This window comes from Alosa pseudoharengus, unplaced genomic scaffold, assembly GCF_046254945.1.
Source record: "Alosa pseudoharengus isolate Yale_2024_CS ecotype anadromous, Long Island Sound unplaced genomic scaffold, YU_APseudo_1.1 YU_APseudo_1.1_scf_16, whole genome shotgun sequence".
NCBI classification, from domain to species: Eukaryota; Metazoa; Chordata; class Actinopteri; order Clupeiformes; family Clupeidae; genus Alosa; species Alosa pseudoharengus.
The window spans coordinates 26,100,387-26,202,757 of record NW_027468630.1 but is presented as its reverse complement, the minus strand read 5'-3'; the positions used below and the strand labels follow the sequence as shown (position 1 = coordinate 26,202,757).

Sequence of the window (102,371 nt, the reverse complement as noted above, 5' to 3'; positions counted from 1 at the left end):
AGTACATTATATCAGGTTTAGCATAGCCCCACACATTGTAAAACCCACAAATTATCAAAATGGGGGGTAATTCCCCATTCAGTGCTTCACATAGGGAGATTAATTCAGTTGGGGGGGATACATTTTACAAACTGAAATTGCATTTTCCATATAGGCCTACAGGCGTCAATGAGAGAACAACACTTACACTTGATTTTGGTTTTGATTTTCTAATTGGAGTAAGTCTTTGTGACAACACGTCATGATATATTTGATAATGATTGATCGTTGTTTTGGTATGAAGCATCTTTTATGTAATGAATGTGCACTCTAGAAAGTGAAAGTAGCCTAACATAGGCCTACTATGCGCTCTGTGTCTGTACAGTAGATCTCTGCGCACCTGCAAAGTGGTTCTCTGCGTGTGTGTGTGTTTCTCTGCAAGTCAGAAGTTGGTCCGTCCGGTCCCGCATTCATGCCGCTCCATTAATAGATTAACGTTACCAGACAGCGCTTTAAAATGTGTGCAGAATCCTGTGCTGAAATGTAGGCCCTGTAATCAGTAGGCCTAGGCCTAGGCTGTATTTTATTTTGCTGTTGGCCTAGTTACCGTAGCTATATCTTGCTGATTGGTTGACTGCAGTGCCAATAATTATGACCGGCGCTAGCAAAGCTAGCGAAGCGGTCATATAAGGATTGCTATATATATTCCAGTATTTCTTTCGAAATTGAAATGAAGTTGTATGGACTGGACTATGTTTTTTTTTTTTTTTTTTTTTAAACGGCGACGAAATTGTGAATTTCCAGAGCGTGTTACTCCACACTCGGCAATCGACTCCTACGGACTTTCCCCTGAAGATCGAACTTTCTCAAAACACATCCGAATGACATGATTTGGATGTCAACTCAACATATGTACTCCCAATCATCCGTAAATTGATCTAAAGTGCAATTTACTCCGGATAATTCCTTTAAGGCCTATGTGGAACTTCTTGAGGTTTGTTTTGATGTTGTCTTTGTACCTTTTCTTTTGGCCACCTGGGCCACACTTTCCTTGAACAAGCTGTGAGTAGAGGACTTGTTTGGGGAGGCGAGAGTCAGGCATTCGAATCACGTGGCCAGTCCATCTGAGCTGGTGTTGGGCGATGATGGCAGTGATGGTGGAGATGCCAGCCTCCTCCAGGACGCTGGTGTTGGTCCGTCGATCCTCCCAGGTTATCCTGAGGATTCTCCGGAGGTACCTCTGATGGAAGGCCTCAAGTGCTCCCAGGTGCCTGCTGTATGTGGTCCAGGCTTCTGACCCATACAGGAGAGTGGGGAGCAGTACTGCTTTGTAGACTAAGATTTTGGTCTATGACTGGAGGTCCCGGTTCTCAAAGACCCTTTTCTTTAGTCTACAGTATGCCCCGCTGGTACAGCTAAGACGATGGTGTACCTCTTTGTCAATGGTGGCTTTAGATGATAGGAGGCTGCCAAGGTATGGGAAGTGGTCCACATTTTCCAATCTGGTGTTGTCAATGGAGATGTTTGGGGGAGTGCTGGTGTTTGGTGGTGGCTAATGGAGGATTTGAGTCGTTTTGATGGTGATGGCCAGACCAAGCTGTTTGTACGCTTTCGCGAAAGCAATCAAGGTGTACTGTAGGTCCTCTTCTGAGAGGGCTACAATAGCATTATAGTCTGCATACTGCAGCTCTGTGATGGGTACGGTGGTGGTTCGACCTTTAGCCCACACACACACACACACACACACACACAAACTCCACCCCCCCCCCCCCACACACACACACACATATACACCATACCCCCTCCCCACCTCAGACACACACATTCATAAACACATGCATGAACATGCAAACACACACATTGATGAGCGAGCACACATGCACAAAGAAGCAAACACAACACACACACACACACGAGTCGCGATCATATTTTGTACCGCTATGCGGTACATCTAGTTATTAGAAAGTGCTACCCATAACATTTGACACAAAGTTGTGCTGGTTCTTTTGCAGCTGAACGGGTGTTTAGGGAATGCTGGTGGGTTTGGCTGTAGCTTTGGGTTGCTGTGTAGCTGCTCAGACATCTTGTCTAGTCTGGCTGATATGTAAGAGTAAGTGTCATATTTCTTTATTTATCAAGAATGTTAATTATTTGGATTAGTTTAACTTCCTGAGTTTTTATATTGTGTTTGCTTGACAGTGAGAAACAAGCAGCATATCAGAAATGGCATCTCTAACACTGGAACAAGTGACCAAGTAAAAAAATAACTTTCCCCCCTATATTCTGACGTGATTCTATTGTATGACTTAAATTATATTATATGTACCAATACACAGTACATTTTTGTATGTTATATAAGTACTGTTTTTCTAATATACACATCCCTGTTTGCTCCCATAGGCTGAGGCTGCTGAGGGCCTGAACTATGCAGCGTTGAGCTTCTCTAAGAAGGATCCCAGGGGCAGGAGAGCTAAGAGAGAGCTGCCGCCAGACACTGTTTATTCTGCTGTCAATCTCTGACCTCTCAGTCCTGCTCACCGTGTCATACTCTAGCAAACAGCATTCTAATCAGTCTACTATGCTCAGTTAATTTTGGTCAAACATTAATCTGTTATAAATAGGTTTGGGCTTCTGTGTGCAAATTATTTAATGTATTTTATTTTATTCAAAACACTGTACTGGACCTCTGTTCTATTTTGTTTGCTAATTCAGAAAAAAATCCCCCAAACATGTGCTTAAATGATGCCTTTAGCTGCTAGAAGTTTTAGGCTACCTCCGCCCAAAGGTTATCTTTTGGTGCCGTTTCTGTCTCTGTATGTTCGTTAGCATAGTTATCTTACTAACGAATCGTATATATATAGATAAGATAACTCGAAAAGTACTGTAGCCTACGGATTTGGATGACATTTTCGCACAACATGGGTATTATAATTGCAAATGTTAAAACCGTCCCGCCGTAAGGATGCCGCGATATCAGCTGTGTGTGTTCACCATGGAAACAGTAACTTCACTGCGCATCTAGTTATTAGAAAGTGCTACCCATAACATTTGACACAAAGTTGTGCTGGTTCTTTTGCAGCTGAACGAGTAAATGCTGGTGGGTTTGGCTGTAGCTTTGGGTTGCTGTGTAGCTGCTCAGACATCTTGTCTAGTCTGGCTGATATGTAAGAGTAAGTGTCATATTTCTTTATTTATCAAGAATGTTAATTATTTGGATTAGTTTAACTTCCTGAGTTTTTATATTGTGTTTGCTTGACAGTGAGAAACAAGCAGCATATCAGAAATGGCATCTCTAACACTGGAACAAGTGACCAAGTAAAAAAATAACTTTCCCCCCTATATTCTGACGTGATTCTATTGTATGACTTAAATTATATTATATGTACCAATACACAGTACATTTTTGTATGTTTTGTTTGTATGATTTTTTTCTGAATTAGCAAACAAAATAGAACAGAGGTCCAGTACAGTGTTTTTCTAATATACACATCCCTGTTTGCTCCCATAGGCTGAGGCTGCTGAGGGCCTGAACTATTCAGCGTTGAGCTTCTCTAAGAAGGATCCCAGGGGCAGGAGAGCTAAGAGAGAGCTGCCGCCAGACACTGTTTATTCTGCTGTCAATCTCTGACCTCTCAGTCCTGCTCACCGCATCATACTCTAGCAAACAGCATTCTAATCAGTCTACTATGCTCAGTTAATTTTGGTCAAACATTAATCTGTTATAAATAGGTTTGGGCTTCTGTGTGCAAATTATTTAATGTATTTTATTTTATTCAAAACACTGTACTGGACCTCTGTTCTATTTTGTTTGCTAATTCAGAAAAAAATCCCCCAAACATGTGCTTAAATGATTCTGATTCTGATTATACTTTTACAATCCGCTATGTGATCAACAAGCGATTCAATGAGGAGCTAATAAATGTTTTATGACCCTTTCACAAAACTGTTTTGCTTTCTTAACTCAAATTCATTTTGCAATTGCACATTCAATGTGCAACCAGGTCTTGCATTTTGAGAAAATAATGTTACAATTCACAATATGCAAAGGTGCAATATAATCCACAAATAAATGGATACATTACCAATACAATACAATGAAGATTTAATAAAATTGCATTTAATTTGGTCTCTGAACAACAGAATTCAATTGAGAGTGCAATCTTTCAGTCCTCTCATCAAGGCCTGTCTTCAGTAAGATGTCTGCACCCTGGTGGCGAATATCTGCATTTCTACCTCGTTTTTTACCATGACCACTTGAATTTCAGGTTTGATTATACAGCCATATCTCAATATAAAACGCATCCGAAACACAGTCATTGGTCAGTGCTTCATTTCCCCTTAAATCAAAGCACTTTGTACAGTATGTACGTTAATAAACCTTTAAATGGACATTTTTTATTTCAAGAGAAACACAACAATGTATGACTGGCCTCATAACTTCATATCTCACTTTGCAGCTCCGTAGTGAAGATTTTTCAAAACCAATGCTAAAAATTATGTCATGACCATGAGACTTTCAGTCGCACAGAAGTGAAGTTACCATATTTTCTGAATAGGAAATCCGGAAGCAGTCTAAGGGAGAATCCACGGGTAAGATAGAGGAAAGCATTAAGAAAAACAAACAATTAAGTGATGTGTTGTTGTTGGGTTAGCACATTTGATGCCCAACAGGAAATGGGTTCAAATTGGCTTCACTTGTCTATTGAAATGTTTGTAGTGGGTATTTTACTAAGAGTATAGTGTTGGTCACTGTAGATCATTTGAGCGGGTTGTCCTACTGAAGACATTGTCAGAGGTTCACAAACTTAAAACTGCTGTTTCAATTTCAATTTCAATTCTGATCTCTGCAGTCCACCTACAATGCTTTGGTGGCCCACACTTTGGGAAATACTGTACTATTTTAACCTGAGTAAAAAATGCATTGCAACAGGAAGTTACAGTGTGGTCTTCCTTCCTTTTTGAGGTGTGTGTGCGTGTGTGTATGTGTCTGTGTATTTGTCTGTGTCCGTGTCCTCTGCCTGTATTTAAACACTGGTCACACACCATGTCCTTCACTGTGAAACATTCATCTCAATTTGCAAAGTGTCTCATGTCAAAATGTTGATTCTCAGTGTTTTTGTGTCTATTTGGACTGTCATTGGTAAGTAGAGAAAGTAACTCAGTAACTGCAGTAATGACACATATTCTTATCAATGCTGTGTATTGTAGCAACATCATTTAAGCAAGAACTATTCTTTTTTGCCGTTCCAGCACAAACTACAGGTGTTTCTCAGCCTATACTAGAGGCCATGATTGGGACTAATGTGACTTTGAAATGTTTTCTCTCAGAAGACGGCAAAGACGAGACTATCATTTGGTTCAAGCAAAATATTGGACAACAACCACAGTCAATTGGAATGATTCAGAAAATTCTGCATCCCGTCCTATTCAATGAATTCAGTAATGAGCGTTTCAACATAACAAAATATTCTGGATCATTCTACCTATCTATAGCAAATATTCTGTCATCTGATGAAGGTTCCTATTTCTGTGGTATAGTAAAGTTGTATGGAGGCGCACAGTTTGGAAAAGCATCTTATTTGATTGTAAAAGGTAAGAGCAGTTTTCATATGTTCACATGTTTAAAAAGTGGAATATTAAACACATTGCCATAACATTTTCATACAAATTAAATCCCAATCCTTAAGTGAAGATATATTTATCTATTATACTATTAGATATATAAATCAATTAAAAGTAATCCAATTCCCAGAATCAGATTCAGTTATTTCAGGTGATTTAGAGACAGATATTCCTACATTAAATATATGATACACTCTACACAAGTATAAGGTTTTTTTTTTTTTAATTTGGGTACCCCTACTAATGGAATATTGACCTGAGATTAAAATCACATTAAAAGCTTCCAAAATACAAACGATAATTGATGTTTGTGTGTGTGAATCTGTGAAATTATTTTAAGAAAAAGATCAGCCGAGGTTCACCATTGCAAAAGTGATCCAGGCCGCACTACCAGACCCAGTTCACCCGGGAGATTCAGAGACACTGGAGTGTGTGGTGCTGGCTGAGAGCAGAACTGAAGATCTCAGAGTGTTCTGGTTCAGACCCGCTTCAGGAGGTTCCCATCCAGGGGTCATTTACACCAACAAGAGCTGGACTGGGCCGTGTGAGGGTCGCTGTGTCTACAGTCTCCCAAAGAAGGACGTCAACATCTCTGATGCTGGAACCTACTACTGCGGCATAGCCACAAGTGGACAAATACTGTTTGGCAATGGGACAGCAATTGTTATTTGTAAGTTATTGCTCATTTTACCATACTAATTAATGGTGAGGTTAGCATATATTAGTGCAGCATTTAAGATCATCTTAACATATCAGCATAACATATCTGAAACAAATGTTCATCACAATTAAAGAACATGTTTGTCACTTCAGTACATCAAATACAATTGTTTCTAATATTGTATTTGACATAGTTGCTGTTGTTCATTTACAGCTGAACCAGTAGATACTGTGCTGGTTGGTTTGGTTGTGGCTCTGGGTTGCTGTGTCGCATTGATGCTTCTTCTGGTTTGGTTGAATTGCCAGAGGAGAGTTACATGTGACAGCTGTAAGAGTAAGTATCATGTTCCCTCATGTTGTAATATTGCTGTAATACTGATTAGCTGTGTTTGATGAGACTGTGTCTTCCTGGTTGACAGTGAGAGACTTGCAGCACGTTAGAGATGGCAACTCTGATACCAGACAAGGAAGTGCCCAGGTAAGGGATAATTTATTTTTGTCCATATCAAAGAATTATATTTTGTGCACTGGTTGAATGTTTTATATAGCAGACAATGTTCCATTAATATTTTTGCATGATAAATAAAATGTTTAAATTGTTCTCATAATGGGGAAATGAGTAGCATTAGTAATGACGGGCCCCATTTATTCCTACTATACTTATGTACAACACTAATTTTGAAGGATAACTCTGGCGGTTTTTAACATAGATCTCTGTTGCTTGAGGTCACTGAGTACTGTCGGTAAAAAAGTGAAAACAATCGGTGCTAACCTGTTAGTGGCTAAATCAAAAATGTCTTTACAAGTGTTGTGCTTATGTTTAACTCAGTAATTGTGAAGAAACAGTATAAATCTAGTGTATGTACAGGCAGTCAGATATTAACTAGATGTACCGCAGAGCGGTACAAAATATGACCGCCGCCCAGTCCAGCACATTTTTTCCACAAAAAGAAATCACGCTGAAAGGCCTATATGATTCTAACTGTCTCACTAAATTGCATTATCCACACTCAATTCTCACTGGTATCTGCTAGACAACAAGTACCAAAACATGATTAGTTCATAGATTTCACATGTAAAATTCATTTTATACAACCCCACCTCCATCTTGCCTGTTCATAATTATGAGAAATTCTTGATTGTTTGTGTTATGTTTATGTTATGTGTGTGGGTGTGTGTGTGTGTGTGTGTGAGTGTGTGTGTGTGTGTGTGTGTGTGTGTGTGTGTGTGTGTGCGTGCTTGTGTGTGTGCCTGCGTATGTGCCTGTGCATGGAAGCGTACATATGTCTACTGTGTGAGTATGTGTCATACGCAGTGCCGGCCCAAGCCTTTTGGGGGCCCTAAGCAGAATTTGATTTGGGGGCCCCCTCCCACAACGCAGTCACCTGTGCTTGGTGATAATTGACAACTTCACACTATAATGTCATATTATAAATTAATACAGTGAGGTTATGTATTAATACAGCGACTGATTATGAACTACTGTCCCCCTGGACACAGATGCATAAGGACCCTCTCCCCCTACCCTCTTTGTGCAAATGTGGGTACAAACGTGTGTGTGTGTGTGTGTGTGTGTGTGTGGGGGGGGGGGGGGGGGGGGGGTTAGATGTGATTTCCTGTATTCTGGTGCATTTTTGGGATGGTCAGCTGGAGAAGGGCAGTACCTAAATTTGTTCAGATTCATAGCCTTTTGCTTTTTGACTTATTGGTAGTGAATTCACACAACTACTTGGGGTTCAGGGTCCCTTGACCTCTTGGGCTCGGTAGGCTCATTCAGTAATCCATCCTTGCTCACATGCCAAAAATGTTTTGGGGCTCCAATCTAGACTTCTGGCCCCATGTGCTTGGTAAACCAATGTATTAATATAGTTATTTACACCAACCCTGTCACCTTTTAATCTTAGAGGGTACTAAAATCACAGATTTATTTGAAACATTCATATTCAAAGTGAAGCACTAAGGGTGGTTTACTGAAGTTGAATTGACAAATAACAAAATACAACAGCATTTGTATTTGTTGTAAACAAGTACATCAGTTTAATGACTTGTTTTTCAACAGATTTGTTGAACAAATCCGCAAATGTGCATTAAATGAGCAATTTTCAACTACAAAATAAAAACAAAATAGACAAACATTAATAATCAAAAATAAAATGTCCCAAAAATTAGATAATTATTCCTACTTCGTTCCTGGTTTTTAGGCATCTGCAACTCTGCAGTGGACAAATCTGCAATGATTAAATAAATACATAAATAAATAAAACGATGTTAAATGTGTCGTGTCATATTAACAGGCTATGTAACCATTTGCCATCAAGAAAACCTCACCTTCTGGTAGGTAGAGTTAGGTAGAGGTAGAGATGTGCTCCAAAGGACTTCAACAGTGTCTCTGAAAAAAAAAAATATTGCATAAGTGCATAGTTGATCGAGCAGAATGAGTTTATTTTGCTATCATTACTTACACTCAAATAACAAGCAATTCCACATGTAACAATTCATATTCTATTGGCAAATGAGGCATACTCAAAAGAGTATACTTAATTGAAGTATGGTGAACGCTTAACATGGTGATCTACTGCAGCCTAAATATTAGGGTAGCACCGCTACATCACTTGCCACTATCTTAATCAAATGTAAATTTATTTTCATCACAGAAGTCTCCCCACCCAACATGGTATATTTTCTCAAACACTACCATCTCTCTCCAAAGATCTTAGAGCAGAGCGGACGTACTGTTCCATCTTTGCCTATGAAGCTGGAACGTTACCGATGCCCAGAGTCGCGCTAGTCAGTGGGTTGGGTTGGGACTGGGAGCCTGGGCTTAGTCTGTTGTTGCTATCAGACTTACCACTATGTCACATATTATAGAGCAGTAATAAACTATCAACACTTTCAGGTGCGAAATCAGAAACAATCCCTCTGTGGTAAATTTGCCTTCAGCTACGTTTTCATGTAGCTACTGTAGTGCTAATGTCCACTTCAGTCAGCTAGCTAACTTTAATTTACGACATAATAAGCCCACCTAGAGCTAGGGTACATGCTTGATTGAACATCCAAAACAATCCCAATATCCTTGACATCTGAAATACATCTAGATAAATATACCTGTATATTAATGGGAGACATTTCTCTGTTGATGGCGGAGATTTAGCTCTGGTGATGGCTTATATTAGATCATGACAGCTAGCTAGCTACCTCAAGCACAAAACATACTGTAGCGACCAGAGGGGGGAGACATTATTCTAGTTGAGCTAGTTAGCACAAAGGCTCATGGGACTGTTTATGGTTAAGATAAAAGTCATGTTTTAGTGTTGTTATGTGCATGTTCACTTGCCTTCTGTGGTCTCCAGTGTGTGTGTGACTATTAATAGTGTCAAGTTCATGTTAACTTTTACTAATACTTTAACCACCGCGACTGAGTATCTTAGTGTGTTTGGCTATGTCTGCCCAGTATTGTAATATTGAGTGTTCATGTCTGATTCTAAATAAATACAGTACACCTTGTGGTCGTGCGGTGTAAGGGACGCAAGGGTTGTAAATTAACATAATCTGACTCACTTGCATCTTTCCGCGAGCGCTCGCCACATTAGTGTCAGAAGTGGGATTTTAATTAAAGAAAAAGGAAAGATGGATAAACAGATTAAAGAGCTAGAGAAAGCCATTGAGCAAAACGTTCAACTCCTGGATAACCTGGAGAGGCAATGGTCAGGGCATGCTAAAAAAGAACGCTTTCCAACCCACCCTGATGGTTCCAGTGCACCACGGCCATACCGCCCCCTAGAGGTTGGGAATGCTACTGCGGGAGAATCACTGCTGCCTGCTGCCCCTGGCCGCCCCCTAGTGGCGAGGAGGACCACCGCTGATGACACCCTGCTGTCTGCGACAGGCGCGGAACATCAACAGTCGTTCGCTGCCGCTGCCGCCAATGAACCACCACCACTGGTAACCACACCCAGACCACAACACCCTGCAGCCATGCCTAGGACACCAGCCAAGCTTCCTAAGTACAATGGGCTGACGCAGCTAGAGCCATATATCTCTCAAGTGCAGCTAGCAGCATGGCACGGCGGCTGGAGCAATGAAGAAGCTGCCACTCACCTGGCCCTTGCATTGGAAGGAAAAGCGTTGCAGGTGCTCCTCGACATTGCCCCAGCAGAGCAACGAGACCTACAGGCTTTGACCATGGCGCTACAGAGGCAGTTCGGGCAGAGACTCCTCACCGACCAGAGCAGGGAGCAGCTAGCTAGCCGTCACCGCCAAGATGGAGAGAGCCTAGGTACCTTCGCCGCAGATGTGCAGCTGCATGCCCAACGTGGCTACCCACAATTCCATGCTGCTGCCCAAGAGGAGCTGGCCCTCTATGCCTTCCTGCGGGGGCTCGCACCAGAGAGGTTGCGCCAGCATGTTCGCCTCGCCATACCCCAGTCTCTCAGTGAGGCCCTTCGTGAAGCGGAACGGGCTGAAGTGGTGCTCTTGACACGGTCTACTCCTCAAAAGGGTTCCACACCACAACCACACGTCAGGATGGCAGACATCAAGATGACTGAATATGATGAGGAAGAGGCTGAGGTTGAAGAGGTTTACCAAGTCCAGCCTTCACCACAACGGTCTCAGCGGTGGCCTCCACCCTCCAGGCGTCGTCTACCTCGCCAACCAGACCGCTGTTACCGATGCGAGGAGCCTGGCCATGTTGCTCGAAATTGCCCAGCCCCTGCACCAAAGACCAGGGCCACCCACCATGCGGGAAACGACAGTGGAGTGGCTCAGTGAGGGGACCACCACTCCAGTCGCCAACCCCTCTCCGAGGCCAGTATGCACTGGTCGGCTGCTTCGGTCACACCAGGGGACTGTACCTGATTTGCCAAATCGATGGCCAACTCTGCCGAGCCCTGGTAGATACGGGGTCTACCATTTCCTTGGTGCGGCCTGGAATCCTCCCAAGCACTATCGGCCCCCTCCCAAAGGCGTGGTCCCCAACTAACACCCAGCTGATGACAGTGACAGGAGAGAGAGCAGACATGAGAGGGAAGAAGGGACTGAGAATCCAGGCTGGAAGCCTGGTGCTGGTGCACGAGTTCTGGCTCGCCAACATCCGAGACCCGTGCATCATTGGACTGGACTTGCTGAACCGTTGGAAGGCACTTGTTGATGTGTCCGGGGCAACGATTACCCTTGGCACTGAGACCCTGGCACTCCAGTCTGGCCAGCGGAAGAAAAAGCAGCCCAATAGCCTACGCACCAGCCACCAAGCAATGGCTGCTCTGCAAGAGCCAGGCCACTGTGCATCACCACCTGCCAGCACACCCACCATCACCCCTGAACAGCCACAGCCCTCCCCAGCCCCTATGACGGAGCCTGCTGTTCCCTCCACTGAGACGACCGAGGCCATACACGACTTGTGGCAACGCAGCAGAGATGGCCTTAACCCACAGCAATGCCGCAAGCTGAAACAACTCCTTGAGGACTACATGGACATCTTTGCCGCAAGAGATGAAGACTGCAGGCATACGGGTTTGGTCCAGCATGCTATCGACACCGGCTCCGCCAAGCCCATCCGTCTACGCCCTCATCGGCTGAGTCTTGCCAAACGGCAGGCGGCGGAGGACAAGATCCGCGAAATGTTAGCTGCGGGAGTAATCGAGCCCTCCGACAGCCCATGGGCAGCCCCAGTTGTCTTGGTGAGAAAGAAAGACAGCAGCTGGCGTTTCTGCGTGGACTATCGACTCCTTAATGCCACCACAAGGAAGGACTCCTACCCACTCCCACGCATTGACGATGCCCTTGACTACCTCCTGGGGTCCAGCTGGTTCAGCTCCTTAGACTTGCGCAGTGGCTACTGGCAGGTGGAGCTGGCCCCAGATGCAAGACCAAAGACTGCCTTCACCATCGGGCAGGGTCTGTGGCAGTTCCGCGTCATGCCATTTCGGGCTTTGCAACGCACCCGCTACGTTTGAGCGGCTGATGGAGAGGGTGCTGGCAGATGTACCCCGGAGCCGCTGTGTCGTGTACCTGGACGACTTGTTAGTGCATGCCAACGACTTTGACAGGGCCCTGTCAAATCTACGGGAGGTTTTCACCGCCATCCGGCAGGCCGGGCTGCGGCTGAACCCTGCAAAGTGCCGCCTGCTGACAAGGGAGACAGAGTTCCTGGGCCACATCGTCAGTGGCCGCGGTGTAGCCACCAACCCAGATAAGGTAGCTGCCGTCCGCGACTGGCCCACCCCAGCTAACATCAGCGAGCTGCGAAGCTTCCTGGGCCTGGCGTCGTACTACCGCCGCTTCATCAGAAACTTTGCAACTATCGCCAGCCCACTCCACCGCCTGACCGACAAGGGCCGACCATTCGCCTGGGACACTGCCTGTGCTGCAGCCTTTGCTCAACTTAAGAAGACCCTCACGGAGGCCCCAGTCTTGGCCTACCCTGATCCTCAACAGCCCTTCATCGTGGACACTGATGCCAGCAATGTGGGGATCGGAGCTGTCCTCTCACAGCAGGAAGAAGATGGGGAGCGTGCAGTAGCCTACTTCAGTCGTGCCCTGAGTCGGGCAGAAAAGAACTACTGTGTCACCCGACGCGAGCTGTTGGCAGTGGTCGTGGCACTACGACACTTCCGGCCATATCTGCATGGCAGCCACTTCCTCATCCGCACAGACCACGCCTCACTCACATGGCTGCTAAACTTCAAGCACCCTGAAGGTCAGGTGGCCCGCTGGTTGGAGGCCCTCCAGGGCTACAACTTTGAGATCCAGCATCGGGCAGGGCGACATCACGGCAACGCTGATGCACTCTCCAGGCGCCCCTGTGCAGCATTGGAGTGTTGGTACTGTCAGCGGCAGGAAGAACGGGGTCAGCTGACAACAGTGGTGGCAACTGCCGACCTCTCTGCCAATGAAGAGGGGCTGCTCCCATTTACTACTCAGCAGCTGAGGCAGCAGCAGGAGACAGACACCACCCTGGCGCTGCTGCGAGGCTGGCTGGAGGTGGGGCAACGCCCTGCATGGACAGAGGTGTCTGCACTGGGGACTGAGGTGAAGGCCTACTACTCCCAGTGGGGCAACTTCGAGCTCCACAACGGTTTGGCCTACCGGAGATGGCAGGCCCCTGGAAAAGGAAATGACCTCCTGCAGCTTCTAGTGCTCCCAGGTTCTCCAGACCGTCCACGGCTCAGTAGGAGCGGGGCACTATGGGAACGCCAAGACCCTTAACCGCCTCAGGGGGAGGTTCTACTGGCCTGGCTGCCGACGAGATGTAGACATACATGTGCACTGCTGTGACCTCTGCACCGCCCAAAAAGGACCAACACGGCACTCTCATGCCCCTCTGCAGCAGTACTTAGTGGGAGCTCCGATGGAGCGAGTGGGAGTGGATATCCTTGGGCCCTTCCCGGTCACTGATTCTGGCAACCGGTATGTCCTTGTGGCCATGGACTACTTCACGAAGTGGCCCGAGGCATATGCGGTGCCAGATCAGAGCGCCCCCACGTCAGCAGAGAGGTTGGTGGAGGAGATGTTTGCCCGTTTCGGGGTCCCTGCCGAGCTCCACAGTGACCAGGGGCGGAATTTTGAGTCCCAGGTCTTCGGTGAGGTCTGTCGACGGCTTGGGGTGAACAAGACGAGGACGACGCCGCTTCATCCTCAGAGCGATGGGCTGGTGGAGCGTTTCAACCGCACCCTGGCCACTCAACTCGCCATCCTCACCAGTCAACACCAGCGTGACTGGGACCGCCACCTGCCCTTAGTCCTTAGTGCACGCCTGCTGCCCTTATGTTTGGGCGAGAGCTCCGGACACCAGTTGACTTGGTGTTTGGCGCCCCGCCTGAACCCGAGATTGCTGGGGGAAAAGAAATGGACTACTTTCGTAGACTGAGGGATCGTCTTCAGGTGGTCCATGACTACTCCCGCCAGGCCCAGGCCAACGCTGGGGTACGACAGAAGAGGGCTTACGACACGCGATGTCAGGGGCAACCCTTTGTACGAGGGGACAAGGTATGGATCGATCTATTGTCCTGTCCGTAAGAAGGGGGTTTCTCCCAAGCTCCGCAGCCGCTGGCAAGGGCCCGGGGAGGTGTTGGATCGACTGTCTGAAGTGGTGTACCGGGTGCGGATGCCCGGCCAGGGGCGCAAGGTGGTGCTGCACCGGGACAGACTCTCACCTTACCGGCCCCTTGCCCCATCTTTAGTTGGAGAGGGGGACAGCAGTATCTCTCCGCAGGCTGATCAGAATGGCTCTCCTCCTATTGCACCTCCTGTGAGCCCCAGACGGCCTGCTCGACAGCGGAGACAGCCTGGACATTTGAGGGACTTTGTATTGAGTGATGGGGTCGCCGAGGACGGCTGACCCCTCAGGTGGGAGCTATGTAGCGACCAGAGGGGGGAGACATTATTCTAGTTGAGCTAGTTAGCACAAAGGCTCATGGGACTGTTTATGGTTAAGATAAAAGTCATGTTTTAGTGTTGTTATGTGCATGTTCACTTGCCTTCTGTGGTCTCCAGTGTGTGTGTGACTATTAATAGTGTCAAGTTCATGTTAACTTTTACTAATACTTTAACCACCGCGACTGAGTATCTTAGTGTGTTTGGCTATGTCTGCCCAGTATTGTAATATTGAGTGTTCATGTCTGATTCTAAATAAATACAGTACACCTTGTGGTCGTGCGGTGTAAGGGACGCAAGGGTTGTAAATTAACATAATCTGACTCACTTGCATCTTTCCGCGAGCGCTCGCCACAATACTGTAAATAATCATGCAAAACATACCTGTATCTTGCTCGTTTTTCTCCTCCTCTGTCATTTTCTTCGTTCTGTTTTCGGCACCAGAGGGATACGTCCTTTTTTGTGACTTGTCTGAACATTACCGTCTCTTCCGATTGTTGAACTTGATGCAGTGTCTGCATGAATTGTATATGCACCCAAGGTGTCTACTTTATGCGCGTGACTCAAAGGCTGGCAGACACAGTAGCAGTAGGCAGGCATATTAATCATGAAATCATAATTTTCTTGATTTGAATGATAATTGTTTCATTTATTCATTCATTGATGTCACTTGTTTACGTTATTTATTATGTAAAAAAAAAAAAAGAAACTCGATTGGGGGCCCCCTGGTGGCCAGGAGGCCCCAAGCAGCCGCTTAGTTCGCTTATGCCTCGGGCCGGCCCTGGTCATACGTATGATTACTGTGAATGTGTGTGTGTGTGTGTGTATCTGTTTGTGCACATGTGTGCACATGAACTGGGTTAACATGACCCCTGGAGGCAAATATACGGAAAAAATGGTCATCCTAGGTCCTACAGTTCTCAAGATATTCACAGAGAACTGTGTCTGGCCTACCCTCCTTTCGGGGGGTCCAGTCCAGCGGGGGGGCTACAGATCAAAACGAAAAATGACAGTTCCATGCTATCCATGTGGGGGTACATGCCCACCAAGTTTTGTGTACCCCGTCTTTCAGTGTCCCGGGAATCCTTGTTGGTGTACGTCACTAAATGTACACATAAATTGTTTTATTGTAAGGCCCCCCATGAACGAAAGTACACAAAACTTGGCATGCATTCGGAGGGTGTCATAATGATCCTACACTTTCAATTTCGTGCAGTTTTGACCATGTCAGCCAGAGATATTGTGATGAAAACACCTAATTTTTTGCTTTTTAATTTTTAACTAGGTGGCGCTATACATGAAATAAGTGGTAATGGGATGGGTTGACATGGCCCCTTGAGATCAACATACAAAAAAAAGGTGGACCTCCTAGGCCCTACGGTTCTCGAGATATTCACAGAAAACTGTCTCCGGCCACCTACAGGCCAGTTGGTGTATAGTAACATAAATTAATTTATTGTGTGGCCCCCCATGAACGGAATTCAGTCTTGCATTCAGAGGGTGTCATAATGATCCTACACTTCCAATTTCATGCAGTTTTGACTATGTTAGGTCACAGATACCTGCGATTACAACACCTCATTTTTACTTTTTTGTGTTTAACTAGGTGGCGCTATACATGAAATGAGTGGTTATGGAATGGGTTGACATGGCCCCTTGAGATCAACATACAAAAAAAAAATGGTCCTCCTAAACCTTACGGTTCTCGAGATATTCACAGAAAACTGTGTCTGCCCTACCCTCCTTTCGGGGGGTGCAGTCCAGCGGGGGGGCTACAGATCAAAACGAAAAACGATGGTTCCATGCTATCCATATGGGGTTACATGCCCACCAAGTTTCGTCTACCCCGGTCTTTCAGTGTCCCGGGAATCATTGACGGAAATTTGGACATGCGAAAAAGAAAAAAAAAAAAATCTGACTAAACCTATATGACCGCCGCTTCGCTGCGCGGCGGTCATAATAATAATGACTATATAACAACATTAGGAAATACAGAAATAATACAAATGTCCAGAGTTCTCCTAAGGATAAAGACATTTGTAAAATGACTTTTTTTCTTAATTTCTTCCTTTCATGTTTGATTGTCTAACACACACATGCCTATTCGCTCCCATAGGCTGAGGCTGCTGAGGGCCTGAACTATGCAGCGTTGAGCTTCTCTAAGAAGGAGCCCAGGGGCAGGAGAGCTAAGAGAGAACTGCCACCAGACGCTGTTTATTCTGCTGTCAATCTCTGACCTCTCTGTGTCACTTATTAACCTATTGTTACATTCAGGTCTTGTATTTTATTTGTGTGTATTCTATTCCTCCTGTTCCAAAACATGTGAATACTTTGCTTTACTTTTTACTTTTACTCCAATTATTTTTATTCGAGTGCTTGGAATGGGAATGTGGAGATTGATTTATTGTATTCTTCTGCATTCTACTTATTTTTCTTTGATCCAAACCAAAGAGAAGTTACACATATCACTGATCCATATCAATGATTAATAAAGTTTTTCATGTCACTACTATAGCCTTTTTAAAGGAATCGTATGTAAGAAATGTATTTCAATTCATCATAAAATGGCCCTGATATGTCACTAGACATTAAGAAATCATGTTCACTTCAAATACTTATATCACTGACAACAGTAGTCCGGCCAGGATATTGTCTTTTAAAAAGTGAAGTTGCAGCCCTCAACTGATGTTGATGTTGTGTTTTGGCCTGATGCGCCACCCTCTACCTATCTACTAATCACAAAGTCAGTCGTGTTTCGGCATCCGGGTTGGCAACCTCGAGTCAGGGGGGAGGGGGAGGGGATACACCGCTCTACAGTATTTTGAAAGTGATTGCAGTACCAGTTTTGGCCACAATCTTACATATTGTTCCTTTAAGACTTAAGCGAGACAGTTACCTTGACCTCTGTGTGGCTTCCATCAATCAGCCTGTGTGGTTTAGGTGGTTTCACACAGGGAAGCTTTTTTTCCGGATGTGAGTATGATTGTTAGCGTCTGTATCACATCATTCTTTTTGACCAACCCATAGACACCAAAGAAGAGTCAGAAAGGAATGTCTACAATTTTATTGAAGCCAACATTGACTGGGGGAGCAGGGGAGTCAGGGTTTAAAGTCCAGAGTTTAAAACTTGAAGCAAGTGAGACAAACAAAAAATGAACTGCAAGTAAAATGCAACAAAGTGAAAAGACTTTCGGGATTTCTGGATGCCAAGTCACTGCTCATACCAATTCAGCTCTGCAATGGGCTGGATATGTCAATGGGGTAATCTGGTTGCCACCGGTCCCGGTTTTACCGGGATTGTCCTTCTTTTCAATGACCTGTCCCGGGAAATGTATCCACTTTCCCAGGACACTGAATGTCCTGGTTTTCGGAAGGCTACGTGAATACATATGTTCAATTTACTATTTTCTCTCCACTTGAAATAGCCTATGTGTTGTGCACAGAGCGGTCGGTGTCTCGTGTGTAGAATGCTCTATCATTGACTGTAGGGACGTGACGTAGCCTATCTAGCGCGGCAATTAGAGAAGCAGTGAAGATTGAATAGTATAGGGCAGTGGTTCTTAACTGATCTGGCTTTGGGACCCACAATATCCCATGTTCATTTAGTCGCGACCCATATATTTTTTTTTAGCATTCAAGCCAACATATATGGTGATCTGCATGACACGCAAAGTGCCTGTAGACCTACTTGTTTGGAAAATGCTGATGTTTGGCATTACATGTGTGACGTCTTCAACTCCTAATGTCACCTTTCTTAAATTTCCCCTTGGGATCAATAAAGTATATCTATACAGCGTCGGCATCAGGGGCGGGTCTTAGGGTTCCAGGCCCGCCCAAACAGGCCAGTGTTCCCCCCCAACTGAGTTCTCTCCCTCACATAAAAAAGTCTAAATATGTGCCTGTAAATTATGTCTTTGATTGAAATTAAATCCATATTGAACACTGATGTTGAACACTTAGCCTACTCACAATTAAATTTGACACGGACTGACACGTTTGTCAACTATGCTACTATTGATTGTGCGCAAACTGCGCGATGAAGAGGGATTCTGAACACTCGGACACCGTTGCAGTGAGTGCCACCGATGCATTCTGAAACGCCAGAGCATAAATCTTGACCTGTAGGGTTTTTAGACACTGCTGCATAAGAAATTCAGTAAAAAGGTCTCAAGATAGATCTGGGAAGATAATGGAAAATACAAGGTTTTTCGTGTTTCTGACCGCAGGAGCACCCAAGCTGAATGCATGATCTGTTAATCTAAATGGCAGAAACTGTAAATGAAGGGCCAAACTGACACGTCGCATTTCCTATATTTTACAATATTTTCCTAACCTGACTCTCGCCAGATGAATTTTGTTCCGCCTAGCTCCACTCATCCATCTGGGATCAATCCATTGGAGTGTTGCTTCAGAAGGCTGGGCCTAATCAAAAAATGCTTGCATATGATTGAATAAGCCACTTGTCCGTCATCTATTGACGTGCTACTTCAACCACTCACATCGAAGCCAACCCGTGACGCTGATAACAGTCTCACAGTCACTTCTACGCTATGTCACATCTATGAAACTCCCGCCCTGCGTCCTGATTGGCTCTACCATAAAATCTGGTGCAGAAATCACTCTCAATGGAAGAGGTCCCAGATGGATATGAGTGAAGCTAGGCGGAGCTAAGCGGAGCAAAATTCATCGAGTCAGGTTAATATTTTCCAGTGCTAATGATAAACTCGAGCAACGGAGACGTAGTGCTTTGGATCATGTAGGCTACTTCAAGGGGAGATGGAATCGCCCTTCAATGAGCGCAACAATGCACAGGTCTTAACCTGCTTTATCCAGAGGGAGACATTTTTGGACGCAGTGACAAAAAGCCTATCATGGACCCGTCTGGGAAATGCAACAGTTTTGGAGTCACATTCGTAGCCTGTCGCTGCAAAACATCTCCATCTCCAGTACACCCCCCCCCCCCCCCCCCGCACGCAAAGCGTACAGGAACCATAGCATAGCCATACAGTTTAAGTTCACCCACACTTTATATAAATAGAAAATGTTGACAGTGCAAATACTGCTGTTGCATATATATATACTGTGCATTAGTTTTGAACATTTAGAACATTTGCAAAAACACCACCGTATCATAAAATCCAATATAAATTTAAAAAAGTGCACAATAACTAAATCCAACATATTTAAACACACACACACACACACACACACATACATACACACATACATACACACTCTCACATTAACATTTTTGACCATTTCACTGTTAGCATATTGGAAAAGGTCATTAACAGCTCAGCTCAGTGAGAGAAATTCACTCTACCTTCATCAGTGTAGGCATCCTTAGGACGAGCCTGAGGGGCTGAGAAATTTAAGCAAAAGCACCTTGAGGGAGAAAGAAAAGATATGTTAGCATTTCCATATTTTGATATTTAGAAGGGATGCAGCTGCTTTCACAACTACCAATGCTTACTGTAAAAACATCCCAAACTAATGTTATACATTGACCTAGGCCTACTTGTAGCTTAACATAGCATTTAAGCATTCTGCTGTTTGAGAATTAGACAGATGCACCTGGGGGGGTATTCCAAGTACGTGGTTTGGTGACAAACCTGGGTATATTAACTCAGAGTAAGTGGTAAACCCCCTACAACACGAGTCCATTGTTTTGTAAGGAGAATGAAGCCATACAGCTCTTCTATTAGGAGGTTTATCACTTACTCTGAGTTAACTTACCCAGGTTTGTTACTAAACCACATACTTGGAATACCCCCCTGGTGCTTTAAAGACAGTAAACAGCTGACGTGCATGCTATAGCAAAGTTATGTCATTAAATACCATAAACGGTAACGCTTTAGAATAGCATGTGCTTATTAGGTATTAACAGTGCATAATAAGCCGTTAACAATTCATTACTAACAGTTAGTTAACTGTTGTTATCCTTTAATAACATTAACTAACTGTTAACATGCAGCTTGTAAGTGTTAACAAGCAGCCTTTTAAGTTACTTACAAGCATATTTGTTAACTTTTTTTTTTTTTTTTTTCGCATGCCCAAATTTCCGTCAATGATTCCCGGGACACTGAAAGACCGGGGTACACGAAACTTTGTGGGCATGTAACCCCATATGTATACACAGTTTTCTGTGAATATCTCGAGAACCGTAGGGTTTAGGAGGACCATTTTTTTTTGTATGTTGATCTCAAGGGGCCATGTCAACCCATTCCATAACAACTCATTTCATGTATAGTGCCACCTAGTTAAACACAAAAAAGTAAAAATGAGGTGTTGTAATCGCAGGTATCTGTGACCTAACATAGTCAAAACTGCACGAAATTGGAAGTGTAGGATCATTATGACACCCTCTGTATGCACGCCAAGTTTCGTGGAATTCCGTTCATGGGGGGCCACACAATAAATTAATTTATGTTACTATACACCAACTGGCCTGTAGGTGGCCGGAGACAGTTTTCTGTGAATATCTCGAGAACCGTAGGGCCTAGGAGGTCCACCTTTTTTATGTATGTTGGTCTTAAGGGGGCATATCAACCCATCCCATTACCACTTATTTCATGTATAGCGCCACCTAGTTAAAAATTAAAAAGCAAAAAATTAGGTGTTTTCATCACAATATCTCTGGCTGACAAGGTCAAAACTGCACGAAATTAAAAGTGTAGGATCATTATGACACCCTCCGAATGCATGCCAAGTTTTGTGTACTTTCGTTCATGGGGGGCCTTACAATAAAATAATTTATGTGTACATTTAGTGACGTACACCAACAAGGATTCCCGGGACACTGAAAGACAGCATGGAACCGTCGTTTTTCGTTTTGATCTGTAACCCCCCCCGCTGGACTGGACCCCCCGAAAGGAGGGTAGGGCAGACACAGTTCTCTGTGAATATCTTGAGAACTGTGCACAAACAGATACACACACACACACACATACATTCACAGTAATCATGCGTATGACACATACTCACACAGTAGACATATGTACGCTTGCATGCACAGGCACATACGCAGGCACACACACAAGCACGCACACACACACACACTCACACACACACACACCCACACACATAACATAAACATAACACAAACAATCAAGAATTTCCCAGAATTATGAACAGGCAAGATGGAGGTGGGGTTGTATAAAATGAATTTTACATGTGAAATCTATGAACTAATCATGTTTTGGTACTTGTTGTCTAGCAGATACCAGTGAGAATTGAGTGTGGATAATGCAATTTAGTGAGACAGTTAGAATCATATAGGCTTTTCAGTGTGATTTCTTTTTGTGGAAAAAATGTGCTGGACTGGGCGGCGGTCATATTTTGTACCGCTCTGCGGTACATCTAGTTTAGACAACTTACAGTCGGTAAAGCAGAAATATTTCAAGATGGAGGGTTAATAAATAGGATAAAATCCTTCTTTATTTAGTTAAGGTCAAACTTTTGGCTCAAGGGTATGAGGTATGAGTGTGGACTGACCAAAACACCATAAATACAAGACTAAGCAAAGCACCATAAATACAGCAACTGACTGGCAGCTACTGCACAACATCCACCTTACCAACAAAGGAACAAAGGAGACCCAAGACAGTGGGGGCTTTATTTATAGACATAATATACATAGACGCTGCATCGACCGCTACTCCCTACTAGCGCTGACGAGACGTGGGGCCGCCATCTTGGATCGGTCATCCACTCCACTCAGTGTAATCTGTTTGGCTGGTGCAATGAGCTGTCAGCGCATTAAATTAATCATAGGGGAGAGTGGGGTGATTGGTGCCAGTGGGGAAGTTGTGCCACCCCCTATTTCTAGGAAACCATAGAAGAAATTGGTCATGTGACCACACATTTTTGAAGACTCAGCCATTTCAATCATCCTGCAGAGAAGAGAGCCTCATTGCATGAGAGGTAAGCACATTTAAGTTAAAAGAACTGTTTTTTGCCTTTCAAAGTAAAATGTCTATGATCATGTTTTTTTGATTGTTGTGTCAAAACAGTTATAGACAATTTTGAAACATTTCACACATGTTTTAGTGCTTTGGTAAGCTACATTATGAGTCTATACAGCTAGCATGATGTTAGCTCAAATCTGATGGATCATGCATTTTTTCCAAAATGGTGGGGTCGGGGTGATTTGTGCCAAAGGGCCTGGATTAAGTTGTGCCAGTGGCCCCACTTATAAATAATGTTTTAAACATATTATTTTATTCTAATTGTGCATTTTATTCTTACATTTTATCACTAAAACTATGTGACATTCTTAATTTTAGACCAAAAATAGAAATATACCATCATGCCACAGAGTTATAAGAGGAAGACAGGCAGGGCATACTGTACGGAGAAGGATCTGGCAGAACATATAAAGGCACTAGGAGTAATGTTTCAGTCCCATGAAATGCTGTGAACTTCACACACACACACACACACACTGACCAGGAAGCCTGGGAAGGAGAGGGGGAACATCATCTCTAGGTAGTAGCAGTGACAGAGACACCTACACAACCACATCCAACCACCTAAATCTGCTGTAAACTTCTCTGATCAACAAAACTTTAATCTCATTTCAGGTATGACTTCCCTCCACACAAGATCTACAACATGGATGAAACTGGTGTGACAATGGAAAATGACCTTTGGTGTGCTCGTGTGGCGCAATAGGCTTGTAGAAAATTGGCCTTTGATGTTGTAAAATAACTTTAAATAAACCTTAAATTAGTAATTTTGTATTGAATTTGTCTAGCTTTTATAAAGCATTACAGTGTCTGAGATCAAAATATACTGTTTTACTTCAATAATTGATGGCACAATTTACCCCAATGAATTCTCTTCAAAGTCACAACTTACCCCGCACCGGGGGCAAGTTGTGCCACAAGACCACTTTTTTCAGAAAGTTATATCTCTTAAATACTATATTTCAGATTGAAAGTGATTGTTCCCAGAGATGCTCCACATCCTGAAATATATGTTCATATTGTAGTTGGAAGCATTGCTATCATGGCCTCCCTTTAAAGTCACTTTAAGTAAAAACTGGCACAACTCACCCCTCTCCCCTACCTCACTGAATACCGAACAGATTTTCATGCGTTTTTTTTTTTTTTGCTGCAAAGGTCATACATGTAGCTGTGATACAGGCCACATGGTTCGGCGTATTTTAATATTCACAGTGGGTTTAACAGTAGTAGAATATTCTGATATATGATAAAGTGACCTGACGTCCGATATCAAAACTGGGAACATAATCCATGTTTGACAGCATAGACAAAACTAGTTTGATACAAGTTTAATGAGTTAAATATAGTTCACAGTTGACAGAAAAGTTCCATCAACAGCATTATTCACAGTTCACAGAAAGGTTCCACAAACATTTAAGTGAGATCAGTGCCATTCAGACATCTGAGGGGTATTCCAAGTAGGCCTATGTGGTTTAGTGACAAACTTGGGTAAATTGACTTAGAATAAGTTGTAAACCTCCCAGTAGAAAAGCTGTATGATACAGGAAACATGGTTGTGTGTAATATTCATAGTGGGCTTAACAGTAATAGAATATTCTGATATATGATATATTATAAAGTGATGACATCCAATATAAAAACTGGGAACATAACTAATCCACGTTTGACAGCATAGACAAAAACTGGTTTGATACAAGTTTTAATGAGTTAAATTTACAGAAAAATCCATTAACATTTTCAGTTCCGTGCCATCAAAAATAAAGTGATGAACAGACATTGGTGTGGCATAAGTAAAGGAAATGGAGTAACTGGGTTCAATATCAACAGCATTTGTTAGACAAGTTCCATAAATATTTTAAAGTGCAAGTTTGTAGGTTTGTTTCTGATCCTTAAAAAACAGACATTGGTTTGGCATAGTAAGTGTAAAAATTGTCTTTAAAATTGACAATCATCATTCAAGGCACAAGTCAACCGGGACCAGAAAATAATTTATTTTTCGCCATAGACTGGCGTTCAACATTTTTTGAAAGATAGGTCCCATGGAGGCAAACGGCAAAGGGTAATCTTCTCCCCTGAGGATCTGTGTAAGTGCAAGTGCACCAGCGCCCCCACTGCACTGATCCTGTCACTACACCCTTATAGACCAACATCCACTGATTTGCCAGTCTATGTGATGTTTGTTTCTCCATAGGCAAACACTCAAAAGCAGGGCTGGACTGGGACCGAAAAATGGCCCGGGCATTTTTGGCCATGGTGGCCCACCATGATTATTTATACGATATGCTGAGGCACACGACATACCAGAGGATATATGCGCACATTTATCATCCATTTCGGGAAAGCAGTGTTTCACTAATATTACATGATAATAACTGTAAGCTGTAACACCTGCAAACTATAACTTTATGGCAAGCTAAAATAACACTGTAAGTTGGACACCGAGTCTACTCATAGCATTATTTGAAAACAAAGGCTATTAAAACACACACACACACACACACACACACACACACACTAGGGTGACCACCTCCAAACCAGCAAGGACGAGGTTGTGCACAAAACTCTATAGGCTATTATGCATGTTTTAAGTCTGACTGAATAAAATGAGTCCTGTAATTATTTCCTATGTTGAGCATTTACACACTTTTAGCCTACAATCTCCCCAGATACTATTAGGTGAAGATACACACATCCCAAAACATTTTCATTGTTATGGGCTATCATAATTTCTGTGTCATTCTAGTGTCTTTCTGAGTGCGTGCGTGTGTAGCCTAGGCCTACAGTACGTGTGTGCCTGTATGCGCACAGAAATGTGATAGGTTTGCTTGTTGTACTGCGTCAAGATTGACAATAATTTTGACCAATCACCGACTTCAGATCTCAAAATGTTGAGTGCGTTCTGAGGCCGACCACTCGTTGATTTGTTGTGGATAACTTATTTTATTTTTTCTCCTCCGGCGACAATCGAATAGCGCAATGTAAAATGCAGATGGCTTCTTTGCTACTGATGCATGTTGCAGAGAAACGCTCAAATGCATGCCAATCAAAAGCGGGGTAGCAGGTGGTCACCCCTACACACACACACACACACACAATAGCCCTCCCTGCATGAAACGTCCCTCTTCATTCTGCTAACATTTACAGTAGCTATTCTGACCTCAATTTGTCCCTGCTGGGTAACGTCTCTCTCCTCCTACTCCGTATCTCTGTCAACCTCCTCTGAATCCACCTGTACTTCTCCTTCCTCTGTGTCACTACACTGCACATCAAACGTAACGTCTCTTTCTTCCCCAATCCACCTGTAGGCTACTTCGCCTTCCTCTGTGTTACTACACTGGACATCAAACCTACTATCCATTTTCACAATTTCACAGACGGAAACTCGCTTCTCTCCGCGGTCAGCCAGCTCAAATGGCAAGATTTAATAACCCTGGGAGGGGAGGGGAAGGGTTGAGAGATGTCATTGGACTAGCCCAATGTCCGTCAAGAAAATCAACCAATGGGCCGCGTTTCGTGTCTCAAATACCGTCGCGGTGGATATATATATATATATATTTTTTTTTTTATTATTATTAAATTATGACAGCCCCGGCCCAAAAATGTGCGTCAGCCCACCGCCCGGTACGCCCGATGGCCAGTCCATGCCTGCTCAAAAGGTGTCAAAGGATTTTTTACAAATGAAGAGTACCAGTATTTGCTTTAAATAAAAAAAAAGTAAAAAAATAAGTAAAAAAAAACGTTTAGCTGGTAAACGCTGCTTTTCAAATTATATGTGTTGCGCGTTGTTGTGACTAAAATGTGTTTACAGCACTTACATTTCACTAAATAGTGTCTGTTGATGTCTTAATTAAATATCCACATACTTCCCATATTACGTAGCTCATCAAGAATGTTTAAATTATGTATGTAGTTACATTTAATTTGTGTGCAACTACACTCTGAGAAAACAGTTCCTCAAACTGACCTTAAAAGAAAAGGAGGAGTATTGTGACTGCAAAGGCATGTAAAAAAAACATTACATGTAGAGAGGATGTAGAGAGGAACTAGAAGTGGCGCAGAATGAGCAGGTTGCTTGCGTCCTTTTTTATTATTTATTAAGCATAGGTAAGTTTGATGGATTTATAAGCTGTCTGGACTATTTCTGACATAATACATACAATGTAATGAATGAATTATACAGCTGTGCATTTTATGTATATTCAACCAAAAGACAACAGTCCGTATCTCTTTTGGAATCAGCAGAGAATGGAACAGATGTTGCCGATCATGTGTATGGCGCAGTCACATACTGATCCCCAGTATTACAATGAGTTTAAAAACTCACACTTCTCAGCTGAGAAAGTGGAAGGAGCCTTTAATCTGAAAATCAGAAACAGCACTTGGTCAAATGAAACCATGTATTACTGTGCCAGCAGAAAAACATACAACCTTTCTTTTTAGTAAACTCTGTTTACACAAACAATGTTCTCATTGCTCGAATTCATGTGTAGAGACCCTGGTGATACTTCGAGCAAAGTTTCATGTTGTGTCAAGCCCTCTTAGTGTTTTTGATGAGATCATAGTAGTGCCCCTATAGCACTCCCATTCAAAAGGCCATTTGACCCAAAAAAGACAATATGGTCAATCTTAAAAGTGGCTTCCATCCTTACTATGCTTTTAAATGAAAGTTTGACTTGGGTACATTCACAAAAAGACCCTACTGTAGGTTGCATTTTGGCGAGAGTTACTGTGTGCTTTAAGCTTCAAGCCCCATATCAGTAAAGTTACCCAGAGACCTTATTAACTCATTGAGTGCCAAAAACGTAATATTATGTTTTTAGCTTTTTTTTTTTTATTATGAAACTAGACACTCTAATACACCTTATATGTGATTTTGGGAACTCTGTGATGAATGGAAATGAAATATATGACGATCATGAAACTCATGAAAACGCACAATCTGGACATTTTATCTGGACATTTTATCATAACTCGGTTGCCGCTTTGGGTCGAATCAGTGACGCATGCACGTCAGGTCAAAACCAGGCCATTTTCGTGGGTCTATCACTAGGTGGCAGTCTCGCCAGGTCTTACTGATCACTTCCCGGAATGTTTACACGAGTAAGTAACAGGCAACACTTCATATTTCATGAAAGACGTTATATCTCCATTTCTAGAAAAAAACAGCGATTTTGATGAAAACTAGCCACTGTTTAGCTTGGGATTTCTCAGGAACTGAGGCGTGTAGAAATACACGGTTTGCACCCACCGAGAGCTTAAAGTCTCACCTTTTAATCGAGCTATTCTACGTGTTCATAACTATAACACAGAATATGCTGTGGCTGTACAAAAATCATCAACAATGGTCTAGATTGCTGGCACTCTAGGACAAAGCTCCCGAAAACAGCTTGGCATTCAATGAGTTAACTCAAACTCATGGATTAGTTTTTCTGCATCTTTTTAACTCAACAAGATGCAGAAAAACTAATCCATGCCTTTATCAGTAGTAGGTTAGACTACTGCAATGCACTTTTTACTGGTCTCCCAAAAAACATATAAATAAATTTGAACTCATACAGAACTCTGCTGCTAGACTTTTAACTAAGACTAAGAAGAGAGAGAGCACATCACCCTTGTGTTAGCTGAACTGCACTGGCTCCCTGTGTCCTATACAGGGACGGATCATGGCTTGTGCCAAGTGTGCACGTGCACAGGGGCCCTCAGCCAATGGGGGCCCTCGAATTTAAAAAAAAATTGCCATGAATTTAGGCTAGATTATGCCCGGTGCTAGCCTGGCGAGCCAGACCCACATTAAAATGTAGGGTCTGGGCACTTACCGTTCGCAGTGCTCAGTCCGAGGGGCGGGATAATCAGTTGTCTTTCAAATTCCCTCTGCACGCAATAGGACGCAATAGGATATTTGTTTTCAAGTAGCAGGGAATTCAAGCCAAACCGTTGCAACTCTGCCATCAATCATTATGTTAAGCCCACCAAACGACTCTATACACGATTTCAATGGCCTGATTAAGTTTCGATTTCTGGAGCTCACAAGCCAACGGAGAGTTGCTAGACTAGCCCTGTAATTTGCTGCCGCTAGGGGCGCGTCTAGATTTCTAGGCTAGCCCGGTGCTTCTGTCTAATAATAATTAATTTGCAGCACAACTGAATGGTGTTATGGAACCGCGGACCAAAAGAAAAATAAACTAAATGTTTTCCTGATCAATAAATACTTCTTAATTCATAAAATATAGAGGCATAACATTAGGTGGAAGTGGTAGGCTATGAGTGCTCATTCAATGTGTATGCGTGTTTGCGAAAGTGAAACTGATCCACTCGTGGGTAGGTGAATGAAGTGGATTCCTGCAATGTTCATGAAAACAGCAAGCGATTGGATAGCCTATTAAATCGCGACTTGTTGTAGGCCTAACAGTAGCTTATATCGTAGCAAATAGCCTATAGCGATACCGATGACAGATAGGCCTACACTTATTTCACTCGTCTCGCTGGAGTGAGCACATAATGTGGGCTGTTGCGCAAAGAAATTAATTAGGGAGATGATCTGCATCTCCATTTACCAAACGCTATAGTTTTGCTAACATCTCCACTGTTAACGTGAAATATGTCTCCATGCAAGGTAGTGTCAAGCAGCAGTGAAGTGAAAACCTTATCATGCAGGTAGCCAATGTTCACGTCACCCAGGGGCGCAGGAGGCACGGGGGACGTGGGGGATATGTCCCACGCAGTGCTGAAGAGACAGCCGTCGTCCCCCTCACTTTTGATAAGGAAAAAAAGCCTTATATACGCTAAATAAATAATAACCTATAGGGTTTGCGCTAACTATGTAAAACTCCCCATTAACAGCTTCACATCACTAACCACAGCCATCTACAGTACTGTAAGACTGCACAATCTCATATTCACTCTGTTGGATATCTGAAGCCAGTTTGTCTACTAACAACCATCATTAGAGATGCTTTTCGTTTGGAGCGGCATACTGGTAGGCCATCAAAAGCATAACATTTTCGGTTTGGTTTGGGATCTAATTTACTTTTGGACTGTTTGATTATATTGCTAAATATTGGGACTGATGGGCACTGAACTCTGGGAGATATTGGATGGTTCACTGTTATGTTTCATGCAGTTGAAAAAGTGTCGGGATTTCCACCGCTGTTTATTGCGAGACAAGGCAGCCATTCATTGAATAGGGGTTGTGCTGTAATAGAAACCTTTTTGTGTAGCCAAGTAGCCTAAATTGAGTTATTGTTTAATTATGCATGATTTAGTAGGCTACTTTTTATTAAATTCGTAGGCTGGAATGCCTTGAGTCACGCAACAATTAAATGTAGTAGGCTTCAGCCTCTGGCAATTAGCTTGAAAGGGGCGGCAAGACAATGAGCTTGAGAACGTGTGTTGGAGACCCGTGGTAGGAAAACAACTTTATTAATCCAACCAACAATATAATAAAATATTAAGAAGAGGTGTTATTTCATTGACTTAAATCGAAGCAATGTCTTCTAGTGCTGGTGGACTGATGGCAATTGCTGGTATGGTATAGGCAAATATGGGAACCTGCCTTTATTTGTCCGGCCAGGGCTCGAATTACGTGGGAGCCAGAGGGAGCCGAGCTCCCATAGAGTGACGACTGGCTCCCATGAAAGCAACAAAGTCAAAAACCTGAGGGGGTCTCTCATATCTGAAGGTGTCTGGCATTGTAATTTAATCTTAAACAACCGCTCATTATCCATCCCTGTGCGATCTCTTACCATTAAAGACGTTAAATTAAAATATAGGCTACTACAGGACGTAGACCTACACTACGCTCTTGAACGCAGCATGACACTTCACCACCACACCACTAGACTATATGAGCAAACCGTATCGATATGACAGCACTCGCAAATCTGAAGAAGTCACCCTGCTTTGATGTGAGTGTTTTGTCTATTTGCATAGGCGTTCATTGGGCTAGCCTACGTGGTTTGATACTGTGCTGAAAAGTCCTGTTTGCTGTTGAACTTGCGCTTTACTCTATGTTGATTGACAAAGCCATACATTATGGCCCATAATGCAGCCTACAATGATTGTGTTGTCTGATGATCTAGCTATCCTCTGCCATTCAGAGCTCCGGAAAGTTCCCAGCTATTTTGAAACACCTGTTAGCAATCTCTGATGTCGGAATATTCAATGGCTACCCGACAATATCTCAGTGCAAACTCCAAAATTGTTCGTCTATTAATTTTCCACGGTTCAACACATTAGCCTACTAGAACATAGTTTGGCTGGCTTTATTCATTTCTGCCAGTTAGTGCTTTTTCCCCTGTGTATAAGTTACACTACATGCATTATTGTGTTTGACACTGAGGATAGCCTATCTGAGACGGTGGTCTGGTTTAAATGAGTTACGTTGTGAAATTGAGAATGGCACAGACTAAATTGTTTAGTCTATTTCTTTGTATTGTGAAATTGAAATGAGATATGGACTATTATAATCAATAATATGTTGAAATTAATTAAAAGTAATCAATTTCTATGAAAAATCTATGTCTGTTGTATGCATGTGTCAAGGTAAAGCCTAGGCCTACCGTGCGCATATACTATACTGCGCAAAAGCGCCACTTGCGCCTAGGCTATTTCATTGTATCGCCTTGTTAGGCTATGCGCGGGGTGTGTCAACTTTTTATGAGATAGAGAGACCCCCTTAAAGACAAAAAGATAATTCGAGCCCTGTGTCCGGCTATAAATAGAATCAATCCCGGGCATAATTTGAGGATTTATGGTAGCCTATCTCCTGCTCAACATGACATTAGTTGTTATGTTTATTGATAACAAACTTAACTAGCCTACTGATCAACTCGTTTTCACTAGCCCAACTATAAAATACAAGTATATAGGCCTACCCAAAGTTTTTGTTCTAAGACATTTATTTCAAACATAATTTCAAGACACAAATTGGATACTTCAGTTACCTTGGTGCATAAATCCCAGAGAGTAGGCGACCACACCCCAGAGTGATGGTCCTTTCTTACGCGTTCAGTGTGGGGTATAAACAAGCTGAGAATTTAGCGGTGTCACGTCTTGCTGTCACAGACATGGGGAGCTCTTTGAAGCTTGGGATAATGTGGTACAGTTACTACAGTAACAGTATTTTATTTTACTTCTTATGTAATATATATTTTTTTAAATTTTATAAATGCTTTGTTTAAATGCTGTTGGAACAAATAGTTGATTATAAAGGCAACTTTCTGTTGCAATTTTCTGTGTGTTCTGGACTGGTAACTTGTTAAGCCAACATGTTCTAACATTGCATAAATATTAACTGCAGACACATAGTGGAGAGTTGATTTGGTTTATACCAGACAATTTAGGTACTGTAGGCCTAACTAGGCTATTTGATCATGTAGTCTATGTTTGGATCATAGGCATGATGATTCATTCATGGCTTCATAAAATATCAACATCATGTTGCTTTTAGAGTATTACCATTGGCCCAAGTAGTGTAAAATAAATCTAAAAAAATTAGTAGAATTGCACATAGCACATAGCAAGAAGCTGGTCTGAGGGCAGATCTGGCGTTGTGCTCATCTCACAGTTTTGACAATTTTAATCAAACAATATTTTGAAAACAATCAATGGTATTATCTTAATATTCTGGCAAGTTTAAAATATGATGGTCGAAAGTGGGCCAGAGGTGGCGATCCGATATCTGGAAATCTGATCTCACTATGGGTTTGTGTTCACAATTTGGTCCCCCTCACTTTCAAAATATCTCCTGCGCCCCTGACATCACCTGAGTCAGACAGAAAACGGGCCCTGCTTGTTCTGTTAAAGTTTGTATGCCCCTTCCAAACTGCGTTAAAAGGGTATATTTAACAGCCAGAATTTCGACATTTTCCCGGTGGAGACACCCCGAACCCCCCGTAATATGATCAGCACCACCTCTCACAAAATACTATCAACGTCCCTGCTACCGGTCCGTCAGAAATATGACAACTGTTGTCCGGTCCGTTTAGTGAAAAATGTTGCTGTAGACTGTTTGGCCAGCAAAGGGAGATTACAGCCTAATAATAAAAACAGCTGCTGGAATTCATTTCTGTGTGGGCCTGAGTTATAATATATGACATAATGTACTACATTTTCATTGTGTCAAATTGTGCACCAGCCTGCACAGCGACAGCAAAGAGAGAAGCGCTGGCTGCACGCGCATGTCACTTGCACGCGCAAACGCGCCCGCGCGCGTCGCGGTCGGGGGGGGGGTGCTTTTTTGATATTGTGCACAGGGGCCCATATTTGTTTAATCCGTCCCTGGTCCTATAGAATTGATTTTAAGGTTATGTTAATTACTTACAAAGCTCTGAATGGCATAGCACCTTCTCTGAGCTTTTAATATCTTATCAACCACAAAGGAAACTTAGATCTTCCAATGCTAATCTTTTAATTGTACCCAAAGTGCTCCACAAGCAAAGTGAAGCTGCTTTTATCCATTGCACCAAAGCTATGGGACACCCTGTCTCTGTACATCAAACAGGCGTGTTCAGTGAATATCTTTTAAAAAAAAGACCTGAAAACATACCTGTATATATGAGAGCTTTTAGTTAAGTCATTTTATCTTGTAGACTACTTTTTCGAATGATTCTATGTTCGACTACTGCCATTAGAGCTGCAGCCAGCCAGAAGCAGATAGGCTCAGGTTCTGCTCCCGTTTCTTCCAGAAATATGGGACTTTTCCTTGCCACTGTTGCCATATGGTGTGCTTGTAGGGGGTTAAGGGTTAAGGTTACCAGTCTTCTGGTCGTTGTGTTCCTTAAACGTCTGTATATAAATTCATATAATCACAACAAATACTAAGAACATCCAAAGCTGACCCCTTAGAGTCCACATCAACGAGGCCTAAGCATTTGTTGGCCTAAGCATTTGTTAGCAAAGCCTATATATATACTACTGCAACAACTTGCTGCATTACCCTCAAAATGTATTATTGTTGTTATAATTTTCTTCTCTATTATTGTGTTAAATGTGCCAAATGTGAATCACTTTGAGCTGCATTCTGTGTATGAATGATGTGACTCAAAGAGTTCATGAATATTTACACTACCTGTGATGCAATGGAAAATTGTCATGCAGTAGAGCAATAAGCAGGAAGTGCATTAGATCAGTTGAACTGTTCACATCAACACAGTCAGAAGCTTGCTCCGCACAGAAGAAAAGAGACAAATATCCAACATGCACTCGATTGTGTTTTGGGCTTTTATGATCGGGGCTTCGGGATTTTATGTAAGTAAAACAAGTGACTTAACATGCAGTTTTATTTATTTGTATTTATTATTTTTACAAAAAACTGCTTTGACATTCATGTTGTGGTCCTAAAATTCATAACAATTGTTAATTTAAGACTATTGAATTGTGTGGTATACTATATGCATTCTAACATGAATATAACTGAATCTGAATGTGTGTAACAGATTATATAATATTTGTTAAAGTTGCTACTGGGGGTCTGCATGCCCATCTTCTTCACTCGGAGACTGCACAGCTTAGGGCTTTTGTGACTGACGTGCACCTTTACTGAACTTAAAATCAGTCATTATTATGACCGCCGCGCAGCGAAGCGGCAGTCATATAGGTTTAGTCAGAATTTTATTTATTTATTTATTTATTTATTTATTTTTTCGCATGCCCAAATTTCCGTCAATGAGTCCCGGGACACTGAAAGACCGGGGTATACGAAACTTGGTGGGCATGTAACCCCACATGGATAGCATGGAACCATCGTTTTTCGTTTTGATCTGTAGCCCCCCCGCTGGACTGGACCCCCCGAAAGGAGGGTAGGGCAGACACAGTTTTCTGTGAATATCTCGAAAAAAGTAGGGTTTAGGAGGACCATTTTTTTTTTTATGTTGATCTCAAGGAGCCATGTCAACCCATTCCACAACCACTCATTTCATGTATAGTGCCACCTAGTTAAACACAAAAAAGTAAAAATGAGGTGTTGTAATTGAAGGTATCTGTGACCTAACATAGTCAAAACTGCACGAAATTGGAAGTGTAGGATCATTATGACACCCTCTGTATGCACGCCAAATTTTGTGGAATTCCGTTCATGGGGGGCCACACAATAAATTAATTTATGTTACTATACACCAACTGGCCTGTAGGTGGCCGGAGACTGTTTTCTGTGAATATCTCGAGAACCGTAGGGCCTAGGAGGTCCACCTTTTTTATGTATGTTGGTCTTAAGGGGGCATGGCAACCCATCCCATTACCACTTATTTCATGTATAGCGCCACCTAGTTAAAAATTAAAAAGCAAAAAATTAGGTGTTTTCATCACAATATCTCTGGTTGACAAGGTCAAAACTGCACAAAATTAAAAGTGTAGGATCATTATGACACCCTCCGAATGCATGCCAAGGTTTGTGTACTTTCGTTCATGGGGGGCCGAAAGGAGGGTAGGGCAGACACAGTTCTCTGTGAATATCTTGAGAACTGTAGGGCCTAGGATGACCATTTTTTCCGTATGTTTGCCTCCAGGGGTCATGTTAACCCATTTCATGTGCACACATGTGCACAAACAGATACACACACACACACACACATACATTCACAGTAATCATACGTATGACACATACTCACACAGTAGACATATGTACGCTTGCATGCACAGGCACATACACAGGCACACACACAAGCACGCACACACACACACACACACACACCCACACACACTCACACACACACACACCCACACACATAACATAAACATAACACAAACAATCAAGAATTTCTCAGAATTATGAACAGGCAAGATGGAGGTGGGGTTGTATAAAATTAATTTTACATGTGAAATCTATGAACTAATCATGTTTTGGTACTTGTTGTCTAGCAGTGAGAATTGAGTGTGGATAATGCAATTTAGTGAGACAGTTAGAATCATATAGGCCTTTCAGCGTGATTTCTTTTTGTGGAAAAAATGTGCTGGACTGGGCGGCGGTCATATTTTGTACCGCTCTGCGGTACATCTAGTTTACATACTCTGTGGCTCTTCTTACCACCGAATGACCAAATAGTAACCATTTTCTTTATCTTTTCTAAAGGTTTTCCATAGTTTCTCAAGAAAAAAAATCAACATACAGTATAACATTAAATCAAAATGCATTTAGGACTGTTGTGTTGTGAGTACTCCATGGCTCACTTATTCCGCCACCTAACATACATAGTTCCCAAGTAAAGTCTAGGTTTTTGCCCAAAATTGTAGTGCATTGATTTCAGAAGGCACTGTTCCTAAATATTTTGGCCAATAGTTAAATGCCTGACCTCTTTGGAAAACAGGAATGCTTTGGAAACAATCATATATATCAAAAACTGTTAGTACAAAGTACTGACACAGAGTTACAGAGGCTAGAATATTGCCTTTTCTTTCTGCCGAATTACCAACATCTCTGACCTGACCACATTTTAGCCCTAGTCACTTTATATCTTTTAGAAACTGAGCCCTACATGTAGCACCAGGTCTTGCCAACAGGATGCCTGCAAAAGAAAATGTCTGGCCCTGAATGTACTTCATTTGCATTGAATATTTTAGTTTATATCACAAAGGAAGGTGTTCTGAATAAATTTTGCTTGTTTTATAATGACTAATAATATTTGACATATTTTACTTTTTTAGATGCTGCTGAAGAACTAACAATCCATCAGCCTGACTCAGTGATCACAGCTCAGCTTGGGGAGTCGGTGACTCTTCAGTGCAACTTTACCCAAGGGAGTCAGTACATGTTCTGGTACAAACAAAAGCCAGGGGAGAGGCCACGAGTGATGGTTCTGGCACATGTGTTATCAGACAGTCAGTTTCAGAATGGGTTTAGTGAACTTGATTACAGCATGCAGAGAGGGGATGGTGTGTTCCACCTGAATATAAAAAACACTACTGCCTCGGACGAGGCATCCTATTTCTGTGCTTCCTACAGAAGTTCATTTTATACATTATTCGGAAATGGAACCTTTCTAGAACTGAGAGGTAAGTCAGGTATTTTTTTTCCAGTTCAGTTTCCTCAGTGTTATCCATCTTCATTTCTCCTGTTGTAAATGTATATTAGTTGCAAATGCTCTGCGTTTCATTAGAGCAAAATAATCGTTTTAATCTGTAAAAGTCAATACTCCATTAAATTGTTTCATTAAGTGTTTCAGAGACATACTTAAACCTCCTCTTCTTAACGTTTTTGAAATTATTTAACATTTAACAGATAACATGGAAATATGACTCAGTCCCAATATTTGTTTGACGTGGCTTATAAATGATTGCAGATAACAGAAACCACAGATTGGATTTAACAGCAGTGATCCAAACTCCAGTAGTAGGCCCAGTTCACTCCAGTGACCCAAAGACCCTGGAGTGCACAGTATTTACCGAAACCAGAACCAAAGAGCTCAGTGTGTTCTGGTTCAGACCTGCTTCAGGGGGATCCCATCCCATGAGCATTTACATAGAGAAGAACTGCAGCAATTCTCAGAGTTGTGTCTACAGACTGCCTATGGGACAAACACCAGATTCTGGAACCTTCTATTGTGCTGTTGTCTCTTATGATCAACTACTATTTGGGAACGGAACAAAACTGGATAAAAAACAAACAGGTATGTCTTCAACATGAATACTTTCCTTGTGACTACATTTAAAATATAGTTACAGTTTAATTATTTTTGTTTATTCTTTTAGACCTTTCTTTATTCTTTTACTTTTTAAAAATGAACAAAACATTGTTGAAATATCAATCTCTCAATGCAATTCAGTAATTTTGTCACATCATGACAAGGCATGGGGGGTATTTTATCTCTTAAATCTTAACTCTCTCTTAGAACCAGTGGACCCTGTCATAGTTAGTTTGGGGGCTGCATTGGTCCTGTGTATTGCAGCACTAATCCTCTTGGCTTATTTAAGATGTAAAAGAACAACATGTAAAGACTGCCAAGGTAAGAACATGCGGTAACACTTTACTTGAAGGTATCTACATAAGAGTGACATAATACTGTCAACCCTAATACTAACCCTAACCCTAACTTGTCATGACAAAAACCGAATGACACTAACCCTAACCCTAACTTGCCATGACAGAAACCGAATGACACTTGACAGAAGCGAGTAACAGAAGCGTTATGTTATAAACGTTTATGACACGTTTATGACAGTGTCATGTCACTCTTATGTAGATACCATCAAGTAAAGTGTAACCGAACATGCTAATTGCACATAAACGATGAAAACAATAGTGGTTTATGTGTGCTGGAGTTCAGTTTACTGACCAGTTTGCGTTTATTAATATTTTACCAGCGAACACCACTCAGGGCCTCAAGCCTTTGAGGGCACAGTCAACGAGTCAGGTAAAGAAAATATTATGGTTTTAATTAGGTTAAAATTATGGTCTAATTTTTGCTAATGTAGTTATTGGTCTTATTCTTTATTCTTGTTATATTCTTATTCATGTTGTACATTTAGAAATTAAACACAAAGCCCTGAGATTGTTGAGACTGAGAATGTTTGCATACAGTTCACCGCAAACACGCTGGGAGATGGACGAAGGGTTACCATTGAGATGGAATGTTTGCCCAAAATAGTTTAAATCTATCTGTTCAGAGAAAACATGTTTGCTGTGAATGTTGGAGCAGCTGTGATTGCTCAGATGACTCAGGTGACTATGTGTTTCCTAGGGCTGTGATGCAGAGATGCTCAACTACGCAGCCCTGCAGTTCACTGAGGGGAGGAGCAAGACTGGCAGAAAGAAGAGACCGCCACCACAGGAAAGCACCTACTCTGATATCAGATCAACTAGGTCCTAAATTCACTCCACTTTTCACAGATTATAATCTCATATTTTAACATTAATAGATTATGCTGATGTTCTAGAATGCAATACAAATATTTTAGATCATTATTATGTACAATGTTCAGGGCAGGACTTCAGACCACTCCAGAACTGGTGATCATGGGTTGTCTTGATTAATAATAAATCAATCATCATAGGCTTGAATTTGTACATACTGTGTAGCTGAACTGAAAGAGCATGATGCTATCAGCTGCAGCATACACATCCAGAGTCTGTGTCCAATCAAGAATTTTTTCCAGCTCCAAGCACCGTATTTTAAAGTGCCCTTTCTTACTTTCTGCAAGCACTTTTTGCTTACAGTGTTGACATTGTATCTCCTATCCCTCCTCCATTTTGATTGATCAGTAAGTTAGTGTTTGCAAAAGATGAACAGGTAGGGAAGAAACATTTTATATTGAAGATGTTAAGCACTGTCTGTACTGAGCTACGTACATGTACTACAAATAGGTGCTGCAGCACACAAAAACACATTTGGTGGACACAGACCGATGACCAGTGTCTACCTGCAGAATGTGCACTAAAGGTTCTGTGAATTTCATGTTAGAAAGTTCAACATTGATGCTTTTTTAAATTTGATGTGTTAATGTGATATGCTGATGTCATGTGTTGCATGATGAAAGATGTTCTAATAAATAAACATTATGAAAGTATGCTTCAGTTATGCAGTTTGTTGTATTGTGGATGAAATTTCGTACATCTTGACTGAAATCAGGTTGGCATTTAGCTCTGACAAGCTACAATGAGTGCTTTCAAATCAGCACAGCAGCTCAAACTAATGTTTGCCAAATTCATGTGCTGGCCACAAAAAGTTACACCTCTGTAACCACAGCCAATCAGACAGCCTCTGTGTAAATAAAGCCTATAGGGTCCTTCACACCATTTGTGTGGTATGTGCATTTCATCTGCATTGCCAGTCCATTTTCATTTTTGGAGACTGGTTGAGGTCGATGACGTCACCGAAGACAGGTTCCCATTGGTTAACGTCGAGTGAATTTGACTGAAAGAGAACAGGTTAGAGCATTCACACTGCCTCCGTTAGATGTGCGGCTTGAGCCACATTGCAACCGCGAGTCATCTAGAAAATAGATGTAGAGCTAGAGGCAAATGTTGGAAGCGGTCGTATGAAAAGAGATAGTGCAGCAGCTCCCCAGCAGCCCTGCATGAGAGAGGTTCCTGGTGTTTTACAAACATGCAACCACACCGCAGCAGTGACAGAACACACACGCAACCGCACCGCAGCAGTGACAGAACGCACACGCAACCGCACCGCAGCAGTGACAGAACGCACAAGCAACCGCACCACAGCAGTGACCGAACGCACATGCCAAAGATCTGGTGTGATTAGGGCATAACCCTGCATGAGGTTGGCAAACCAACTCTTCTCAAAAGCACCTGCACCTGACTTCAGCAGACCCAGCCTGTGTGCTGTAAATATAGACATCAGGTGAGTACGGCTTCACAACAACAGTCTGCGGACCAGACGGTGCCAACTGAGGGAGCGTAGCCCACTTTGGCAATTAGTATGGGCTATTATTACCCGGCTCTTCACAAGGCAAGTAGAACGCTCATTGGCTTGAATGGGATTTCCCAAAGTTCTACGGTAAAATATTTTCATGTAATTACCGCTGCAAACATATAATTACCGCTGTCAATGGCAACGGGTTTTGTGCTTCTGATACGTCTTTCATATCACTACGCAAGGACTGGAACTTCATTCAGTGAAAGCAGACGGTTGATCAGCTGTGTTCTAAAGAATGAGCCACGATGAACGGTAACAAATGGGCTAGGCTATGTAGGCTAAAGTCATATCGTGGGGAGTTTATTATTTGGTTTTGGCAAGTAGCCGTGTAATAAGCGGGATAATGTATAGAATGCCGGGACTTATTTTCCCAATAATGACCGGCGTTCTATACATTATCCCTTACTTACTGTACTGTTGTCCATTCTGTGTAGGACATTATAAGAGATGAGATGTAGACAAACATGTCTCAGAGCCTGGACATAATTAGTCATAATTAGTTTATATCCTCATGTTTCTAAATGTTTCTTATTGTGTGTCTTTCAGAGTCAGAATTATGGTTGGATAGAAGAATTCAACTATGTTAGCTGTGTATTTAATATGGTTCTTCCACATATGACGTTACTGTTTTTATTTAGGTGTGTTCCTGTTCCTGAGTATATCTTTGTGTGAGTATGTGTCAGGGTAGGCAGATAGGACCCAAGTGCAAGACTCCTCCAGGCTGGAAAAGGCAGGTAGGGACTGGTAGGCAGGGTCAGGACAAATGTTCTGGACAGAGCAGGAACCATCAGGGCAGGCACGGGCAGGACAGATAGATGGCTGGACACGACAGACTCAGACACAGGAGAAGGGAACACAGATGACACAGGAAACGCAGACACAGACGACACAGGAGACGCAGACACAGACGACACAGGAGACGCAGACACAGACGACACAGGAGACGCAAACACAGACGACACAGGTACAAAAATGGGAATGGTGACCGGGATAGTAACGGGGTAATATATAAAAGTAATATATAAAAATCTGAATATGTATATGAGAAATGTGGCATCTGCTGCAACAATTAATCAAGGGAACTGGCTACGCCAGACGTGATAGCGTGTACGCTCAAAATAAATTAGAGCAGTCTTCTAAAACTATTTTTACGCTTTGCGAACAGAACGCTTCAGATGTGGACCCGGTGTAGCGCTGGTGTGAGAGATTGTTTCCCTGTACATTGTTTACTCCTCATTCAGCAGCATCACCATCAGGGGATATAAAGGGGGTAACAACAGAATGAATATTTTTTGTGCATACCAGAAACTATCCTGTGGCCACAAGAAAGCTTGAAAGATTGTGTGTGTGTGAATGTTTAGCGAGCAAATGATAAGGAGTCACATACACCCAAGAAAGGATTGCGTGCACACACATCTGACATGGACAGAAGACCACATAACAAAAGGCCAGTGGAACATTGTTGGCCTACTGGAGGCATTTATTTGGATTTCTGCTAGTCTCTTGCTCATCAGTTTTCAGGCAGTTCACTGGTGAGTTATAGAGAAACAGCCCACCGCTTAGCCACTTACTGTACTTTCAAAGATGTTTTCTTTAATTTGTTTCACTTTCATTCTAGTTCACCCATCATTATCATTAGAACGCCCTAACCCTAATTTGGAGCCTTCAAGGGCCATTAGCAAATTTTAGTAGCCAATATTCTTAATAGACTGTGCCATTATATGATGTAGGACATTTCTGTAATTACCGGTAAGATACAGAATATTTCTGTAATTGAAAAAACCCCTCTGGTGAAAATCAGGTTTGTTAATATGTCCATATGGTGTTTTTGTTTCATATGGTGCACAGCATATCAGGAGCAAAACAATCAGTCAAAATAACCATACACAATTGGATTTCTATGCCACTTTTATTTAGTTGTAGAGTTGTTCTTTTAAGTATTTGCAGCAGAGTTATTTCGGGAGAAAAGTGTTTTTATTCTGAGACTAGCCTGACCACTTCCCTTCCCTGTCTATGTGTGGTCTCTGATAGTCAAAGGTGTTCACTTGGGTTTGTATGCCTTCTGCCAGAATGCATTTGGCTTTGTATCTTGTTTCTAACTTCCACAGGCTCATGTATAGTGTTTTTTTTTTAAACAGAAAGGTCTTGAGATGAGCTTTGAGGAAAGACAGTCACGGAGGGAATTCCAGAGCTTAGGGGCCATGGCGTTGAAAGACCTGCCACCTAGGGTAGAGAGTCTGGTGCGGGGGACAGAGAGGAAATTTTGGTTAGATGATCTGAGGGAGCGGGAATGAGTGTAAGTGATCAGAAGGTCACAGAGGTAGGGAGGAGCAAGGTCATGGAGGGCTTTAAAAGTGAGAAGTAGAATTCTGAACTTGATTCGGGACAGAACTGGTAACCATTGAAGCTGAAAAAGAATAGGGGTGATGTGAGCAGATCTCTTGGTATGAGTGAGTAGTCTAGCTGCGGAGTTCTGAATATATTGTAGTCTTTGAAGTGATTTGGTAGGGAGGCCAATGAATAGGGAGTTGCAGTAGTCTAGACGAGATGTAATGTACAGTCCCTCCAGGAATTTGCGATGCTGCGATCACAGCAATTAATGCAAATTCAGCAATGTCCGCAAATTCTGGGCGACCTCGCAATTTTGTCCAAACACCAAAACTTTTTCGCAAATTTGACCAATCATTGTAGTTTCCCCGTGAAATTTCACCTGCCACAACAACACCTTGAGCAGAATATTAAGCCAGATGCCACATTCACTTCTACAGACAGGTATGATAAGGGATCAGATTCCAAAAATAATTCAGTGGAAATGCATGGATTCAGTTGCTGAACTGAATCCATGCATTTCCACGGAATTATTTTTGGAATCTGATCCCTTATCATACCTGTTAGTTCGTACTCGTCGCTCGACTTATCGTGACTAAATTCAAGATTGCGTCGAACGGTAAAATTTGTCTTGTAAATAAACTACCAGTGCTTTCTCCATGTCTCGTCTACCAATGAAGTACGGAGCTACTTTGAGCCTCGTAAATGGTGTAAAACAGTGATTTATTTGCAAGGCTAGGCCGATGCCCGAGGCACCGCAACGAAACACTGTTGGTAGCATTGGCTAACTAGCGCCAGATTTCTGAGTGCAGGGGACAAGCCGAGGTGAGCTATGAGACATATGTTCACACTCGGTATCATGTTTCAACACACTTTAGGTCAAAATCACACCGGAATTCTCCTTTAATATGCACTTATTTAACAACCCTAACATACCCACCTCACACTTATCATGCAGTTATTTAACAACCCTAACATACAAATTTTATAGCAAGTCTTGTAAATCCAACTAAACCCAATGCATGACAACACATGAAAAAAATGATGAATGAAATATTATTGCTCTCCACAAAGCACATGAGTAGATGAAACATGAGCCCATAATCGTACCATGAGGTTGTGTAGGAAACATTTGCCTTTTGATAGCAGAGAGGGGAGGAACCAGCCAGGGTGCTGAAGTGTTGGAACTATCCAGGGTGCTAACAGACTCAAATATACTGTATCAAATCATACCTTTTCATCGTCTGATTAGTCACAATGTCAGTCAATTATATGTTGTTGTTTTTTTAACCTTTAAACACTGTTCGTTGCAACCCCCCTTAATGTACTGTTCGCGGTCAAATTTGACCGGACAGTTTTAACTGCTCTTAAATACCAATACCATGACAAAAAGTATTATTTAATAGAACATTATTGTAAACAGACCCTTATGAGAACATTAACATCTACATCATATGTGTTTGTGTGTGTGGGTGTGTGTATTTCTGTATGTGCGTGAATGTGTGCGAACACTGGTGGTTCACATGCACAGTGCATGACAACATGAACTGACAACATGAACTGTGTGTGTGTGTGTGAGTGAGAGAGTGGGTGTAAATGTGTGTGTGTGTGTGTGTATGTGTGTGTATGTGTGGGTGGGTGTAAGTGTGTCCGTGTGTGTACATGCATGTGTGTGCAAACATTGGTCGTTTTCCTGCACATGTGGCAACATGACAATATAAACTGTGTGTGTGTGTGTGTGTGTACATGTGTGTGTATGTGTCTGTTTGTGTGTGTGTGTGTGTGTGTGTGGGGGGGGGGGGTGTTTCTGTGTGTGCGTGCATGCCTGTGTGTGCGAACATGTGTGGTTCACATGCACGGGTGGCAACATGACAACATGAACTGACAACATGTACTGTGTGTGTGTGTGTGTGAGTGAGTGGGTGTACATGTGTGTGTGTGTGTGTGTGTGTGTGTATATGTGTGGGTGGGTGTGAGTGTTTCCGTGTGTGTACATGCATGTGTGTGCAAACATTGGTCGTTTTCCTGCACATGTGGCAACATGACAATATGAACTGTGTGTGTGTGTGTGTGTGTACATGTGTGTGTATGTGTCTGTTTGTGTGTGTGTGTGTGTGTGGGGGGGGGGTGTTTCTGTGTGTGCGTGCATGCCTGTGTGTGCGAACATGTGTGGTTCACATGCACAGGTGGCAACATGACAACATGAACTGACAACATGTACTGTGTGTGTGTGTGTGTGAGTGAGTGGGTGTACATGTGTGTGTGTGTCTGTTTGTGTGTGTGTGGGTGGGTGTGTTTCTGTATGTGTGTGAATGCCTATGTGTGCAAACATTGGTGGTTCACACGTACAAGTGGCAACATGACAACATGAACTGACAACATGTACTGTGTGTGTGTGTGTGTGTGTGTGTGTGTGTGTCTGTGAGTGGGTGTACGTGTGTGTACTGTATGTGTGTCTGTTTGTGGGTGTGTGTGTGGGTGTGTGTGCTTCTGTGTGTGCATGCATGCATGTGTGTGGGAACATTGGTGGTAAGTTGTAGGAGTGTGTGTAAGGAGATGTCTTTTATCTCCTGGATGAAAATTATACTCTTTCCCATTCATTTCCTATGGCAGTCATTTTTGACCGTAAACAAAAAAAGTGTTTCTACGTTGAATAAATCACTCAAAATTCAAAGAAAGTAGTCAAAATAAATTCTATGTGTTCAAAAGCCTTTTGTGAAGGATATCATAAGATCTTGAGGCAATCTGATGAAAAATGCCATATTTATGGTACAGGGAATGTGTAAATTGGTCATTTTTGACCGGAACAGTGTTAGAAGGTTAAAGATCTTACTCATATGACATTGATAGTTTTTTTTGGTTTGTTTATAATACTTGTTTTGAATTTTGTACTACGACCTTTAGTCCAATAACGAGACATTACAAAGTTTGTAAGTGCACCAGGAGTTTAAGACTTGCCTGATTATCTGCTACTATACCGCTGCATCGACGTTTCTTCCGTGATTTGGGAAAAGCCTGTAAAACTCCTGGCAGGAAGCATGCATAAGGATGTAGATCCAGGAATGCACTAATATTTTGTTCGTAGTTCAGTTTGCAACAATTATTAGTTATTATTAAGTTGTAAACACTTCGGAAAAAAAATATTTAAAACGGGATATACCAAAAAACGTTGATGTAATCGCTTCCTGTAAGGACTTTTACAGGCTTTTCCCAAATCACGGAAGAAACGTTGACGCAGCGGTATAGTAGCAGATAATCAGGTCTTATTTAAATAAACTCCTGGTGCTTTTACAAACTTTCTAATGCCTCGTTATTGGACTAAATGTCGTAGTTGTACTACTGCAGAAGTTTCGTAGCATTCAGGGCATTATTAGTGGGGTAATTTACGAGATAAAAGTTGGTTCCATCATGACTGCAGAACGTCATTAGTTTCTGACGGCGCTACTCGACCAGGGCTCGACCAAGGGAAAAAAGGTTCTGGGAGGGTATTTGGCTCGGGGTCATGGTGCAAAGAACCCTAGGGTAAAATTACTCCGAACCATCGCTTTAAAGAAATACGCCACCCCTAGGTGAAATTGGGTCTCTTAGGCTAGTGACAATGGCCCCACATTTTTGAGATACCCCTACCGGAGGTAGAACTAAACCCAACAATGTTTTTCCTCATCTCTAAGGTCTCCCATATATGAAATGGATTCTTGGCTAAAAATATTTTACTGCTAAGATTGTTAAATTAACAGATATTGTTATACACCCCAAAACCAAAAAAGGACTAAAATATAGCCTGTCCATATGAGAGTTAAGGCATATAAACTACTGCAGATCAATTACACAAGCTCTGAGAACTTTGAAACTTGGCATGTGTATAGTCAGGAAGTTGCTTTACCTACTAGAAAAGACTGGATGTGAATATCTTGATCTATGGAATGAATAGAGACATGTAAACATTCACCTAAAATAAGCGGACATGTAAAAAATGAATATCTATGCAGAATGTTTTCATTTACTTTAGCTGCTTTACCAGGGATTATCATAGAAACACATATGATGGCTTGTTGGAAAGGTGGGGTTGTTCTGAATCCAACAATACCAAATATGTACATATAGTATGACAAGTTAGGGTGTTCTGTCACTCAATGTATGAGGTGTCCAAAATGAAACACTGGCAAAATACAGTTTCAAGTCCAAATCACATTATCAGTGGGGAGAAGAATGTTGACAAATTCATTGTTACTGCAAGGTAAGTGTTGATCTATATTTACATTTAATAATGATACATTTCATATGAAACACAGATCCAATTTAATCAGATTGAATCAAATTGGAATGGAACATCTTTATTAAAATATTTACATTCACTTCCATTTTGTTATGGTCAAGTCATTACTGAATAATGGAAAATAATATTGTTAGCTTTTGTCTGTCCAGACCAGCAGTGGACATTAGAGCCTACACTGCTTACTTCACCCCTAAGTAGCTAAACAGTTAGTTGTAGAAACTACTTTCCCTAGCTAAGAAAGTACTTAGCCCTCTGACCAATGTTGCATGTGTAATTGAACTTAATTTTCATTTCAATGAAAATTCTGAATTTTTTCCTTTTCACTAGTCTCTTGAATTGTAGAGAATGTCTTACAGACATTGGATCCAAAGCTTGTGGGAAACATTTTGAAAAGGGCAAGAAAAAAGATCCCTATGTATGTCCAAAACCCCACAGTAGAAGGCCTCCAACGCATACTTACCCTTGCTCAGCAGAGAGAGATGGTGATGTCCATAAAACTCTGGCTCTATATACAGATATTTCCTCCAAAATCAAAGTTTCATATCATGTATCATGTATAGCGAACTACTGCAGTAAGACAAAAATCAGTGAGCAGCAGCAAGTTTCAAATGTTCAGAGTGAGAGCACATCTGCACCAAGAAGGCTGAGTAGGGCTGATACAACATCATTTCCAATACAGAGAGATCGTTTCATCTGTGGGAAGGCCAGCTCTAACCAGAACCTCTGACAGCAATTTCAACTGGAACATTCGCAAGTACCAGAGACAAGGTCCTTCGGGCAGCTTCTGAAGGGCTTCTTCAAATTCTTTCATGCCCAGATCTCTTTGCATGATACCAAATACCATAAAATGCCTTGCACACTACATCTCTAAATGAAATATTACGGAGCCCTCCGGGTGACATGGGGGAAAAAAAACATGGGTTAGAAAAAAAAAAAAAAAAGTAGTGGGGAAAAAAAAACATGAGGAAGAAAAAAAAAACGATGCACTTTTGCGGGATCTCATTGCGGGATCTCGCAAAAAGTTTTGCGAGATCTCGCAAAACTTTTTGCGAGATCTCGCAAAACTTTGCGAGATCTCGCAAAACTTTTTTTCTACTTTTGGAATTGCTGGGATTCCTACTTGACCCCAATAGGCCCACAAACCACTACCGCCAGATGGCAATCGTATCATGATACTATGATTGCTCTATCACTGTTGCGTGTTGTGGGTTTTCTGGACACATTACATAGGCCTATGACACGGGAGGGAGAGGGAGACACCTGCGTGCAGACACGCACACACGCTGGCGCGTAGCAAGCGTGGGGGATGTGGGTGTTATAATGTACACAGTTTTGCTGGAACACGATTATATCCCTCACACTTTTTGTCAGATTAAATTGAAAGTAAAATATGGAAATAAACGCTCCCGTAAAGAGTTGGAACCGTATCTATAACGAACACACAGAGACACAAATAGGTCTGTTGATTTGATTGAACGGTCATCCAGCCAATCACATCAAGTTAGGTGAAGAACCAGAGCCGCTCTGATCAAATTCAAAGTGTACGTCTTTCAAGGCTGCTGCTTGGGTCTGCAAACCAAAATTCACTGTCTGACTGACAGTTTTTGCCACAATGCAGGGAGTCAAAGTGAAAGCGGGGTGCGTGCACCAAGGCACCTGTTTCTGCAGGAAAACCTTTGGCTACTGTTCTCAGAGCATTATGCTTTCTCTGCCTATGATCTGCAGCTTTTCTCAAACTATGGGCCTCCTCAACAATGAACCTACTACTGCTCCACGTAGCCGCGAAATTAAGTTATGCCCGGTGCTTCACACATCTGCTCATTTGCAGCATACTGTAGTGAATGGCTACTTGCGAACGTTGTGGATTACTTGCGAACATTGTGGATTACTTGCGAACACTGTGGATACTTGCGAACTCTGTGGATTAGGCTACTTGCGGACTCTGAATTATCTCTGGACACTTACGGTCAGTCTCATAACGCTCCAGGCTGGAGCTGCTGTACGGACTAAACCAGTACTTTCTCAAAGCCGGTCATAGGACCCTGTGATCTAGCTCAGTCTATTGATTGCCTTGTTATTGCAGTCTAGTGTGGCCTACTGTGTGTGTGTGTGTGTGTGCGCGCGCGCGCGTCTGAGTTTAGCCCCCGGCCGGGGTTAATGGCCAGTCCCTTCCCCTAGTTTAACTCGGCCATAGAGAGGGCTAGTTTAAGCGGGTTGTATGAATGCGGGGTGGTTGTGTGTGGGAGGTAGTGGTGTATAAATTAATTCTTGTGAATAAACTGTGAAAAGTAAATCCCGAATTGTGTGTGTGTGTGTGTGTGTGTGTGTAACTCCTCCTCCGACTATATATAACATAATTACAATACTTATTCATTTGGTGTCATCAACTATATAGACATAGCCCAGTCAGCACACATACAGTACGTCTCCAAGACGCTTGGAAAGGAACAGCTTAATTACATCGCGTTCCATTTAGAACGTTTTATTTGATCTGATCTTACAAACGGCGGCGTCAAGACACATTTGAGTTCTACATCGGAGATAGAACGCTTATGATCGATCATGCAATGTGTGCGTCCCTGCAGCAAGTGAAACTGGAGGTAACGTGGGCTAGAAGCAACAATAGTTTAAACAAAACGTGGCTTCCTGTAACTATCAATGGAAAAATGCATAGAAACTGCTAATCATAATCTTTAAATTTACATTAATTAAGCTGGCTATATGCAACACAATTTATATATATTCCCTTTGCATATGTTTGGGTAGACTTCAAACGTTTTTGAATTTGAGCTTACAGTTCTGTGTCCTTTACATTTATTTAATAGGTATTAGTGATACCCAGGGTGCGATTTGTGTAAAAAACAGAGGGGGGGGGATTTTGAATATGTTTGTAACCCCCCCCAAAAAAAAAAAAAATGAACGAACGAATAATTTCATAGCTAATAATAGCCTATATTAATTTTGCCAACTTTGTAACATTTACCTTTAGCTTAGTTTTAGTTTACCGTTGTGTATGACTTTAAACAGCGAGTGTGCTCAGCTCCTCTAATGCAGGATTGGACTACGTTTTGAGAAACATACAAATTCACCTTGTTCTTGACCCATCTGAAATGACTCCTCTACCTTTGCTGCCTCCATCCTTTCTGTATTTGTTATGTAAAATGTTGTATATGATGACACTGAAGTCTTGAGTTAGTGAATTGGCTAACAGTGTTAGTTGGTATACAAATAGCCTACACATTGCGCTACACGCTGCGTAGGCTGCGTGCATTCTCTCTCCTGCAGATTTGCGTTCAGTAGCCAAGTGCGTAATATTGCAAAAGTTGAAAAAATAAATGTGTTTATTGAAGCCTACAGAAAATAAATAGCTTACTATCATACTGTCAGTTAATTGGCTACAGTGCAGTGAAGAGTTTGGAGAGAAGTTATAGGGCAACTTGAAGTTTTATGAAAATAATTTACGAACCAGAACATATGGGCCATAAGCTTCTATTTCTTGCAGCTGTTAAAACACCCGCTAGATAGTTTAAATACCCACCAACATTTGTTTTTGCTGTACAGATTATTTCTGTAAGTTATTTGTCTACTAGGTCTAGCCTACTGGCTGATTTATCAAACGAGTGCTTTCTCGTTCGTCCACCGCAAACTACTAGGTGTTTAAAGTAAGACGATATGCTGCTCTGAGCGCGTTTCATGTTTGGTTCAGCGCTGTTTTCCCTGCGGAAGTTCCCGCACTAAAATGTTGAGAGTGACTGAAAATGTTACAATGTTTTTGTGTTCGATGACGTTCAGAAATATGCGCCATCTGCCAGAAGGCTACTGAATAGCCTACTCTGATGTATTGACACTGAAGATCGATCGCTAGATTTCAAGAGTTTAAGTAGGCTAGCAGTTAAGTTGCATTCATCGCTATCAAGGGTTTAATCCTTGTCCCCACCGGAGATAAAAATAATTTAGCAGAGGTAGGGATAGGAAAACCAGAGTTGGGGAAATCCTCACCATCCCCCCCTACAAATCGCACCCTGGTGATACCTCGAAATTAGGCTGCTGTCTGTTAGGCAATTTATTGTAGCCTGCTGTGTGTGCGTGTCTGCACGCAGGTGTCTCCCTCTCCCTCCCTTGTCATAGGCCTATGTAATTTGTCCAGAAAACCCACAACACGTAACAGTGATAGAGCAATCAGAATATCATGATACGATTGCCATCTGGCGGTGGTGGTTTGTGGGCCTATTGGGGTCAAGTAGGAAGCCCAGCAAGTTCCAAAAGTAGAAAAAAAGTTTTGCGAGATCTCGCAAAAAGTTTTGCGAGATCTCGCAAAAGTTTTGCGGGATCTCGCAAAAGTTTTGCGAGATCTCGCAATGAGATCCCGCAAAAGTGCATCGTTTTTTTTTTCTTCTTCATGTTTTTTTTTCCCCACTACTTTTTTTTTTTTTTTTCTAACCCATGTTTTTTTTCCCCATGTCACCCGGAGGGCTCCGTAAAATATAGCAGAAGCCATAGAAAAGAATAAAAAAGCAGACCAATGTCTATAACAAAGCCTTTATTAAGCTCACTAAAGACATTGATAAAACAGTATTGTCCAAAGGTAGGAAAGTGAGGACTCTCAACTCTCAACTCTTTGACTGATAGCTATGAGAACATACTAAAGACCATTGCTGAGCATGAAGGTGAGTCAACACAAGAAATATAGATCAAGGACAGTGGTGTCTACATCCCAACTGTTCTCACTTGAGTTGCTGAACATGGAATTGTTGATGCAGCCATCAACAACTTTTACAAAAATGAAGACACCCTGGATGGGAAGTGTACAACTCATGCTATGACGTCTGTTGTGTTCCGAAGAGGCCAAGTCTCCACAGCAGATAAATGCCTAGCACAGGTTCCCTCAGGTTTAGAGGTCCCTCATCACCTTAAACACGATTGATATGAATGGATGGAGATAAACTTGTATACAGGTACATTTTGTCCATTATTTTACGCTTCACATCCAGGGTGTCTTCATTTTGGTCAAAGTTGCTGATGGCTGCATCACAAATTCCATCTTCAGCAACTCCAGTGGGGCCAGTTGGGATGTAGACACCACTCTCTGTCCTTGATATCTGGTCTGCTACAAAAGATGTGAGAAGTGCCTAACATCTGTATAGGAAACACAGTGTCCCATTGCACTGAGCTCATTGATGACTGTCTTACTACCAAACTTATGATGTATCAAAATGGGAAGTCCCAGTGTGATTGGCGTATGGATGTGACAGCTCTGTTCAATGAGATCATGACAAATTGCGATAACACACAGATTCTCCTTTGAAGCTGGGTCATCATCACATGTTTGGTAATTTCTGTGGGCATGTTAATCAACACAACAGTTCACAAAGTCATACAGGATGTTGGGTACATACTTGCTGCATTGGAAACATAATAGACAGTCACTGCTGACATATTACTCACTGTCATGCTCTACCTGATCCATGCTTTTCCTCAATATTTCTGCAGCCCTGTGTAATATTTGGATTTCAGAAAGACTCTGACTTGTCTGTGGAAGTGTAGTCTCAGTCTACTGTGAGTTTAGCAGCTTCCCTCAGTGCACAATATGGTCATACTATCTGAGCAGATCAGATCTGACTGTCTTGGACGTAGAACAAATGCAAGCCTGTCTTTGTGCTGTATCAGCTTTTCCTTTAGTTTCCAGGATCTATATTTCTTGTGTTGAACTATGGACACACCTTCTTGCTCAGCAATGGTCTTTAGTATGTTGTCATTAGCCTAGAAATCTAGACGCGCCCCTAGCGGCAGCAAATTACATTTGCTGCCAGGGCTAGTCTAGCAACTCTCCGTTGACTTGTGAGCTCTAGAAATCGAAACTAAATCTGGCATTGAAATCGTGTATAGAGTCGTTTGTTGGGCTTAACATAATGATTGATGGCAGAGTTGCAACGGTTTGGCTTGAATTCCCTGCTACTTGAAAACAAATATCCTATTGCGTGCAGAGGGAATTTGAAAGACAACTGATTATCCCGACCCTCGGACTGAGCACTGCGAACGGTGAGTGCCCAGACCCTACATTATAATGTGGGTCTGGCTCGCCAGGCTATGTTGTCATATCTATCAGTCAAAGAATTGAGTCCTCACTTTTATATCTTTGGACAATACTGTTTTTTCTTCAGTGAGGGACCTGTATGCCCGATTTCCGAAAATGAGGTACTGCTGGAATCCTTGGATCAAGCTGAGATCAACTCACCCTATGACGTCAATTTCCGCCAGGATAGACCTCGGCAATATTTTTTAGTTTAGCGAAAGCGAAACAAAATTTTCACAGGTGATACATTTTGTCCAATGTTCACCATGCGTCTCAAAAGTTATTGAAAGGATTTTTGATTTTTGAAAGTGTTCACTCATCACAGCCAATCAAAATAAGTGGCGAAGCTGCCAAACAGGAAGTGAGTTCATATCCCAGCAACACTTTCATGTATCGAAACAAAACTTGGTACAGGGATTCGAGACTCCATCGTGAGGACACTTGTACATGTTGCTACCCTTTGACCTCTAGGGGGCGCTACAACTAGCATAAATGCATTTTGCCGTTTGGGACGTGCATTAATTTAGACCCGTATGCCCAATGTTGAAAAAATTAGATATCGTTGGAATCCTTGGATCAAGTTGAAATCAATTCACCATATGTCACTGTCTGCTCACTTTGGTGAAACGCACCTGAGCAAACACACTTTGCAGTTTCTCAGAAGTGCTTCTAGTTTTTTTTTATTTCTTTTACCGTTTTCGGGGATTCTGACTGGACAAAACGATTGGCAAGTGCCATGGACGGATAATCATGACCACAGGCCCTGGGCACAGGTCAGGAATTACTTTATTCCTGACTTTATCACTCTATAACAGTCCTTATTACAGCGGAATTGAAGCAGCTTTCGGCTGAAAACACTCTGTTGTTTGACCAATAATTCAAGCAGTGGGTGTGAGGTGTTTCTCCATAATGCCAAGCATTATGCTAATTGCTAATGCTAAGTTTTTGCAACATTCTCCAACAACCAACTCTAGGGGCTCCAGTGTACATGTACTGTAGCTTGTTCAGTTTTTTTCGTGTCAATGAATCTGATGCTCTGATAACAACACAATATGCTTCATCTGAGTACTTGGTATAGTCAAAATAAGTCATAAATTATAACGAGTTGTAAGAGCTCAGGTCAATGGGGCCTACAATCTATAAAGTACAGTAGAAGTTTAAAGCAACACCAAAGCACTTTTCCTGTCACACACACGCTATTTGTTTATCCAGCACTGGCTTTGGAAATAACGAGGTCTACAGACAAGGTGGAGTAGGTTTTATGATTTTATGAAAGTATGATGTAAGAAGCAAGTCAAATTTGTAGTTTGTTATGTCTCATTCCATCGAACTACAGATCCGCTACCCGATCTGGCAAACTTGCATAGTGCGGTTATAGCCGATAGAGGGTCGCGAAGAGAATGCAGAAGTGCCGTTCACCCTGTTAAGAGTTGATGAACCACTGAAACGATTTTGGAAACAATATTTTAAGGTACAAAAAACTCTTTGGTGTTGCTTTAAAACATGTAATGTTTACAAAAACATACTACAAGTGTCTTGTCTATTATTACAGTGCATGAAAATGCACTGCACTGTTCTTCCAAGGCTTTTTCTTCTTCTAACGCATTTAATGCAGCTTCAACCGTTTAACGTAGAAACTTCATTCAAACTGCATTGCGTAGGTCTTACTTAAGACATGGGTGCTATGTATTTTTCAGCTTTGTAACTTTTATACTTTTTAAACTATTAATTAAAAACTACTCAAAATTTCCCCATAGACTTAACATTGGGCTGTGACATCACAATAGAGCCGTTAAGCAATTAGAATCCTATGCCAGGTGTTCCGGCCACCTGGATCAACTGCCAGTCTCAGGCTTTAAGCAGAGACGGTTGATAAAGTGAGACGATTCATAAGAGGGTAAATTCTGGCACGTTGTGACGTGGGGTTCGAAACTGTCACGCCCATTTAGGAGTCTAGCGGGAGGTCCAGTGTCTATGTATTCCTATGGGAGAAATTAACATTTTCACGGAATATGACCAATCCCTTAGCCCTACATTCAGCGATGTAAGTTTTGAACCCATTTTCTAGAAGCCACATGTCTCCCTAACATTCCGACATTGAAATTGTATTTTCCAACGAAACAAATAAAGACAAAAATAGCTTTGTTCGTGATCTGTCACTGTCTCCTCAAAGCTCTGGTGCACAGCCACCTGTTCTCAGAGGCTCTAGACTCAGAGATGGTTGATAAACTAACCTAACATATTTTTTGCTAGAACTAGTAGACTACCACAAAGTTGCTGAACATATGTTATTTCAGGTTTGTTTGCAACAATATATAAGTTTAACCAAAGTTCTTAGCTGCTAGCTAGCTAGCGAACATTCCCATTCACTTTCCGTTTACTGTGCTAACGTTAGCTAGCTAGCTCGGTTAACAGGGCAAAATGAAATTGTTCATTCCGTGTCCGAAAGAGTGTTTCATTGGCATCACACACAAACAATGACTGTAAAATAGAATACAAAATTATATGTATATGTTATTATTGCGTATTCAGAGAAAAGTTTATGTTTTGACACGCCTATTTAGGAGTCCGGAACTAGTGCCATTTCGTTCCATTGGTGAATCGTCTTATGATTCATCTTAGTTAACTATAGAATCTTTGCTTTAAGCATACAAACTGGCCCTATTAAGACTACACATCCTGTTCAACTGCTTCCTCTGCCAAAAAAACTGTTTCAAAATAAAAGTCCTCACTACAATATTTCACTGTTAAACAATTTAACCCTTTAAACTACTGAACTTTTTAACTGTTCAGCCATTGTAACTGTTACTTGTCATCAACTATGACTCCTACCCACTGTAGCTAGTTAGCATAGTTAGCATGTTAGCATTGCTAACATTGTTAGCAAAATTTCTAAAAATGATTAGCTAAGTTAGCTAAGTAACATGGTTAACATAGTTAGCATGTTAGCATGCTAGTTAGCATAACTACTAAAAATGATTAGCTAGGTTAGCTAAGTCACATTGTTAGCATAGTTAGCATGTTAGCACAGTTAGCATGTTAGTTAGCATAGTTAACATAGCTACTAAAAATGATTAGCTAGGTTAGCTAAGTCACATGGTTAGCATAGTTACCATGTTAGCATTGCTAACATGCTAGTTAGCATAACTACTAAAAATGAAAACATTAGCTAAGTTAACTAAGTTAAGTAACTTGGTTAACATTATTATCTTTGATAACATAGTTAGCATAACTACTAGCAAACATTAGAGCCATTCCAACTGTCAGTTATCGTCAATTATCTACCTAAATAATTTAACCATTTAAATTATCCACCTATTTAACCGTTCAGTCATTTCAACTATATTAAACCTCATCTACCTAGCAACCAATATAGTTTGTTTTTACTCTGTATGATATTTTACATCATATTTCTTTGCATTTTCATGCACTGTATTTCCTTCAGGAAATGCTTTTCTAGTTACATTTTTTATTTTTTTCCTTTGTCCTTTGTGTGTGTATATGATAAACTACAAAATTGTAAATAAAAAAATAATAAAAAAACATGCTATAAGTTCATTAAAATAACTTTCAGGACATTTTGTTATTATAGATTTACTGTTGATGTTTATGTTTATAGTTCTTAGCACGTTTGCCCAAAGGAACTTACAATGACATCAATTAACATTACATAGTTAGTTTTAGTCAGCTACTATAATGGGGCAGTCATATCTGACTGGGAACACAAAACTAGTTATCATGAAATGGTTTACTATTATTACAATTTACAACATAAACTGTCAATGGTGTTTAAAATATTAGACTGTACAGTAGGCCTATCTTCTATTTGGGTTTCCATATGTATTGGTTTGTGCATTGGTGCACTCTTTACTTCAGACTGAACTGAAACGTTACCGTGTGAAGTCTTTCTTATATAGACCTCAGCATTTTCCGTAACAGGTTACTGCTCAAGTGGAACTTTTTTTTTTCTTGATGTGGGCTTTATATGGTTTCTTCTAGCCAATGACATTCATATTTTCTTCTAGCCAATGGTGTTCATTCCTCACTCAAAGTTACATGTGTCACAATTCAGATGCTCATAAGACATTGAGACAAGAGGGGAAGAACAATGACAGGCCTAACACTGACAAATTTTATGACAATTTTGGTGTTTTGCAAACTTTGTAAGTAAATTCCTTTCATGTAATTTGGTGTTTGAGTATGTGTTTATTTTAGAATGTATGCTCCTCTTCCCTGTTATTCTAAGGACTTTATTATGCTTAATGTAAAAAAGGAAATATGTTGTAAGGAAGGAGTTTTTAGCTGGTAAAAAAGCATTTAATAAAAATCTCATGTATTTATTTCTTTATATTTATCAATATATTTATTTATTTTCTAGACATGGTGCAGACTGAGATTCCTCAGCAGTCTGGACCCATAACCAGAGCTCACATTGAAGAAAATGTTACTCTGGAGTGCTTCTTCTCAGAGCGTCTTAAATCAAATCGTTTCTACTGGTTCAAACAGACACTGGGAGACAAACCCTCTATCGTGGTGCAGTCACAAGCGTATGGTACAACAAAATATTCTGAAGGTTTTGAAAATGGACGTTTCAAACTTGACAAAGGAGGGTCACACTTCCATCTAATAATTGAAAATGCTAGTCGCTCAGATGAGGGAATGTACTTCTGTGGAATGAGAGTATCATATGAAATGGTGTTTGGAAATGGAATATTTTTGGCAATTGAAGGTAAAATTCTGAAATATGACATATCCATGCCTGATTATTTAAAAGGTGTTTATCAGTTCATGGGTAAACACCTTGGAGGATCTTACTCCACTGTTTCTGTTTTAGGTGAGCAGTGGTCTGCTACTGACCAAGTAGTCCAAGCCCCAATACCAGACACAGTTTATCAAGGAGATTCGGTGACTCTGCAGTGCACAGTCATGACTAAGAATCAAATAGAGGAGTACAGAGTGCTCTGGTTCAGAAGATCTCCAGGAGAATCCCAGCCAGGTCTTATTTATTCTCCCACAAACAGGAGCCGGGAGTGTGAGGATCATTGTGTCTACAGTCTCCCCAAAAGCAATCTCACTCTCTCTGACAGTGGAGTCTATTACTGTGTTGTGGATATATATGGTCATGTCATTTTTGGAAATGGAACAGTACTGGAAATTAGTAAGTAATGATTTGATTTAATGATCTAAAGCAGTGTTTTTCAACCTTTTTTGTGCCACGGCACACTTTTGACACTTAAAATGTCCCACGGCACACTAACATCCTGTGTGAAGAAAAAATAAACACCTTATTATAACTTCTATGCAAGACCTGCTAAATAAAACAAGCACCCTCGTTTTATTTATAGGTGACTATATCTAATTTAATTGTTGTTATGAACTGGATATGTGATGTTTCTGTGAATACTGGATATGGGCCCCCCCGTTGTACAATGCCTGCATACCACAAATAGTGCAATCATACAATCAATGAGAGCATGTGGTTATAAATTATTTTTGTTACAGTTGCTTTTCTGGACCAGTGAGTGACATTTGGGTAATTTTCTGTGGCACACCTGAAGATCTCTCACGGCGCACTAGTGTGCCCCGGCACAGTGATTGAAAAACGCTGATCTAAAGCAATGATTATGACAATAGAGCTGAAATGATTTACACTGCATGGTGCTATGAAGTCCAGACAGTATTTGACTTCTACAGAACACAGAACATTTCAGATTGTGCACTTGAACATGTTCTAAAATCAATTTTGCATGATATTTGCATCACATTTTTCTAATTTTCCAACAGTTACTACATGTTGCACTGTCAGGACTCATTTTTTTGGTAGATACTAAGGCGTAACCACACTGCACATGTCTGTTATATTTATGTTTTTTTCAGGATCCTTGGCATTATTTAATACCGTGGTCAGTTTGGGAGCTATACTGGGCTTATGCATTTGTCTTGGACTGTATCTGGTGTGGCAAAACACAAGAAAGTGTAAGCACTGCAAAGGTACATGAATACACTTTGAAATTAAAACCCCTCCATGTGAATAAAGGTGGTTAACAAACACCCCATTGAATCATATCATTCGTTGTTTCGTCAGGGAAAAGTGCTCAAGCAGCTGAACCAACTGAATCTCCTTTGAACCAATTTGAAACACAGGTAATGACAATTTCCATAACTTTCCTGCCATTGTGTCTAAGATATTTTATCACTGGAATTTGGATTGTGAGCAACAAAAAGCCTGTGCGGTGAGAGAGTATTGAGATACAGATGAGACCCCTTCACTCTCTTCCACCGATGATTAGACTTGCATGTACTCATCTAAAATGTGCTTCTCTCTGTAGGATGGGGGTGCTGACGCTACGGTGGTTAATTATACAGCTCTTCATTTCTCAGAGAGGAAGCCCAAAGCAGGAAGAAAGAGAGAGACATTGACACATGGTGGTGTGTATTCTGATGTGCGACACCATGAACAACAGACCTTCTAATAGAACCTGGCCTAGTGGTAAAGCCTTCTAATAGAACCTGGCCTAGTGGTAAAGCCTTCTAATAGAACCTGGCCTAGTGGTAAAGCCTTCTAATAGAACCTGGTCTAGTGTTTAGGCCTTCTAATAGAACATGGTATTCATGCATCTATGTCTCTGGACTTTTTAACATTCTGAAACATACACATTTGTTTACTGAATGGACAGTAATGGTGTGGAATGGTGTTTGTATGTTAAGGAGCATATGTTTTGCAATAAGTAGAAATTCAGTGTTCACTGAAAGAAGATATTTTGTGTACAGCTGTATACACTTATAAAGACTAAATGAAATAAAGTTGTATTTTATAATAAAGGTCATTGTTGTTTGTTTTTTATATATATAATTAATAGTTTCCATTCATTTTTGCAAACAGTACAAAATTATTTGATGACAATAATTAGAATGGTTGGAAAGCATTCTATAGATATTGCCATCTTTTGTGGTATGCAGGATGTGACTTAGGTTTGTAAGCACAAATGGAAGAGACAGTGAAGAAAGGAGTGGATAGATGACTTTACAGATATTTTAGCAGTATTAGTGTAATGAATGTAAATCAAGTTTCTTGGCCAAGTATACTTGCGTATACAAGGAATTTGGTCTCTGCATTTATCCCATCCGTGAATTAGTGAACACACAGTGAGGTGAAGCACACACAACCCCAGAGCAGTGAGCTGCCTTGCTACAGTGGCGCTACAGGGGAGCAGTGAGGGGTTAGGTGCCTTGCTCAAGGGCACTTCAGCCATTCCTACTGGTCGGGGATCGAAGCGGCAACCCTCCGGTGACAAGCCTGAAGCCCTAACCAGTAGGCCACGACTGCCCCAAAACCATCATGCATATTTCCCCCATCCTCTCAAATCCTTCACCTTCGAAACAGTAAAAGCAACCTGAAAGCTTTTATTGCAGGATATTGTTGATTGTGGATTGTAATTTCTTCATTTTTAATGTAACATTAATATTTAGATGTATTAATTTAGCAGACAATTTTATCCAAAGCTACTTACAACATTGAGGAATGACACTCAAGCTACATTGCACAGGAGGAGACCTTAGGTGACATTTAATACCACCACATGTATAAAGATGGGGCTGGCCATAGCAGCACAGCTGGTCTTCTGAGCCAGACAAACCATACATCACAACATCAACATTTTCTGACAGCGCCTCTTTTTATTTTGAAATTGATTTCAAGGTTTTGCTCAATTGTTAAAATATTGAGCATTGGCAGTCCAGGAGTCCCACTTCATCTGAACTGGCACAGTTTAAATGCCATTTCCATGGGGTTTGGGGAGAGAAAAAGCAGCCTACTCCCCTCACCTAAGTCGATCAGGTGGTCTGATCACTTGCTCAGTAGCCAATGAGTTACTAGATGCTGCCCTTCAGCATCCAGAAATACATCCCGCCCTGCTGCTGTCGAATCACTGCCAAAACTTTACAGAGAAACTTTCCGTACTGAGAGAACTAAAACTAAGATGGACCTCATGAAGAGCAAAAGAAGTTGACTTACATTGTAAAATACAAAATTAAACAGTTATACACTTGAAATATGACATTTGTCGAGCACTTTTATAAGACCTTGACACAGAGGACAATACTCTTGTTTAGAACGTATGTTCCCTTTTGGATAAGTGTGTGTGTGTGTGTGTGTGTGTGTGTGTGTGTGTGTGTGTGTGTGTGTGTGTGTTTGTGTGTGTGTGTGTGTGTGTGTGTCTGCCCTTCAAATACAAATGGTCATATGTGCATAATTTATAACAAGCCAAGCCACTTAACATGGTCTTGTCAATCCAACTTTCCCTGCAACGTATTAACCCATGAAAAGGTTCCATTTTAAGACCCTTCAACAATGCATATTAGTATATTACGACATTATGCAAAACACAGCACAACCCCAAACATGAACCCATACCTGTATCATGTAGAATTGTTTGACAGGGAAACATGTGTCTGTTGATAGGCAGAGAGGAGGAGTCGATGTGGCTCTGGCCAGGGTGCTGAAATGCTTGAGCTATCCAGGGTGCTAACAGACTCCATTTTAGCTCAAATCCCTGCTTCCCATTTGACAGGTTTAACACATTTATTTTTAATCTTCATCCATTACCATTTTTTTGTACAAAACCTCTAATATTTCTCACAGACTGCCACTAAAAACACAATGTGTGTTGTGATATGTCTGGTGACATACAGCAGGTAATTGTTCTCATTTGGCATTCTGTACAGAGGAAAACACACAAAACTGTTAACCACAGTTATATAGGAAACTTTCCAAAACTTTGAGACAAAAAGGTATGATATTGTATGCAGCAAGCTGTTATATAAGGCATTCTATGGTTTGGTTTTTAACATTCAAGCAACAAAGATGTAATTATGCCTCATAAATTAATTCTATTTTGTTGATGGTTATTTTGAAAAACTCCAACTCTACACCATTATATCTTCACATGACCAAAGCATTTTTTTTTTTTGTAAACCTCTAATGTGTTTTCTGTTTCAGAGTTCTGAATTAGACAGGTTCAATGGTGAGGGGCCTCATAGCAATAACACATTGACCCACACGTACATGTGTCAAGTGGAAACTTCTAGAGGAAGTTTGATGGTTTCTTTTCTGGCCACTAACACTTGAACTTGAGTCTTTGAATTCTGTCATTTACTGTGCTGTTCATTTCTGTAAATAATGTTTACTAAACATGATCTCTAACAACAAACAGCGAGGTCCAGCGTGATCCTAAATTAGATAATGCACTCAGATTGACCACTTTAAGGTTTTTTTTTTTTTCATTTAAAAGAGTTCACTGTAAGCTAGGGAGTGGAAAATTCTAGAAGAAGGGTTGGGTTTCTGAGCGCACTAATGCACTGCATTGGTCCATGCAATCTAAAACACACCCAGCATTAGAAGAGGTTTTCCTGTTTAGTATACTTTGTACTTTAATTGTAGCTCTCATTTGTTCAATACACATTCAGCTGAGCATGGCAGTCCTATGTATAAGAGTTATCCCTTTATTTGTGATTGTTAACCTTTGTAGGAAAGCATGTAAGTAAAGCTTTTGTGTTTTACTACGCATGAGTCTATATAATGCTGTTGCTTGATTCAAAATATTTACTGTGTGTTGCAAGATTATAGGTTTGATATGGTATAAATGACCTATTAAGGCAAGCCCTTTGCGTAACTCATTTAAAATATAATCTCAAATTCCTCAGGTACGGGAGAAATTGCAGATTTACATAAGATCACTCAAGTTACCACTGCAATTGCTGGAAAACATATTACCTTGAAGTGCTTCTTCCCAGAGAAACACAAAAACGACATCATATACTGGTATAAACAAATAGCTGGTTGTAAACCCTCTCCTGTTGCAATGTGGCAAAATCATGGTGATCCCAAATTTTACGCTGAGTTTAAAAAGTCCCGTTTCAATGTAACAATGGAGAATTTTGGACTTCATTTGATCATATCCAACACAACAATATCTGATGAAGCCCTGTATCTCTGTGGAGTAAATGATGCGGTTGAGTTGCATTTTGTAAGTGTAACATTTCTGGCAGTGCAAGGTAAGGTATTCTTTCTTTTCAGTATTCAACATTGATTTGAGTTTAATGGTTAATTGTCTATTAATACATATTTTCACTCTACATAGGAAAAATTCAACAGGGTTCCAATTCAACAAAAATAATTCAATCCCCTTTCCTGAAAATACTTTACCAAGGAGACTCAGTGGCAATTAACTGCACAATACTCAGTGAGATGAAAACAGAGGATTTCAGAGTGTTCTGGTTCAGAGCAGCTAAAGATAATTTCCATCCAGGAGTGATTTACACCGACATGAACAGGAGCAGTCACTGTGAGAGGGGCTGTAGCTACACACTAGCCAGGACCAACCTCAGCCTCACAGACACTGGAACATACTACTGTGCTGTTTCTGCATGCGGCAAGATACTGTTTGGAAACGGAACAGTCCTAAACATCAGTGAAGAAGACTTCATTATTCATCAAATACCATAGCTGCATCTTGCCTTCATTATCCATCAAATACCTTAGCTGCATCTTGCCTTCATTATCCATCAAATACCTTAGATGCATGTTGCCTTCATTATCCACCAAATTAGCTGCATCTTGCCTTCATTATCCATCAAATCCCTTAGCTGCATGTTGCAAGTACGCTGTAAATGGGAAGGTTAAAAAGTGTATTATGTGATCTAGAACTGCATCCTAATTTGTGTTCTGTTTGGAAATGAAACAGACCTTAACATCAGTAAGTCTTCATTATTGACTGAAGATATACATTCATTCTGACATTCTCTCAGTAAAGTTTGAATGTACTTCAAAACCAAATGTATACTGTATGAATAAATATTGGTTATAAGTTGCTTATATGTTAGCTTTTGCTCCTATGAACTGCACTGAACTGTCAATCAGTCAAATTAGTCGTTCTTTTTGATATGATAGTATCTTAATAAATTAAGAGGTTCTTCCTCTTGTGTTGTAGGGGAGCCAGTGGATCCCCTTGTGTATGGTCTGAGTGTTGCAGTGGGATTGTGTGTAATTATAATCGGTATACTAATCTACATCAACTGCAAGAAAACTATATGTCATCACTCAACAGGTAAGTTGAATACATTTGGCAAAAAAAGTATAGAAACTAAAATGGCATCAATAGAAATATTATGGAACAGCCATCACTTTGTATCAGGTTGGGGCTATGAGGTAAGATAAGACCAGTTATAGGAGGTGTCTTGTCTTTGTATATCACACACCACACACACGCACGGGAAGATACTACAATACTACAGGGATAAAAAGGGATAAAAGTTTCATGCTTGTTTGCTATTTATATAAGGTTGCCCCTGCATTTTTCTGCCATTAGTTGCAGAGGATTCTGTATCTTTAAAACTGTTGGTCCTGTTTAGCTTACATCAATCAATGAATCAATCAACAATAGACAAAACAAACAGTTTTTTTTTATTTATTATTATTTATTTTTGTCAATTTCCATAAATGCCTTTTTTGTTAATCAACAGGAGCTCCTTCTGAGCCTTGTGGAGACCAGAATATAAATGTGAACATGATGAATTATGCAGCACTGAATTTCTCTGACACAAGGACAAGAGGGAGGAAGAAGAGAGAGCTGCAACAGGACACTGTGTACACTGGAGTTAATCATTCCGTCAGGTGATGATCTGAGCACATCTGATAATGAGCGTTTTCCCTGTACAAGTATAATTGAGTAAGCTGTTTTATGTATAAAAATAAATTACAATTAAATATTATTTTTCTTACATGTATTTTACAACAGAAATGTTCTCAAGATTGTTGACATGTATTTATTCACTATAATACTTAGTAGTTAGTAGTAGTATTATCCTACATAGCCTATATAAAAGAGTTGGAAGAAATGAAAATACCAATGTAATCAAATGAATCTGCATGGTTAACATCATTGGATTCAGAGCATTTCTGTGATGTGATGTGTGATGTGATGTGATTTGAAAACATGAGTATTTGCATAATCTTTTGACTTGATACAATTGATTGTGTGTCCCTGTAGTAAATACACATTGTATCGTTGAACTCCGAATGGCCTGTCACTGCCACCGAAATGAAAATGCCAGTGAGGCATTCACCTATTGTAACATTGGCATAATCTCTAGTTCATTAGATAAAGATAGATAGATAGATAGATAGATAGATACTTTATTGATCCCCAGGGGAAATTCAAGGAAATTATGAAACATTATGAATTCATCATGTGTTCTGTATGTACACATTAGGAATTCATCATTTATAACAAAGGAAAACACATGGATAACACCTAAATAAGACTCTATTAATGAGGAAAAACATATTTATTAATCCTTAAGTAATGTTGAAAACATACCGTATTTTCCGGACTATAAGTCGCACCGGAGTATAACTCGCACCAGTCAAAAAATGTTTCATGAAGAGGAAAAAACCATATAAAGCATATATGTTGCACCTAAGTCGCAGGACCGGCCAAACTATGAAAAAAAGTGTGACTTATAGTCCGGAAAATACGGTACTTAATAATGATGAATTAAGTGTTTGTTAATGCGTAACTAATGCTAAATAGTGTACCATTATTGTAAAGTGTTACATACACGACACTTCACTTCCACTCACGTAACCACACTCCTCAGGCTCCCAAACCTGAGGTAGTGCCCCTATAGGTGGCCTTGTTATATTCAATTTAGCATTTTTGGCTCATTAAAGTGAGGCTCAGAATCAAGATGTATGCATAATTTTAAAGCAATCCAATTCAGTTTCATTTATTTGTATTATTATTTTGCTACTGGACTCCCCCTAAAGTTGCAGAGTATTTGAATTTGACACAATTGTCATACATGCCACTCATGGCTTGCACCCTGGACATGGTACTGTACATGTGGATTTGATGAGGTGAGAGCAGTTATGTTAGGATGGAATTAATAACTATAGTGATATGTCAATTAAATATAACTTGTGTTACAACCTGGTACATTAATAAAGTCAAATAGCACCATAGACCACCATCTACAGTTCTACATTTCCACCTTAACATTAAAGTATTATAACTTGTGCAGCATTGCACTGTCTCTCCCTACAAGCTTTAAACTTGGCTTGACACATTCCCATAGATAGGGGTACTGATTGATAGAGGTTTTGGGATACTATGTTATGTTTCCAAGCTGATATTCACTTTGAAAACTGGTTCTCTTTAGGTGGAGATTGTTTTTTTCATGTTCTAGTTTTGTTGTCTCTTACGCTGTACAATACATGTTCATTCCGACACTTCAGCAGACATCCCATCAGTGTTGGCTTTCATTTGATACCATTTCTTTGTATATGGTCCTTGTGGTTGTGGAGATATTCAACATTTATTGTTGGCATGTCGTGTTAAGCAGGAAACCAACAAATTGGCCTGAAATTGTTTGTACAAGTCACCTTGACAACCACCCTAATATCTTACATATCGGTGTCTTCTAACTAAAAACATAGGGTGGCAGCTTGCATCAAAACATGTCCGCAAAAGTCTTAACGGAAGCCCTTTTCAGAATTGTCCCCCTGACTATTACAGTAATCTATTGTGTGATTCACCCCTTTAAGTTTTGTTCAGACTGTTGACACCTGCTGTGATCATCTTCTCTGGATCGGCTGTCTCGTGCCAAATCACAGCTGTGCTGACACAACAGTGCCCCTTGTGGTGTGATACTCTTGTGGTATTTATTGATGATTATTTTTTAATGATCATGCTTGCACATAAGTTGGATTATATTGCACATTTGCCCAAAATTACAGTAGGTAACATGGAAGAAAATGAAGGCACTTTGGGGGAAAAAATCCGCTTTTACCACTTTTAAGAATATAGTGTTAAAATGGACAAAAAACATTTTCTAAGCTGACAACCTGGCTAGAACACATGTGGAGGGTTTAAATATTAATACTGGATAGGTTGTATGCTTGTACCAAAAAGTGTCCGACAAAGTTTTAATATCAGTTTTGGCCCCCTGACTAAAAGGGCAAGTCACACAACAACCCACAAGCTGTAGTGACTCTGCACTGTTGCCCACAACCCAGTGGCGATTCTAGACATTTTTAACAAGGGTGACACTGGTGAGGCACTGATTAATTCAAGGGTGGCATGAGGAAAAAAACATCCAGAGAAACAGGCTCAAGATGTGAAATTAGCACAAATACATTAGGGAAACCAGACACAAACACCATACTCATAAATTGAAAGAAAGAAAAAAAACACAAATACCACAAATAATACAAACATATTAAAGTTAATTATCTAAGTTGTCTGTCCCTGGGCTATGCTGTGCTAAAACAAATGCCATCATGGGGACATTAAAATATAATCCATTTTATTCTATTCTATTAAATGAAGATATACAAATATACTCATCCAATACATTTTCCCCCACAATAACTTGTATCTATGCGCATCTATTTTTGTAGCTGTTACAATAATTTCACCTGCTTTTTTGTCTATTTGTTTATTTTCTTTAAAGTTCTCAAGAAACTTGAGGGTGGTATGAAGGAGTGTATTGTGTATGTGAGCAATTTCATCTTCCTAAATCTCAATATTATGATCACAACATGTGTGGGCAAATTATTAATTACATTTTCACGTTGGGTAACTTGTTGCAGGGCAACCACATAACCGGTTCCATGTCTTCCGATTGGATGATTAATGATCAGTTTAAAGTTCTCAAGAAACTTGAGGTTGGTATGAAGGAGTGTATTGTGTATGTGAGCAAACATTGTTAACGTTGCACATGGGCCAACTTGTTGCAGGGCAACCACATAACCGGTTCCATATGTTCGAATTGGATGACTAAAGTTCTCAAGAAACTTGAGGTTTGTATGAGGGAGTGTATTGTGTGTGTGAGCAACCTACATGTTACTTATCTGCCTGAATCTCAATATTCTGATCACAACAACTCTGGGCAAATTACAAGTCAGCACCAGTGCTGCATTCATTGCTTTCCACTTTTATAATCACATCACCAAAAGTAGGTTATTGGTTTTACCAAAAGTATTTGCCAGTATTCCAACTAAATACAATTCAAATTTGTATTTTAAATACATGTATCAGACATGCCTATCCATGGCTGTTGGCTGCAGCAACTCAAGCTAGGTAGTACTGATTGTGTTGTGTTTGTTTTGTGTTTATGTTAGTTTTGATCCAATTTGACAGCTTTGCTATGTTGCCCACCCAAAATTTCTACCAGCCCACACAAATATAGTAGCCTAGCCTAGGTTAGAACCAACCCTGCCCTGCATGGAGACATATTTTACGATAATAATGGAGAAAATGTTAGCAAAACATTAGGTTTTTGTATCTCCCTCCCTCATTCATCTATTTGCTCAACAGCCCACATTCTGCGTTCAATCCAGCAAGACAAGTGAAATAAATGTTTAGGCTACCTCTGTTAGGCCTACAAAAAGTTGCGAATTAAGGAGTATTTCCTGATTGGGGAAACATTTCTGTCCGCGGTTCTATAATATCATTCAATTGTGCCGCAAATTAACAGACAGAAGTGGGGCGTAATTTAAATTCATGGCTCCGTAGACCAGCAATCTACTTGTCGAGGAGGCTCATAATTTGAGAAACGCTGCAGATCATAGACAGAGAAAGCTCTGGGAACAGTCGCAGGCATATTATTTTGTTGTCACGCGTTACTATGGAAAATTAACTTTATAAAGTCCAGCCCTGCGTTCAGGAATTATTTAAAGGTAAACTATGCAGTATTGGCAATTTCCTTACTGTTTTCTCGGTTTTTGCTTCTTTTTCGCTGGCTCTGTCATGACGAATGTCTGAGAAACTCAATCACTACCTTTTTCTAGCCGGTGCCTGGCGTGTATGTGTATTTGAATGCAGTAAAGCAATTCGTTACACTTGTTATACTTCCTGACACTGAGGCCGTCGGCCCGCCGGCCCACAGTTGCAAGGGTGGTTTTTCCACTCACAGGCGCTAGGGGGAAGCGAGACGGCCACCAACCCGAAAAAAGTCATATAACCATTCCAATGACTCTGAAGCTGTTAAATGAAGGTAAATTAATCTAAAAAACTTGCATATTAAGCTAAAAAACCTGCATAGTGTGCCTTTAAGCAAAAGGCAGTGCACAATGTTTCATTTATCCCTCCTGATCGGGCGAATAAAACAGGCATGGGGGACGAAAGAAGCACACAGTTTAGCCTAAGCTATGTAAACTTCCCATAATTTCAATATTTTACAACAAATGCTTGACTGGTTGAATGGTCATACATGTCATCAGAATATCGCTACCTGTAGCCTAGATGCAACGAGTGTTTAGTGAGTAGGCCTAAGCTTGATGAACCATAAATGAAAAGTTTTCTTAACATTACATTAGGACATTATTGCCATTAAACACTTAATGTTACTACCAGTGTTGGGAACGTTACTTTAAAAAAGTAATTAGTTATAGTTACTCACTACTGTTCCAAAAAGTAACTGAGTTAGTAACTGAACTAGATGTACCGCAGAGCGGTACAAAATATGACCGCCGCCCAGTCCAGCACATTTTTTCCACAAAAATAAATCACGCTGAAAGGCCTATATGATTCTAACTGTCTCACTAAATTGCATTAGCCACACTCAATTCTCACTGGTATCTGCTAGACAACAAGTACCAAAACATGATTAGTTCATAGATTTCACATGTAAAATTCATTTTATACAACCCCACCCCCATCTTGCCTGTTCATAATTCAGAGAAATTCTTGAATTGTGTGCATGTGTGTGTGTACACGTTTATGTTTATGTGTGTGGGTGTGTGTGTGTGTGTGCGTGTGTGTGCGTGCTTGTGTGTTTGCCTGCGTATGTGTGTTTGTGCATGTGCATATGTCTACTGTGTGAGTATGTGTCATACGTATGATTACTGTGAATGTATGTGTGATGTGCGTGTGTATCTGTTTGTGCACATGTGTGCACATGAAATGGGTTAACATGACCCCTGGAGGCAAACATACGGGAAAAAATGGTCATCCTAGGCCCTACGGTTCTCAAGATATTCACAGAGAACTGTGTCTGCCCTACCCTCATTATCGGGGGGTCCAGTCCAGCGGGGGGGCTACAGATCAAAACAAAAAACGACGGTTCCATGCTATCCATGTGGGGGTATATGCCCACCAAGTTTTGTGTATCCCGGTCTTTCAGTGTCCCGGGAATCCTTGTTGGTGTACGTCACTAAATGTACACATGAATTATTTTATTGTAAGGCCCCCCATGAACGAAAGTACACAAAACTTGGCATGCATTCGGAGGGTGTCATAATGATCCTACACTTTTAATTTCGTGCAGTTTTGACCTTGTCAGCCAGAGATATTGTGATGAAAACACCTCATTTTTTGCTTTTTAATTTTTAACTAGGTGGCGCTATACATGAAATAAGTGGTAATGGGATGGGTTGACATGCCCCCTTAAGACCAACATACATAAAAAAGGTGGACCTCCTAGGCCCTACGGTTCTCGAGATATTCACAGAAAACTGTCTCCGGCCACCTACAGGCCAGTTGGTGTATAGTAACATAAATTAATTTATTGTGTGGCCCCCCATGAATGGAATTCCACGAAACTTGGCGTGCATTCAGAGGGTGTCATAATGATCCTACACTTCCAATTTCGTGCAGTTTTGACTATGTTAGGTCACAGATACCTGCGATTACAACACCTCATTTTTACTTTTTTGTGTTTAACTAGGTGGCGCTATACATGAAATGAGTGGTTATGGAATGGGTTGACATGGCCCCTTGAGATCAACATACAAAAAAAAATGGTCCTCCTAAACCTTACGGTTCTCGAGATATTCACAGAAAACTGTGTCTGCTCTACCCTCCTTTCGGGGGGTGCAGTCCAGCGGGGGGGCTACAGATGAAAACGAAAAACGATGGTTCCATGCTATCCATATGGGGTTACATGCCCACCAAGTTTCGTCTACCCCGGTCTTTCAGTGTCCCGGGAATCATTGACGGAAATTTGGACGTGCGAAAAAGAAAAAAAAAAAAAAAAGACAAAAAAAACAAAACAAATCTGACTAAACCTATATGACCGCCGCTTCGCTGCGCGGCGGTCATAATTACGCTATGATAAGAGTAACTCGTTACCAGGGAAAGTAACTATTTACGTTACTGTTACAAAAAAAAAAAGTTGCTACATGTCAAAGAATTTGGATTCTTTGAGCACTTTTGAGCAGCCAGTTGAAATGAGTAGAACAGACAGGTGTTTGTAGGCTACATAACTTTCAATATTTATTAGATAGATGGATGGATAGATAGATAGATACTTTATTGATCCCCAAGGGGAAATTCAAGATATTGCACAGACAGACCTACGGTTGTCTTCAGCCTGTGTCATAGGTTTTTGTTGTGAGGCAGAAAGATCTAGCTTTTGCTGCTTGGAGGACTTTGCTCCGAGTCCTTCTTTGCTAGTGGATGGCGAGCTATCATCTGTGGTGGAGGTATCAGTGTTTTTGGCCACTAGCTTTAGATGCGTGTGTGAGATGCTTCATTAAATTAGAGTTGCTTACAACGGATGTCGACAAAGTCTTCGCTCTTGGACATAATGTACACATTACATGCATGCACATTCTTGCCTTGATGAATTTGAAGTAGTGCTTATATCTCCACCTTGAAAATGCCTACTTTTCAGATTGCTCCTGACCTCTGCTGTTTCGTCGAATCTCTATTTCTTTATTCAATCAATGCATAGTAACGCACTGCATTTAACGTCCAGTAACGTTAACAGCGTTGTAACGACTGGAAAAGTAATTAGTTTGATTACCCCGTTAGTGAAAAAATAACGTCGTTACCTAACGCCGTTCTTTTAAATGGCGTTATTCCAAACACTGGTTACTACAAAAACTACAAAAGTATTGGCCTAGCCTACAGTTAACACTTAATGACCTATCAAATGTCGGCGACTTAAGTGTGTGATTAGATAAATAGGCACTGGCAGATGCAATAGGTAAATAGATATCTTTGTGTGTTAGCACAAGCAGTAGCCTGTAGGCCAATAAAGGCAAGCGTGTTTGCCACTTACATTTTTTGACGTCTGATACTTCAAACTGCTGCAAGTGCATCAAGAAGGGTCCTGCCTTAGACCATGTTAATGGCCTATCGTAGACTAAGATTTGGGGGTGGCACCTGGGGTGGCCAATCGAATCTCAAGGTTGGCCTCTGCCACCCAGAGCCACCCCTCTGGCTCCGCCCCTGCCACAGCTATTGACCATTAACTGCAATATCAGCACCATTGTTAGCGGTGATGTGTGGGATGGAGAGAAGAGGTCACCTGTAGCGCCATTGTTAGCAGTGATGTGTGGGATGAACAAAAGAGGTCACCTGCATGTCAGACACAGTTAGACAGCTTATTCAAGACCACTCTGCCAAGTAATGCAGAGCATCAATGCCTCACATCACAATGATTATACTGTTGCTTGTTATTTTCTTCTATAAAAGTTGTAAGTAATACTCTTTCTCTTATATGTTTGTCTTTTGGATAAGTTGTAAGCTCTTTATTTAGTTGTTAAAACTATTTATTTATAATGGCATTTTACATACATTCTTTCAAAATGGGTTTGTGAGAAATCTCTACTGTAGTTGATTAAGCTATAGATTTTGAATTTACTTGCTACACCTAGAGTATGATTAAATCCCTTGCTTGGCATTTATGTTTTCATCTTCTGATATTTAATATGTAACTTATGGTTTAACTCTGCAGATATATCAGGAACTGATATCCCACAATCACCAACTGAAGTAATTAAAGTGAAGTTGGGGAACAACATAACTTTAAACTGCTCTTTCTCAAAGGATCAAATGAAAAAGAGTTTATTTTGGTACAAGCAAGTGTTTGGACACAAGCCTCGAGTTATTGGAGTGGTGAAAACATATTCGGCTGTTTTTTATTACAACGAGTTTAACAATAAACGTTTCAGGATCATGAAAACTGATCACCATGTGCAACTGGTTATTTTTGATACAAAGTTATCTGATGAGGGAATGTACTTCGGTGGGGTTGAAAGGGCACACAATATTGAATTTGGAAATGGAACTTTTTTGTCATTTCAAGGTAATTTCCTCATTTAATCTTTCTTAAGATATAGCCATGATGAAATATTATGGAAAAGTCCATGGTCAACTGTGTGGAGTTGGTCATAAATGCAGCCAAGTTGATTTGATCAAAGAGAGAAATACAGCAATGTACAGTCTGTGGATTTAGTCAGTTGAAGCAGAAGTTTCATAAAAACATTAACATAACCTCAGGTACCAGGATATGTACATACAAAGGATAAAAACAATTTAAAAGTTGTATCCAATAAGCACAATGAAGTGGAAATTAACCAAATGTTACTGCTAATGCCTTAGAAAATGTGAAGAGCTCCAGTACCATCTCTGTGGTCCAAACCCTGTTATCGGACCCAGTTTATCCAGGACACTCAGTGACACTACGGTGTACAGTGCTCACTGAGACCAGAACCAACGACCTCAAGTTCTTCTGGATCAGCACAGCTTCAGGAGGAGATCTCCATCCTGGAAGCATTTATGTACACAAGAACAGCAGTTCTCAGTGCGAAATCACCTCAGAAAAGAGCTGTACCAATGAGCTCTTGAAAAGCCACGTTGGCCTTGACGATGCAGGCATGCATTACTGTGCTGTGTCCACATGTGGACGAATAGTACTGGGAAACGGCACCATGCTGAGAATCGGTTTGTCATTACATTAAGAACTACATTTATGGTAGCTGTGGAAACCATCTAACAATGCACATGTATTGTGATCAACAACTGTTTTGTCTTCACACAGAAAGCAGTTTGCATCACTTGGTTGTCGGGTTGGGACTGGCACTTGTGATGAGCCTGGTGGTTATATTAGTTCTGGTCTGTGTGATTTACCATCGAGTAGGATTCCACAGCAGTGAGTAGCAGACATCTTTCCTTAATCGACTTGCACATTGTCCTCTATTTTATGCTACATTCATTTAATCTTTTTTTCATTTCTAGGCATATGTGGTCAGCAGGTCAAGCATAACAACTCTCTGTCAGTGGCCTCTGGTGATCAGGTAACGGTCGACCATGAAGCACTACATTTAATCACAAGATGGAAATGGGAAAATGTTTCTAGAAATCTATACCACAACATTTGTTATAGAAAATTGTTTGTCATTGTCATCAAGAGTGGATGAAATTGACCTAGGATACAATTATCATGCTGCTAGTTGCAGCTGTTCTGAAAGTACAGATAAAAGTCATTTTAAGTCAAATTATATTTGGTGGTTATTTATCGCCCTCCAGGACAACTTGGCAACTTTGTGAATGAGTTGGACATTCTAGTGTCTGCTATTCCAATGGATGCATGTCCACTATTAATCCTTGGTGATTTTAATATTCATTTGGATAACTCGTGTTCAGTCACACGTGTCCACTATCACACGTGCCCACAGTCCTCCTACTCACAAGGCTGGTAAAGATTTTGATATAATTCTGTTACGTAACTGTAATACAGACAACGTTTTGGCTAATCCATTACATGTATCGGATCACTACTTTATTCGATTCTCTGTGCGTCTCCTGGATAACCCAGCAATTTCATTCTGGCGTAACATCAGAAGCCTCTCAAGCGATCATTTTGCAACATTAGTAACATCTGCTTTACCTTTCATTCTTGGCACTTGAGGTTAATGATGCAACAGAGACTCTCTGCTCTACACTGGCATGTCTGAATGCAGCATGTCCTCTTTCCTAAAGACCCACTCGTTCAAAACCTCGTCATCCATGGCTGACGAACAGTATAGTCTCAGTATGAAAGGAACTTAGAGCTGCTGAAAGAAAATGGTGTAAATTCAGAGATGGAAATGATCTTTGTAACTACCAGTCTTTGCTGTCATCTTTTTCATCCACTATCACACTTGCAAAAAAGGCATTCTATCAGAGCAAGATCGAGAGTGCCACTGACAGTAGAAAACTGTTCTCCACTTTCAAGTCTCTTCTCAATCCTCCACCACCACCATCAGCTACTTCACTGTCAGCAGATGACTTTGCAACATTTTTCATTGAAAAACTTGCTAAAATAAGTCCTCAGTTTGATGAACCTATAAGGAGGTATTTGCCTAGTGTTGGCATAACGGCATTGTTGGACTCTTTCTCCCCTCTTTATGAGGAAGCAGTCTTTCTACTGCTTCAGTGAAGTCGTCCAACAACATGCCCTCTGGATCCTGTCCTGTCCACTTTTCTACAGTAAATGTACACATGAATTATTTTATTGTAAGTACACAAAACTTGGCATGCATTGGGAGGGTGTCATAATGATCCTACACTTTTAATTTCGTGCAGTTTTGACCTTGTCAGCCAGAGATATTGTGATGAAAACACCTAATTTTTTGCTTTTTAATTTTTAACTAGGTGGCGCTATACATGAAATAAGTGGTAATGGGATGGGTTGACATGCCCCCTTAAGACCAACATACATAAAAAAGGTGGACCTCCTAGGCCCTACGGTTCTCGAGATATTCACAGAAAACTGTCTCCGGCCACCTACAGGCCAGTTGGTGTATAGTAACATAAATTAATTTATTGTGTGGCCCCCCATGAACGGAATTCCACAAAATTTGGCGTGCATACAGAGGGTGTCATAATGATCCTACACTTCCAATTTCGTGACTATGTTAGGTCACAGATACCTTCAATTACAACACCTCATTTTTATTTTTTTGTGTTTAACTAGGTGGCGCTATACATGAAATGAGTGGTTATGGAATGGGTTGACATGGCCCCTTGAGATCAACATACAAAAAAAAAAATGGTCCTCCTAAACCCTACTGTTTTCGAGATATTCACAGAAAACTGTGTCTGCCCTACCCTCCTTTCGGGGGGTCCAGTCCAGCGGGGGGGCTACAGAAAAACGAAACAAAACGAAAAACGATGGTTCCATGCTATCCATGTGGGGTTACATGTCCACCAAGTTTCGTGTACCCCGGTCTTTCAGTGTCCCGGGACTCATTGACGGAAATTTGGGCATGCGAAAAAAAAAAAAAAAAAAAAATCTGACTAAACCTATATGACCGCCGCTTCGCTGCGCGGCGGTCATAATTAGATTATGCTTAATTTGCATATTTAAACTTTATATTACAGATAACTTGTAATACATTTATTTTCCATATTAATGTAAGTAATCAACTGGGAAAGTTTCATAGTGATATCTGCTAGTTAATTTTTTTACCCTATTCACCTGTGGTGCCTCGCCTTATATTCAACACATTGGACAAGAAAGGCTTAATATCGAGAATTGCCCAAGGGATATCACCGGGCACCCTCTCTAATCTTATTGAGTTACCCCTTGACAGCAAGAAACAGCAAAAAAAAAAAACTTTAACCGACAAAACCAGGTTCACCTAAATTATGGCATTTGGCTGCCGGACTATTCTGTCTGTGACTGAAGCATTGAGAGTAGTTAAGTCCTTTGCTCAGTCATCAGTATTAATTCTACTAGAATCTACAGCCTTTGATACTGTTAACCATGACATTTTCCTTTCTACACTATCTGAACTTGGAATTTCTGGAAAAGCTCTTGACTGGTTTGAATCTTACCTTAAAGGTTGTTCTTTCAACGTGTCTTGGCAGGGACAGGTATCAAAGTCTCATGACCTCACCACAGGTGTGCCTCAGACATCAGTATTAGGGCCTCTGCTTTTCTCTATTTACACCACTTCCTTGGGTGAGACCATTCACACCCATGGATTTGACTATCACTGCTATTCGGACGACACTCAGCTTTAACTATCTTTCCTACCTGATGGCTCTAGCATTTCTCATCAGATTTCTTTGTGCCTTAAGGATATTTCAGTCTGGATGAAAGATCGGCACCTTCAGCTAAATCTCTTAAAAACTGAGCTTTTGGTATTTCAAGCTAAAACAGCTATTCCCAACAGATTAACATCCAGCTTGACTCATCTTCAACGACCTCAACTAGATCGGCACGTAACTTGGGCATTGTAATTGATGACCGACTTAACTTCTCTGAGCATGTATCTTCAATTGCAAAATCATGTTGGGTTATCCTTTACAACTTTAGGAAGGTCAGACCTTATCTGACACAAGTTGTTCAGGCCATGGTCATCTCCATGCTGGACTACTGTAATTCACTATTAGCTGGCTTACCTGCTTGTGTAGTAAGACTGATTCAGAATGCTGCAGCACGTCTGGTCTTCAATCAGCCAAAGAGGACAGATGTAATTCCTCTACTAGTTACTCTCCTAGGACCGTCTGTTGTGTCGACCAGTCATAAACACTAGGTCAAATTTGAGGCTCTTTTCCTCAGTGGTTCCATGTTGGTGGAATGAGTCGCCCAGTGTTCTCCGTTCCTGTTATAGTTTTGGGCCTTTCAAAAGGGGTCTAAAGGCATATCTGTTCAACATGCATTTTAGTTCATTAAGCGCTTATTATGCATTATGGTTTGTATAGTATTGTTTATTTTCATTAGGCTGTTGATTCATTTGACATTGTAATTTACTATTGATATTATCCTTAATGTAGTCTTACCATGCTATTGTTGTTGTTATTATATTATTGATTGAATGGACATCATTGTTTATGCTATTTTCCTTAATATAGTCTGACCAACATCTTAAATTGTTCCCTGTTAAATTTGAGTATTATATTGTTTTGTATTTGTATGTCGCTTTGGGCAAAAGCGTCTGCCAAATTCCATTACCATAACCCTAATCATAACCAAGTCAGAGTACAGGCCTGACTTTAATACATTACAAGTCTGTAATACACATTGCCTGGAGAGCTCTGGCTTTATATATCTATTGTATAGTGTCCTAATATCATAACTCCTGTTTTTCACGCAGGCAGGTGACTCTGGAGCACTGATGTACACAACGCTGCATTTCTCCAACACAGCAGGCAAGAGAGGGAGGAAGAAGAAGAGCTCTCCACCACCACAGGATGTTGTCTACTCTAGTGTCAACCTGACTTAGTGGAAACTTTCTATAAGGCCAATGTCTTACCTGATGGGCAGCTCACGTGTCAAATGTCACTGGATACATTTAGGGCTCTATCTTGCGCTCTAGCGCAAGTGACTTTGTATACTCACGCTTTTATCTTTCCTATTTTGCAGTCAGCGCATATTGGAATTTTCCCTCCACAGGTACATGTGCGCCCACGGGGGCGTTTCAGCGAAAAGAGGGGGCGTGTTCCGGCGCAAACGGTCCATAACTCCAAGCTTTGCTATGTTCCCTCCATCCATTCGTTGTTTTCAAAAAACATTTTATATCCATGATGGCCTTGAAGTCTTGAGTTTGTGAATTCGCTTAAATAAGCTTATTATGTGCTGTTAACCAGCAACCATAGACAGTAAAAGAAAGCAGCAAGTAGCCTTGGCTACAATTTCTGTAGTTGCTGCGTCCATTCATTGTTATTCTCTCTCCTGCTCAAACAAAAGTTGTGCGTGCATTAAGTTGATGATAACGTGTTTACAAACTCTATTTTACATAAAATATTGTAAATAGCCTACTGTCATGCAGTTAATGGGATACTGTGCAGAGTTGGAAAGTTAGGTCAACTTGGAAACTGTTTCTAGTTGTGTTGCCTGCAGGAGCGCTTGCTTGGGCGCCTGTGTTGCGTAATACACTTTGCTCCTCTCATCTCATTTCTCCAAACCATACATAATTACAACGACAAATATTGCTACACGAGGGAAATCAGTGTGGTGTCCGATGTGAAAAAATAGGTATAAATCTAGCGTACACATTTCCACGAATCACGGATGTGTTGATGACATAAATTAGGAAATATTAGAGGACTTAATGAGACGTGATGTTGAACTGCATGCCAATGCCATTTAACCCAAATGCCCCAGCAGCAGCATGATAGAGGAGTATATACTCTATAGTGAGGTGGATTACATTGCAAAAATATAACCATGCATTCATAACTCCGTGATTCAGTGAGAGTGACATTTCTGTATTACATTTTGTCAAGAGGAAAAATCAATAGCAAACTGTTCCCAACTGACTATAGCGCTGTGAACTGTTCCTGGCTGCGCCTGGCAAATCCGCCATCATAATAGCAATCCGCTATGGAACAAGCGTGCCTGTTGTTGAAGGGAATGTGAGATGACGCTCTGATTGGTTTATTGCACGTTACGCCCAAACCACACCCATGAGTAATGTAGCTACTATAGACCACCCCATTTTAGATTTGCGTTGGGCGCAACAGTCATTATCCCGCCGGTAAAATAGAAACAGCGCCCAAGATCCGCCCACAAAGCGATATGCGCAAAGTCAATTGCGCTAAAGTGCAAGATAGAGCCCTTAGTGTTTTTCTGCTAACTTCAGAATAACTTCTTCGACTTCACTTTTTTGGCAAGTTTTTACTCTAGTATTCTGGCTGCATGCTACCTGAGTTGGTGTGCTAGATTAATAGTTATTGTTAATTTATGGAATTCGCCAAATAAAACAAACTGTTGGACATTGCCTGACCACACTCACACACACACACACACACACACACACACACACACAAGCACACACACAAACGTCCACTTACATGTACACACACACACAGAGAGTTGGTGTGCTAGTGTGTAGGGGAGGGTCAACAAATGAACACCACAAGAGCATGTGTGACTCAGGGGAGAGAGAGAGAGAAAGAGGGTTGTACTATGATCTTGTTTGCTCTAAAGTGTGTGTGCTATTCATTTCTAGATTATCTAAATGAACTAATATCCACACACACACACACACACACACACACACACACACACAGCTCTTTTGAATATGCTTGGTATTACAATGTGTATTTTCTATTGTGAATAACCTGGATTTCTGTCAATTGAATATGAATGTTTAACAGTATGTTTGTAGTGAAAAACCAAATAGTAATTTGTAATTTGTAATCCTGTAGTTTATGCATTTTTCAAAAAAAAGATTGAGACACAGGAATGGAGGATGCATCGACACGTGATCTTTTAAGGAGGATGGATGAAAATAATTAGCCAATAGGAGAGAGGGGGAGGAGCCAGAGGGTGGAGACTGCATGCTGTGTGTGCAGACATTTCCTGTAAATCTATAATTTTACACAGAAACATAGTGTACTTCATAGGGCTCAATTTCAATAATAGATTATAGCCTCTATTTGTGCAAGATTTTGTTTTTATTTGTTTGTTCCACTAAAATGTTTATTGAATATTCCTTGTATATGTTGTTTTGTGTATAATGTTTTAGACTTATTATTCTAATATAATTATATTTAGTGAAGTAAATTGTTATTAGTAGGTTATTACATGTTATTATTACTCAATAACCAAGGAAGGAGGAGGATAGAGCAAAAGCCTAAGATCATTAAGACTAAAGATTTGATTAAGGGCCACACTTAGAGAGGAAAACCGAATAGGCCTACCATGCCTACAAAATATATTGGACTCCTTAATCGAGTCTAAAAATAAGTTAAACTCCTTTACAATATTGTCTGTCCAAAATAGTGGAGAAAGACAATGTTGTACATAAATATTGTTTGGCTTTAAATATTGTTTAAATATTTACATTGTTTTACAATTAAGGTACACTTACATTATATACAAATAAATTGTCCTTCAGTTCTTTGTGTCATATTTGTTATTCTGGTATTAGCATGAATGATTAATTACCTTTTAAAACATGGCTTCATGTATGAGTTTTGAATGCCTTTAACTATATTTAGATTTAAGGTCAGCAACTTCCTTTCAGTTGAGGTTTTGTTTGCATGAGGGTTTGTTTGCATGTGTACATGTGTGTTAAACCACAGTCATGTACCTGCTGTATTCTTCTTGATGTTTCCACTCTGAGTGCGAAATGTTTGTGTTATTGACCTGGCCCCTTTTAACCACCTAAAAGAGCAGACGCGCTCCTTAGATTCAGCCTTATTGTTCTATACTTCACAGGGTTTTCAACTTGTGAAATTGTATATAGATACGATTTTAACACATACTATAAAATAACATTATAATACTAACTATAGATGCCATATTCTGTTCTGTCCAATTTCTGCTTCACGATTTAATTTTTCGGTTCTTCACTTATGCAGTTACACAACCATAGTATTTACTCCATCACTTCTTTTATGGCACTACTATTCAAAAAGGGTAAACATATGCAATTAACCTATGCTTTTCTGTGTTTAAGAATGCACTACCAAAAACAGATATATGCATTTGTACAAATATTAAAATAAATGCATAGTTTAGTAAGTATAAATCAAATTGCAACTACAACCCAACAAACAATTGTATTATTATTGTTAATAATATGTTTACTTCTGTTTTTGCCAGGTGCACTTCATTAGGCCACTATGTTCATTTCCATCAGCCTGTAAAAAGCACAGTGTACTGCTGCACTTCACAAGGTGCACAGTGGTCTATGCACCACCCTGTACAACCACCGTGAGAAGCTAATGGGTCGAAACGTTGCAGCACATTACACGTATGGGAGAAATAGCAGAGTGCGGGCACCTCGTTCTTTTCAGTTGTATCCAGCCCATTTTGCCCTGCACCTCACCGCTGGGGATGTGCACACTACCACTTCTGCTATTTTGTATTTAGGCCCACTGGAAAATGGACACTCATTGTATTTATTTGTTTAGTAATCAATGATAGTTTTGTAACAATAATGGTATGCTCATTTAATTCAAGGTTACTGTTTTGTGTGTGTGTGTGTGTGAGTGTGTGTGTGGTGTGTGCGTGAGTGCGTGCGTGCATGTGTGCGTGCCTGTGTGTGCATTTATCCATGTGCAATTTGCAACTATGTGTGGTGTATGTGTGGTACCCGTTACCTGTGCCACACTAGCCTTAGAGCCTTGTGGCATAATGTTGATCTCTCTCTCTCTGTCTCTCTCTCACAATTGACCACCCCCCCCCCCCCCACACACACACACACACACACCTTCCACCCCGTTCTCTTGTTTGTTTCTCTGGGCGCTGGTTGCTGTGCATCACTCCCACGCCTTACGCAGTACGGCTGGACCGCAGAGGTTTCTTACCAACGATGGTATACAGGGCCGTTATTTCCCGGAATCAGCCTCAGCCCCCCAGCCCCCAGGACTGCTGTTTGTGCTTTCAACATGATGCATCAGCCCTCTGTCCACAGACCTACATGCACAGAAATAGATCAAAAGAGTTTGGCAGAGAACACCAGGGCCAGTGTAACAAACAACAAGACAGAGAAATCTGAATTAATTGCAATCAACTGAAATGATCAGAGCTACTAAGCTGTAGTATCTGGGTATGCTGCATATGCAGCGCTAAATACAGTGATTTATACGTGTGTAAGCAGTGCTACAGTCCACATGTTCTGTACTTACACTGTACACTCTTATTTAGCTCTGTAAAGTTACATGACAAATATAATACTTTTATTTAGTGTCATATGCTTGCAAACACCCTGAAGTATATGTTGGATCGTGTGTGCATGTGTGTGTCCAAGCCTGTGTACGTCCATGTGTATGCGTGTGTGAAATGTGTTTGTGTGTGCGTGACTGTGTGTATGTTTGCATATTTATTGCATGAGTAACTTATATTAAACACATTACTTAAACGTTTGCTTTTAGACTTGCCATGCATTGTACACCCTTTAGTGTAGTGGTTCAAAGGAACAAGGGACGTGTGTGTGTGTGTGTGTGTGTGTGTTTGTGTATGTGAGTGTGTGTGTGTGGAGGGGGGGGGGGGTGGTGGGGGAGTGAGCAGAAAGGCTGGTTCACACCTCAAGACCACACAGGGTCTAGAAGTTTCCAGCCACCGATTCTCTCAACATCAACAAAGCTATTCATATCATGGTGTTGCAGCGGATTGGTCTCAGACACTAGTGGAAACTTCACACCCCTGGGCCACCTCTTATTACAGAGTCACACCAGGACCGTGCACTCATCCCTCACCCTACAGCTCAGGCCTCACTGAGCACATTCAGACATCAGCCTGGACCTCTACCTCTGATTCTCCACCTTAGTAGAGTTTTAGATTCTTAAAATATTATTCCTAAATTAAATAAATGATACGCTAAATTGTGTACTGTGTTATTCTGCTTTTGTTTTAGTGCTTGGAACAGAATGGACAGCTATGCATAATTATTTTAATAACATTAGTAATTTACCAATTCAAAAATGTACTGTATTATTGTAGGTTTTTCATTAACGAAAAATTTCTTGATTGTCTTTAAGTCTACATGACGTGGCGATTTTGTTATTGTGTATACCATAAAGCAAGCAGAAGAGGCAGCCTTCTGCCGATATGCGGTCTTTTTGGCCCCCACCGTCGCCTTCAAGGCAGCGTTGCCTGAAAGGCGCTAGGGTTAGGCAAGGGTAAGGGTTAGGCAGCGGTGCCTTGAAGTTGACAGTGGCAGCACTGCCTTGAAGTCGACGGTGGGGGCCAAAAAGACCATCAAGCTCTTCTGCCATGGCCTGTATGCTCTTCTTGTGACTTTTCAGTACGCAAGTGCAGGCTCATTTATATATTGTACTACAGTATTAAATTATTGTATTTTCACAATTTACAATATTAAATGTTTGTCCATTCTCCATGTGTAACATTGTGGGTTAATGTGTATAAATGAATTTTAGCAGCTTTATGTGTCAGGATTTAATTAATTAATAATATAATATATACATTATATACATTTAAATGTGGTATACATTTAAAAAGAATAAACTTTGTGTAACAGAATTAAGATATAAAAAATGTATGGTCTCAGATTCCATGTGAGTATGTCCATTGGTACTGCATACAAGTGAACTGAATTTATATTTTTATTGTTATTTTATTATGTTGTTTATTCTTATTATTATTACATTCTCTTTTCACTTCTGTGTCTTCAAAAACATGTTCTAAGAGGAAACTTCTAAAATTTCAACAACAAAAAAATTATCGTATTGTACTGATATATTCTTGTCATGTGGGTATGACTTTTTATCATTCTGCAAACAAACATGGCAGAGAGAGAGAGAGAGAGAGAGAGAGAGAGAGAGAGAGAGAAGGAGAGGGGGGAGGATGTTAAGAGCCAGCCTATATGTCTCTCTATGCATGTATGGTGTGTGTGTGTGTGTGTGCGCATGTGCAGGCATGTGCATGTGTGTGTGTGTTTGTGTGTGTGTGTGTGTGTTTATTTGTCTGTGTGTGCATGTGTGTGTTCATTTGTCTGTATGTTTTCTTGTCTATCTATTAGAACATAGAAGAGGCAGACACAGTATGAATTCTAGATTACTAGCACCATCATGTGGGGTAAGCACTCTGGGTGCTCTTTTCTTTACCTCTAGCGCCATCTTCTGAAATCACCACTAGTTGTATTTTAAAGGGGCAGCCGTGGCCTACTGGTTAGGGCTTCGTGTTTGGAACTGAAGGGTTGCCAATTCGATCCCCGACCAGTAGGAAAAATTTGGGCAGGGGAAGTGGTTGAGCACTGCTCTCCTATGCCCACATCCACAGCTAAAGTGCCCTTGAGCAAGGCACCTAACCCCTCACTGCTCCGCTGTAGCAGGCAGCTCACTGCTCCGGGTTAGTATGTGCTTCACCTCACTGTGTGTTCACTGTGTGCTCTGTGTGTTTCACTAATTCACGGATGGGATAAATGCAGAGACCAAATTCCTTGTATACTTGGCTTATAAACCTGATTTTTACATGTGTCCAAGATCACAGAACTCCGTCTCAGTATTGTGGTAGTCTGAACATTTCCCCTGCACTCAGAGCTGGCCGAAGCCCTTGTGGGGCCCCCACCACCTTGGCGCCACCAATAATTTTGAATATTGTCAGTGCTTGTTCATTCACACCAGTGGCGATTGTAGACACCCCTCCACACACACACACACACACACACACACACACACACACACACGCACACAAAGAAAGAAAGAAAAAAAGAAAGAAAGAAAGAAAACAAAATAGATGAATAAATAAAATAAATAATTCTTATCTTGTGGCTGTCAGTTGTGGTCAATTGCATTGTCATATTTTTTTTCATGAGCCAATGACTAATTCATTTCTACACATATATAATATATAATTGTTTTGTTGTTTAATGGCTAAACAAAGTATCAAGTGTGGTATATCTAATTAAGTTTAGTTTTTTCATGATGCTTGATATTGATATTTTCTTTCATTTCAGATTCATGTGCCGAAAATCAAAATCAAAATCTGAATGCAATGGACCTGTAAATACTGTGCTCAAAAGAGAGACTATCTACTAAAACATTACAGCAAAACTAGATGTACCGCAGAGCGGTACAAAATATGACTGCCGCCCAGTCCAGCACATTTTTTCCACAAAAAGAAATCACGCTGAAAGGCCTATATGATTCTAACTGTCTCACTAAATTGCATTATCCACACTCAATTATCACTGGTATCTGCTAGACAACAAGTCCCAAAACATGATTAGTTCATAGATTTCACATGTAAAATTCATTTTATACAACCCCACCTCCATCTTGCCTGTTCATAATTCTGAGAAATTCTTGATTGTTTGTGTTATGTTTATGTTATGTGTGTGGGTGTGTGTGTGTGTGAGTGTGTGTGTGTGTGTGTGTGCGTGCTTGTGTGTGTGCCTGCGTATGTGCCTGTGCATGGAAGCGTACATATGTCTACTGTGTGAGTATATGTCATACGTATGATTACTGTGAATGTGTGTGTGTGCGTGTGTATCTGTTTGTGCACATGTGTGCACATGAAATGGGTTAACATGACCCCTGGAGGCAAATATACGGAAAAAAAATGGTCATCCTAGGCCCTACAGTTCTCAAGATATTCACAGAGAACTGTGTCTGGCCTACCCTCCTTTCGGGGGGTCCAGTCCAGCGGGGGGGCTACAGATCAAAACGAAAAATGACGGTTCCATGCTATCCATGTGGGGGTACATGCCCACCAAGTTTTGTGTACCCCGGTCTTTCAGTGTCCCGGGAATCCTTGTTGGTGTACGTCACTAAATGTACACATAAATTATTTTATTGTAAGGCCCCCCATGAACGAAAGTACACAAAACTTGGCATGCATTCGGATGCATTCGGAGGGTGTCATAATGATCCTACTCTTTCAATTTCGACCATGTCAGCCAGAGATATTGTGATGAAAACACCTACATTTTTGCTTTTTAATTTTTAACTAGGTGGCGCTATACATGAAATAAGTGGTAATGGGATGGGTTGACATGGCCCCTTGAGATCAACATACAAAAAAAAGGTGGACCTCCTAGGCCCTACGGTTCTCGAGATATTCACAGAAAACTGTCTCCGGCCACCTACAGGCCAGTTGGTGTATAGTAACATAAATTCATTTATTGTGTGGCCCCCCATGAACGGAATTCCACGAAACTTGGCGTGCATTCAGAGGGTGTCATAATGATCCTACACTTCCAATTTCGTGCAGTTTTGACTATGTTAGGTCACAGATACCTGCGATTACAACACCTAATTTTTACTTTTTTGGGTTTAACTAGGTGGCGCTATACATGAAATGAGTGGTTATGGAATGGGTTGACATGGCCACTTGAGATCAACTTACCAAAAAAAAATGGTCCTCCTAAACCTTACGGTTCTCGAGATATTCACAGAAAACTGTGTCTGCCCTACCCTCCTTTCGGGGGGTGCAGTCCAGCGGGGGGGCTACAGATCAAAACGAAAAACGATGGTTCCATGCTATCCATATGGGGTTACATGCCCACCAAGTTTCGTCTACCCCGGTCTTTCAGTGTCCCGGGACTCATTGACAGAAATTTGGGCATGCGAAAAAGAAAAAAAAAAAAAAAAAAAAAAAATCTGACTAAACCTATATGACCGCTGCTTCGCTGCGCGGCGGTCATAATAAGATGGCCACAGTCGTACTTCATCTGTTCCATGCCCTCAATGTTTAAATCTCAAGCACTCAAAGTTCATTTAACAACATGGCACACTCAGGAAGATCTAGGGAAAGTGAATAGAACTGTACTCCACTGTCAGCTGTGTGACTGTGGAGCCTATCACCACAGCAGACATTTGCGATCTATGGCCTTTTGGGCCCCTGCCGTGGACTTCAAGACAGTGCTGCCTGGAAGGCGCTAGGGTCAGTCAAGGGTTAGGGTTAGCGTTAAGGTTAGGGTTAGGTGAGATCTCACCGAAATCAGCAAAGATGTGGATAACTTGGAGAGATATAATGTAGCAACCTTATTTCTGAAAAATCCCTCAAATGTGTGCTTTTGAGTATTATTGTCTGGCCTTTACACGAGAAAAATGTTTCAGTGCCCTCTAGAGAGCCACTTCAAACAATATGTTGTGTCTTAATGAGTGCCCTTCGAGTATTGTAAACTTAATGCAACACACTGGTGCCCCTTAAAATGTTACTTGCCGTTCCTTATGTGTGTCCTTCCCTGTGCCCTTGGCAAAGGGTGCCATTATGGAGTGCTTCTATGCTAGGGTGTCTTTTCCAGTACAGAATGCAGTGGAATGCAGCCATATACATTGCACTACATGTGAGAAAGAAGTACTGTACTGAAGAAGCTGTTTTTCAGAGTATTATTTTGGTTCATCATCTTCTTCATCTTCACCAAGTCACATGTCTACTGCATGGGCCATTTACTGTACTACACTTCTATAGGTACTCTTGCATGTGTCTCACCTAGGTTAGCCCGATTCAAATCAGCCCCATTTTGGACTAACAACTTAAACTTCTACACTTAGGGTTTATGGCCATTCCTAACAGATCTACTCTACAGGGGCACGGTCACCTGGTTTAAAGATGTTGTCTGATATGCATGTGGGCATATTTCTCAAGCCCCTTGGTTTTGTGAATATGGGACAGAAAGAGCAGGCCATAGGCATGCAGTGCTGCTCTACCAAGTCCTTAGTGCAGAGCTCATTTCTAGGAAATGATGTGACCACAGGGTGTAAAGAAAACAACACAGAGAGGACACAGTTACCTTCTTTGAACATGTGACTTTGAATAAATGATAAATAGATTAAACAAATGTTATTGCCCTGAAGGGATTTAGTCTTGCACTCAAGGTAGTCACATACTTATTTCTGCAATACCATTATGAGATAAACAGAATGAGGTCTTTAAAAGAAAATTAAAGACAGCTTGAAACAGCTACAGTGATGTGGGTGGCTAAAGCTTCCACTGTGGTTTATATCAAAACAAACATGAATGGTGATATTTCCACGTAATTACACGTGATCATAAATAGCACCACCCAGCACATCTCTCATTTCAGGTGCTGTAATCACACAGTGCGATTTTGATACTGATCAACTACAGTAAGTGAGTGCAGGTAAGAAAAAGCATTTTGTGATGAATAGTACATGTTGAGGTACTGAATTCAGGTACTGAATTCAACACTGTTGATGATATTTGTGCTGACTGTGCTGAAGTCAATAATGATTTTTTTTTACATATTTCAGTAAATTCATGGTTACTGAATCATGTGAATTCAAATAAATTTACATTTTATCAATTTGGCAGACACATTTATCCAAAACAACCTACAGCAATAGAATAACATTTAAGGTATTAACATTTGAGCTTTTTAACATTTAAGTTACAGAGCTACAGCTACAGCAAGAGAATAATATTTAAAGGAAAATTCTGGTGATTTTTCACATAAATCTCTTTTTCCTGAGGTCACCGAGTACTGTCGGTACGAAAGAAAAATGAAAACTACCAGTAGCTTGAGTTGCTGCAGCCAACAGCCAGGCAGCTACAGTGCTACATTCTGTGGGCATGAACATGGGGGCTCATGCCCCCAGAGTGTAGCATTGTAGCTGCCTGGCTGTTGGCTGCAGCAACTTGAGCTAGGTAGACCCGATTGTTTTCTTTTTTCTGTACTGACAGTACTCGGTTACCTCAAGGTACAGAGATCTATGTGGGAAATCGCCGGAATTCTCCTTTAAGCTATTAACGTTTAAGCATTTTAACATTTAAGCTACAGATCTACAGCTACAGCAACAGAATAACATTTAAGTTACAAGTGCAGAGGAAACTCAGCTAGGAATTACCACTGCTGTCAATACTAGAACTAGAAGATTTGAGTGCCTACATATTAAATACTAGTCAAAGTATGGTTGAAGAAGTGGTAGGTCTAGAAGAGGAGGGAGAGAGAAAAGCGGAGAGGAAGGAGGTAGAGAAGAGAGGGAAGCGCATGGTAGGAGCGTATTAGGTGTGTGAGGTCGTCAGAAGCTCTAGGAGAGGATATATAAATAGATCAGTATAGACAGACAAACCAAGGACATTTTCTTAAATAACTGTACCACCGTTTTTTAATTGCTTAAACTAGCATCAATTAAAAGCAGGGAATTACTTTCATATCGCTCAAATGAAGTTTGATATAAGCAGTTAGGGACAATAGTGTCTCTGTCATTGTCACCGTCACTTAATCTGGGCCTCTTCCTTTAAGCATTATTTTTGCAACTTGCAGGGTATCACTGAAGTCCATCAGGCTGCCCTGCACATTGGCAAATGACTCTAAAGTGGTACCCAGTATGTTGTAGACTCTAAAGGGGTATCCAGTATGTTGTACCCAGTATGTTGTAGACTCTAAAGGGGCATCCAGTATGTTGTAGACTCTAAAGGGGTATCCAGTATGTTGTAGACTCTAAAGGGGTATCCAGTATGCTGTAGACTCTAAAGGGGTACCCAGTATGCTGTAGACTCTAAAGGGGTATCCAGTATGTTGAAAGAACACAAAGAACACAAAATGTATGTTGTATTTAGCTAAACTATTTCTCACTCACTATGGTGCTAATTTTATATTATCAGGTTGCTATGAGAATTAACCATTCTCAGTACTATCATTCAAATAAAATGGCTCACTTTCTGTCTTTGTATAGATTGACATTAGCAAGATGATCTTCCCATACATACTCCCGTTAGTGATCAGTTATGCATATACAGGTGAGACAATATCTTATGCAAAATCTTATTACATTCAATACATAAAATAACCTATAGTTGTTATCATTGATGTCTTTACGTTTTATTTGTCCTTTTTTTGCACTTTATCTATTTTATGTGGATAAACTTGTGTGGCACATAGCTACTGTGGGGGGAAAGCAAGACGATGATGAGCTATGCACAGACGCATTTGATAGACATCCGTGGCACCCAATAAACGGATCTGGGCATTTTTTTCAAATACGAGAAAATTAACGTTTGGTTCCCAGACCACGTCTCATTGAGAAGTGGTGGTGCTAGCCAGGCTAAGGATCATTATGACACGTTCCGAATGCATGCCAAGTTTCGTGGACTTTCGTTCATGGGGGGCCTTACAATAAAATAATTTATGTGTACATTTAGTGACCATACACCAACAAGGATTCCCGGAACACTGAAAGACCGGGGTACACGAAACTTGGTGGGCATGTAACCCCACATGGATAGCATGGAACCATCGTTTTTCGTTTGGATCTGTAGCCCCCCCACTGGACTGGACCCCCCGAAAGGAGGGTAGGGCAGACACAGTTTTCTGTGAATATCTTGAGAACCGTAGGGCCTAGGGTGACCAATTTTTTGCGTATGTTTGCCTCCAGGGGTCATGTAAACCCATTCCATATGCACACATGTGCATAAACAGATACACACGCACACACATACATTCACAGTAATCCTACGTATGACACATACTCACACAGTAGATATATATACGCATGCATGCACATGCACACACACAGGCACATAAACAGGCAAACACACAAGCACATGCACATGCACGCACACACCCACCCACCCACACACACACACACATAAACATAAACATGTACACGCACACATGCACACAATTCAAGAATTTCTCAGAATTATGAACAGGCAAGATGGGGGTGGGGTTGTATAAAATGTATTTTACATGTGAAATCTATGAACTAATCATGTTTTGGTACTTGTTGTCTAGCAGATACCAGTGAGAATTGAGTGTGCATAATGCAATTCAGTGAGACAGTTAGAATCATATATGCCTTTCAGCGTGACTTATTTTTGTGGAAAAAATGTGCTGGACTGGGCGGCGGTCATATATTGAATGCGGTACATCTAGTTAATTCATGATTCATGTATTACTTCATTTCTTAATATCTCATGAATCATCATAAATTTACATACGTTCATAGTCTATCATTTGTGACCTCATACACAAACAGTTCATCAACTAAAGCATTAGGTACAGTGGGTACATTATTATGAATCATGATTTATTAAACCATGATGATTTATTTTTCTGCCAAAAATGTAGTCTCACTGCTCAAAATCTGATTTGAACACAACTTTGCAGTTCTCTAAACACATGTCATTATTCACAATTTGGTTGGGGGGCCACAGACATTATGAGCTCATGAGCAATTAACCTTTAATACATGTAATCATGATGATCATGCTTAAGAAATAATAAATCATAATGATGTACCCATCCTACTTAATGTCTTAGTTGATGTGTTGTTCATGCATGAGGTCATGAATGAGAGACTATGAATTTATGTATATTCCTGATGATTCATAAGATATAAAGGAGTGCATAAGTAGTGCATAAATCATGAATTAATTAATGCATGAAATAATGATAATTCATGTACCCTTACTGTACATTAATTACAAAAAAGAAGTTTGCATCACAAAGAGAACTTTTGTTCTGTGTGTGTGTGTGTGTGTGTGTGTGTGTTTCTCCTTCAGATGGAAAACTAGATCAGCCAGATACCAGAGTAACAGCTACGACTGGAGAGAATGTGACTCTGAAGTGTGAAATAAATGTAACATCTATACAACATCAATTTATTTTCTGGATTAGGATGAAACAGCCAAAAGAGCTCCAACACGTCCTGGGAATTTTAGCCAAATCAGAATCTTATATACTTTATGATGGTTTCAGTGAACAACGATTCAAATCAGTAAATAAAAATGGAAAATATTATTTGCAAATTTTCAATTATCAAGATTCAGATTCAGGTATTTATTACTGTGGCTATAGTTCATTAGTTGTTCTGAAGTTTGGCAGTGGGATACCTTTGAATTATGAAGGTATTATTCCTATTCTTATTCGTATTAATACTAATAGTAATATTGTTGTTGTTTGTATTGTTATGATTCTGGTGTTTCTTTACATAAAGTGAATCAAGGCTTCAAAACTAGGTGCTAGTTCTGACACTTTAATAGGTGCTATTTCTGACACTTTAATTGTTCACTGTATGTCACGATGAAAAATGATCACAGGATAAGGAAAGAAAAACATTACATGTCTTTTTGTTTAACATGATATGGACTTTACATGAAGAAATACTGCCGTAAGAAATTAAACAACCATTGACAGAAAATATATGAGTAATTCAAAAAGACAAGTTTTTGCATAGCAGACTATAACAAGGTTTTGAGAAAAATATATTTGATTAGCCATTTCCATTTGGAATTACTGTACACTGTAGCTATGTTTGCAGAAGAAATATTTTTAAAAATGTCTCCTTCATGTTTGTATTTTGGCATTTCTAGAGACCCTGGTGGGTTATGTGATTGGGTTGGGAGTGGCATTAAGTGTGTGTGTTGCTGTGATGGCATTCTTTATTGCTTCCCGACTAAGAAGACCTGCATGTGAACACTGCAATGGTAAGTACTCTATTCATCCATGCATACTGTATGTACTGTAAGGGTTAGAGGCCATTTTCAAATGTATATGTGTATGTTTGTTTGTTTAACAGAGAGAGCTCAAAACTGTAACAACTTTGTGCTGGAGGAAACTCGGGTAAGTCAAACATGTATTTGTAAAGAAATGCAATATTTATGGCAGGGTTTTTAACTACCATTACAGACCAACAAAAAGAAAAATAAATAAGGCTTTCTGGTGTACATTTTCTGCTGCACCTTGTGCTTTCCCCATGACGATTATTATGACCGCCGCTAGCAAAGCTAGCGAAGCGGTCATATAGGGATTGTCAAAGTTTTTTTTAATTTATTTATTTTTTTCCCCCGTCATCTACTTCCTGAAATTTTGGTCAACGATACCCGGGGCACCGAAACACTGGGGCACATGACATTTGGTGGGTATGTAGCCCGACTAGACTTTTACGGAAAAATTTAGTTTGGTCCCCGGGGGCCACTCCCCCTCCGCGCTGGGCCCCCCGAAACCCAAAAAATGCAGTTTTTCCTAAATAACTACCTGAACCGTGGCACCGAGGATGAAGAAATTTTTATGGTATGTTGGTCTCAAGGGCCCACATTAACCTAGCCCATAATCACTCATTTGTGATTTGCACCCCACCGGTAAAAAATGAAAATGCAATATCATTCTGCTTTAATCGCCCCTCTCTTCAGTAAAGACGTTCAGAACTGCACCAAATTTTATGTGTATGATTAACCTGACATTCTCTGGGGGTATGCCAAGTTTCGTAGAATTTCATCCATGGGGGGGTCTAAAAAAAAAAGTTATGTGTACATTTAGTGACTGTACACTCATTGGCCTGTAGATGGTGGTGCACACATATACACATGCACACACACACACAGGCACCCACATACTATCGGTATTAGAACGGCCGATACATAATTACAAATTCAGTAGGATTAAAAGAAAGCCAAAATAAATATGCATCATCATCATCATGGCTGCATTTCCAGTATTGGCAATAAGTAGTCGTTTGTCCACTAGATGGCGCATCGTTGCAGTGAGACATAATTTTGTTGGAAGTTAATCTAAAGTGGGTTGGAAAGACACTACGCTTCCTACAAGGACAAGACTGTAGGCTACAGTAGTTTACCGCAGAGAACGTCTAAGGGTAGGATGATTTCTGCATGACATGTAATTCCCATTTCCTCTTGAAGCCGAAATAAATCTGAGAATGTTTATCGGACATGCTTGTTTTTTACTGCAGGTAGGCTACGTTAATCCTATCAATAGCAGAACGTAGGTAAAATAATGTTACCGTTAGCATGGTTAAGTGATGGAGGCCAATTTGATTATTGATGTATTTGTAGAAAACCATAAATGCGTTTATAGGCTACCAAGCAAATCGATAACAGCACTAATTGTATCTTTCGACTGTCATCTCATTTGCTTATGACCATAACCTAGGCTACTAACAGGAGCTAAGTGAGTTAGCCACAACACGTTCGCTACGTGATGGTTTTTTAATGGAAAATATATAGGCTACCTGAAAGATAACCTGTCTATGATGCACCCTAAACACCGGGCTGGGACATTTCTGCTCAAGGTCTCAAAAAGCATCTGAGTCAACGTTCATTCCCAAACATCCATATAGGCTACTTCAATCCTCTATTTTCAAAGGTGATTCAAGTAAGGAAGAGCATGGCTCAAAGTAAAGTAACTGAAACTACATAAATTCGTCAAAGTGAATAATTTGTGTCAACTCGCCGCAATGTAGATTTATTAACGCACCCGTGATGATCTACATCTCCATTTAAACCAGATGTTTTAGAGCGCACGTTGAGATGTATTCAGGGCAGGGCTGTACCAACACAAATCATTCTTTGCGATGGATGATTTAGTACCAACGTTACACCGGTCAGATACAGTTTTGTCTATGGCTATTCCGTGAGACTGAGGCGCTTTTTGTTTGTTCGAAGTGCGTGTTTAGGGTGTGAGAGGGGAGTCGATGTGCTTTGATTCCAGCTTAGTTGTAGTCTATGCGATTAAAAAGCATGTGTGTGTGAAGTATCCAAACAATGATAACGCTTTCATTATGGCTGCTTTAGCCACAGACCTTGAGCTACTGTACAGTGGGTTGGGTTCCATTTAGAAGTGTCCACTTCATTCGCCCTTTCCGTAATTCACAGCTACGTGAAATGTATTACTACTGATATGCAAAACTATTAACTTTTCGCCAAGAGGTGGCAGCTTGATACTGTAAGGTGTAAGCCATTGGTTCCAAAGGAGATTTTATTTGGGTCGCCAGCATAGCCTAGTGACAATTTGTGTTGTGTAATAGGCCTAGCATAGGGCCTACCTTATATAGCTTATAGTTTGTTAACAGTCACGGTTTTGTCATAACTCCCTCTATGCATTTTTGCATTTAGAATAGCTCTAAAACCGGGGGGCGAACACGTCGCAGGGGGGGCGCCAGTGCGTGGATATCTCAATCACAAAATTAAACAATATTTCTATCGGGCGCCTACCATGGACTAGGCTGGGTGAAAATCAAAAGATTGCGTCAAAAGATTGAGCTTAACCATGGACCTCATGGTTGCAAAATGCAAGGGAACATGAATCAGCATATTATTTGCACAAACAATAACGGACAGTAGCTCTTCAACTTTGCCCGTTAAAATGTGTATGAACAGTCTCGCAATGCATTTCATGAAGGCCCTTTTGGACATGTCAGTTATTTGCAGCTCTGGGTAAAACGGCATTTTGTTTTAGACTACTGGTATTTAATTTGTGCATTGACAATAAAGCTGAATATCATTTGAACTAGATGACTAAACGTATGCATATGTAGAAGAAGAAACATTCACAAAAATCCATGACATGACCTCTCTTCTTGATAGCTGTTGAAAACTGCATGGAACTGACAGGGATTGTTTTGTTTAATAATAAATAAATACATTATGCTGCTACCTTCTGCTTTTCCCAAATACAATGTAGCCTACAGGTGTACCTTTCATCAGTCCAGTTGCAATGGATGGAATGTGATGAACTGCCCTACTTGTGATTGTTTAGAGATTTTAAAGGTTTTATAACAATGTTACAGATTTTTTGGCCCAGAAACAAATCTATTCACCTTTGCAGCGACAGTAGGCTACTTTGTGTGCGGAATGTGTGCAAACACACATTCCAAACAAGCATACACAAAAGTTTCAAGAGTGGGGGATGGAGTAGAAGATGGAGACAGATTCATTAATATGATTTATTTTCGCGGAATGGATATGCAGGACTGAGCGGCGGTCATATTTTGTACCGCTATGCGGTACATCTAGTTTTTTTTTTTTTTTTAGATTTATATTTTTTTAGCATTTAGCAGTTATGTAGAAATATAATGTACTGCATGCTGATGTATTTGGAATTAACAGGAGAGTGATGCTGAGAGAATGAATTATGCTGCCTTGGATTTTTCAAAAAGAAAACATGAGGGAAAAAAGAACAAGGAGTTGAAACCAGAAGTTGTTTACTCTGATGTCAAAAGTGAAAGAAAGCAAAGACTGAAGACTGGGAAGTACTGAGAAATTTCATCGTGATTCGACATTTCATCTATTTATTACAGCTGTGCTGTTCAGGTAAATTGGGGGGGGGGGGGGGGTTGCAATATGGGTACTGAGGGGACCAGCCCCACGTTTTTTCTTTTTTAAGTGTCGTGATTGCGGCAAAAACGTAAAAGTCAGGAAAATGTGATGTAATCTGCGTTTTGCCAAAGTAGCGCCCTTCTTTAACCCAATCAAGGAGGGCTGCGTGTCACACAACTAACAGTATCAGGGGGGTGGGGGGGGCATCTTTGCCTGTTTGTGTTTTTGTTTATTCTACCACCTCAGTACCCCCTTCATAGGGCCCCGGCCTGTTTTGGTGTGATGGTTAGCTATGGCCCCACATTTTTCCCCAAGTGTTGTGACTGCGGCAAAAATTAAAAAAAAAAAGAAAAAAAAGGAAAATGCAATGTAGCCTGCATTCTGCCAAAGTAGCACCCTTTGATCACATCAAGGGGGCCTGTGTGACACACAGCTAACACACCTTATTTTTGATACCAGACTTGTAATAGCCTACACACTGACTATCTGGCCCATTTCTAAAAAAAACTCTTTAGTGACTCTTTAGTTTGCAGACCGCTATGCCTGTTTGGTTTGTGTAGATTGAAGCTTGTTATTTGGGATTAAGAATTATTATTGTCTATGAGCTTCCCTCATTGTGTGCATTTTGTTTTGAATCTTGTAACATTTGTAGGCCTATTATTGTTTGTAGCTTTATTATGCATTGTGCTTGTTTTTGTATATACAGTAACCACAGAAAACTAAAATGTAGACTAATAAATACATCAATACATACATCAATACATCAATAAAGACAATAATTGTAATCACAGTGCTGATATAACAACCTGTACTAAGATGGGGAAATCACCTGCTGTTCTGGCGCAGCCATTGTGTTATAGTATGCTCAAGTGGGAGTGTGTGTGAATTTATTGTCTACTTAATTCTGCCTCTGGTAAGCCAGACCTATGTATGTATGATTGAATAGCACTGATTGTGTGTGCATGGAATAAGAATATAACAGTCTTAGGGACCATTTCTGAATAGACTAGATATTCTGTAAGACTCTGTCCATGGTGCTGAACATGTTCCAGATGTTCTCTGGAAACACATCTAAATTCTAAAATATATATGTAGCGCCCCTTTGCTATGCTGGCAATTAATAGGGGTAGCTATCCTGAATTCTTTTAAAGTATTAAATAAACTAAAATGTTTAACTTTAATTGTCTGTCTTGTTTGTATTTATTTACTTTTGGGTTTTAACGAATCATAAACAATGTTAATCTAAGTGATTAAGCATCCATTCACCTTTAAATTAAATATATCCCCTTAGCTTAATAATCACACACTTATATGCAAAAATAACTATTTACTATATTTACACATTAATATACATGACACACATTCAACAGTGAATTGCTTCAACCTAAAGTTCAGTTTCACCTTTCTCAAATGTAAACTGTTCCAATCAAATAATCACATTCACATGCAATTTAATTTAATTTCCCATAGGGCTACATCCTCCCCCTTCTAAACTGTCTGCATGTCCTCATGAGACACACTATAACATAGTTTAATATCTTTCCTTGACTAACTTTGAACTTTGTCTTAACATCCCAGTTTAATAATTATGCCCTTATGCACAATAGTAATTGGCTGATCTCTAGCCTTTCCTGGTTCATCATAGGTAAGACGAATTACAGGTTTCACTTGTCTCTTAGAACTAATTCTTGGTCTAAGATCCCTATCTATCATTGGTGTAGACCTAGGCTTAGCTTTAGGAGTACTAATAGGTGTTCTATACTCTTCTAGTTCTGGCTCAGAGTCAGAGTGGTCAGAGTCAGTGGTAGGAGCACTAGAATCATCTTCTAACTGACACTCCTCCTCACATTCGTCATCAGGAGCTTGGTTTTGATGTTCGTCTCGTTCTGACACTTCATCAAGTTCCTCATGGTCAGAGACTTTATCTTCACCATGTATAGAGACGCTCTGATCCTCTTCATTTTGTTCATGGACAGATGGCTCATGTTCCTCTTCCTGCGAACCAGCAACATCAGGCTCCTCATAGGTCCTTCTAGGTAAGAGCTTATGCAGGTATTCTCCATATGATCTACGAGTTCTTCCATAATCTAATTCCATGTCTGAAGATGAATCAGGGTCTCCATCTTGCACTTCAGGTGGTCTTTCAACGTTTCTTTGGTGTCTGTTCTTCCTTTGAAGACGTATCTTTGGTCTCAATGGTGATTCTCCATGATCTTTAATCTCAGGCATTCTCATGGACTGACTTACAGGTAAGAGATGATCTCGGTGCATCGTTTTCACGCCACCTTTTCCATCCTCAGGTTTCACCTGATAAACTGGCAAATTGGGCAGTTTTCCAACCACGACATATGGTACAGAGCTCCAGCGGCCTTCGAGTTTGTGTTTGCCTTTCAGCCCCAGGTTTCTGAGCAGCACTCTGTCCCCAATGTCAACAGTCTGGAAACGCACCTTCTGGTCGTATGCTCTTTTATTTCTTTGATGTACCTTATCTGCTGCGTTGCGGGCTAGTTGGTAGGCTTTCTGAAGATCTCCCTTCAGTTTCTCCACATACCGGGTATGGTGTCTGTCTCCGGTTCCATCAGATGAGGTTCCAAAGCAAAGATCTACTGGCAGCCTAGCTTCTCTGCCAAACATCAGCAGATATGGTGAGTATCCAGTTGAGTTACATGTTGTACTGTTGTAGGCATGAACAACGTATGGAACATGTTGACTCCATGAATGTTTCTTTTCATGCCCCAAGGTCGCTAACATTGAGAGTAGAGTGCGGTTGAATCTTTCGGGTTGAGGGTCCCCTTGTGGATGATACGGCGTGGTTCGGGATTTCCGTACCCCCAGGATCATCAAGAGTTCTCGAATCAACCGACTCTCAAAATCTTTCCCTTGGTCTGAATGTATTCTGCTTGGCAGACCATAATGCACAAAATACTTTTCCACAAGAACTTTGGCCACTGTGAGGGCTTTTTGGTTCCTCGTGGGAAACGCTTGTGCGTACCGTGTGAAATGATCTGTCACAACTAATACATTGCTAATTCCTCTTGAATCAGGTTCCATGGAGAGAAAATCAATGCAAACCAAGTCCATAGGACCACGGCTTACAATCTGGTGCAGGGGTGCAGCCTTCTTGCAAGGGGTTTTACGCATGACACATTCTCCACAGCCCTTGACATACTGTTCAACCTCCATCGCCATCTTGGGCCAATAGAACCTACTGCGTAGCAAGTCTGTGGTCCTCTCTACTCCAAGATGACCCATGTCATCATGTAATGACTTCAGGACAGCCCCTCGGAACTCAGCAGGCAGCACGAGCTGGGTTACCTGTTCTCCAGAGGGTTTCTTGCTCGTCCTATGGAGTAGTCCATCTTTCAGCAACAGACGGTCTCTCTCACGCTTGAACAGCATCATCTCAGGCTTTGTCTCTTTTTCACTCGGCCACTTCCCTTGCTGCATGGCTTCCATCACTCTCCTGATGATGTTATCCATCTGCTGAGCTTCCTTCAAATCAGCTTTGGACATTTGTCGCAAGGAAAGCAAGTCAAGGTGAGTAGGGAAAGCGAACACATCAGGGATGCACTCTGAGGAAGCTCCCAGTTGATCAACATATCTGGATGGTGTACTAGACGACACAGAAGTGTAGATCCTCTGACAGATGGATTTCACCCCACTCTGAGGTATCTCTTCCCACTTTCCTCTCTTTACCTCATCAGCCATATTCCTGGACAGCAAGTCGGCATCAATGTTGTTCTTGCCGGGCCGGTACTGGATGTTAAAGTCATATGTCGCTAAGGCAGCCAGCCAGCGATGCCCTGTGGCGTTGAGCTTAGCTGTCGTTAGCACATAGGTCATTGGATTATTATCCGTTCGGACTGTGAATCTAGCTCCATAGAGGTAATCGTGGAATTTATCCACGACCGCCCACTTAAGTGCTAAAAATTCAAGCTGGTGAACTGGATAGCGCTGTTCAGTAGCACTCACTCTTCGGCTGGCAAAAGCCACTGGCCTGAGTCCTTCTGGGTGTACTTGATACAATACAGCACCAAGCCCTTTGAAGCTGGCGTCTGTATGCAAGATGTAAGGCTTGTTGCTGTCTGCAAACGCAAGGACTGGTGCGTTAGTGAGGCACTGAATAATGCGGTGGAAGGCATCGGTGCATGTCTGATCCCACCGGTCTCCAAATGGTTCTGACTCTTTCAGGTAGGTTGTTGTCTTCTCTTTAAGCTGCTTCTTGCCTCTCTGTGTTGGTGCATACCCTTTGGTGAGCTCTGTGAGGGGTCTGACAATGGCCGAGTAATTTGCTACAAAACGACGATAATATCCGCAGAACCCCAAGAAAGACCTCAAAGATTTCAGATCTGTGGGCCGAGGCCAGTTAGTGACGGCCTCTACCTTGTCGGGATCTGTGGCGATGCCGTTTGCAGATATTATGTGCCCCACATATTTCACTTTTGGTTGGCAAAACTGGCACTTGTCAAGAGACAGCTTTAGTCCTACCTCTTCTAGTCGGTCTAGCACTTTGAGGAGCCTCTCTTCGTGTTCTTGTAAGGACTTCCCAAAGACTATCAGGTCATCCAGGTAAACCAATACCTGGAGAAGGTTCATGTCCCCTGCGGCTCTTTCCATCAATCGTTGGAATGTCGCAGGCGCTCCAGTGATTCCCTGCGGCATTCTTTCGAATTGATAAAACCCTAGCGGGCAGATGAAGGCTGTTTTTTCCTTATCAGCTTCTGACATAGCAATCTGATAGTATCCTGACCTTAAGTCTAATACTGAAAACCACCTACTCCCTGTCAAGCAGTCTAGTGCATCGTCAATGCGGGGAGTGGTATATTGGTCAGGCACTGTACGACTATTTAGTGTTCTGTAGTCTATGCACATTCTAACACTGCCATTCTTCTTCCTAGCTACAACTATCGGAGAAGCGTATGGGCTACGAGACTCTTTGATAATGCCAGCTTTCAGAAGATCTTGCAAGTGTCTGCGTACATCTTCAATGTCGGCAGGAGCTAATCTCCGCGACCGTTCTCTAAAAGGTCTTGTGTCTGACAGCCGGATATGATGCTCGACCCCTCTCGCCAGTCCCACATCCCATTCATGTACGGAAAATACATTGGCTCTTTCTGACAGTTTTTTCCGGAGTCTTGATCTCCAATGTTCTGGGATGGGTGAGTCGCCAAAGTTGATGAGGTGAGAGTCAAAGTCTGTTGGCGTCACCCCAGTCTTTGTCTCAATCTCGGGCAGCAAGGCAGGCATCACAGGATCAGCAGAACACAAATTACCCATAACTGTTCCAACGGGGAGGACTGTATCTCGTACTGACTCATTCCGTACCAGCACAGGAAAATGATTCACATCTACCTCCGGACTAGAAACTACCATAGGCTGCAGTAAGACACCAGCTGGAAGTGGGACTGTAGGCGAAGCATCCACCATCAGCACCCCTTTGTCCAATGGCTTCTCTAACTTCACGCAACAGACAGCACGACGATCACCACCAGCAGGTAAGGTCAGTGGGCCAGGGCCCATCCACTTCACACATCCTACGTCCTCTTCTTCTTCACAGGTCACCGGAACCACACTAGGGACTGGTTCATCAGCTCTGATACCCAAAGTCTGAGCTATATCTACCCCGGCAGTCTCTCTACAGAGTTTAGCCAACCGCTTGAAAAGGCTGGCATTGGTGCCCAGGATAACAGGAATCTGGTCTGGAGTTCTGGGGCCCGGACAGATCAATGCTAACACTGAGATAGATTCTTTGGAACCAGTGACACTTTCAGGAAACTCTACGTCAACAACGACATAACCCAGGTAAGGATAGCTATTCTCGCTCAATCCCCATATAGCCAGGCCTGAAACAGGACGGATCGGTACATCTGGCAAATGCTGCTTGTACCATGTCTCAAAAATTATTGTTACTTGTGAGCCACTGTCTAGCACAGCATCACACTTCTGGCCATTCACTCTCAAATGCACAACAGACGGTGGACCTATAAGCCCTTTAGGAATCTCTCTGGCTACTGCTGAAGTCACTTCACTTTTCTTGACGGAACAGACAGTGTCAGGACTCCTTTCTCCATGGCTAGGCGGCTGTCCCTCTTTGGCTCTCTTGAGAGAGTGAATGAGCTTTTGAATGACTTTGCTCTGGTTCTCTGCATTCTGACACTTGGTGACAAAGTGCCCGTTTTCACCACACCTGTAGCAGATGCTTTCACCTGAGTCTCTGGAAGGCTAGTATGACTTTTGGCTGTTGTGAGCAGGTCTGGACGGTTCCACTCTCAATGCATTGGCAGGTGCATCTGAGACCTTGGCCCCTTTGGATGACATTTTCTTCTGTAACCTTTGGACTTGTTTTCTCAATGCTACAACCTCTGCATTTTCACAGCTTTCAGCCACAGGGCCCTGGACAACTGGACCAGGCCCTTTGTCATCGTCTGTCTCTTGCTGAGGCTTAGCGGTCATTGTGGCGAACAACGACTTCAGCTCCTTGATATCTGCTTTTTAAGCTCTGTATGTCTGTC

General features: G+C 41.1%; 5 protein-coding genes and 1 long non-coding RNA gene across 9 annotated transcripts; all 6 read left to right on the top strand.

The window, feature by feature from the left end:
- The first annotated feature begins 5,054 nt into the window (after positions 1-5,054).
- Positions 5,055-36,325, top strand: LOC143125816 (uncharacterized). 4 transcript variants are annotated; one of them, XM_076287567.1, is made up of 7 exons: positions 5,055-5,119; positions 5,230-5,418; positions 5,518-5,571; positions 5,942-6,271; positions 6,476-6,595; positions 6,681-6,739; positions 16,751-17,128. In XM_076287567.1, exons 1-7 carry the CDS (start codon positions 5,077-5,079, stop codon positions 16,868-16,870), a joined length of 915 nt encoding a protein of 304 aa, XP_076143682.1. In that variant the 5' UTR covers positions 5,055-5,076; the 3' UTR covers positions 16,871-17,128. The 4 variants fall into 4 exon arrangements, with proteins under 4 accessions (XP_076143682.1, XP_076143683.1, XP_076143680.1 ...); XM_076287568.1 differs by lacking the exon at positions 16,751-17,128 and adding an exon at positions 36,240-36,325 and having other exon boundaries at positions 5,230-5,571; XM_076287565.1 differs by having other exon boundaries at positions 5,230-5,571.
- On the top strand, positions 36,252-39,038 carry LOC143125817 (uncharacterized). Its single transcript, XM_076287569.1, has 5 exons — positions 36,252-36,587; positions 36,875-37,201; positions 37,424-37,537; positions 37,896-37,945; positions 38,273-39,038. Exons 1-5 carry the CDS (start codon positions 36,344-36,346, stop codon positions 38,399-38,401), a joined length of 864 nt encoding a protein of 287 aa, XP_076143684.1. The 5' UTR covers positions 36,252-36,343; the 3' UTR covers positions 38,402-39,038.
- A 17,661-nt stretch (positions 39,039-56,699) lies between these two features.
- Positions 56,700-59,466, top strand: LOC143126288 (uncharacterized). Its single transcript, XM_076288185.1, has 6 exons — positions 56,700-56,807; positions 57,023-57,373; positions 57,479-57,802; positions 58,522-58,635; positions 58,730-58,788; positions 58,974-59,466. The coding sequence occupies exons 1-6, from the start codon at positions 56,753-56,755 to the stop codon at positions 59,115-59,117; spliced, it is 1,047 nt and encodes a 348-aa protein (XP_076144300.1). The 5' UTR covers positions 56,700-56,752; the 3' UTR covers positions 59,118-59,466.
- Positions 59,467-62,115: 2,649 nt separating this feature from the next.
- LOC143126289 (uncharacterized) lies at positions 62,116-63,342 on the top strand. The gene is made up of 3 exons (XM_076288186.1): positions 62,116-62,179; positions 62,347-62,697; positions 62,784-63,342. Exons 1-3 carry the CDS (start codon positions 62,116-62,118, stop codon positions 63,146-63,148), a joined length of 780 nt encoding a protein of 259 aa, XP_076144301.1. The 3' UTR covers positions 63,149-63,342.
- An 8,611-nt stretch (positions 63,343-71,953) lies between these two features.
- Positions 71,954-77,963, top strand: LOC143126287 (uncharacterized). Its single transcript, XM_076288184.1, has 6 exons — positions 71,954-72,127; positions 72,388-72,738; positions 73,035-73,376; positions 73,474-73,584; positions 73,671-73,729; positions 77,519-77,963. The coding sequence occupies exons 1-6, from the start codon at positions 72,073-72,075 to the stop codon at positions 77,645-77,647; spliced, it is 1,047 nt and encodes a 348-aa protein (XP_076144299.1). The 5' UTR covers positions 71,954-72,072; the 3' UTR covers positions 77,648-77,963.
- A 9,934-nt stretch (positions 77,964-87,897) lies between these two features.
- On the top strand, positions 87,898-91,389 carry LOC143126286 (uncharacterized). The gene is made up of 4 exons (XR_012987443.1): positions 87,898-87,925; positions 89,481-89,544; positions 89,947-90,096; positions 91,309-91,389. It is a non-coding gene; the product is annotated as an uncharacterized LOC143126286 (long non-coding RNA).
- Positions 91,390-102,371: the final 10,982 nt, after the last annotated feature.

Excerpts from the sequence above, each read along its gene's own strand:
- LOC143125816 (XM_076287565.1), top strand. The coding sequence starts at position 5,077 with ATGTTGATTCTCAGTGTTTTTGTGTCTATTTGGACTGTCATTG. Across the intron at positions 6,272-6,475 it reads TGGGACAGCAATTGTTATTT|CTGAACCAGTAGATACTGTG; the intron begins GTAAGTTATTGC and ends GTTCATTTACAG. Across the intron at positions 6,596-6,680 it reads TACATGTGACAGCTGTAAGA|TGAGAGACTTGCAGCACGTT; the intron begins GTAAGTATCATG and ends CCTGGTTGACAG.
- LOC143125817 (XM_076287569.1), top strand. The coding sequence starts at position 36,344 with ATGTTCTGGTACAAACAAAAGCCAGGGGAGAGGCCACGAGTGATGGTT. Across the intron at positions 36,588-36,874 it reads AACCTTTCTAGAACTGAGAG|ATAACAGAAACCACAGATTG; the intron begins GTAAGTCAGGTA and ends AAATGATTGCAG. Across the intron at positions 37,946-38,272 it reads GGGCACAGTCAACGAGTCAG|GGCTGTGATGCAGAGATGCT; the intron begins GTAAAGAAAATA and ends TGTGTTTCCTAG.
- LOC143126288 (XM_076288185.1), top strand. The coding sequence starts at position 56,753 with ATGACAGGCCTAACACTGACAAATTTTATGACAATTTTGGTGTTTTGC. Across the intron at positions 57,803-58,521 it reads TGGAACAGTACTGGAAATTA|GATCCTTGGCATTATTTAAT; the intron begins GTAAGTAATGAT and ends TGTTTTTTTCAG. Across the intron at positions 58,636-58,729 it reads AAAGTGTAAGCACTGCAAAG|GGAAAAGTGCTCAAGCAGCT; the intron begins GTACATGAATAC and ends TTGTTTCGTCAG.
- LOC143126289 (XM_076288186.1), top strand. The coding sequence starts at position 62,116 with ATGGCAGTCCTATGTATAAGAGTTATCCCTTTATTTGTGATTGTTAAC. Across the intron at positions 62,180-62,346 it reads TAACCTTTGTAGGAAAGCAT|GTACGGGAGAAATTGCAGAT; the intron begins GTAAGTAAAGCT and ends CAAATTCCTCAG. Across the intron at positions 62,698-62,783 it reads AACATTTCTGGCAGTGCAAG|GAAAAATTCAACAGGGTTCC; the intron begins GTAAGGTATTCT and ends CACTCTACATAG.
- LOC143126287 (XM_076288184.1), top strand. The coding sequence starts at position 72,073 with ATGCCTCACATCACAATGATTATACTGTTGCTTGTTATTTTCTTCTAT. Across the intron at positions 72,128-72,387 it reads TATTTTCTTCTATAAAAGTT|ATATATCAGGAACTGATATC; the intron begins GTAAGTAATACT and ends TTAACTCTGCAG. Across the intron at positions 73,377-73,473 it reads CGGCACCATGCTGAGAATCG|AAAGCAGTTTGCATCACTTG; the intron begins GTTTGTCATTAC and ends GTCTTCACACAG.